Raw genomic sequence first — 144179 nt, 5'->3', positions numbered from 1 at the left:
TGAAATGGGACATGTTCATATATTACAGTAAAACTTTATTAAACTTTTTAAAACCCTGCATGAAACTTCATCCCGCTGGTGGATTACCTTTCATGTTTTTTCTATTGCCCGCCGGGGCTCCTGGCCTGCCCACCAAACTTAAGGTTGGACAGGCAGGTCCTTTAATTGTTTGAGTGATCCTGTCAATGACCTCAATTGGCCATTGACAGGTCGGTGGGCAGACAGCTGATTTGGCTGTGGCCCCGCCTTCCTGAAAATTTAAATGGGGCAGGATGACGTTGGGGGTTCGAAGAGCGGGCCCGCCCCCTGCTTGCCAACGGAAAAATTCTGCCCACTCTGTTGCAACTCTTTTACAACAACAAGCATTTCTCATGTTCTTCTGAGTTGAAGAAACAATGGTTAATCTGCAACTTGAACTTCTTTTACTCTCCATTTGCTCTTTCAGTTTCTTTACAAAAATCTGCGACCAGGATTTTCTGGCGGTTGAATGGGCTCGGCAGGGGTGAGTGGGAGCAGCCACAAATCGGACCCCCATCCGCAATCAGGCTGCGGCCACCATTTCACACTGGTTGGCCCACTAATAACGAGTGCGCACAATAAAAGCTCCCTGAGGCATAGAGCTGCATCAGGGAGTTGAAGCTTTTTAAAAATAAAAAATAAGGAATTTAAAGATGTGCAGGGACATGTTGCAAATTAGTTTGAAAATTTTAAATTTTTTTTAAAATCACTGATTGAAACTTCATCCCACCCGTCGATGAAGTTTCACAAAAAATCCAAAGGCTACTTGGCCTTTTAGCCTGCCCTCCAACTGTGAGGTTACATGGACAGTGAAAAATTTCATTTAATTAGATCTTTAATGGCCTTAATAGGCCTGTTAATTGTCGGCAGACACGCTGCCGACTTCTGCAAGTGCCTGCCGACCGAAATATCGTGTGAGTGCGCAATAATGTCGGGATGCTTGCCCGACATCATCGCACGCCATTTTATATTTGTTCAGGTTGGGTGTGCACCCGCCCGACATGCTCAATATTCTGCCCTGTGAGATTCAGGGTGGAATTGTCCCAGATTTGCACTAAATGCGATAGCGAGCGGAAAAAGGGACATTTTACCTATCGGCCACAATGGCGGCTTTTCACGCTGTATCAAATAAATCCCACCTCATTGGTCATGCATTCCCAGGAAACACCCCATTTCAATAGAGGACAGGCTCTCATTTGCCCACCATGCTGTCACATTGCAGCTTTCTCAGGCCAGGCACCATATTTAATGCAGTCGCACGCTCACTTCTCAGTGTTTCCAGTCCAGGAATGCTGCACAGAAGACATGGCAAGGAAAGCAGAAGACTGCCTTTTGAATGCTGTGGAGGCCCGTCGTGATGTTCTGTGCCCCTGCTCTGGCTGCAGGAGGCCCATCAGTGTCACTACTCCAGTTTGGGAGGCGATGGCAGTGGTGATCAATGTCAATGCTGCATAGGAGAGGTTGGCCATCCAGTGCAGAAAGAGGATGAATGATCTCATCCCTGCTGCCAGGGAAAGGCAACCATCTCATCATTAAACTCACATATTCAAGCACATCACATACTCACTGGCATCTCACTCACTGCCAGCTCAAGGGACATCACCAATCACTATCTCACACACACCTTCACATCTCTATCTGGTCTCATCTCTTCTGGAGACTGCCTCCTCGGCCCTCAGCGTCTTGAGGCCAATTACACAGATCAACATGTGCTCCCAAGCATATCCTGGGATTACCTCCTTCCTCAGTACAGCCCTATCCTGCAACCTCTTCCCTTGCCTGAGGCCACTTCTCCCCCTTCCCCAAACAAGCCTTAGCCCTGCAGCCATTGAAAAGCCACCCCTGCCTTACAACTCATTTGGTAGGTAGAAACCTGCCTGTGAGCCCCTCTACAATTGATGCAATGCCATCTGCAAAGCCTGGTGCTGATGGTCGCCAGTGGTGCCAAAAACAAGATAGGCAAACAAACCTCAAAGTCCCAAGAGAAGTGCAGCTCGCCAGGTGCATGTTGGTCATGTACAGTTGTGAAATTGCATGCCGACGTGCTCGGATGATCCAGCGTGGGAGGATGATTCCGGCGAACTGGGCTTATAATGATATGCAGATGTATTACAATGAGGTTCCTGACGTTAAACAGTGGAAAACGTGGCCTGCCATTGACAGGCAGAGCAGAAAATTGCAAACCGGGTTCACAACGTTGTAAAGCCGATTTTTGGCCTTCTCATCATATTGTCCGCTCACACCGCCAAACACGCCCATGCCAATAGGCATGGAAAATTCTGCCCTCAGTTTTAAACACAGTCTGCTCAATTCTCACCCTTTAATAATTTCTATGAGAGGTAAGTTAGGGAGCACATCATATGAAAGTGGTTAGATGGGATGAGGAACTACTTTTGCTCAATCATGGGACAGAATCTGGTTAAAATGGTTACAAATGTATTCATGTATTGGATTGAAAAAATGTATTGTTATCCATTTCAAAAGGAACAATTTGGTCAAGCATTTGGACTCTCCAATCAATTCTAGTTATACATCTCATGTTTAACATGGAGAGTGTAAGACCCTACTCCTGGTCTAAAGGTTCTTCTGTCTCTAATCTGGATACACACCAGCTTGAATGAAGTTCCACCAAATGTGACACACCTTTCTTAAACCATTAAGTGGCTCCCTGCAAGTTGGAATCTGCCTCAGTAGTCAAACTGATGACGAATCTTCTGTGCGTGTCTTCTGAGTGATTGACCAGATCACTCTAAATCACTGCAGCCAAAGTGTGTTTGTGGTCTCTTTGTTTATACCTTTCCTTGCTCTGGCCCTGTGCCATTTAAAGTAAGCTCTGTTTATAGCCCACTTAATTGGTTTTCAATTGCATCAGCAGCCCGAATCATCGGGTCGGCGTGTGGGGGTGGGCTCCGCTCGCTGATGGGTAAAATAACACGCAGTGACATCGAGCGTGTGTCCCGATGTCACCGCGGGTCATTCAGATCTTCAGTTCGGCCGGCTGCGTGCCTGCCAAACTGTCAAAGGTCTATTGAAATATCAATTAAAATGATTAACAAAGCTGCCCGTTGGTTGGCGGGCAGGTGAAGAGCCCAGGCGGCCTTTGCATTTATCATGGAGCCTCATCCACGGACGGAATGAGTTTTTATGAAGGTCTTTAAACTTTAATGGAATTTTTAAATAAAATTCATAGACATGTCCAAGCTCATATGACACTATCACATGAGGGGACATGTCTTAAAATATTTTCTTCTTCTTTATTTAAATTTTTGAAACTCAAACTAATCTCCTGGAGGCTGCTCTGTGCCTTAGGGAGATTCCTGTGCTCTTACGCGCACGTGCGCGAAAGAACACAAACCCCGACTCAGCCTCCTCCCCCCGACCGCACAGGGAGTGCTCAGTGCTTCTGGGTGCGCATCACGCTGGGCGGGCCTTAATTGTCCCACCCACGTAAAATGATGACGCCCACTGATCACAGGTGGCGATCGACTGCGCATCCGCCCGCGCCACTCCCACTCAGCTCCCCCGACGGGCAGAAGATTCTCCCCAGCGTCTTTTCCCTCGTTCTCATGTACTGGACCTCTCACGAGGTCATGCTTGAAGGATTTAACCAGGCTGACTCGCTGTTATCTCTCAGTCTGTTATCAAAATCCAAGGCTGGTACAGGCAGACATCTTTACCACCTCTAAGGAGCATAAAAAGGGGTCTATTTTCTCAAAGTCTGAGGCCAGTTCTCTGGCACAGTTTAATTCACTTTGCAGAACTTGTTCATTCTGGTAGGGCTTTGTCTTGATTAAATTGACCATCATGCTTTGTGTTTGGAGCCCACAGTGCAGTTTATATTTTCAGTCTGGGTTCTTCTTTCACCTCGGTGTTCCATGTTACCATCATGACAAAGACTCCACACACAGGGTTACACCACAACTGGTCAGTATTAATTAATATAAAAGAAATAAAGGGCAGAATTTTGCCCTTGTTGGCAAGCTCGGAGGGACAGGCAGGGGCGATTGGGAGGCCACCCGCCGCCTGCAATCAGGGCCGCACCCCAATATCATGCTGGTGAGCCAATGAAGGTCCACCCAGCGTGAAAAGCAAGTGGCAATGCCCAGCACTGCCTGTGTGTACTGGGGGGAGGAGTGAGAGTGCGAACTTTGCGCATGCGCACACGTTCACGTTTGAAAATCTCCCTTAGGCACAGAGCTGCCTCAGGGAGATGAATAGTTTTCAAAATAACACATAAAGATCTTAAAAATGTCATAAAACATGTCCCCTCATGTGACTCTGTCTTATGAGCAGGGACATGCTATTAAATCAATTTTAAAATTTTTATTTTATTTTTATTTGATGTTGGAAACCTCATCCCGCACGTGGATGAGGTCTCCAAAAAAATGCAAAGGCCACTTGGCCTTTGCGCCTGCCAGCCAACTGTAAGGTTGGACGGGCAGCAAAAAATGTATTTTAATTACCTCTTCAATAGCCTAAATAGGCCTTTTAATTGTCGTTGAGCGCGCTGTCCACTCTGACGCGCGCCCACTGACTGAAATATCGCATAAGCGTGCGATGATGTCGGGACGCTTGCCCGATATCATCACGTGTCCTTTTACTCTCGGTGGAGTCAGGCGCTCACCCACCCACCGAGCTAAAAATTCAGCCCAAAGAAACTGTTGCATATTTTAAAAATGAAAAGTTGGTGTACAAGAGTTGTCTGCATGGTATTCATTTGAAAAGTGTATTTTCCATACAGTTTTAGCCAATAGCTATTTTACCTAGAATGGTAGGTAGAACAGAACAGAATGGAAAGAGACAGTTGCAAACCAGTTCCATTAGGTAGAAGTTGACCTTCCTAAATAAGTTTTGAAAAATAAAATTGCTCTGCTACTGTTCCAACTCAATGATGCAAGAGATTAGGAAAGAAGCAAATTGACATCACTATCAGCAGAACTTGCAGGTCAGAAACTGCAGAAAAGTCAGTGTAGATTTTAAAAGTAATTGTGGATGTGTAGATGGGATTCTCACTAGATAAGATGTTACGTGAAGAAATTGTAGTTGATCAGAGGGATGAACATTTGGGTTATACAATTTCAATTTTGGATCACATCACTGTATTTTTTCCTTTGAACATTTGCCATGTATTCAGGGCAAATTATTGAATCTAAAGCAACATCTAAGCATCAAAGTCAGAAGAGAATAATCTAGCAGTAGATCGCAAGTACTATTTGTTCCAATCTACTGGAAGTTGTGCTTAATGAGTACAACTTACATTCTTAACGCACTCTACGTAATTTGATTCCTTGATAAAATAGAAAACATTTTCTGCTATATTTGTATTTTAAACATATTAGTTTTATCTCAAGGCATAATATTAGGACGTAAACTCTGCTTTTCCCTTTGTACTGTTGAACAGAAGCTTTAAGGCTACATATTAACCCGTTTGTCTGACTGCCCAGGTCAATATGAGGTTCTGACTGCAATCCTCACACATTCCTAGCCGTTAATTCACTAACAGCCAAGCCCCACAGACATTTCCAGAATGAGCAGTCTTCATCAAATAGCAGAAGAAAGAAAAATGAATCCTCAAAAGCATTAGCCCACAATGGCACTTAATTTATTTTTAACCTGTGTAAAATGAGAATCACTTTTTTTCTCATTTTTACTGCTCTCTCAGGAACATAGCAATTTATTCATAACACATTCTTAGAGCTCGGATGTAGTACAACTAACACACGACAAAGCAGCCAGTCAAAAGTACCTCCAACAATGCTGCTGAAATACCTATTAATCCTTATAAATAACGCTTAGTACATCAATAAAATATTAGAGTATGCAATTTCGAGCACAAATGAAGAAGGTACATGGAGAAAGATCTGCTTTACTCATGATTCCTTCCAATCATCTGGGCCACATGAGAGAATGTAGGAGCGCCTTCCCTGGATCAGAATGGTAACCTGCCACTAAGCAGAAGGTCCATCAGATTTGGGAGGGAAATGCACTTGCCACACCCAAAGATATATATGGAAGGTTTGTTATTGCAAGGGAAACAATAGAGATCAATATCAATTTTGACACACTGCTATAAATGGGTATGACTGTCAATGACTTTGCATTACTATAGACTGGTATGAGTGCCTATTTGGTTATTTTGGTATTCATTTCTATTCAAACAGTTTGTAAGCGTTAACCACGATTGCCTGGTAGTTTTATAATATTGCTAACCTGAATTCAGCCATATCTCTAGCTGTAAGTGTAGAGTGAAACAGAAAATGAGAAATATTTTTGAAATGACACAACAGATCAAAAATAATAGGCCTGTTTTCTGAAAGGTGAGGAAGTTTAATCATGAACCATCCTTATGCACTTCTAGTTATATGAAAGTATTCACTCTGTTTTTATATCTTTAGTTAACAAGATATCTATGGGCTGGATTTTATGTCCACAAATCAGGAGGGGCCACAATAAAGTAGGGCACAATGACATCGGGTCAGCAATACAATGTCATCATGCCAGTCTCCAAAATGATGGAATGTGAGTCAGTGCGATGATCTTAAAATTACAAATTAACAAGCAACTGAGCTTGTTAATGACCCAACCAACTGAAATTGTTTGTTGCCTGTTCTGCTTTTTGGGTGTCAGCTGTGAAATAGTTTGGGAGTGTCTTATGGCAGCTGTGACGAGGCGGCACAAAGGCGGAGAAAAAGACCTGCCACTTGGACCATGGCTCAATATAGCAGCAGATCCTGCTGGTGAAGGTGGCAGAGTCTGCATGTTCTTTTTAACTCCTCTTTGAGCTTTCAATAAAAAATAAAGTGACATTGAGAGAGCAGGGGGCCTTTAAACTTGCAGCCATGACCGCCTTCCTGTTCGTGTCTTTCCCCTTCCGCCTCATGACATCCTTTCCTACAATTGGGAGCAGAGCTCTACTTTGCACCTCTAATTGGCCTCCTTCCCACTGGACGTCCACGAATTGTCTATCCTATGCTTGACTGGATGAACTGAGGGTGGCGGGGGCAGGAGAAAGCAAACCACTCAGTTTCTGTTCTACCTCCCTCAACCTGTCAAAAATCATAAAATCCAGCCACATGTTTATGTACACTTTTATGCCGCCTTTGCATAAAGACTGTTTATCAGTAATTATTTTACTTATCGTCCAAACAAATTCTGCTTGTCTTTGTACATTAGTATGTATAAAGATTCAAAGGAGGGGAATTTTAGCTTTGCTAATAGTCATTCTTATTTACATCTTCAGGTTTCTACTTCCATAGAACTCGATCGACATAAAACTGGATGAGGTGTAACATGGGTTGCTTGATTTGCTGTTGCCCTTTTTACACGATCTGAAAAAGTTAAAATGAGGCCCAACACATCAGGCAGAATCTTGGAAGAAAAGCAACAACATGCCTTTGAAAAATGAATCAAAGTGGAAAAAAATCAAGCAAAACCAAGGCCAGAATTCAGGCTGTCTACAACAACAAAAACTTATATAGTACCTTTAACATAATAAAACACTTCAATGTGCTTCACAATCTCATCTCAAATGCCAAAAATGTCAGTTTTGCCTTGTCAGGCAAGTTCAACTGCGATGGCCACTGCATGTAAAATCTTTCATAAGCTCTGGTTCTATCATAGGTGCATTTGTACTTTTTGTCTAAACTACAATATGGAATTACATAGCATAACTACAACCTATTGCCAATTACATTATAAAGTATATTAAGATGGTAATATTGAAGCCGACTTGTGAATTGCACATCTTAAAAACAGTATCTGCGATAAGAAGTGTTAATAAACCCATCCTAGATTGTGCAATAAGATTTTTCTTTTCAGCCCAGGGTTGCCTTTGGTTACATGATCAATCTACATGTTTTTCTTTCCCTCATTCATTGCCAGATACACTGCATTGTGAATGAAACATACTTTGAAACATAAAGAAAATAAGCCATTCACTTGGAACGGAGAATTGTGCACAATTATGCTGTGAGCCATCTTGATATTTCAAGCTAGCATTGTTCACGATACAGACAGTTAGGTTAAGATCTCGCAAGATATCCCCATCTTAGTTCAACACATTACAGCAATTTGCTGATTCTTAAAATAGCCCATAGTTATAAAACCTTAGTTCAGTTGTTCACAGATGGCTTAGCACTCAACATCGGCTCATGACAAATAATCCTTACTTAATGCACATTGGGTAAGGCATTATAAGTAGGAATAGTACTATTTGATTTTAATCTGAAAATTCTGGTATTTTATCCAATTAGCGATTGTTTCTTGAAACCAGTTACCCTATATTCACAGAAACTAAATTAAAGCAATTTGCAAATCATGGCCTGGAAATGTGTTGATGCTATGCAGTAGTAAAACAAATGCCTGCCTACGTATTCAACATGGTGGATAGCGGACTCATGAACATGTAAATCAGAAGTAGACCATCTACCATATTGGTAAAGGTTGAAGTATAGGTATCCAGGCATTGGTTGCCAGAGTGGTGTCGTGAGCCACCTTTTCAAGGGATACCCTTTGTTACCCAGCAGCCAACCATCCAGTCGAGCTGGAGCCACGAAGAGCCTTGGCCCCTGGGACTGTCGCAGGATGTATGCATCATGGGAGCTGCCAGGGGACCTTGCATGGACTTGGGTCTTGTGGTCACATACTATGTGCACGTTCATGGAGTGTTGCTTGTTTCTATTCATGAAGGCACCTAGCTGACCCGCTGGTGCCTTGATGGCCACATGGGCAGAGTCTATGGCACCTTGGATGCGGGGGAACCCAAAAATAGTTGTAAATCCTCTGGTTCACTCAGCCTTGGAGGCCTGGTCCACCTGGTAAAAAATGAATATGAGAACAAACCTGAGCAGTTCTTCAGTGATGAGCCTGACACAATTGAGGTCCGCTGATTGGGACACTGCAGGCAGAATGCCCACTGACCCCTGGAAAGAGCTGGGTGCAAAAAAAATGAAGGCTAAGGTGATCCTCAGAGCCACTGGCAAATAGGTGCCCATTGCCCAGCTGGAGGCAATCTCTGGACCAATCATCTGGCATATTTATGTCATAAAGTCTCTAGAGAGGTGGAGCCTCCTGCGGCATTGGACCTCAGACATATTGAGGTAGCTGGATCACTGCTTGTACACTCTGGCAGCAGGATAGTGGTTTCTTCTGCAGTCCCTTCTGCCTTGTTGTCTTTGCTGGCCATGCACCCCCTGTGGTTGCACCTCTCCTCCTACAGGTCTCTCCCTGTGACATTGCCCGCGGATACCTGGCCACCTCCCCCTTCTTCCCCTCTCTTCCTCCTGAGAGGAAGTCCTTCCAGCGGACACCACAATCCCCACCTGCTGAGTTGCAGATAGCACTGCCCTGTGCACTAAAGGCTGCACTTAACTTAGCAGAAATGCTCTAAGAGAGTTGACGAAACAAGAGTCCTCAAGACAAAACTAACAAAGCAAAAAACTTCAGAAGAAATCATAGGAAAAGGTCTGAAATCTCAGCTAAACAAGCAGCAGTAAACTCTCACCTGAACTTTGAACAACTCACACAGGAAATGCTCCGCTCCCCTTTTATTCCACGTAAGGATGTAAAAAGTGAAAAAACGAGTTTAATCACTGCCCATGTTGCTTAAGTGATGAGCGCAAAATCACACCAGCAACATAAAATTGCCTTCAATTGCACTTTTAATTGTCTTAAGTGGTGATTAATTGTCGGCAGGTGCGCTTCCAAGTTCCACTTGCGTCTGCCGACCGAAACATTACATGAGTGCACAAACAAGTCAGAACATGCACCCGACATCTTCTCATGAAATTTAATGCTCTTTCACATCGGGCACACACCCGCTAATCCTGCATAAAATTCTGGCTATGGAATAGCGCATACCATGCAGGCTATCTCACAGAGCTCATAGGCGGTCTACTCTGCCTGTTTCAGAAGAATAAAAAAGCGATTTATTATTTAACTAGAGAGAAACTTCAGAATGCTTCAGTGCAGAGGGATCTGGGTGTCCTCGTGCATGAATTGTTGAAAGCTAGCATGCAGGCACAGCAGGTAATAAGGAAGGCAAATGCAATTTTGGCATTTATTGCTAAAGGAATAGAGTATAAAAAATGGAAGCGTTGTTGGAACTGTACAAGGCATTGATGAGACCACACCTGGAGTACTGTGCACAGTTTTGGTCCCCTTACTTGAGGAAGGATGTAGTTGTATTGGAAGCAGTTCAGAGGAGGTTCAGATTCCAGGAATGTGGGTCTTGTCTTATGAGGAGAGATTGAGCAGTCTAGGCCTATACTTGCTAGCGTTTAGAAGGATGAGAGGAGATCTAATTGAGATATATAAGATGCTAAAGGGGATAGACAAAGTAGATGTGGAGCAGATATTTCCCTTTGTGGGGTATTCTAGAACGTAAGGCCATAGTTTTAGGCTAAGGGTTGGTAGATTTAAATCAGAGATGAGGAGGAATTACTTATCTCAAAGGGCCGTGAATCTGTGGAATTCACTACCTCAGAGTGCAGTGGATGCCGGGATGCTGAATAAATTTAAGGAGGAGATAGACAGATTTTTAATTAGTAACTGGTTGAAATGTTATGGGGAGAGGGAGGGAAATTGGAGTTGAGGCTGAAATGAGATCAGCCATGATCGTATTGAATGGCAGGGCAGGCTTGAATTAGGTACTCCTGAATTGCTCCTAGTTCTTATGTTCTTATTTTATGTTCTTATGTTTGACCAACATTTTCAGCCACAAATTTCTACCAAGGTCAGATGTTCCTAGGGCAGGATTTCAGTCACTTACCTTCAAGAACTTAACCAATTCTCCACAGGCAGCAGCTTGATAGATTCTTAGAACAAAGCATTCTGGAGCCAACCAGAAAACAGGCTATATTAGGCCTAGTATTGTGCAATGATATAGGATTAATTGATAACTTCATAGGGAAAGCATCCCTAGGTAACAGCGATCATAATATGATTAATTTTTACATTCAGTTTGAGGGAGAGAAGACTGCACCAAAGAATAGTATTTTAAACATTAATGAGGGCAATTATGAGGGCATGAAAGCAGAACTGGTCAATAGAAATGCAGCAGCAGATATTTAGAGGGATATTTCAAAATACACAGAATAGGTGCATTCCAATGAGAAAGAAAAATTCCAAAAGGAGGACCCACCATCTGTGGTTAATTAAAAAAGTTGAAGATACTATCAAACTGAAAGAAAAAGCATACACTTATGCAAAGAAAGATGGGAGGTCAGAAGATTGGAAAGAATCTAAAACACAGCAAAGAATGACAATAAGATTAATAAGCAGGGAAAAATTAGAGTACGAGAGAAAGCTATCTAGAAATATAAAATTGGATAGTAAGAGTTTCTATAGATATTTAAATAAGAAAAAAGTTAACAAAGTGAGCGTTGGTGCAATTGGAAGTAAGTTTGGGGAATTGATAATGGAAAGTAGGGATGATGGTGGATGGTATTTTGCACTGGTCTTCATTATAGAGTATACAAGTAACATCCCAGAAATAGCTGTAAATCAGGAAACGGAAGGGAGGGAGGAACTCAGAAAATTGGCAATCACCAGAGAAGTGGTATTGAGCAAATTGTTGGGACTGCGGGCTGACAAATCTCCAGGTCCAGATGAACATCACCCTAAGGACTTGAAAGAAGTGTCCAGTGAGATGATTGATCATTGATTTTAATTTTTCCAAAATTCCCTAAGGCAGCTTTTTCCAGTAAGTGAACTGGGGCGGGGTCCACTCATCAACGCATAAAATGACACGGAGTGACATCAGGTGTGCGTCCTGACATCTCCCCGCGTCATTTCGATTTTCAGCTTCAGACCTGTCGACAGACTATTAAGGTCATTAAAAATGTAATCGAAATGACTAATGGACCAGCCCGTCCAACCTTAAGGTTGGCAGGCAAACGAGGAGCCTGGTGGCCTTCCAATAAAGCATGAAACCTCATCCACAGATAGGATGAGGTTTCATGAGGGATTTAAAATTTTTGGAATATTTTTAAATAAAGGTAATGGACATGTCCCAGCTCATGCGACACATGAAGAGACATGTCAGGAAAACATTATCTAACCTTTAAAATTTTTTTATAACTTCAAACGATCTCCCTGAGGCAGCATTTGCCTCAGGACAATCTATGCACTTTTTCGTGCTCAGGGAATCCCCCCATCCACAAAGGGAGCGCTCAGCCCTTCCGAGCGGACGTCACGCTGGGCTGGCCAAACATAAAATGACGGCATGCCCCCAACCAGGGGCGCAGATCGGGAATACACCCGCCTGCACCCGCTCCTGCACAAACCCCCGACAGGGGGAAAATGCTGCCCCTAGATTCAGGGAAGATTCCATTAGATTGGAAAATAGCAAATGTAACTCCTTTATTGAAAAAGGGAGGGAGACAGAATGCAGGAAGCTACAGGCCAGTTAGCCTAACATCTGTCATAGGGAAAATGTTAGAAGCTATTATTAAAGATGTTATAGCAGGGCACTTAGAAAAAATCAAAGCAATCAGGCAGAGTCAGCATGGTTTTGTAAAAGGGAAATCATGTTTAACCAATTTATTGGAGTTCTTTGAAGGAGTCGCACGTGATGTAGATAAAGGGGAGCCGGTGACTGTACTTAGATTTCCAGAAGGCATTTAATAAAGTGCCACACTCAAGATTATTGCAGAAAATCAAAGCTCATTTCCTTGGGGGTAACATATTGGCCTGGATAGAAGATTGGCTAGCTAACAGGAAGCAGAGAGTTGGCATAAATGGGTCTTTTATTAGTTGGCAGGAAATAACAAGTGGTGTGCCACAGGGGTCAGTGCTGGGTCCTCAACTTTCTACAATTTATTTAAATGACCTGGATGAAAGGACCAAAGGTAAGCATTTGAAATTTCCTGATGCCACAAAGATAGGTAGGAAATTAAATTGTCAAGAGGGCATAAGGAGGATACAAAGGGACATGGATAGGTTAAGAGAGTGGGCAAAAATCCGGCAAATGGGGTATAATATGGGCAAATGTGAAATGGTCCATTTTGGCAGGAAGGATTAAAAGGAAACTCATTATCTAAATGGCGAGAGATTGCGGAGTTCTGAGATTCTGAGGGAATGGGTGCCCTAGTGCATGAATCACAAAAGGCTAGATTGCAGGTAAAGCAGGTAATTAGGAAAGCTAATAGAATGCTATTGTTTATTGTGAGGGGAATTAATTACAAAAGTAAGGAGGTTATGCTTCAGTTGTACAGGACACTGCTGAGACTACATCTGGAATATTGTGTATTGTACTGTTCTCCTTATTTAAAGAAAGATATAAATGCATTTGAAGCAGTTCAAACTATTACTAGACTATTACCAGGAATGGGCGGGTTGGCTTATGAGGAAAGGTTGGATAGGTTATGCTTATATCCACTAGAGTTTAGAAGAGTAAGAGGCGACTTCATCAAAACCTTTAAGATCCTGAGGAGTCTTGACAGCGTTGAAGTGGAGAGGATGTTTTCTCTTGTGGGAGAATCTAGAACTAGGCGTTACTGTTTAAAAGTAAGGGGTCACTAATTTAAGAAAGAGATGGGGAGAATTTTTTTCTCTCAGAGGGTTGTGAGGCTTTGGAACTCTATTCCTCATAAGGTGGTGGAATCAGCCTTTGAATATGTTTAAGGCAGAGCTAGATGGATTCTTGATTAACAAGGGGGTAAAAGGTTATTGGGGGTAGGCAGGAATGTGGGGTTGAGATTACAATCAGATCAGCCATGATCTTATTGAATGGTGGAACAGACTGTAGGGCCTCCTGCTCCCAATTCATATATCCGTATGTATGTATGCTCTGCAAAAACAGGGTTCCATCCATGCAATCTTCTACACAATGGCACACATCATTCTGGAACATTCTCAACTCTCAGCTTTGATCAGTTGTCATAACGTGGATCTACCAGAAACACTTTTAATTTTGAATGTATGGCTGATTCCAGGCATTCAATCTCTCAGAAGTGAAAGAAACAGTGGCAACAGTCCTTAACATGTCTTCTGACCACTCAGGAATCCAGCTCTATCACTTCGCTTGCTGAACGTCTCCTCTCTTCAGTTCTTCCATTTCCTCTATTTTCCCTCCTGCCACACGGCCCCTGTATTTTGTCTTCCTTCCTCTTGGTGCTGCTAACAGGCATTTCAGTCAGGTGAGGAGTGATAGACTGACTCCCCTCCCTTTCCACTCTTGTTTGACTGCAACAGGATTTTTTTAGGAAAAGAACACGCTTGCCAATTCAGTGAATGTTCAACTGTTTAAATGTTGTGACTATAAAGGACACAGTCTTTTGTGCAAGTTTTTAAAACAAAAAAGTATAGTTTTGATTGTATTTAGCACTGAATAAAATTGCTCCAACACTTAGACACATGGGGCAGGATTTTATGCGTTGGTGAGCGGGGGCGGGACCCACTTGCCAACGCGTAGAATGATGCGCGGTGACATCGGGGGTAACTCCCTACATTATCATGCTCCATTTAAATTTTCAGGAAGGCTGGGGCGCAGCAAAATCAGCTGTGCACCCACCAACCAGTCAGTGACCAACTGAGGCCATTGACAGGGTCAATTAAGTAATTAAAAGGACCTGCCCGTCCAACCTTAAGATTGACAGGCAGGCCAAAAGCCCTGGCGGGAACTAGAAAAAGCATGAAACCTCATCCACGGGCGGGATGAGGTTTCCTGTAGGCTTCAAAGAATTTTAATAAAGGTTTTGTGCAAATTATGGACATGTCCCAGCTCATGTGGCATTGTCACACGAGGGGGCATATTAGGGAAATTTTATTTTTCTAACTTTAGGTTTTCAACACTTAGCCTCAGGGATATGAGTGCGCTCTTTTGTGCAAAAATGCGAAAGAGCGCACTGTCAATTTTGGGATTGCACCAGCCCCCCACCACCCCGCCCACCGCCCCCCCCCCCTCCCCGGTCACCCAACCCATCTGCACAGGGAGCACATAGCACTTCTGTGCGGGCGTCACGCTGGGTGGGCCTTAATTGGCCCGCCTACGCAAAATGGCGCCGTGCCTCCGATCGGGGCGCCGATCGGAAGCTCGCTTATGTGCGCCCACCCTTCAACTACCCCCTTGATGGTGGGAAAGTTTAGCCCATGCATTCAAGAGTACTCACAGACACATACAAGTAAGTTGGAAAGTCGGAGAATAGGTTAATTAGTTTAAAAGTCCAAAACATTCAGTTGTATATGGAATCAGTAGATTGATGCCTTGGGTGGTTTCTGATGAGCTCAATGGTCTCTCCTAACTCTGCAGTTTAAAGGTATTGATGGTTGATTTCCATTTGGTCTCCTGGAGTCAGCAGTGGCTGGGTTGGTTTGTTAGATGTTGCTTGTGGTGTATAGCTATTTAAGCAACAGGTAGGGCTCAAGCTTTCAGGGTGGATAAAGAGAGAGAAAGGGACACAGAGAGAGAGAGAGAGAGAGAGAGGGATGAAGTCCACTCAGGGCCCTTCTTCTGCATCTCTTCTTTTGTTCTCACTGGCCTGAAGAAAGGAAGTTTCTTAAAACACAAAGTAGGGTTAGTTGGCTCATCACATGATCGCCCCTCACAGACTGACCTGTTAACTAAACTTGGTCATAGCAAGTTGATTATAGATCCATGGTTTAGACATGATTAGATTATTGTTGGAAAAGTTCCTTTCTCAGCCAGGGTCCATTGTCCAAAGTGATTGTGCCTAATGACTTGTTCCACACCCAGCTGAATACCAAGGTACTATCTGGATATTTTGTGCATGGCTCAGAAGATAGGTTATTCACATTCCTCTAAGGTTATTGTCTCTGATGGGTTCTTCTGGATAGCCTGACTCCATTTTAATGGCTTTGAAATGTGTATGGTACAGTTATGCAAATATCCAGCCATCTTACAAGCTGCTGTTTTAAGTCACTGAGATGCTGTTGTTCAGTCTTTTAAAACTTAACCAGTGGGTTCAGCCCAATAAATAAATGGTCATTTTTGATATAAAGCATAGCTTTATAACACAGGTCAAGGGCCACCAGGTCATATGGACCAGTATTTCTTAATATCCCAAAATTATAATTTATCACCTTACAATTGAAGCAAATTCTTAAAAGTCCTTTTCAAAAATGTTTTAAAAACAATTACAATTTCCGCAAACATTTTAATGTAATTATAAAAGTTCTTTACTGTTACTTCTTCCAAGGCAAAGGTCCTCAGAGTGTTCTGGATATGATAAGAAATAGTGGGTAAACTGCAGGTCTGTTCCATTGTTACAAAGTTGGAATTTTCTTCACAAAATTTATTTTTTGTCATCAGAATTAACACTACTTTTGTAAGATGCGCAGCATGTGTAATATTCTTTTCAACAATAGGCAGCAGGGAGTAAAAGCAGAAGCAATGAATTGAGAAATCTGTTGTGCAATGATCTGGCTGCTCAAGAGGATGCTCTAAAGTAAATATTGTAGATAAGCACCAATTACAGTAAAAAGAAACAGGGGTTCTTGTCTAAAACAAAACAATGCAACTGATAAGATAAAGTAAAACATTAAAAAAATCACATAATCCAATGCAAAAAAATCAGAGCACAGTAAAATCATAATTCTGATAGTAAAATAGGGTAATAGACAGGACAATTCCATATTTTGCCATGACCATAAACTCAATTTCCTTCTTATCAGCATTTATTACATTTTCTTTCCCAAATGCTTACTACAGGAAGCTATCAGCTTGCTGCAGATTGATTGACCTTGGAAAAGTCTGATATTTTAGAATAGTTTTCTTTTTTTATTACATTTATGAATCCAGTTGGAGCCTATGCACTGCTGTGCACATATGTATTGTTGTAGATGACAGGAAGCTGCTGTTCTGTTTGTTGAGCTTTTGTTCCTTTGGAAACTTTAGCTGCCTTGCAGGTGACAGCACATTTTGTTTGCGCATTTGTCAAGATTCTCAAACAGAGATTGGGAAGTTGTTTGTTACACGATGGAAATGACTTGTCTGGAGAGAATGAGTATTTTAGTTTTTGTTGTGGTGTAACAACGGGCGATAAGACAGGAAGTCAATATTTCTCTTTTTAGGAAGATGATATGTTTTACGAGAATAAATTGGGAAGGAATGAAAAGTGAAAAGTAAGGAAAATCGAAGTAATAGATAAATGCAAAGCATGGCAACAGATTTGGAGGAAAACAGAAGCAGAAGGAATTAGACAAAAAGAAACCATGTCTGACTTGATACAATGTGACAGACAGTGAAAAGGAACAAGAGCAGAGTACAGGAGAAATAAATGGTGAGGTATTATTACAAGCAACCAAACAGGGATGGGAAAAAATAAAACATCTCACTGGCCTTCTCAATCTATTCAACAAAACGGACACCATTTCTTTATTATCCACTGAGACAGCTCCAGTTCTTGAGAGACTGATTAATATTACATTTTTAATTAATGTATTTAGAAAAAAAACACTTGATTAAAGTAACTGTTCTGAAACAACATTTGAGACACTTATGTGATCAAAAATAGACACATAGCCAAACCTGTGACCCCCATTCTACAAGTCATCAAGTAAAGGGATTTCATTATTCCTGCAGCTTGCAACTGCATCTGAATGTTTTATCAATGAATACTGGTATCCCATTCTTCAAAGACAATCCCCTGAGAGGCATTAACTATTTCATGGGACTATTATCCATCTGCTGCTCTAAAATAGAGAGGACACAATTCTTAATCAGTACAAGGAATAATGATTTATTATTTTTGATTAGTTAAAGATCTCTATCTATCTTCAAGAACACAAAAGAGAGGGAGAAAGAGTCAAGGACTTCTGGGGAATGATAACAGTTTTACTGTTCAATTATGCAAATCAAGAACTGTTCAATTGATCAACAAGTAGTTTGCACATTTAGCAAAGAGGAAGTACAGTTTACCATATAACACCTAATGCTTTCTTTTCCCCTGGCTACATATTAAAACATGATTAGTGTTTCCAGTTTTGCCATTCATTACTTCAGTTGATTAACATTTTACAAAGCACAGTTTCATTTCTAATGCCATTTACAGGCACATAAATATTCACCCCTAGTTGATTAATAAAATGTCTAGGGTGTTTCCTCCTGAACCAACTAGGCCTGTTGCAGCAATTTCTGAAAAAAATAGAAGACATTAATATTACTAATTTATTAAAACAATGTTATAATTTTCATGAAGAAATAAGGTAGATTCCACTTATTTAGGTTATGATACCTGCAATGAAAATGTTCAGAATATAATCTTGTAGTGTGTCCATGCTGTTCCTCTGTAGGAATGTCTTCATTTTAAAGTCATGTCTACTTGAATATTATTTTGTCATTGGATTTGATATGCCTGAAATTCAGAGGCTTCAAAACAACAGTAGCAGTGAACATATATAAGGCAAGACAATATTTAATGGGGGTGAAATTGATCTTGGACAGTAGCAAAAAGCGGCTGATAGTGAGTTGGCATCTTGTTTCATTGCAGTAATTGAAAAAGAAAACCTCCATGCTGTAAAAGATGCTGTCGATTCACTATTGTCCATTTTATGTTTCTGTAAAGCCAAGTTTCACCCTCACTGAATCTATTAAACACCTGGCTTGTCACACTGAATAATGCCATGTCTCATGTTTCAATCTTTCTATTGCACTAGGCTTGAGCCTGTGGCATTTCTTTGCTTAGGTCACAGGTCTCAGTCACCTCACCGTACTTACTCACTGTCAAAATAGACAGAGAACTACATGAAACGTTTTAATGAATCCACGGCGAAAATTAAAAGACTTCTCTAGATATAACTAAATGGATAACACTGATAATAAATGTCTTTTTAGTTTGACGACAATGCAATGTGACTTTCTTTAGGAGATTCTGGTCACTTACTTTAAACCTTTATCTGATGTAATAAACATCAAGTGATCACTAAATCAGAATTGACACTTTCCTGAAAATTGTGAGTTTTTTTCAATGAAACATAGAGCAGGATCTTCCGGTCAGCGAGTGGGGGTGGGCCCCGCTCACTGTCGCATAAAATGACGTGGGATGACGTCGAATGGAACTCCCGATGTCACCCCGCGTCATTTCCATTTTCAGGTCGGCAGGGGCGCAGCCGAGTCAGCTGTGCGCCCGCTGACCTTTCAACGGCCTATTGAAGCCATTGAGAAACTAATTAAAATCATTAATGGACCTGCATGTGTGAAAGAGCTCACTCTCTGCCAAGGGAATCCCCCCCGCCTGCACGGGGAATGCATAGCACTTCTTGGCGGAGGTCACACTGGGCGGGCCTTAATTGGCCCGCCCACGTAAAATGGCAGCGCACCCCCAATTGGGGACATGGATCAGAGGCAGGCTTGCCCGTACCCAGTCCTAAACATCCCCCCAGTGGGGACAAAATTTTTAATCTTTTGCTATAAATATTGTAAATTTTGTTTTGGTGTTGTAATTTAAAAAAAAAATTGTGGACCTTGTTAAGGTGCACACTAAGCTGCATGGGTGTGTAGTCATGCAGTAAGCTGCAGTGTACCATGCAGGAAACAATGAGGTTGCCCTCAACCCTGTAAGATGCACACGCTTGTGGGCATGCAACAATCTTAAAGAGACTGTGTAATGCAACAGGCAACAGACAGCAAAGGGAAATAGGGAAATTAGAGGGAATATTGGTCTTTACTGATGGCCCCAGTGTATGTGTGTGCGTGTGTGTGTGTGTGTGTGTGTATATATATATATATATATATCCATATTTATCCATATATAAATTTCTATTATATATTTACATAATATATATATTGTTAGGCCCGAATCTTCTTTTCGGTAAGCAGGGGCAGGCCCCGCTTGCCAATGCATAACATGACCCGTGGTGATGTATGGCGTGCGTCCCGAGATCACTGCGCATCATTCAGATCCTCAGTTCGGTGGGTGTGCAGCGGAGTTGGCTGCACGCCCGCCAAACTTTCAATGGCCTATTAAGGCCATTTAAATTCCAATTAAAATAACTAACTGAGCTGCCCATCCAACCTTAAGGTTGGCGGGCAGGTGAAGAGCCCTGTTGGCCTTCACATTTATCATGAAACCTCATCCATGGGCGGGGTGAGGTTACATGAAGGATTTATAAATTAAATACATTTTTAAATTAAAATTTATTGACATGTCCCAGCTCATGTCACACTGTCACATGACGGAACATGTCTTAATTATTTTTTTCTTCATTAAAATTTTTAAAAATCAAACTAACCTCACTGAGGCAGCTCTGTGCCTCAGGGAGATTTCTATGCTCTTTCGCGCGCATAAGTGAAAGAGCGCAGGCCCTGACTCAGCCTACTCCCCCTGTCCGCACAGGGAGCACTCAGTGCTTCCGGTTGTGTGGCACACTGGGCGGGCCTTCATTGGCCCACCCACACAAAAAGGCAGCACCCAGCCAATCGCGGGTGGTGATCGGCTGAGCGCCCGCCCACACTTGCTCTGGCCCAGCCCCCCGATGCGGAGAAAATTCTACCCATAGTTTAAGCAAGTTATATTTGTATTTGTGGATGTCAGGGATGAGTCTTAGCTTTAATGTTTAAGCTTGCTTTGTATTTCGGTATCTGTGTTAAGAAAAGGTTAAATTGAGTATTAGTTTCACTTTAAAAGTTGCCTGCATTTCTAATGAGAGTTTTATGACTGCTGCAGCTAAGTTAAACAAACAGCAGAAGAGAAACTGGGCTGTTGCCTAGCAACAGGGTTCCAGAAAGACACACAGAAGAAGCTAGGAACAGCAGTTTGATTTAGAAGTTGTTTGAGTTCAGCTGGCTTTGAAAGTAGCTGCCAGGAGAGACTGGAGCAAAGGGAACATGTAGCCAGTTCTAAGCTAAAGAAGAAAGCCCAAATAAATCCAGGGGAGTGGAACAGGAGAAAGTCCCAAGCAGGCCTTCTCATCAAAGGAAGGAGAGGAACCTGGAACAAGGTGCTGTTAGGTGAAGTTAAGAGTGAGGGGCAGAGAAAGGATCCAAGCTTCATGTTTAAAGCTTCAAGCTTAAAGGTATAAAGGGTTTAGAAGTTACAAAGTCCAAAGAGGCAGCTTAAGGTCTGTAACTCTTTGCTATGAGTATGTGAAGCAGTGGCGTACTGTTGACAACTGAGTCAGTGAGAGAGAGTGTGTGGAAGAAAGCTTGAATGCATGTGGTGACCCAGGGGAGAGGAACATCAGAAGGACAGTTCAAAACCTGGGAGGTGAACCCTTGCAGAAGGTGTCTGAGGGAAAGCGTCAATTTGGCAGAAGTTTGCAAGGCAAGGTCTTAAAGAGTGGAGATTGGAAATTCTTGTGTGAAAGATGGAATGCAGTGAGACCGCTTAGCTCATGGTGTGACAAGTGCCTGGGGAGGAGTTGAGGAGAAATCCATGGCATCTGTCTGGGGTGGCATACAGCTTGGAAAGAGGCCCTTCGGCCCATCATGTCTGTGCCTGCCATCAAGCCCCTACCTAATCCCATTTTCCAGCACTTGGCCTGTAGCTTTGTTTGCTTTGGTATTTCATCTAAATACTTCTTAAGTGTCACGAGGGTTGCCTCCTCTACCACCCCCTCAGGCAGTGAGTTCCAGATATGCCCCACCCTCTGGAACAAAAATGTTTTACACAAATCCCCTCTAAACCTCCTTCCCCTTACCTTAAATCTATGCCTCTGGTTATTGACCCCTCCACTAAGGGGAAAAGTTGCTTCCTATCTACCCTATCTATGTTCCTCATAATCTTGTACACCTCTATCAGGTCCCCCCTCAGTCTTCTCTGCTCTAAGGAAAATAACACCAGCCTATCTAACCTTTCTTCATAGCTGCAATGCTCCAGCCCAGGCAACATCCTGGTGAATCTCCTCTGCACCATCACCAGTGCAATCACATTCTTCCTATAGTGTAGCGACCAGAACTTCACACACTGCTCCAGATGTGGCCTAACTAGCGTTTTATACAGCTCCATCATAACCTCCCTGCTCTTGCAGTCAATGCCTTGATTAATAAGGGCAAGTGTCCCATATGCCTTCTTAACCACCTTATCTACCTGTCCTTCTGCCTTCAAAGATCTAGGGACATATATACCAAAGTCCCTCTGATCCTCTGTGCTTCCTAGGGTCCTACCATTCATTGTTTACTCCCTTGCCTTGTTAGTCCTCCCAAAATGCATCACCTCATACTTATCAGGATTAAATTCCATTTGCCACTGTTCTGCCCATCTGTCCAACATGTCTATATTGTCCTGTAGTCTAAGGCTTCCCTCCTTGCTATTTACAACACCACCAATTTTTGTGTCATCTGTGAACTTACTGATCATACCTCCTACACTCATATCTAGATCATTAACGTACGCTACAAACAGCAAGGGACCCAGCACTGAACCTTGCAGTATGCCACTGGGCACAGGCTTCCAGCCACAAAAACAACTTTCAACCATCACCTTGGTGGCCTCCTGCGACCGTACTTACCTAATATATATATATATGTACACATGTGTTTAACCTATCATTTTACTCCTCTCTTACCTATCTTTATAATATTTAATTTTATCTCAAATTAAGAAGCTACATTATTTAATGAGCCTGGAGATTTTCCTTTATTTCAGAGTTTTGGGTCTCAATGTACTGCACATAACCTTATCCAAAAGTGCTTCAAAGTTTGGGAGGGGATTGAAATAACACTGAATGGAAATTCTTATGTGGATGGAGGGAATGTCATTGGTGAAGCAGTTAAACATGACTGGGCCTAGGACACTACCATGAGGAACTCTTGCAGTGATGTCCTGGGGCTGAGATGATTGTCCTCCGCAACCATCTTACTTTATGCTTGGTATGACACCGGCCAGTCGAGAGTTTTCCTCCAATTCTCATTGACTTAAATTTCACTTGGAAGTTACACCTGATCAAATGTTGCATTGATGTCAAGGGCAGTCACTTCCACCTCATACAGAAACACAAATGAAAATTGCTGGAAAAACTCAGCAGATCGGACCATCTCGTCTCTGGAATTCAACTCTTTTGTCCATTTAGACAAAGGCTGTAATAACGTCTGGAGCCAACTGATTCTGGCTGAATACAAACTAAGCATCACTCAGCATGTTATTGCTGAGTAAATGCCACTTAATAACACTGTGAACAACACCTTCCATTATTTTGCCAATGTTTGAAAACAACCTGATGGGGCAGTAACTGGCTGGCTTGGATTTGCCTTGAATTCTGTGAACAGGACAACCTTAGGTAATTTTGAAACTTTGTGCATTTCGATCGAGATCAGGAAAGCCAAGAAGCAAGAGCGCTGGGACTTGTGCAGATCACTGGTTTTCACAGGTGCAGGTGCCACGACTGCACTGTCATGGCACTTCGATCTCCAAGAAAACAAGCAGTCAACTATGTCAACTGCAAGGGCTTCTACTCGCTGAATGTTCAGCTGGCATGCAACCACCATAAACACATCCTACAGGTCTGCATACAATTCCCAGGCAGTGTCCCCAACTCCTACATCCTTAGGAGGTCTCAGATCCCTGACATCTTCCAGGGTCCACAGAGGCTGCAGGGTTGGCTCTGCGGGGACAAGGACTACACATAGAGGGTGCGGCCAATGTAGCCCATGCAGCGGCCTCAGACTGCAGCAGAGCGATGGTGTAAAGAGGCTTATGCCATGACCCAGGCTTTGGTGGAAAAACAATAGGCATCTTGAAAATGAGGTTCCGGTGCCTCAACAGGTCCAGTGGAGTACTGCAATACAGTCCACCAAGGGTGTCACGCATCATTGTAGCTTGCTGCATTCTCCACAAACTGGTGCTGCAACAGTGGGAAGGACTGGCTGAGGAGGAGATGGAAGAGCTGCACGTCTCCTCCAATGAGGAGGATGTCAAAGGGGATGATGGTCATGAGGCCATCATCAAGGTGATGATGACGAAATGCAGTGAGGAGAGTCCTGACGTCCTCACCTTGCATCTGTGAACGTTTGACTCCTGTGTGGCTGATGACAGCGCACATACCCTCGGTGCTTAGGCTCATGTCATGGAGATGCAGCGGAAGCCCTTATGGCCGCTAGAATCCAGGGAGATGATAATGATGACATGCAGTGAGGACACTCCATAGATTTTCACATCGCTCTGAGAATGTCTGACTCCTGTCTGGCTGGGGGCAGCTCGCTCGCGTTCTGTGGCCAGGGTCATATCATAGAGACGCAGCTGTGAACCTTTAAATGCACCTGATCCTTTGTCTGCCTTCAGCACCTGACCCCTTCAGGAGCATAGCATCACCGATCACAGGTGCTGAAGAGATAGGGGCTCCACCTTAAAGGTGTTGAGAGCACACAGGGAGAATGAATGAACTCTGTGATGCCTGCCCATGACATTCTGGCAGTAATGACCAGCACCAGCGAGGTGCAGGCATCACTACTGTGTCCAGTGAGTGTGAAGCCAGATCATCACTTTGGTCTGAAGGTTACAGACTGCACAGGGGAGAGGCCCTGGCCTGAGAAACCTGTTTTTATCTTGTGAAAAAACCAAGGTTTCATATCTGAGTGACACAAACACTGCTCATCAGAACAAGGAGCCAAAGGCAATGAGACATTCTTGGGAGTTTATTTACACTAATGAACATTATGTACAAGTGATTAACACCTGTGCACAGGCTGTGACTCTGCATCTTCTTAACTTTCCTAACCTTGCTGCTACCTCTTGGTGCTCCCCCGACATCCACAGCAGAGGTGGAGGCAGCCTGCTGACGACCTTGGCGACATCTGCGATGATCTTGGTAGATGTCCTCAGGAGGGCCGAAACTTTAGGGGCCTCAGCCTACTTTGGGTATTCTGCTGTGGGTCGACTGCACCCTCCTCGGTCTGGTGAGCTAGCGTTGCGGGGATCACAGGAAGAGGGGACTTAGATTAGCTGGACATTCCCCGGAGTCACCTATGTGGATGGCCCTGGGGTGTCAAGATCTGGTCCTCCAAACTATGGGTGCCCGACGGCCCCTGGCTGACTCTTTGAGAAAAAGGGGAAGCTGGAGTGAGATTGAACCACCCTGCACCCCTCTTGCATTGACACTGTTGGCATCAGCGATGGAGTTCAGCCGAAGCAGCAGTGCAGGACCAATGTCCTGGACCATTGTCTCCATGGCAGCCGCCATCCTATCAGTGTTGTCCTTTTGGCATACCAGTGCTATCACCTCAGCCTGAAGACAGACAGACTCCTCCATTGAGTCTTGCAACCTGAGGAGTGCAGTGGATATTCCTTCCTGATGTTCCCCAGCTTGCCTTTGCAGCAACTGAGGTATGACCAAGTCCAGAAGCTCATCCTCTGACTTGGACTCAGCAGGTTTCTGGCGTCCAGCAGTTGAGTGCCAGAAACCTTGGGCAGGGTTTTGCAGTCGGCGTGCGGGGTCCAGCCCAACAGGCTGATGTGTAAAATGATGTGCGATGTAGCAATGATTCGATCGGTGGACAGGTGCTGGAGTCAGCTGTGCGCCCACCGATATGTAAGTGGCCTATTAAGGCCATTAGGGATCTAATTAAGGCTATTCTAAACACTTCCCATCCAACCTCAAGATTAGCGGGCAGGCAAAAAGGCCAAGCGGCCTTCACATACGCATGAAAGAGTGCTGGCTCCGACTCTCCCTTCTCTCTGGCTCATGTATTACGCCAGCAGGCCTTAATTGGCTACCCGCATAAAATGGCGGTGTGGAGCCGATCGCAGGCGGTGATCAGCTCTGCGGCTGCCCCCATCAACTCCCGCTGAGCCCACCGAATGCCTGAAAAATTCAGGCCTTTGGAAGACCTTGCCTCTGCCTGCTGTAGATTAGACAGCGCAATGTACTTATCAGATTGTGACCCCGAGATACTCTGGAACTAGGCCAACTGAGGTGTATAACCGAAGATGTGAATTAGGAGCAGGGATAGGCCAATTGGCCCTTTGAGCCTACTCTGCCATTCAATAAGATCATGGCCCACACGTTCAACCCCACATTCCTGCCTACCGCCGATAACCTTTCACCCCCTTGTGAATCAAGAATCTATCTTGCTCTGCCTTAAAAATATTCAAAGACTGTTTCTACCACCTTTTGAGGAAGAGAGTTCCAATCCTCTGTGTGTTTTTGCGGTGGTAGAGGATATGGGTGAGTGCTGTGATGGGTCTTCAATGTGGGGATCATCAGATTCTTTCCCTGAGGTGTCTTTGGGGCTTGCGTCGAGACCTGACTTGTGGTCCCCCTCAACTGCTTCCAAGATTGTCTGCAAAAGCAAGGAGAGGAGTGAATGGCAGAGGACTGTGGCACAGGAGAGCTTGATCACAACATGGTTGTTGGATGGATGTTCCACTGCTGGATCCTCACTTGGCTGAGCTCCACTGACCTCACCGTTAGCACAGGAATAGTCCAAATCGTTACTGGCCAGCTGGATGATGCTATTTTCAAAGTCTGTGAGGACCTTGATGCCGGGCATTCCTCCTCCGGTCTGTGTTTTCTCCCTTTTATTGTGTGCCAGCTTACCCTGCATGAATACAGATGGAGAGAGTGTAAGCAGGACACCTGCCAGGCCAGATGAGACAGATGCCTGATATGTGTGGCTGGTGAGTGGTACCATGGACAAGATGAGGACACAATCGCAGGGCAGATGAAGGTGTGTGTCAGGGAGTGAATGGTGATATCACTTGAACTGGCAGTGAGTGAGGGCTTGTGAGTGTGTGAGTTAAGTGTGATGAGAAGAACGGCTTACCCTGGCAGAATGGAGGAGATCATTCATCCTCTTTTGGCACTGGATGGCTGTCCTCTTCTGCAGGGCGTTGGCGCTGACCACCGCTGCCATTGCCTCCCATGCTTGATTTGTCACCTTGCTTGTTGGTCTTCGCCTAGACCGGAGGTAGAGGACATCACGGCAGGCCTCCACTGCATCCAGTAGGTGCCCGAGGGGTCATCGATAAATTTGGGGGCAGCATGTTTCCACCCTTTGGCAGCCATGATTTTCTAGCAGCTTTTGATCCCTTAGAGAGTGCCAGCACTGTGCAGGGGTGCCCTTTAAATATGGAGCCCAGATTACTAAAGGTCTGAGGTGACGGTGGGGCAGGCGAATCAAAGGCTGCCCTACCAGTGATCTGGCGTGTTTCCCGGGAATGCATTATTAATGAGGTAGGATGCACCAGGAAGGGGGCAATACGGTGCGAAACCCATCATTGTGGCTGGCAGGTGAAACAATCTTTTTCACACTTGCTACCTCACTTAATGCAAATCTGGGACGATTCCGCCCAATGACTCTAAGTTTGTGTTTTTGACAAGGTCAAGTCCCACTGATTGTGAATACCTATCATGCATTGACTGAAAAGACCAGGCCCAAGGTTTAGTGCTGTTAGTGCATAATATCACCAAATGATTCTTGCTTTATCTGTCTTATCTTTTATTGTCATGAGGCTAAGGTTTCTGATGTTTATCACTGACAAAATTCGTCAAGATGGATGAGAACTTTGTACTGAAACAACTGGAAAATCCTTTTAAAATAATTATTTTATACACTTTTTTTTAATTTAAAAGTCAGAACCTAATTTTCAAGTCTTAGGTGCTATAATGAGCAAAAGCAGTAGTCTAATGTCCATCACTTCTGGAGAGTGGAATCTAATGATGGATTACTAAGATAAGTAAATCCTTTGATAGCTGTTATCAATTGTAGATAAAAGATAAATCCTGGCAGTTTTATTTTGCTCTTTAGGACCCTGGAAATGAAGCTCAAAGTGTCCTTGATAACTAAGATCCGACAGACCTGAATCAAAAACTCATAGAATACAGATTTTGGGAGGTAATTTTAACCCCTCACAGCACATGGGTTGGAATGGCTGGGGCTGTAGTTAAAATAATTGATTTTAAAATCATGACCACAACACAACTCCAGTAGATCCTTCTTCAGGTTTAATAGAGGGGTACCTGCATGTAACCTACTCACTGAAGTCTGGATATTAGTTAGTGCAGGCAGACAGGTAATTGTGGCAATTAATGTCCTTATGAGGCATTAATAAGGTTCTTTTTCATTGAATTTTATTAAGTTTAGATTTTATGTCCTTAACACAGGCTTCCTGGAGCTCAGGAAACTGACCAATGAAACAACAGCTAGATGTGAAGTACAGTTCACATGGTATTTGAATAAATGCTCATTGATTACATCCAGTGTCTCAGCTCTCCCTGACAAACATTTTCCAGAGAATTTTGTCCATTCGTTGTGTGGTAATTATAGTTTTATTTAGTGTGTCATATACCTTTAAGGATAACGCTTGTTAAGGAAGATCACATGATCTTTAGTACCAAATAGGAGGGTAGCACAGGCTACCTCTGTAGTTACTACTTAGCAGTGTAGAGATAGAGTTTGAAGTGAAAGCACACATGTAGTTGCTGCTCCGTACCTTTGTAAATAAGCTAAAACTTTCTGCCTAAGAAATGTCTGCTCATCAATTGTAGCAACTCAGTCACCACTCACAACAAACTGGCGATAAGGTTAAAACCAGTTTAATAGAAGAAATCAATTGACACAAAATTGGCACTGTACCTCACCCAATAATTGTAAGTAGCAATCCATTCAAATTGATGAAGTAATTCCCCCTCAGAACACTGCGATTTGGAATAATTGTTCCTTTCAATCTAGCCACGGACGATTGTTCTTATTACATTGAATGCCTCATGTTCTTGTTCCAAACGAACAAGATTACGGGGGAAGAGAAGAGGCGAGCAATCCTCGAATACATGTGGGAATAAAACCTATGCCTTAATTTGAAGTTTGATGGCGCCCAGTGCCCCAGATCTGAAAAAGTTTGATGAATTGGTGGACCTCGTGAAAGGTCGCTATCAACCAAAGCCCTCGATATCGGTGCAAAGATTCAAGTTTAACTTGAGAAAGAGAGCCCCAGGGGAGACAGTCGCAGGCTATGTGGCAAGTTTGGAAGCAGTTAATGAAATACTGTGAGTTTGATACATCTCTAAATGATACGCTCAGGGATTGTTTATTGTTCGTTGTGAATGAGGATTCGATTCAGAACAGACTATTGCCCGAAGTGAATTTGGCTTTCAAGAAGGCGCTAGAGATAGCAATGGCCATGGAAAGAGCAGTAAGAGATTCAAAAGCCATACAGGGGACACAAAGTGGCGTCGTCCTCCACATTGGATGGGAAACTCCAGCCAAAAAGGGCCGAAAAATGCAAGACTTTGCCGAGAACTGGGAAACAGCCCCCGCTAGCCAAAAAATGAGAAAAAATGACCTAGCAGCAAAAACAAGGAATGATTTCAATAGTGGTGGAAGTTAGCAGTCTTTTGACGATCGACAGTTTTCAAAAAAATTGAACGTTATTATTGTCACAGAAAGGGACATATAATGAGACAGTGCAAGGAAAAATTCAAGCAGGCCTTTAAACAAAAGGAAAAAACCCAGTGAGAACTACAGTGTAGAAGAGCTTGAAACAGCAAATTCAGATATTTACTCATTGTTTAATTTGGAAAGACAGAACCAATATATGTAACAGTGAAAGTGAATGGTAGACCTATTAGAATGGAAGTGGACAAGGGAGCTTCCACTACAATACTTGGGGAACACACCTTCAGATATCTTAATAATGGTGAACATCAATTAAATTTAGAAGAAACACTCACCCAATTAAAAACATACACAGGTGAAAACATTCAAGTCAGAGGCATAAGTAGGCCCAAACACTCCTTTCAAGTGAAGCAGCATTTCACTTGCATTTCCCCCAACTTAGTCTACTGCATTCGTTGCTCCCAATGTGGTCTCCTCTACATTGGAAAGACCAAACGTAAACTGGGCGACCACTTTGCAGAACACCTGCAGTCTGTCCGCAAGAATGACCCAAACCTCCCTGTCGCTTGCCATTTTAACGCTCCACCCTGCTCTCTTGCCCACATGTCTTCCTTGGCTTGCTGCATTGTTCCAGTGAAGCCCAACGCAAACTGAAGGAACAACACCTCATCTTCCGACTAGGCACTTTACAGCCTTCCGGACTGAATATTGAATTCAACAACTTTAGGTCTTGAGCTCCCTCCTCCATCCTCACCCCCTTTCTGTTTCCCCCTTCCTTTTGTTTTTTTCCAATAAATTATATAGATTTTTCTTTTCCCACCTATTTCCATTATTTTTAAATATTTTAAAATCTTTTATGCTCTCCCCACCCCCACTAGAGCTATACCTTGAGTGCCCTACCATCCATTCTTAATTAGCACATTCGTTTAGATAATATCACCAATTTAACACCTATGTGTTCTTTTGTTCTGTTGTTTGTGACATCTTTTGATGATCTGCTTCTATCACTGATTATTTGTCCCTACAACCACACCAACCCCCTCCACTTTTCTCTCTCTCTCTCCGCAACACGCCCCCACCCCCCCCGCCCCCACCCCCCCCCCCCCACACACACACACACACACACACACACACGCACCTTAAACCAGCTTATATTTCAACTCTTTCTTGGACTCGAACTCAAGTTCTGTCGAAGGGTCATGAGGACTCGAAACGTCAACTCTTTTCTTCTCCGCCGATGCTGCCAGACCTGCTGAGTTTTTCCAGGTAATTCTGTTTTTTTTTAATTTCCAGCATCCGCAGTTTTTTTGTTTTTATCTCTGTGTTTAATTGACTGCCACTGCTCTTCAAGAAATGCCTACCTCCTTGAAGAAGTTCTGTTCTTCTCTGCGACAAGATTTCCATATCTCTCTTTAGCCTTGTTCACCTTCATTGCTTTCCACATCTCTCCTGGTGTTTGACAAGGTGTTTACTAAAACCCGCTTTCACAGCCATATCTCCTTTCTCAGTGACTGTCTCCGTCTCTGACTTACCCCACGTGGATTTCGACTGAAATTCCACCCCTCATGTTTCGAACCCACCCAGGATTACAGGTATCTCCGGGACATAAAACGTTTCTCGGACTGCTGTTCCCATCACATTCTGAAATCCACACTCAGTGCCATGCGCCGCCATATGAACACACTCGACCTCTCCCTCCAGCAGAACTGCCGTACCCTTTTTCAAAGCTGTGCGTGCCCCCAGTTTCATTTTATTCTTCGGCTCATCCGACGCCTCAACAAGAAACTTTTTCTCTTTCTCTCAAGTGCTAAGGAACGCAAGCTCCAACAACTCATCGACACCAACACCTATCTAGGACCCTCCACCCCTGCCTGTCCCTCCATCCCCACCCCATCTTCCAATCCCAGCCCCAGCCGTGTATTCACTATACCCCCTGACCTTCCCCTCTCCGATGCTGAACGTTCAGTGCTCAGCAAAGGACTTAGTTTCATACCCTTACGCCCTCACCTCAATGAATTTCAGGCTCGGCATGATGCTGAACTCTTCTTCCGCCGTCTTCATCTCCGGGCTCACTTCTTTGGGCAGGAGTCCTCTCCCCATTCAACGGATCCTTTCACCCACCTCCAATATTCTCCCTCCACCTGGACCCCTCCCTCTGGATTCTTACCTTCTCTTGATCTTTTCATTGAGAACTGTCGGCGCGACATTAGTCGTCTCAATTTCTCTGCTCCTCTCACCCATTCTAATCTCTCTCTCTCTGAACTTACTGCACTCCATTCTCTCAGGTCCAACCCTGACATTGTCATCAAACCCGCTGACAAGGGTGGTGCTGTTGTTGTCTGGCGCACTGACCTCTACCTCGCGGAGGCTGAGCGTCAACTCTCAGACACATCCTCTCCCTGGACGATGACCCCACCACTGAACATAAAGCCATTGTTTCCAGGACTGTCACTGACCTCATCACCTCTGGGGATCTTCATCCTACAGCTTCCAACCTGATAGTCGCCCAACCTCGGACGACCCGCTTCTATCTCCTACCCAAAATCCACAAACAGAACTGCCCCGGTAGACCGATCATCTCAGCTTGCTCCTGCCCCACAGAACTCATTTCTCATTATCTTGACTCCCTTCTCTCTCCCCTTGTACAGTCCCTTCCTACCTACATCCGTGATTCCTCTGACACCTTACGTCACATCAACAATTTCCAGTTCCTTGGCCCCAACCACTTCCTCTTCACCATGGACGTCCAATCCCTCTACACCTCCATCCCCCACCAGGATGGTCTGAGGGCCCGTAGCTTCTTCCTCGAACAGAGGTCCGAACAATCCCCATCCACCACTACTCTCCTGCGTCTTGCTGAACTTGATCTCACACTGAACAATTTCTCCTTCAACTCCTCTCACTTCCTCCAAATAAAAGGTGTGGCTATGGGTACCCGCATGGGCCCCAGCTATGCCTGTCTCTTTATGGGGTATGTGAAACATTCCTTGTTCCAGTCCTACTCCAGCCCCCTTCCACAACTCTTTCTCCGGTACATCGATGATTACTTCAGTGCTGCTTCATGCTCTCGTCGGGACTTGGAAAAATTTATTAATTTTGCTTCCAATCTCCACCCCTCCATCATTTTCATGTGGTCCATCTCTGACACTTTCCATCCCTTCCCTGACCTCTCTGTCTCAATCTCTGGTGATAGACTGTCCACCAATATCCATTACAAACCCATCGACTCCCACAGCTACCTCGACTACAGCTCCTCACAACCCGCTTCCTGTAAGGACTCCATCCCATTCTCTCAGTTCCTTCGCCTCTGTCGCATCTGTTTCGATGATGCTATCTTCAAAAACAGTTCCTCTGACATGTCCTCCTTCTTCCTTAACCGAGGTTTTCCACCCACGGTCGTTGACAGGGCCCTCAACCGTGTCCGGCCCATCTCCCGCGCATCTGCCCACACGCCTTCTCCTCCCTCCCAGAAACATGATAGGGTCCCCCTTGTCCTCACTTATCACCCCACCAGCCTCTGCATTCAAAGGATCATCCTCCGCCATTTCCGCCAACTCCAGCATGATGCCACCACCAAACACATCTTCCCTTCACCACCCCTATCGGCATTCCATAGGGATCGCTCCCTCTGGGACACCCTGGTCCACTCCTCCATCACTCCTTACTCCTCAACCCCCTCCTATGGCACCACCCCATGCCCACACAAAAGAAGCAACACCTCTCTCCTCATCGTCCAAGGACCCAAACACTCCTTTCAAGTGAAGCAGCATTTCACTTGCATTTCCCCCAACTTAGTCTACTGCATTCGTTGCTCCCAAAGTGGTCTCCTCTACATTGGAGAGACCAAATGTAAACTGGGCGACCACTTTGCAGAACACCTGCGGTCTGTCCGCAAGAATGACCCAAACCTCCCTGTCGCTTGCCATTTTAACACTCCACCCTGCTCTCTTGCCCACATGTCTGTCCTTGGCTTGCTGCATTGTTCCAGTGAAGCCCAACGCAAACTGGAGGAACAACACCTCATCTTCCGACTAGGCACTTTACAGCCTTCCGGACTGAATATTGAATTCAACAACTTTAGGTCTTGAGCTCCCTCCTCCATCTCCACCCCCTTTCTGTTTCCCCCTTCCTTTTGTTTTTTTCCAATAAATTATATAGATTTTTCTTTTCCCACCTATTTTCATTATTTTTAAATATTTTAAAATCTTTTATGCTCTCCCCACCCCCACTAGAGCTATACCTTGAGTGCCCTACCATCCTTTCTTAATTAGCACATTCGTTTAGATAATATCACCAATTTAACACCTATGTGTTCTTTTGTTCTGTTGTTTGTGACATCTTTTGATGATCTGCTTCTATCACTGCTTATTTGTCCCTACAACCACACCAACCCCCTCCACTTTTCTCTCTCTCTCTCTCTCTCTCCCCCCCCCCCCCCGCCTACCCCACACACACACACACACCTTAAACCAGCTTATATATGCACAGTGCCATCCAGGAATTTCCAGAATGAAGAGCAAAGCATGCAGCTGTCTATGGTGACCTGGGATGGATGGTGAATAGAGATTTTAGTGAAGAATTCTGTGCAGTATTAGCAATTGCATAAGTTGCCTTCCACAGCTCCATTACACCCATGGGATTGGCCAGGAAGAGCATGGATGTGGTTACACACTGACTATGTGGAGCCTTTCAGGTGCATAGGAGGAGGTGCATTTTGGAATTAGATCACCGTTCCTCTGCGGGCGGTGGAACTCCTTCCCTAAAAGCACTGTGGGTATAGCTACACCACAAGGACTGCAGCAGTTCAAAAAGGCAGCTCACCACTGCTGTAGGCTATTGGATACCATTTGATCAGTCTTAATGAAGTCTTTGTTGTCTTAAGTAGGTTAACTGTATGTATTTATTAACTACAAGAACAATGTACACATACATTGTAAGGGGTTCAAGTGTCTCCATGCTTGCATAAGCATACGGCTCTGTCCAACACTAGACTGACCCCCTAAGTGTGGGCCATGTGTTCTCTTACATCACTGTGTGGGCAGTACTGTAATCATTCCACGTTAACCCTAAGTGTGCGAGACCTTCATACTACAACCACTACCTTCTCAAGAGCAATCCAGGATGGGTAACAAATGTTGACCTAGACAGCGACGCCCAAATACAATGAAAGAATTTTAAAAATCTGAGCACCAGACAGTAACCAGGATGTTATTCCCGTGATGTGCAGTTGGTGTTCTGTGTCCTACACAATATTGCACAGTAGAATTGTAGGTGCCAAGGTCGGGTAGAAGAAACAGGGCAATTGGTGCTTGAAGAGTTGGGTAGAAGAGTTGTTCGGAGTGTTTTGCACTCCTGCTGATACCTTGACTTTGCCTTTGCATGTTCCCGACAAATTCTCTCAATGTGGTCAGTGCTACCCTGAAGAAACCTTCTCCAATTTGGTCAGTCACAAGCCAGTCTCCCATGAGTCAGTGAAGATGTTTAATCTCTTCAAGGATGCAGCATTTCCACTGTCTTTCTGTGCGTCTCTGGCCATGACTGAGTTCTGAGTAGAGCAGTTGCTTCCCAGAGTGTGGTGACAGGCATATGAACGGCATGTCCCGCCCAGTGGAATTGGTTTTGAGTGATTATCACCTCAATCATGGGCAAGTTGGTCTGGGACAGAACGCTGCTGTTGGACTGTATTTCTTGTCACCGCATTTGGAGGACCTTCCAAAAGCATCGATATTGTGCTTCCTTAGTGCTTTGTGGTGCCTTCTGTGGGATATCCAAATCTCTAAAGCATATAGGAGTACATGGATCACTGTTGCCCAGTAAACCATGACCTTATCCTGAATTTGAGATCCTGATCCTCATATACTCTTTTCCTCAGTCAGCCAAAGGCTGAGGTGGCATATCGGAGGCAATGGTTGTGGGATGTGACTGCTTTCATTGCTAGGACACTCCAAAAATATCAAAAAATGACCCATATTTTTCAGGGTCGCACCAATGATCTTAAAAGGGCGATGTGCTGTTGGAGTTGGTTGGTAGAGGACCATAGTTTCCTGGATGTTTCGTGAAAGGCCCATTTTCTCATATGCTACAGAGAAGGAGTTGACAGTGACCTGGAACTCGTGAGCGCACACAAAGTTATCATCTGCATACTGGAGCTCCATGAAGGAGGTTGGAGTGATTTTGATATTGGCTTTTTGGTTGAAGGCATCATGGGTTGAGCCGTTTCCCCTCTCCCCTGTGGATTATATTTATGCCTGTGGGTGATTTGCTGGTGGTGAGGTATATTATTGCAGCAAAGAAAATGGAGAACTTTGATGCAATGACATAACCTTGTTTGACTCCAGTTTCACTGACATAGGGTCAGTGGGGTGGGGTGGGAGAGGGGATTGGGGTTGGAAGGGGGAAATGGGCACGCATTGCCAGACCAGCTACTTTCATTTCTGCCTGGGATGCCTGGGATGCCCTAACATCATAATGGATCACCTACTGTTGGCTCAAAGCAAAATATAAGAAATGAAATCCTGTGACCGCTCCCCCCACTAGACCACCCCTTAACCCACTTCCCTTTTATCAATAAAATTCTTCAACTGCTCATCCACTGATTGCACATCTGCCCAATGGGTCCTGTTATATATTGGCATTCATCATGAAACAACTGAAAGGCTAAATTGACACATGAAGTACCATATTGGGAAAATCGTGTACGTGGTTCTTTATGCCTATGTGGCTTTATACGAAAAGGAAACTTGACAACATACTTTGTCAAATGTGCATATGCATTCCCTTTATTTATTACAATTTCTTTAACTTACACATTTTACTGCTTCTATATGGTGCATCCCGGGTGGTTTTAGCAGAGGTAGAAGTAAGTATAAAAGCAAAATACTGCAGATGCTGGAAATCCGAAATAAAAACAGAAAATGCTGTGAAAACTCAGCAGGTCTGACGGCAGCTGAAGAGAGAGAAACAGAGTTAATATTTCGAGTCCGTATGATCCTTATTTAGAGCAGTAAGTGCTCCTACCCTAATTGCTGAGATGTTTTTGACCTACACCCTTTAGATTTTGGGATTCTTGAGGGGCCCTGCCAAAGAATATGCCACCCACTACAGTACAGGGGCAGACTCAGCCATCAGGAGACACAACAGCATGTTGGTACTGGCTGGGAGGGGATGGGCAATGGATGAGCAGAGGGAGCACTTTGAATGGAGTTCCTACTTCTGTTTGTCATCATTCCTCTCCTGGCCACATCGTTCTTTTCATTGTGCTGAAGACCAGACTGGTGTAAGGCTATAGATAAGGTATTTGTCACCCTAGTTAAGGCAGCAGACATCTACATGGTCATAGCCTGCAATTGAGGGCTGTACTTGAAGCTCCATGAAGGTGACACTCTCTCCATGATAGACATTATTGCAATTCCCTGCAGCACCAACCCACTAGCGATCAAGTTGGACTCCTTCCTCCTTTCTGCTTTTGTGGTAAGTGTGCATGGCATGTCTGTCAGTACCTGGTGAAGTTGTGGATGCACCTCTTTTCCATTCTCCTTCTCAATGACATCCCCAGGATTCAGCATCTGAGCCTAGCTAAGTAGAGTTTGGAGAGGATTTCTTCCTGATGCAGACTCTCCATATCTGTCCCTGCCACCAGTGTCGGCTGGTGTTCATTTGTGAGGTCTGAATCACCAGTCTAAGTGGACATATTGAAGTGTAAGTATCTGCTTTGGTGAAAGGCAGTGCATCCTGTGACAGTGCACCCTCAGCAGGAATCAGGTACTCTGAGGAATCCTCCTCTTTCATGTCCTGTGATGCTTGCTATACAAGTAAAACCTGGACCTGGAAGACAAGAAAAAGATTATGATAAAGGCACAATCTTGACAATTACTATATTCAGTTTCCCTGTAGTTCAATCATTCATGAAATAAAGTCAGCGTTTGTGTGTCAGGGATATTTGTGATTCTGTCACCAGATAATTGCAAGATCCTTGTCTCTCTATCTCTAATGCAAATGTACCACTTATCTCTGGGCCATCCTTCTCTGACTCTGTGAGCTGGATGGTGTGTCAACTCCATTCCTCACCGTCTCTCTTGCATTTTGCACTTTCTTCACCTATGAGGGATGATAAAGCAGATGTGTGAATGCATGAAGAAGAAGTATCCATCAAATGGATGTGATGGTGACTATGAGAGAGATCCAGCACCTCTAGGAGGGTTGGGATAAAAGGTAATGGTGGACGAATAAATGGAGAGATCATGAAGTGCTTAGAAAGTGACGGCAGGCTGCTGCTTTAAGTGGAGTGGGTGTGAGGAACAAGATGATGAAGAACATTTAGCACAACAGATAGTGAAAGAGGGTGGGACTTAATCAGCAAAGGTACTCACTTTTCTTGACCTGCTTATGTCAGTAAACTACTTCCTACATTGTATCCAGGACCTGGGCACATTGGTTCTGATATCTGCTCAGCTCCCTCCAGCCACACCTTCTTGATGAGAAATAGCAGGTTTCTTCCACCCATTGCTGGGGAAAAGTATGTCCTTCATGGTCCTGACAGCACCTGGCGACAATTCCAGTGACATATTATTAAATCTAGATGTTGCCTTGCTCTGTGTCCACTGTCCATTCTGAGCAACTTGAAAATTCATTGTACGTTATCCCTTTAAATACAGCTAAGATTGTATCATATGGGTATGTATCATCCTTGCTGCTCAGTTTGGAGACGTAAAACTGAGAAGTCGAAATTTATTGCTTCATTTCAGTTGCAATCACAGATTTCCAAGCTGTTGAGTTGACTTCTGGGTTTTGTCCATGCACTTCCAATGTGCTCAACCCCCACCCTCACCTGGCCCCCTCCCCCTACTTGGAAATCACCTATAGATTAATAGAGGGGTCAATGTTTGTATACCTTCTCATCAACCTATCTGTCCTGCTAACTTTACGCATCTGTGGACATGCACTCCCCTATTCCCCTACACTTCTCAGTATCCTATTTATTGTGCATTCCCTTGCCTTCTTTTCCCTCTACAAAAACATTACCTCACGCTTCTCCGAATTGAATTCCATTTGCCTACCCTACCAGTCCATTTATATCTTCCTGCAGTCTACAGCATTGTTCCCATTCCATCAACCACATGACTAATTTTTGTATTATCTGTACACTTCTTAATCATGCCCCCTAACATTTGAGTCTGATGTTGCGACTGCACTCAGTGCTGGGCAGAATGGTGCTGTTGAGGACTTTGTTGTTTGTGATGTAGCCTTGCTAGCTGATGTTCATGATGGATTGAAGACAGCATTGATGGAAACGATCCAGCAATTGCGTTTGCTTTCTATACAGAACCCATGATTCTGACCCTTACTAGAGGGTGGTGATGACAACTGCTCTTTTTACTTGAGTTTCAATAGAGATTTGCAGTGAATAGTTGCGCCACTCTTCAAGAGGTGGCCAAAGGAACTGTTGACGTTGGACTGCCAACTGTCTATGTCCTTGTTGAAAATGGCATTATTCGAGATAATGCTACCTCAATAAATTGTTCTATCTAGGTAAACTGTTCTACTACATTGAGGTTGCTTTTGTCAATGCTGATCTGCGGTGGATTGTAATTTCCTCCTGGCCATGGTTGGTAAATCATTTCTGTTTTCTTCAGGCTAACAGTAAGACCAAAGGCATTTGCTGCCTCAGAAAAATAGTTTACAATGAGCTGCATTGCCCTCTCCATGTGCCAGAAGGGCAAAACTGTCAGCAAATAGAAGCTGTATGATAAGAGCTTCTGTAGTTTTGGTATGTGCCATCTGTTTGGAAGTGGATATAAATATGTCCTCTGTCAAGCCTACCTTTGCCTCTTGAAGCATCATACTGATGAAAATGGAGAAAAGAGTCAGTGCCTTTGCTTAACACCATCAAGTCTAATTCATTGATGTGTATCCATATACCATGAAAAACTTAGTTCTGAGCCCTGTGGAACCATATTGGAAACAGTCTTCTCGTCACATAAACACCTATTAACCATTAACCTTTGTTTCGTGCCATTGAGCCAATTGTGGATCCAGTTTGCCACTTGCCCTTGAAACCCATAGAAACATAGAAACTAGGAACAGGAGTAAGCCATTCAGCCCTTCGAACCTGCTCTGCCATTCATTATGATCATGGCTGATCATCCAACTCAATAGCCTGCTCCTGCTTTCTCCCCATACCCTTTGATACCTTTTGCCCCAAGAGCTATATCTACCTCCTTCTTGAAAACATACAATGTTTTGGCCTCAACTACTTTCTACGGTAATGAATTCCATAGGCTCACCACTCTCTGGGTGAAGAATTTTCTCTTCATCTCAGTCCTAAATGGTATACCCTATATCCTCAGACTGTGACCCCTGGTTCTGGACTCCCCCGCCATCAGGAACATCCTTCCTGCAACTACCCTGTCTAGTCCTGTTAGAATTTTATAAGTTTCTATGAGATTCTTCTGAACTCCAGAGAATATAATCCTAACCGACTCAATCTCTCCTCATATGTCAGTCCCACCATCCCAGGAATCAGTATGGTAAACATTCGCTGCACTCCCTCTATAGCAAGAATATCCTTCCTCAGATAAGGAGACCAAAACTACACACAATATTCCAGGTGTGGTCTCACCAAGGCCCTGTATTATTGCAACAAGACATTCCTGTTCCTGCATTCGAATCCTATGGCTATGAAGGCCAACATACCATTTGCCTTCTTTACTGCCTGCTGCCCTTGCATGCATACCTTCAGCAACTGGTGTACGAGGACACCCGGGTCTCATTGCATATTCCCATCTCTCAATTTATAGCCATTCAGATAATAATCTGCCTTCCTGTTTTTGCTACCAAAATGGATAACCTCACATTTATCCACATTATACTGCATCTGCCATGCATTTGCCCACTCACTCAGTTTGTCCAAATCACACTGAAGCATCTCTGCATCCTCCTCACAGCTCACCCTCCCACTCAGCTTTGTATCACCTGCAAATTTGGAGATATTACATTTTGTTCCTTCAGCTATATCATTAATATATATTATGAATAGCTGGGGTCCCAGCACCGATCCCTGCGGTACACTACTAATCACTGCCTGCCATTCGGAAAAAGGCCCATTTATTCCTACATTTTGTTTCCTGTCTGCCAACCAGTTTTTTATCCATCTCAATACACTACCCCCAATTCCAAGCGCTTTAATTTTGCATACTAATCTCTTATATGGGACTTTGTCGAAAGCCTTCTGAAAGTCCAAATAAACCACATCCACTGGCTCCCCCTCATCAACTCTACTAGTTACATTCTCAAAAAATTCCAGTAGATTTGTCAAGCATGATTTCCCTTTCTAAATCCATGCTGACTCTGTCTGATTCTGCCACTGTTTTCCAACTGCTCAGCAACTGAATCTTTCAAATTGGACTTTAGAATTTTCCCCACTACCGACGTCAGGCTGACTGGTCTATAATTCCCTGTTTTCTCTCTACCTCCCTTTTTAAATAGTGGGGTTACATTAGCTACCCTCCAATCTGTAGGAACTGTTCCAGAGTCTATAGAATCTCAGAAGGTGACCACCAATGCATCCATTATTTCGAGGTCCACTTCCTTAAGTACTCTGGGATGTAGATTATCAGGCTCTGGGGATTTATCGGCCTTCAATCCCATCAATTTCTCCAGCACCGTTTCCCTGCTAATACTGATTTCTTTCAGTAAACCCTCTCACTAAACCCTGTGTTCCCCAACATTTCTGGTATGTTATTTGTGTCCTCCTTTGTGAAGACAGAACCAAAGTATGTATTTAGTTGGTCAGCCATTTCTTTCTTTCCCATTATAAATTCCCCTGTTTCCGACTGTAAGGGACCTACATTTGTCTTCACCAATCTTTTCCTCTTCACATACCCATAGAAATTTTTAAAGTCAGTTTTTATGTTCCCCACAAGATTATTCTCATACTCTATTTTCCCCTTCTTAATCAATCCCTTGGTCCTTCTTTGCTGAATTCTAACGTGCTCCCAATCCTCAGGTCTTTTGTTTTTTTCTGGCCAATTTTTATGCCTCTTCCTTGGATCTAATACTATCTCTAATTTCTCTTGTAAGCCATGGTTTGGCCACCTTCCCTGTTTTACTTTTGTGCCAGACAGGAATAAACAATTGTTGCAGTTTACCCATGCGCTCTTTGAATGTTTGCCGTTGCCTATCCACTGTTATCCCTTTAAGTCCCATGGGCTCTTACTTTCTGACCAGATTTCAGAGTGGTACCTTGTCTAAAACCTTGCTAAAATTTAAGTAAACAATGTCAAATGTGCCACCCTCATCAACTTGCTTTGTTACCACCTCAAAAATTCAATCAATTTAGGCAGATATAACCTTTTCTTAACAAATGTATGCTGACTGTCCTCAATTAATCAACACTTTCTAAACAATGATTAATAATGTCCCTCAGAATTTTGTCCAATAATTTGCCCACCACCAAAGCTGACTGGCCTGTAGTTCCTTGGTCTACCCCTTGTTCCTTTTTTATGAACAGTGTAATGTTAGAAGTTGTCCAGCACCACAACTGTAGCCAGAGAACATTGAAAATTGACGATCAGAAGCTTTACTCTTTCCTTCCTTGTTTTTCTTAGTAACTTGGGAGACATTTCACTTCACCTGGTGACTTATCCACTTTCAATGATGCCAAATACCTTAATATTTCCTCTCTCACTATATTCATCCCATAAAATATTTCACACTCCTTCTCCTTAACTGCAATGCCGCCTTAATTCCCCTCTTTTATGAAGACAGACACAAAGCATTCATTAAGAACCATGCCCACATCTTCTGCCTCCCCAGACAAGCTATCTTTTTGGTCTCTAAGCTAAAGACTGTGGGACCTCTTGGATTGAACGTATAATCTAAGCTGGTGCTAAGGTGATGCACTGAGGGAGTGCTGTGTTTTTATTCCGCTTAACACCATCAAATAATCGCAGCATCTGCTATGATTTAGGTAAGTATGGCTGCCATCAATCTTAACCAAAGTTTCATCTGTCTGTTTGGGTAATTGTTAAAAATGACAAAATGCAGACCTGCTGTTTTTTGATTTAAAATAAATGGAGAATTATTAAGATAGTACCCTATGAAATTTTACACAAGAATGCTTACCAGTGGAAATACAACTTTTTATATTGGCATGTCTTGTTTTGCAGCTTGCCCAGATGCCAAATATAAACTGGTATTGCTTTTCATTTTTTGATGTGCAGTCATTTCCAAGGATTATTACTTTTTGTGAGTTAAGGGTTTACAGGAGGCTTGTAACAATAAATGAGTTTTGTTTGTGTGAGAGTCTCAAAGCTAACAAATTCCACTGTTAAGAGTCACAAAGTCTGTTGCATGATTGAAAGAACCTCCATGTGGCACAAAAATATGCAGCACCTTTTCAGTTTAATGCTCCAAGTGATGCAAGTTATTACCTTGGATGTTGGCTTTCAAGTCGACATTGAAAGCCTTGAAAAATTGTTCCAAAATTGGGGGGAGTGACGATATGCCAAGTTTAAAAATGAACCACTGCCGTGGGTGTAGATGAATGCCATCTTTGTCTGCTCTGTATGGGTGTGCTTAAACTCCTGTGCATCTTTGCAACACAGCCTATGTTACCCATTTGATACTTTATGCCCACTGAAAGGGTACCAGTAAGTAAAACTTGTATTTGTGGGGTGAAAAATTGAGGCTGATTACTAATGCAAGTATAGCATGTCGTGGTTGAAAGGCAGGTCAACTTATATGTTGAATATATTTAAAACATGATTTTTGGGGTAAAAAAAAGGGTAATCTTATGTGCCAGGTCAATTGTATGCAATGATCTGCAGAAGTGATGTCTCTTTAACTATTGACTGTTTTCATATTCTTGTACGGTGAAGCTGGAAATAATCTTAATTTGCAATGGCCTAGATTTTCTGTTTGAGCTATGCATTCTTCCTATTCTAACTCAAGGGGAGTTGAGTCAAATATACTGCTCTGTACCTCTCCACTCACCCATATCTCTTCCCGATTTCTCACTGCTGTTAATGTGCAGGCCCACTCTATGGAGTGGTGTATTGCAACCACACAACTGTGCCAATTGATATCAATTATATCACAGCAACACTGAGCATGAGGAACACCATTGCATTCCTGGAATCCCGCATTTTTACATCGATGAACTGGGATAATGGGAATGCATGCCATTGTGTCCTTGTGGAGGAGTCCATGTGAAGCATAAGCACTACATTGACCCTCATGGCCGAGTGCAATGCCTCCTCCATGGAGAGATTGGCAATTCTCATGGAGAGGCTCCTTCAGGGACTCAATCATGGGTTTCCGGGGATGAAGTTGGACCTGCAAGCCCTCACACCAGCCATGACCTCAATTGGTCAGTGTCAGTGTGAGAGATGGATTGGGCACACAGTATTCCAGCTATGTGCCCGTCCATCAATGGTGAGCAGGCTGGTCCAAAGTGACCTGACGTCTCTGCGGGCTTCTCTCAGGGTGCTCCAAATGGCAGCAGCAGCTCTTCCATCCCTCTGCCAGTGACTGCTGAGGCTGCGATGACTGGGGAGATGCCAGCCATGGCACTGGCCGCTTCCTCCCAGGCGGGGCCAGCACAGGCTCCACAGGCTAGAGAATGACCGTCAAGGTCATCGAGGCTAAAAAGACAGCAGAATGAGCAGTCTGCCTCCAATGCCGGTGCCAGTGATGGGGGAGCACCTAGACAGAGCACTTGTAAGTGAAAACTTAAAGCATCTTAAGCACAACACGGACTGATCACGGTGATATTTGTTTCCCCCATTTTTCTATTCCTTAATGATGTGATGTAAATCACCGGTCAATGTTAATTTATGCAATGTTTGTCAGTCAGCAGTAAATGAGATTTTTTTTTTACAACTGGCGTCTGGATGCTTCACTTGCTCTGTAAGTGCAGGGTAAGCTATGATGTTATGATGGACGTTTGTTTCCTTACACTATCTGCCAGTGCAATAGAATATGTGTTGTTGACCAAGAAATTGGTCCTGTCAGGGATCAAGTCTGCAGCCTGCAGCCCTGGCATGTGGTGGTGGTTCTTATTTGGTAGACTAACTGAAAGAACATTGGATCAAGGCTTCCCGGATGTCCTTGCCTCCCTGGAGATTACCCAGTTCAGCGTCTCTGCCCTCAGCGTTCCCCTGAGCGTGCTCGTCCTCGGACTCACTACTGGACTCATCATCTCTTGCCTGTGCAGCTGCATCAAGTACTCTTCCTCCAGTGGGCCCCCCCCGTGCCAGATTGTGGAGAGCGCAGTATGCAACCACTATCAGTGATGCACGATCTGGGGGGTATTAGAGTGTGCCCCCTGAACGGTCCAGGCTCTCTCCACCACTGCCCTTGTGGGGCCATGGGCCCTGTTGTGCCGCTGCTCAACCTCTGTTCTTGGATGGCACAGATGCGTCATGAGCCACCTTTTGAGGGGTTAGCCCTTGTCGCCCAGCAGCCATCCATCCAGCCGGGCTGGAGTACTGAAGAGCTTCGGCACCTGTGAGTGTCTGAGGATGTAGGCATCATGGGAGCTGCCTGCATACCTTGCACAGACTTGTAGAATCAGCATCCTGTGATCACACACTATCTGCACGTTCATGGAGTGGAAGCCCTTCCTGTTGACGAAGGCACCGGGCTCACCTGCTGGCGCCTTGATGGCCACATGTGTGCAGTCTATAGCACCCTGGACGCGGGGGAAGCCAGCAATGGCCATGAAGCCTCTGGCTTGCTCAGCCTGGCTGGCCTCATCCGTATGGTAATGCATGAAAGTCAATGCACATATGAACAGGGCTTCTGTCATCAGTTTGGACAGCTGATTGGGAGACTCCACACAGATTCCTGAGCCCTGGAAAGAGCTGGAGGCATACAAGTTTAGGGCCACCATGACCTTCAGAGCCACTGGCATCGGGTGTCCACCCACACAGTGGAGCTGCTCTAAGGGCTGATCCTCTGACAGTTGGAGGTCACTGTCTCCCTTGAGAGATGGAGCCTCCTTCAGCACTGCACCTCAGACATATTGAAGTAGCTGCATCACCACCTGTAAGCCCTGGCAGCAGGATAATGGCATCTTCTGTGACCCATTCTGCCTTGGACTTCCTGATGGCCCTGCACCCCTCGCGCCTGTATCTCTCCTCTCACAGTTGGCATCCTTGGAAGCAGAATAGGGACAACAGGCCTCCTCCCCCTTCTGCCCTTCTCTTTCTTCCTCAGTGGAGGTGCCTCCAGTAGAGACCACAATCCCCATTGCCAGGATAAGGGAAGGCTGTCTGATACCTGGAAGGGCCCACATGGTGTGAATCCTCTAGGGGCATGGAAGACAACACTGAGTCCTGAATTGAAGCCTCTAAATGCTCTGAATGCAGTTCTAAAGTAAAATGAAGCTGTCCTGTTCATAAAAGCAAGCAACAGCAAGTGATATCCAAAACTACTCACTATTCATTTTGTCAAGCCCACTGACCCCTCTTATCCCACTCTTGGATGAGGTTTTGCAAATTGTGGCCTGCCCACCTTTGCCCATGAGACGCCTGAAAATCACAAGGGCTACGTAAACCTGGAGACAATTGGTCTCTCAAGGACCTTAACTGGCCACTTAATTAATGGCGGCCACACCTCTATCTACATTGTACACCCAGCTTGGCCTAAATAACCAAGTGGTTATGGTACTGGGCTTGTAACCCCAAGATCTAAGAGTTCAAATCTCACCATGGCAAACTATGAAACAATGTAACTTCATGTGAATAGGAACAGATGGAAATGTGTTTGTACTCAAAAGAGTTACATTGTACACCCAGCTTGGCCTAAATAGCCAAGTGGTTATGGTACTGGGTTTGTAACCCCAAGATCAAGAGTTCAAATTTCACAATAGCAAACTATGAAACAATGTAATTTCATCTGAAACAGATAGAAACATGTTTGTACTTGAAAGAGTTACATTGTACACCCACCTAGTGTAATATCGTGAGAATGCGCATTGACATGGGGATGCTAGTTCAACATCAACACACTTTATTTAAACTCATCTATCTTGTTACAAATTCTGCATGCTACACTGGACCAGGCGATCCCGGTCTTCCCCAATTATTACCTGATGACTCCAGGATAATGTATGTGACAAAGCCTAGATAGTCCATCTAAAAGATGTGGAGTGCCTTGACCCCAGAAAATTGGACAGGATGAAGGGCTCATTAATGTGGCAGGTGGAGCTCCTGTCTTGATCACTTCAGGGGCCTGGATTCTACAAAAGTTTAAAGCCCTGTTTAGGAAATGACTAACAACTGATGTAAACATGACAACTATTAATGATATAAAAATAGAAAATGCTGGAAAAACTCAGCAGGTCTGGCAGCACCTGTGGAGTGAAAAGCAGAGTTAATATTTCGAGCCCTTATGGCTCTTCTTCACTCTGACAAAGAGTCATACAGACTCGAAAAGTTAACTCTGTTCATCTCTCCACAGATGCTGCCAGGCCTGCTGAGTTTTTCCAGCATTTTCTGTTTTTATTTCAAATTTCCAGCATCCACAGTATTCTACTTTTAAACTATTAATGACACATGAGGGAAATTCTGACCCCATAATTTTTTTAACTTTAATCTTTAAATGTATTGTTAATATTTGCTTCCTTTTGCTTGGAATTAACATAATTTAAATCGTCTAATGTTTTTTGTATAAGTGGACTGCTGCCTAGCATTTTGAGAAAAAGTTATGTTCTACATGAAAGTTCAGTTAAAATTAAAATGCTGATCTCCAGCCATACTTCCAAGGAAGTCGTCAATCGGGAGACCCCTGATGGAAATTAATAGCGAGAGATTTACAAGCAGCTTGCTTTATTGATGTAAATGCAGTGAGCAATTATTTTTTCGATTCCCTCTTGCAACAAGCAAATGCTGGTGATAAAATTTTTAAGAGACAACATGCTGGCAATTAGTAACAAATAAATTAGCACATAAAATCAGCATTTGAGATGATTGCTTTGCAATGGGAAATATCCAAGCATCCATACATTTTTAAAATTAACAACATTCAGTATTTAATTGCATTTATCTCTTGCTTGATAGAAAGTTTACATTTTAAAAATGTTACGAAGTCTGAAATTTAAACAAAAAAATCTCACTTATCAGTGGAGTTTTCTCGAAAAGCTGTAGTTCCGTTAGCATTGAGTGTTAAAGGTTTGCAGTCTAATTATGCACCTGATAATAGTGATTGACAAACAGTTTTTGTGAGAAAGTTACTGAACTAAACTAATTGACATTTTATTCAAACAATCAACAGGTAAGAACCCTGTGGTTATAATGGTATCTGTGATGAGACACTGCATTTTTAATTAGGCAATCAATCTAATAATTGATGTGAGCAGCTTTGGGTCTTTCAAAATTAAATAATATGAACACAATTGAAATACATCCGCTAAAAATTATGGGCTGAGAGTCTTGTTTTAATTAAGGACAGTATCTGTTATAGGTTTATTTATATTCACAAACAATTTCATTTTATCCATATCATTTGAAAGAGTTAGAGTTGATGTGATGAGTTATTGGGCCATAACTTCCGAGCTCCCCAGCATCGGATTGGGGGGTGGGGGAGGGGGCGAGGGGGAGGGGTGGGAAGGGGGGGATGGCCCTAGAAATGCGCCGGGGGATCCCCTTTAGGGGTTCCCAGGTGAGGGTTGACAAGGCAATTGCCCAGAAGCGCAAACTTCCTCTGGGCAATTGTCCTGCACTGGGATTTTAATCACAAAATTCGGATGGTTCCTACTGTGTTATACCAAAACTTACCCAGATAAAGTTAGAATGACTAAAACCTCTTCTAACTTCTGGGTAGCTATTGTTAAAACTCAAACCAACAGGACTCCCCCCACACCCCTGACACCCCAGGGGACTTCCCCATCCGCTGATCACCCCCAAGAGGAACCACCCATCCCCTCCCGGCCCACCAGTGAACTCTCCCCAACCCCTCTACTAACCACCATCCTACTCCCCACCCCCATGGGATTCCCCCCACCCACACAGGACACCTCCACCATACCCTCACCCCGGCCCGACTCTCACCCCAACAGCCAAAGCCCAAAGCCACACTCCTCTGCAGGCCAGACCTAACTTGAGCCAATCTCCACCTCCTTCTCAGCCCAACCCAACCCAACTCCCCCCTATCCAAACCCCACACCCCGATCTGCCCCAACACCCACACAACCTGATCCAACCCCTACACCCACCCAACATGGCGTCCCCCTAATCTGAACCGGCCATCCCCCGACCTGACTTGGCCTGTTCCCAAACTGAATCGACCCCCGATCTAACCTGACATCTCTGATCCGACTCCCCCCCACCCCAAACCGATGGCCCCACACCCCCAATCCCCCCCCAAAACTGACCCAGACCCCCACCCCAAACTGACCTGCCCCTGCCCCCCTTCCCCCTTCCCCCCACCCCCGAACTGAATTGATCCCTGACCCTACCCGACCCCCACTGACCCGGCCCAATCCCACAACCTGGCCCATCCAATCCAACCTGAAAGCCCCGCGACCCAACACCCCCCGAACCAACCCGACCCCCACCCCTCCAATGCGACCTGACACCTGTCGATCCAACTAAACCCCCCCATCACATGCCTGACCCAAATCTGCCCTCCCGTGATCTGACACCCCTGAACCCCAACCCTCCCACCCCTACCCCGAGGCCCAAACCCCCCCTCCCCCCCTCATCCCCCAAATCATATCCACTTACCTTAGACACTTGTCTTCTCCCTGGCCTGTCAAGGACCTTTGAGTTACCTGGTTTATAGCCGCTAGTGCAGTAAAAAAAGGGGGTGTGTCCTCTTTAACTTCAATGGACCAGGAATTTGAGGCTTGGCCTCGGCGACAAGCTGCACTGCCTAGTTCTTGCCCAGCCTGGTTGTAAGGTTGGTTGAGACAGGGTCAGAAGAAAGGTCACATAAATAATTGGGCATGGAGTGACAATCCTATGCTGGTTTCCACTCTGAGGAAGTTACACCCATTATGACCTGGAATGCATTGCCTGAAAGGGTAGTGGAAACAGATTGAATAATAGCTTTCAGAAGGCAATTGAATATTTACTTAAAGAGAACATCTCTGTGCTGTGTGTTAATGGCAATGACCGATTGGAAAGCTCTTTCAAAGAGCCAGCACAAGCATGATGGACAGAATGGGTTGCTTCTGTGCTGTAATATCCGATGATTCTATATTACATAAGAGTCATGATTTAATTTGTAAGTATTTTGTGGAATGTTTTCCAGGAAAGATAACATCGTTGTGCTTTACATGCTCTATAGCTACATGCAATAACTCTTCATCAAATTCTGATTCCAAAAATTATTTTTTTGAGGATGAATTCAAATTTTGAAGGATGTTTTATGGCCTTGCACACTGCATAACTTGTCTACAATTATGTCATTTAGCAAATATAGTTGAAGAACATTGGATTAGAAGAGCATTTTGCTTGCCACAAGAATGTTTCCACTAAGTGATATCATTTACAATGCAAGCAAGACTACAGCAGATTATTTTTCTTCAAAATGTATTTAGCATTTATTAAAATCAAGACAAGTTAATCATGGAATCACTTCAGCCTAAGTAAAAATGAAAATACTACATTAAATGTACCCATTCAAAAATTGTCAGAGTGAATTTCTCCCAGGATTCTCTGTCTTGGCTGCTGTGACTTCATTTGAAGAGCCATGGAAACCCTGGAAAAATATGTAAATGGTGCTTCACACCATTATCCTAGTGTTTGCAACAAAGTTTCAGTAGGATTTCAGGAGAATGGCTGTGGAAATTCTTTCCCTGGTGTCAGACTGCATTATTCCCAGCCTTTCTTAAACATGGTAATACCACTAAACTGGCAACTTCAGTTTGGAAACCAAACAAAAGTGAATGCATTTTCAAAGTGCATTTTCAGTTAAGTTATAAACTTCAGTTTTTAAAAAAAACATTTCATAAAGGTCATTCTATGTATGGGGTAACGTTAATATCTCCCTAAGCGTACAAATAAATGTTCCCCATAATTTGCATGGCTACATGGTTGTGCAGCAACCTGAACATCCCTGTGCAGGCTGTACGCACATCAGCCCCTTTAAGTTACCACATGCGCCAGTCACACAAAATATTTTACAGTGCCACAAATGTAAATCAATCACCCACACACTTCAAAATAAAATAGAGGGAATGTTGCTATATGCCATACAATGCTAAGCCCACAAACAGGGAAACTGGTAATATATAATGAGACAGGATCAATTAATAATCTCATAGTAAAGGATCCTCTAGGCAAGAGCGTTTATAAGATGTTTGAATTTAACGTTCAGTTTGATGGTGAGAAACTTGGGTCTGAAACTCTTGTCCTAAACTTAAATAAAGGCAATTAGAAAGGTATGAAGACAGAGTTGGCTCCAGTGAAGTGGGAACATAGGTTAAAAGATAAGACAAAGATAAGCAGTGGCAGACATTTAAGCAGATATTTCTTAACTCTTAACAAAGATATATTCCATTGAGAAAGAAAGACTCTATGAGAAGGATGTACCATTCATGGTTTGCTAAGGAAGTAAGGGTGGTATAAAATTGAAAGAAAAGTTGTACATTGAGGTGAAGATCAGAATTTAGAATTTTTAAATTTTAGAAACCTACGAAGGATGTATTATGGAATTTCGAAACAATCACACTTTTAGGGCAGCATCATCAATGCCCACTGGCATCAGGCATGTTTGGTGGTGTGAGTGGACAATATGGTGAGAAGGCCAAAAATCAGTTTCACCACCTTGTGACCTCAGTTTGCAATTGTCCACTCCACACCATCGGACGTCGAGAACCTCATTGTAATACATCAGTATTTTATTATAAGGCTAGCCCATAGGACTCATCCCCCAAATGGATCGTCCATCCATGTTGCCGAGATTGCATGCTGGTACAGAACACATCTTGACAAGTGTGACGTGCAGAAGTCGGGACTTCCCGCCAGGTCTTTGCTCACATTGCGGACATCTGAGGAACAGAAGATGCTGGAGCCTGACAGCAACAGAACTCTTGAGGAACATCCATGGCATGTTGGGCAGATTCATATGAACATGGCTCTGCTGCAAAGCAGCTCACAGAAAGTGGAAAGTCACCATTGATGCTCACAATGGATAATAGTTGATGGGTTGGGAAAGGAAGGTCCAGGATTGACTGGGAGATGAAGAGGTAAGGAGAGTGGGGTTGTGAGGGAGGGAAGGGTATCGGTGGGGGGTAAGTTTGGGAGGTGGGAACGAAGGTATCGGGGGGTGTGAGGTTGTGGAGGGAGGGTGCATGGGGGGAGGATGGGGTAAAGAGGAGAAGATGACAACTGGGGAGGTAGGTCACTCTTGGAAGACGTACGGGTAGGATTCAAAAGGGGGAAGGAATGCAGACAGAGGAGGGAGTAAGGGTGAAGGAAGGAGTGTGGAGAGGGGAGGGAGTCCAGGGGGAGGAAGGAGTGTGGAGAGGAGAGGGAGCATGGATGGATGAAGAAGTAAGGGTGGAGAAGGATTTGGGAATGGGAAGGAGTAAAGCTGGAGGAAGAAATAAGGGTGTCTGAGGGGGTCAGGAAAGGGAAAGAGTAAGGCTGGAAGAAGTGGTAAAGCTGGTAGAAGGAGTCGGGAGGGGGAAAGGACAAAGGGTGGCAGAAGAAGTAAAGGTGTCTGAAGGAGTCAGGAAGGGGGAGGGTCTAAGCGGGGGGTGGAATCCTGGGGGGATGGTGGGAGGATGAAGTGGGGGCTTGGGGGAAGGAGTTTCAGGGTAGAAGGGGTCCGGAGGGGGGGCATGTCCAGGTGAACTTGCAAGGGGGAGGTCTGATGTGTCCAAGACCGCTTCCGGGTGAGCAAACTGAGGGTGGGTGTGGTATGAGTGAATGGTGAGAATGACTGAGGGCAGAGTAAGGTGGGAGTACAAGAGTTCGATGGTAGCGGTAGAAGGGATGGCAAAGGTGGTTGATGGGGACTCGGAGGCAGACACGGACCCTGGAGGTGAGATGGAGGAGGTTGGGGAGAATAATGTGGATGGACATGTGATTTTCAGGAAGGAAGGGAACATATATGTTTATCAGGACATCGCTGAGAGAAAATGGTTATGTCTGGCAGGTCATGGAGAGCAGGTGGAAAGTGATGCCAGGGAGTCAACTGTGATGGGGAAAGGAAATGGTTGACTCGGGGAGAGGAAATGATGGGGGAGTGCATGAAAAACCAAATGAGCACTATGCTGTTCAAATTGAAAGTGAAATGAGAGTCATGGTGTTCGAGATGGGAGTGGGGTCAGTGGGTGGGCGGAGCTGCAGGTCAGTTCAGATGGGCAACTGAAAGCGAACCTCAGCAGACAGCATTGAAAATGCTCAGGACATTGAGGTGAGTGTGATGGGGAAGGATCTGCGGGTTTGAGTGAGTGCTTACAGAAAGCTCCGAAAGGCCCTGCTATGCAGACACTTCTCCCTCCAGAATCACTCATGGGCCGGCTACTCCAACTGTGGTGACAGAGGATGGGGTTGAGGGGCTCACAGGCACAGGGAATTTGGAGGGAGTGGACAGCCTTTGAGATTCCTGAGGGTATGACCCAGTGATGTCCAGCTGCCACTCCTCCTCCCTTCAGGTGCCTGGGGTTCCCAGCCTGCCTCCTTGAAAGGAAGGAGCACCTGGAGGGATGTCGTGGTGCCCCATTTCCCTCTCGCATTGCCACTGCAGGAACTCACCCATGGTTCTCGCGATGGAGTGCAGGTCTGCATGCATCTCCATGTTTTGCTGGACCAGGGTCTCCATGGCATCCACCATCCTCACCATGGAGACCTCCACATGCGCACATGTGGACACCAATTCATCAGAGAGCAGATTGTTGCACTCCTCTGACTTGCATGTCACTCTGTTGAGCGCTGCATGATTTTCCCACACCTTCTGTTGACTCTCCAGGATGAGAGAAGGCCAAATCCAGAGGCTTGTCATCTGACTTGGATCTCACAGATGCCTCTTTCCCAGCAGTACTCTGAGTGCCAGGAAGCTGGGCTGAACCTGCCTCCTCCTGCTGCACACATGTGTCCACCAGATTGTGAACCTGAGCCTGCTTGAGATCTAGACCCCACTGAGGTGTGTGTCTCTGTGCTGGTGGAGGGTGTGGGTAAGCAGTGTGAATGGGTCTCCCAGCCTGCTTATTTCCAGCTGTTCAGTGGAGGAGGTGTCCTCTTGGCTGGAGGTGAGGATGTGGATGAAACTGAGGGACTGGCTGGTTGAGGGTACCAGTCACTTGGCAGAGGTTCCTGTGAACTGAAGTAGAGATACTTAGTGCACAGCAGCAGAGTCAAAAACAGGAGAGAGAACACTCACAGTTGCATTGCGAGAGGGATGATGTGGTGCAGGATCCTCATGTGGGTGTTCACCACGGGCCTCACCATTGGCGTAGGCATGGTCCACATCCTCACCAGTCAGCGTGATGGCACACTCCTCAAGGTGATTTGAGGGTCCTGATGTGGACCACTCCACCTCTGGCCTGTGACCCCTCCCTGCTGATGTGAGCAGGCTTCACCTGCATGGAAACTGATGGAGAGAGTGTGAGAGGATGTATGGCACTGCATGGAATGTTTGTGCAGTGTGTGGAGCCATGGACGGGATAAGGCTGCGAACTTGAGAGGATGTGAGTCTGGTGGAGATGTGAGGGTGTGTGTGTGAGTTATTAGTGTTGTCCCTTGAAGTATGAGATCTCTGTAGATGTGTGATGGGTTTGTCGGTGTGTGAGCTGAGAGTGATGAGAAGAGTGAGTTACCCTGGTGGAACGGATGAGACCATTCATCCTGTAGTGGCAGTGGGTGGCTGTCCTCTTCTGCAGGGCATTGGTGCTGACCACCCATGGCACTGCCCCCCATGCTGGTTTGGTGTTGTCGCTGCCCCTCCTGCACCAGATCGGTGGTAGAATACATCACGGTGAGCCTCCCCTACATCCAAAAGGTTCTCGAGGAAAGTGTCATTAAAAATGGGGGTTGCAGTCTTCTTGCCTTTCAGGGCCACGTCTTCTTTGCAGCAGTCATGGGCTGGAAGCACTGAGAGGTGTGCGCGCGGCTGCACTTTAAGTGTGGTGCCCCGGCATGATGAAGCAGCGAGATGATGGTGTGGCGGCTGAATGAGAGTCTGCCACCATGGAAATAACGTGTTTCCCGGGAATGCACAATTAATGCGGTGGGTTTGGGACGATATGGTGTGAAAAGTCAGAATTGCAGCTGGTGTGTAGGTTTTACCCACCCACGACCGCACTTAGTGTAAATGAGGGATGATTCCGCCCTTAGACTCAAAATACTGGAGCTTCACTGAGTATATTTCTTAGAGTTCTCCAAGTGTCTGGTTCACTGATACATTGTTGCTCAGCACCTGACTGCAGCGCAGCAGTAGATGTGGCACCCTGGGTGTATATTTGCATAAGAATTATTTCCTATTTATTTACAAAGAATATAACAATATAGCATTATATTAGAAAAAAAAGAATGGGGGGAATTTTATGGAAGTGACAGTTGGTGAGCCAGCGAGTGACCCGTGTTGCCTACTTTGGGGAAAGTCCACCAATTTAGGGGACAATCAAGAAATGAATAGGCCACTCATGGGCCTTTCACGGGACCAGGGCCCCAGAAGCGGGAAGACCAGCCCAATAAGTGCTGACAGCTTATCAGAGGCCAGCAATCTTTTCTCAGTGTCGTCACCAGGAAGGCGGTGGATGCTGCAGGAAATACACTGGAGGCCTAGGATTGTGGAGCAACCCAGGACAATGGAAGGTGGGGCTTCGTGAGGTCGAAGCCACTGGGGAGAGGGGTGTAATGGGGTCAGCAGCAAGAGTAGGGTTACTCTCAGCAGGCTCCACCTTTCCGATGCTGGGTCGCTCAATCAGGCACTGAGTGCTTTTGAACAGGGGGACCCCAGATGCCCAGGAGACCACAAGCAAACCTAAATAGGCTTGTTTGTCATGCTCCCTGTGTGGCAACAGGCATTAATTGTTCATTTAAGGGCCTCAAGTGGCACCGAGGAGCGAAGGCTGTCCATGGGCGTTCCTGTGGGTGGCCCCCACCCACAATTATCCCACTCAATTAAATGCCCCGTCACCTACAAACTCGCCACAGGGGAGGGCATAAAATATTGTGCAATGTCTCAACATAACTGTTCTGTCATTAACCTTTTTTGTATTATATTCAAATAAACAAGATTAACAATCGACTTCTCATAATTAGAATGAACACCTTTGGAGTTTACTTGTTTACCTTTCTGGAAACATTACTCACTGTATCACTTAGGTGGTAGGATGTTTGCCTCCATCTTGTAGATTTGCTATCCTTCGCTCTCAATGGTGCGTTAGCACATTGCACAGGTGATGTTGTGCTTGTTGCTCTTGGTGTTGTAGGAACCATGCTCAATGTTAATGTATCCCTTGTTGGTGATGCTGCTGATGTTGTCTTGCTGGTTAGTGGTGTTGCGGTTGTTGTTGCTTGTGTAGTTAATGATCTCTCTTGCTTCTCCAGTTCAGGTGTAGGTAGAATATGGGCTGTGTTCCTTCTTATTTGCTTACAAGTTTGGTTTCAAATGACTTTGGAGTCTCAGCTTCAACAACAACTTCCAGGTTTTCCATGACTGGATCCTGTATGTGTGGTGGAGACAGGTTCAATCGAGGCATTCAAGAGGGCATTAGATGATTTTGTGAATAGAAACAATGTGCAGGAGTACAGGGAAAAGGCAGGGCAATGACACTAAATCATAATGCTCATCTGGAGAGCCGGTGCAGACACAATGGGCCAAATAGCCTCCTTCTGTGGCGTTAAAATTCTGTGATTCTGTGTACTGTTTGTCCTTTCAACAACTCAGGCAGGGATTTAGCAAGCTTAGGGGGAGATGATGGTGCAGTATCACAGAACTAGTGATCCAGATGCTTTGGGGACCTGGGTTCGAATCCTGCCATGGTAGGTGGTGGAATTTGAATTTGATAAAAGTCTGATGATGACCATGAAACCATTGTCGATTGTTGTAAAAACCCATCTGGTTCACTAATGCCTTTTAGGGAAGGAAATCTGTCATCCTTACTTGATCTGGCCTACATGTGACTCCAGCAACAGCAATATGATTGACTTTTAAATGCCCTCTGAAATGGCATAGCAAGCCACTCACTGGTAACAAACCACTGCAATGTCACAAAAAAGGAATGAAACCAGACAGGCCACCTGGCATCAATCTAGGCACTGGAAATGACAATGGCAATCTCAGCCTGTCAACCCTGCAATGTCCTCCTTACTAACATCTGGGGGCTAGAGCCAAAATTGGGAGACCTGTCTCGCAGATTAGTCAAGCAACAGTCTGACATAGTCATCCTCATGGAATCATACCTTACAGATAATGTCCAAGACACCACCATCACCATCCATGGGTATGTCTTGTCCCACCGGCAGGACAGGCCCAGCAGAGCCTCAGCATCAACTCCACACCCAATGAAGATTCATGACACAGGCAAGGAAACCTCCTGCTGATTACCACATACCGCCTTCCCACAGCTGATGAATGAGTGCTCCTCCATGTTGAACAACACTTGGAGGAAGCACTGAGGGTGGCAAGGGCACAGAATGTACTCTGGCTGGGGGGCTTCAATGTCCATCACCAAAAGTGGTTCAGTAACACCACTACTGACCAAGCTGGCTGAGTCTTAAAGGACATAGCTGCTAGACTGGGTCTGTGGCAGGTGGTGACGAAACCAACAAGGGGGGAAAAACATTTGACCCCATCCTCACCAACCCACTTTGGCAGATGCATCTGTCCATAACAGTGTCGGGACGAGTGACCACCGCACAGTCATTGTGGAGACGAAGTCTGCCTTCACATTGAAAATACCCTCCATTGTGTTGTGTGGCACTACCACCTTGCTAAATGGGATAGATTTAGAACAGATCTAGAAACTCAAGACTGGGCACCCATGAGGCGCTGTGGGCCAAGAGCAGCAGCAGAAATGTACTCGAACACAATATGCAACCTCAAGACCCGGCATATCCCCCACCTCTCCAATTAACATCAAGCCAGGGGTTAAACCCTGGTTCAATAAAGAGTACAGGAGGGCATACCTAAAAATATGGTGTCAACCTGGTGAAGCTATAACACAGGACTGCTTGCATGTCAAACAGCATAAGCAGCAAATAATAGACAGGGCTAAGCAATCCCACAACCAATGGATCAGATCTAAGCTCCGCAGTCCTGCCACATCCAGTTGTGAATGGTAGTAGCCAATTAAACAACTCATGGAGGAGAAGGCTCCACAAATAGCCCCATCCTCAATGATGGAGGAGCCCAGCACATCAGTGCAAAAGATAAGGCTGAAACATTTTCTACAATCTTCAGCCAGAAGTGCCGAGTGGATGATCCATCCCGGCCTCCTCCAGAGGTTTCTAGCATCACAAATGCCAGTCTTCAGCCAATTTGATTCACTCCACATGATATCAAGAACTGGTTGAAGGCACTGGATACTGAAAAGGCTGTGGGCCCTGACAATAATCTGGCAATAGCACTAAAGACTTGTGCTCTAAAACTTGCCGCACACCTAGCCAAGCTGTTCCAGCACACAGAGGATAAACAAGAGGAGGTACTGATGGCTGTAAGGAAGGAAAAGGAGGTAGAAATTGAGAATTCTGAAATTGACCTTCTTCTGATTAAATTGGACAATGCCTAAGTACTTAAGAATCTAAATGTAATGTTAGGTTACCTTCCAGATGATTGTTGGAGTGATTTGAATGAGCTAATGCAGCCACACAAAGCAATCTGTGGAAACAAATGGGGGGAAAACAGCAGTGTATGATGTTGATGTGAAAAACGCAGTTTCAATAAGGCAACACCCAATCAGATTAAATCCAGTACAATTAGCTCAAGTGCAGAAAGAAATTGAACTCTGCTTCAAAATGACATCACAGAGCCCAGTTACAGTAATTGGAGTTCACCCATTGTAATGGTGCCAAAACCGGATGGTTTTTTTTCACAAAGAATATGTATTCACAAAGAATATGTATTGATTACTGAAAAGTGAATGTAGTAACAAAGGCCGATTCATATCCTATTCCACAATAGGAGGATTGTATCAACCCATATCACAAAAATTGACTTGCTGCGAGGATATTGGCAAGTACTTTTATTGGAAAAGACAAAAGAGATATCAGTTTTTGTGATGCAGGATGGGCTATCTCAATGCAAAGTAATGCACCAGCAACATTTCAGAGACTAACAAACAAAGCAATTGAAGGGCTGAGCAATTGTGCTGTTTCAATTGATGACTTAGTTGTATTCAGTCAAAGTGGGAGCAACATTTACAACATTTAAGTGAACTGTTTGATTGACTGCAGGAAGCCAATTTGGTGGTAAATTTGGTTAAAATGAATTTATGAAAGCCCAAGTTACATATTTAGGCCACAGTGTTGCACATGGTCAAGTGGACCCATGAGATGCAAAAGTGAAAGGTATTGTGGAATTCCCAGTGCTTAAAACAAAATGGGAAGCTTTGAGATTTCTAGGCATCGGTGAATTTCATTGGAAATTTGTGCCAAATTTCAGCAGTGTAGTTGCTCCACTAACTGGATTGTTAAAAAAAAATTGAAAATTCTAATTCACACAGGAGTGTTAGAATGCATTCAACAGCTTGAAAGCTGTACTAAATACTACACCTGTTCTATCAGCACCTGATTATACAAAACAGTTTAAATTGGCTATCGACACCAGTGATGTGGGTGTTGGTAATGTGTTGCTACAAGAAGATGAACTGGGAATTGAGAAGCTATAGGATATTTCTCACGGAAGTTAAATGTACATCAGAGGAAATATTCAACTTTAGAGAAAGAGGCTTTAAGTTTGATATTAGCTTTGCAGCATTTTGAAGTGCACGTTGCAAATAATTCTTCAGAGGCAGTTATATATATTGACCACAATCCTTTGAAGTTTCTGAAGAAGTTTTGTGAAAATGAAACCATCTTTTTGAAATTATGATAGTTCTTTTTTTGCAGGAGGGAGGTGTGAGAATGGATTTTTAAAAAATATTTTTGGGAAATATTGTGTAACACTGTGAAGAAGGCTGTGTGTGCGTTTTTGTGTGTAAATGATTTAATTAAGCTGGGGAAAGGTGCTAGAGACAGGTTATCTGGGAAGTTTAAGACATGAAAAGATAAAGGCATTAGATTTGTGGCATTGTAAGGAGATAGCATGGTGGGTTTGAGGTACAACTAAATAGGTTGGATATAACATTTACATCTTTAGAAAAGTTGAGAGCTCATTTGAATGTCAAAGTGAAGTCAGAAGTGACAAGAAACATTTTTGCATCTTACAGGAGCTCCATTATTGACCCAAAAGCAGAGACAAAATAGAAACATGAAAGATTTTATATTGGGAAGGATTTGAGCTTCAAAGTGGTGTGAGAACAACGGAACCTGAGATGAAAGCAGGGAAAAGATGTTTTTGACTTACTGTGGAGAGTTTAGTTTGGCAGTTGGCTGTTGGCTGTGTGAGGAAGACCTCTGGGAAACAGCCCTAGGCTGGGAAAGAAGGCAGTTTGAATGAACCATCTCGTCAGACCAGAAAAAGTCTTAGGTTGCAAAAAGCAGTCTTGATCTGAAGTCTTGGGTTTCCACAGCAGAGTGGAAGAGAGTTTAAGAGGTCATGTGGCATTCCTTTATTAACTCTACAGCAGTTTGCCTTGGGTAATATTACTGAATTTTTATAGTTAAACATCTATAAGGGAGCATTGCTTGGAAGGTGTTTGCTTTTGGGTCTGACCAAGTAGTAAGTCTTTTGGGAGGATGTTTCATAAGACTAATTTTAATTGTGTAACTGTAATATTGTTTGTTTAAGTTTTCTTTTCTTCATGTTAATAACATTTTTACTTTTAATTTTTAAAATCCCAGAAGTGTTACTGGACTTCTTGCTGCTGAGATCAGTGTGTTTTCTTCTCATTTTCAGTATATAAATGAAAGAAAAGCCCGTAAGCCAAGGTTCCCCCTGGGATTTTGTTTGCTCAGCAGTTAGCACCTGCTGTGGTCATAACAACCCTCTCTGATGCCTTCACTTCCTTCAAAAAGTGAGGCACCCAGAACGAGACACAATACCCTAGTTGAGGCCAAACAAGTATTTTATAAAGGTCTAACATAACTTCCTTGCTTTTGTACTCTATGTCCCCAATGATAAAGCTTAGGACTCTATGCTTTATTAACTGTTTCTTCAACCTGCCCTAAATCACCTTCAATGATTGATGTACATATATGCCCAGTTCCCTCTGCTCCTGTATCCCATTTAGAATTGTACCCTTTATTTTATACTGCCTCTCTGCCTCCTTCCTACCAAAATGAATTACTTCACATTTCTTGGCATTACATTTTATCTGCCTTTTGTCTGCCCATTCCACTAACCAGGCTATACCCTTTTGAAGTTTTACACTATCATCCTCATGGTTCACAATACTTTCAAGTTTCGTATCATCTGCATATTTTGAAACTGTGCCATATGCACCAAAGTTATTAGTACATATCAGGAAGAATAGGAGCTGTAACATAGATCCCTGGAGAACTCTACCTTCCTCCAGTCTGAAAAGGTACCTTTCTCCATTACTCTTTGCTTCCTGAGACTCAAAAAAATTATATCCATGTTGCTACTATTCCTTTTACCCCAAGAACTCTAATTTTGCTCCCAAGTCTGTTATGTAGTACTTTTTCAAATGCTGAGTGTATTTCTTACAGCTCTTTATGTGACTGGTCGACTGAGGCATTGTTGCTTAGCACTGGACTTGAGTGCAGCAGGAAATGTGGCAACCTGGACGTACATTCACATAAGAATTAGTTCCTATTTCTTTATGAATATTATAACAATATAAAAAGATGACTTAAAAAAAAAGTTAAGAGCAAGAAATTAGAATATGAGAGAAGCAAGCAAAACCCAGGCAGTAGGAGCTTCTATAAGTCATAAAAATTAGCTAGATGTTGGTTCTTTAGAGGATGCCACCAGGGAACTAATAATGGGAAACAAGGAAATGGCAGAGATTTTTATCCAGCATTTAAATGTCTATTCACAGTAGAAGACAAAAAAATCCATCCCAAGATAGTAGAAAATCAATGGACAAATGGGAGGGGGGATTTAAAACAACCTCTATCACAAGAGAAGAAGCACTAGGAAAACTAATAGGACTAAAGGCTGACAAGTTGCTTGAACCTGATGGTGATTTCACGCTGACGTGTTTCCAAACTGCACATAAGTGACGTGCACCTGGCAAACATCCTCGGGTTTTAAAAGAACTGCTGCAGGGCTAGTGGATTCATTGGTTGTAATCTTGCAAAATTCCTTAGATTCTGCAAAAGTCCCAGCAATTTGGAAAACAGCAAATATAACAACTCTATTCAAGAAAGGAAGGAGACAGAAAGCAGGGAACGAGAGACCAGTTAACCTATGTAATTGGGAAAATGTTGGAATCTATTATTAAGGAAGCATTAGCAGGAAATTCAGAAAATCGAAGCATAATCAAGCAGACTCAATGGTTGGAACTTTCCGTGCCTGCTGGCATCGGGCCTGCTCAGTAGCATGAGCGGGCAATATGGCGGACAATATGACATCGTGAAACCAGTTTGTGATCGTCCGCTTAGCCCACTGATGGCAGGCTGCATTTCCCACCATTGGACGTCGAGAATCTAATTTCAATACATCTGCATATCATTATAAGGCCAGCCCACCAGAATCATCCCTCCTCGCTGAATTGTCCGACCACGTCAGCATGACTGCATGCTAACATGTTTCCAAACTGCACATAGGTAATGTGCACCTGGCGAACTCCACTTTGCTCAGGACTTCAAGGTTTGTTTGCTTATCTTGCTTCGGGCAACACTCACAGTTATCAGCGCCAGGCTTTGCAGGCAGCACCGCAGCATTTTTAGGGGGGGCTCACTGGCAGGTCGCTACTCAAGTCACAAGGCAGGAGTGGCTTTGAATGGCAAAGGACCAGGGCTTGCTTGGCGAAGGTGGAGAGGTGACTCCAGGCAAGGGAAGAGGCTGCATGGTGAGGGCTGTACTAAGGAAAGAGATGTGCAATGATTTGCGTAGGGCCACAGGTTGAACTGTGCAAGTGGCCTCAAGATGGTGAGGGCCAAGGAGGCAGTCTCCAGAGCAGATGAGGCCAGATGGAGATGTGAGGGTGTGTATGAAAGAGTGAGTGGTGATGTCCCTTGAGCTGGCAGTGAGTGAGATGCCAGTGAATGTGTGATGGGCTTGATTGTGTGGGATTAGAGTGATGAGATGGTTGCCATACCCTGGCTGCATGGATGAGATCATTCATCCTCTTTCTGCATTGGATGGCCAACCTCGTCTGTGCAGACACAAAAACAAAAAATGCTGGAAAAACTCAGCAGGTCTGACAGCATCTGTGGAGAGAAAGGTAGAGTTAACGTTTTGAGTCCATATGACGTTGCTTCAGAGGTAAAGGGAAGTAGAAATGTGGTGAAATATATACTGTTTAAGGGAGGTGGAACAGGTGAAGCTGGATAGAAGGCTAGCAATTGGTGGAAGCAAAGGAGAGATTGCGAAATATGTCATAAACAGAAAGTCAAAGGGTTGTTAATAGTGGTGATGCTGGCTAAAGGAGGTGCTAATGGTGACATTAAGAGTGGAAAGCAGAATGTGGTAATGGCAGGACCAGGGTAAACACTCTGAAAAGTGCCAGATGGCCCTAGTGGGGGTGCGGTGGGGGAGGGGACGGTGGTGGGAAATAAAGATCGAAAAGGCTAAAAGCTGGGGATAAAACAATGAATAAAAATGGAAATAAATTTTTCAAAGGTTGGTGGTGGATGGCTCGCATCCCTAGAAGCAAAGAGCCGACTTGCTCCACGCCAGCCCACCCCACAACCATAATGCTCTGCGGACTGGCTAAATAGGCTGCCAGTGGCACTCCCATCCCTCAGGATCTGCCAGACAATCCGACTGGTACCTCCAGCAGCTCCAGCAGTGTCAAGAGTGCAATTGTAGGCTCTTCCGGGACTGCAAGCAGGCCCAAGGCCAATGGATCCCAGAGCATGGTAACTCCGGGGTCTTGGGCGAGGAGGATTTGGGCATTTTGGGGATGGGGGGGCGGTGGTGGTGAGGTGGTGGGGGCTGATGTGTTTTCTAGGGTAGGTGGTTTGGAAGAAAAGGGGTACTATCTTAGGAGGGTTGCTGTCTGATGTACAAAGAGCACTGCCAACACCCCCTCCCTTAAGATAGTGACCCACCTTCCCTCCTGCTTTTTTGAAAAGGCTTTTTAAGAAGATGGTCTGTCCACACCCTGTCTGACTGGAAACAGTCTAAAGAGAACACTCTTGAAGTAGCCTACCTGCATGGCAGCAGCACCATGCATGACAGTAACCAGGGATTTGTATGTAGTTAATAAAGAGCAATAAATGGTTCACGTTTAGACATATAAGTCTCAAGATCTCATAATTGAGATACATAGCAATGGCACCACAATATAACATGATGATCAGTGGTGATAATGCAACTGATGCTGGGTCGTTAAATACATTAAAGGTTGAGTTATACAGATTTTTGATCTACAAGGGAAATAAGGGCTATGCGGCGGGAGGGGGTGGGGAGGGGTGGGGTGCAGGCAAGAAAGCGGAATTAAGGCCACAATCAGGTCAGTCATGATCTTATTGAATGGTAGAGCAGGTTTGAGGGGTCAAATGACCTATTCCTGCTCCTATTTCTTGTGATCTTATGTTCTTATGAAAGCATCATCATAGTTGTTTCACAGACAATGACGAGCAAAGACCAGATGACTCTCAACCACAGGTGAGTAAGGCAATGAAGGTAGAGGTGGAGTAAAAATTTAGGGCGGGGTTTTACCAAAAGAGTGGATGTTACTTCATGGGGGTGGTTTCTGGTTTGGAAGTCCACACAGGTGTGAGGCAAAACTTTGCCTGTGGTATTGCCATGGGAAGGAAATTGAGAGCTGGCAGGCAGGGGAGGTGACAACGTGAGGATGGCAGGCTGTATGCTGCACAATCAGAAGGCTGGCAGCACTGGAGCCTCAGCAGCGCCAACAAGAGAGGTGCTTGCTGCTGAGACAGTTAGGAGGGGTCTCATGGAGGAGTGAGCATATCTTTATCTGTTTTGGGTCAAACAGGCAGGGCCTGGTGAATGGAGGGGAAACCCCTCTAGCGACAGCGTGTGGGAGGGGTTTGCTGCTAGCACCACCACTCCCTGGGCCACAGAGCCTCCGGCTCTGACGGCCTCACTTGGAGGCTGCAGGGAGGCCACTTCCATGCAGCTGGCCACCTCTCCACATGCCAGGAGACTGCTCCAAAGACAAAACAGCAATCAACAAAGTTGTTGAACTACATAACAAAAACAGTAGACAAAGTTAGAAGTTTGTTTCTAAGGAAGGTAATGAAAGGAAAGGGGAATTAAATTTCTAAAGCTGGTCCATAACATTCTATAGGAATTGGCAATCTCTCCATCAGCACTTTTCTATTTAAAGGTCAGAGTGACCAGGATGATAACCTACATCATCAGCCTAGTAGAATACAAGTCATCAGAACCAGTAATTCCACGGCACAGGAGATGGCATACCGAGCATTGTGTCCAATTCTGGGCAGACTGAGAACTGTTGCCAGCCAAGGAGTATTGCACTTAAATGCTGATTGGAACTTCCCCAGCAGAGGGTCTAAGACCACGAGCTGTTTCAGCGAGGCTCCTCACTATTTTCCCTGCTCCCCAGCTCCCTGGCCCCGAGCCTGTTGCCCCAGGGCTGGTAAAATTCCACCCTGCTCTGAAGGGTTAGGTCACATCTCTTTTTCAGCTGATGATCAGACTTCACAGAGTCTGATTTTAAAATGAGGATGCTTCTAAGCACAGAATCATAGCGTTATTGATCACTGTGTTCTTAGCTTACAATAGGTAAAGTTCTCTGTGAAGCAGTCCAGAGGTCACTTCTGTATAAGAATAAGAATCCATTAATTGCATTGCAATCCATCATGGAATATATGGAAATTGCTGGATAATTTGCCCCAGGCTTGGAAATATATCGCTGTTCCTTCACTGTCGCTAGGTCAAAAACATGAAACTCCCTCCCTAATAGCACTGTGGGTGTACCTACACCACTGGGACTTCAGCAGTTCAAGAAGGTGGCTCACCACCACTTTCTCAAGGGTAATTAGGGATGGATAATAAATGCTGGCTTTGCTAATGATCTCAACATCCCAATAACAATTTTTTTTTATAGATTCCCCTCAGGCAGAGACTTTGGCATCCACTTCTGACTGACTGAAACGTTACCAAATCTTATTGGCGGCCATCAGGTCTGCTCTTATGCAGAAAAATCAATGCGGTGAGCCAGTGACTAACAGGTGTGGCTGAAGCTGGCACAGATGAGGGGTTTTCTCACAGGATAACCTACCTCCTCTGATTTCTAAATTCTACTGTGTTGGCTTTGTATTACAACAATCTATTGGCTTTGTTGATTGGTGCTTTGCATTGGCTGGACAGAGTGAGCATGGAGCCTGCAAAGGCTCCTTGAAGTGAACTTCCATGGGCGATTCTGCCATGTGCATTCTCACATTGTCCCAGCGGAAGAATTGTGGAAATTTGAGAGAAACAGTGTAAATGACATTTGCAGTGATTTTCCAGGGTTTCTGCGACACTTCCGTTGAAGTTGTGCACAAAAGCAAGAACCTCCCGTGATAACTCACCGACAGAGTTCTTTTTCAATGCCATGCTTTAAATTGTCTGAGGGGTTCTTCTTAATAAATTTCCTTCTTCCTAATTTGACTTTTTTACATAACAGCACTGTAAAAATTCAAGTTGTTGTTGTTGTTAATACAGTAATTGGATAAAAATAGCACACAGAAAAATGTAAATGAGTAATTTGTTGGTGGAGTTTGCTGACCACAATTTCCACTTTTATAGATAGCCCAGACCTTCCATTCCCTGGAGGGTCGTACCACTTGGGGACCTTTGGAAGTCCTCAGGCAAGAACTGCATGGGAATTACCTGGAATGTTTCAACATCCATTGGGTAATTTCCCTGCACCTGGAACCCTCTGAAACTTAAAGTCGGAGACTTTAGATGGTTCCGACTCACTTAGCAAAATAGTTACCCAGGAAATGTTAGAAGGATTAAAACCATTGCTAACTCGTGGATAACCATGGTACTTACTCCCCCCTGACCACAGAACCCCACCCCCCACTCCCCAACTATCCCCCTACCACTTGATTACTCCACACTCCCCAACCCCCGACTACCTGACTATCCTCCAACACTCCACTCCATGACCCATTCTATTCACTTACCTTACATATTTACCTTCTCTTCTGTCAAAGTGGCTGGGACATTTATATTTACAGGAATACTGCAGCTCCTGTGGTAAAAAAGGAGCCCCTGACGATCCTGCACTACACTAAGGACTCTAGGAGCAGCTACACTGCAAGTTTCTGAGCAGGCCTGAATCAGAAGACTGGATAAGAAATGTGCAGCTCCAGACTAAGGTAAATAAAAAGTAGCAGAATGGCAATCTGACAGTGATTGCCATTCCATTGAAGATTTGGAAGATTTGAAATGAAATTATGTTGTCTGCAGTGGTATTTTTACACTATTAGCATCTAGTATTTAATTGCTTTTATTCCCTTCAGTATATTACACCTGTTATTGCCACTAAGATACCTTTCCTACTGTTTATTAATTGCAGATGTTGATCCGAACATACAAAAAAAATTCAATTAAAGCAATAATTAAAGGGTACAGTGAAATAAAAAGGTCTGGTAGCATCAAAAGCACCAGTGTTATTCAGGTATAATTAAAGCTCAACTGAAGTAGAAATAATAATGTTTGTACGCATGATATTGTTACAGTGTCTTTGTTTTCCCAGCAATGTCTTATAAATAGCAGCGGGACTATAAAGGCCGAAGAGAAATATATGGGAACAAGGCACTTTCCATTCAGATGAACATGAAGTACATGTAAAAACAAATAAATAATTTAGCTTTATCAAAGTAGAGGTGTCAGAATTTTTTTAACGGGTTCTCATAGATCTATGTCATCAGCTGCCCTATGTCCTAAATACCTTCTGTAATTGTGACTTAAAAATGTCTATTTCTGAAGATCATTGCTGCACCAAACTTGCAGGGCAGAATTTTATGTCAGCACAGCAGGCATTCACCATAAAATCGGACATGGTGACATCAGAAAGAGAGTGTGGCATAAAGTCAAAAGCTCACCCGCCTTCTGATACAGGCCAATTAAGAGCTAGTTGTGGCAACTAGCCATTTGCGAATGTACTGTGATTTTTCACTGGCTGCACGATTTAATAGTGGTTGCCCAGGGAGAGAATTGTAGCAGGGTCACCCAAGCAGCAGAAGGGCATAATGAAAGACACCATCAGAGGAGCACAATGAAGAGTTGGAGAGACTGCTGAGAAACATTTTTTATGAACACTTTGAGGGAATAGCATAGTGGTATTGTCGCTAGACTAGTAATCCGGAGACCCGGGGTAATGTTCTGGGGACCTAGATGGCGGGATTTGAATTCACTAAAAAAAAAATCTGAAATTAAAAGTCTAATGATGACCATGAAACCATTGTCGATTGTTGTAAAATCCAATCTGTTTGCTAATGCCCTTTAGGGATGGAAATCTGTGCTCCTTACCTGGTCTGGCCTACAAGTGATTCCAGGCCCACGCCAGCAATGTGGTTGGCTCTTAAAACCATCCACTCAGTTGTATCAAACCACTACAAAGTCTCTGGTACTGACCTAGGTACTGGAAACAACAATGGCAAACTCAGCCCTGTCAACCCTGCAAAGCCATCCTTACTAACATCTAGGGGATAGTGCCAAAACTGGGAGCACTGTCTCACAGAATAGTCAAAGAAACAGCCTGACATAGTTATCCTCATGGAATCATATCTCTCAGATAATGTCCCAGACACCACCATCACCATGCCTGGGTATGCCCTGTCCCACCGGCAGGAGAGGCCCAGCAGAGGTGGTGGTATACAATCAGGGGAGAGTTGCCCCGAGGAGTCCCTAACATCAGCTCTGGACCCCATGAGTCTCATGGCATCAGGTCAAACGTGGGCAAGGAAACCTCCTGCTGATTACCATGTACCGCCCTCCCTCAGCTGATGGATCAGCGCTCCTTCATGTTGAACACCACTTGGAGGAAGCACTGAGGGTTGCAAGGGTTAAGAATGTACTCTGGGTGAGGGACTTCACTGTCCATCACCAAGACTGGCTCAGTAGGACCACTACTGACCGAGCTGGCTGAGTACTAAAGGACATAGCTGCTAGACTGGGTCTGCGGCAGGTGGTGAGGGAAACAAGAGGGAAAAACATCCTTGATCACATCCTCACCAACCTGCCTGCCGCAGATTTATGTGTCCATGACAGCATCGGTAGGAGTGACCACCGCACAGTCATTGTGGAGACAAAGTCCTGCCTTCACATTGAGTATATCCTCCATTGTGTTGTGTGGTTCTACCACTGTGCTAAATGGGATAGAATTTGAACAGTTCTAGCAACTGAAGACTGGGCATCTATGAGGCGCTGTGGGCCTTCAGCAGCAGAATTGTACTCAAACACAATCTGTAACTTCATGATCTAGCATATTCCCCACTCTACCATCAACAGCAAGACAGGGTATCAACCCTGGTTCACTAAAGAGTGCATGAGTGCATGCCAGAAACAGCACCAGACATACCTAAAAATGAAGCGTCAATCTGGTAAAGCTATAACATCAGGCTACTTGCGTGCCAAACAGCACAAACAGCAAGTGATAGACAGAGATAAGTGATCGCACGATGATCGGATGCAGTCCTGCCACATCCAGTCATAAATGGTGATGGACAATTAAACAACTCACTAGAGGAGGAGTCTCCACAAATATCCCCATCCTCAGTGATGGAGGAGCCCAGCACATCAGTGCAAAAGATAAGGCTGAAGCATTTGCTACAAATTTCAGCCAGAAGTGCCAAGTGGATGATCCATCACGGCCTCCTCCAGAGGTTCCCAACATCACTGATGCCAGCCTGCAGTCAATTTGACTCACTCCTCATGATTTCAAGAAATGGCTGATGGCACTAGATACTACAAAGGCTATGGGCCTTGACAATATTCCAGCAGTATTATTGAAGACTAGTGCTCCAGTACTTGCCATGTCCCCAGCCAAACTGTTGCAATACAACTACAACACTGGAATCTACCCGGCTATGTGGAAAATTGCCCAGGTATGTACTATCCATAAAAAGCAGGACAAATTCAGCCTGGACAATTACCATCAGTCTACTCTCGATCGTCAGTAAAGTAATACAAGGGGTCATCAACAGTGCTATCAAGTGGCACTTTCTTAGTAATAACCTGCTCACTGCCACCTAGTTTGGGTCCTGCCAGGGCCACTCAGCTCCTGATCTCATTACAACCTTGGTTCAAACATGAACAAAAGAGCTGAACTCCCGAGGTGAGGTGAGAGTGACTTGACATCAAGGCCTCATCTGACCGAGTGTGGCATCAAGGAGCCCTAGCAAAACTGGAGTCAACGGGAAACAGAGGGAAAGCTCTCCACTGGTTGGAATCATACCTAGCACAATGGAAGATGGTTGTGGTTGTTGGAGGTCAATCATCTCAGCTCCAGGGCATCACTGCAGGAGTTCCTCAGGATGGTGTCCTCGGCCCAACCGTCTTCAACTGCTTCATCCATGACCTTCCTTCCATCATAAGGTCAGAAGTGGGATGTTTGCTGATGATTACACAATGTTCAGCACCAGTTGTGACACCTATGATGCTGAAACAGTCAATGTCCAAATGCAGCAAGACCTGGACAATATCCAGGCTTGGGCTGACAAGTGATAACTAACATTTGCGCCACACAAGTGTCAGGCAATGACCATCTCCAACAAGAGAGAACCCAACAATTGCCCCCATGCATTCAACAGCATTACCATCATTGAATCCCCTACTATCAACATCCTGGGAGCTACCATTGACCAGAAACTGAACTGGACTAGCCATATAGATACTATGGCTACAAGAGCAGGTCAGAGGCTGGGAATAGTGCGATGAGTAACTCACCTCCTGACTCCCCAAATACTGTTCACCATCTACAAGGCACAAGTCAGGAGTGTGATGAAATGCTCCCTACTTGCCTGGATGAGTGCAATTCCCACAACACTCAAGAAGCTTGACACCTTCCAGGACAAAGCAATCTGCTTGATTAGCACCCCTTCTACAAGCACTCACTCCCTTCATCAACAACACACAGTAGCAGCAATGTGTACCATCTACAAAATGCACTGCAGGCATTCGCCAACCCTCCTTCGATAGCATCTTCCAAACCCACAACCACTACCATCTAGAATGACAAGGGCAGCAGATAGATGGGCAAAGCTGGAAGCTCCCCCACAAGTCACTCACCCTCCTGACTTGGAAATATATATTTGTGTTCCTTCACTGTCGCTGGGTCAAAATCCTGGAACTCCCTTCCTAACAGCATTGTGGGTGCACCTACACCATATAGACCGCAGCAATTCAAGAAGGCAGCTCATCACCACCTTCTCAAAGGCAACTAGGAATGGGCAATAAATGCTGGCCCAGCCAGCCACACCCACATCCCATGAATGAGTAATAAAAAAAAAGTCTGATGTTGAGTCAGTGAATGGACCAGTTGTAAGTGCAATATTTGGAAGAGGAGCTTCAGCCAGGTAAGGACCATCACAGGGCAGGCTGAAACAAATGAGGCCATATGAATAGTTCCCACCAATGGAGGCTCCTTAAGTGAGGTTGTGGGAAGGAGAAAAGAGCAACGGGCCAGGGCAGCAGCAGCCAGCTGTTCAAGCATATGAATTGCATAGTGATGCTGAAGGGACAGAAAGCCTCAGAGAGAAGCGTGGGCAGGACTTTCCATGGAGAAGTCATTACCCTGAAGAAAGGGTGTATGGGCAGCACTCAAATTGCCTCCAGACGACAGGCTCCCAGAAGGCTGCATCTCTCTGGACAGGCGATCACATCCATCAGCGAGATGCTTGCAGGGGAGATAAGTTCTAACTGTGTGGGAGGCCATCCAATGCCTGTGGCACTGTAGGTCATGGAGGCCTTAAATTTTTAAGCCTTGGATCCTTTCAAGGATCAATAGGAGATGTCTGTGGTGTATCATAATCACCAGCCCATTGTTGTATCATGATGGTAACTGATGCATTGTTCAAGAGAGTAGACAACCTCATCAAGTTTACCACTGACAATATACAGCAAAACCCCAAGGCAGCAAGAGGATCTGGGGGAATTCTGTGATTCCCTAAGTGCAAGGGGCCATCAGCTGCACACATGTGGCCTTAAGGCACCCATAGGTACCTGAGGATCTGGACTGGTCTGGTGCTGATGGTGAGATCAGCGCTGCTTTACCAAGTGAGGATCCAGCAGTGCAACATCCATCAGAGAGCCATGCTGTGAGTGATGTGTCCTCTTTCACAGGCCACTGCCATGCACTAATTATCTCCCCTTGCTTTTGCAGGCACATCCGGGAGACAGTCGATGGAATCTCCAACCCAGGGCCTCCAATCAGGCCCTGAAGAAACCTCTGAAAAGGAATCTGGAGGCACCCTCCCTGAAGTCCTATCACAGCGCTTACCCACACCCTCCACCAGTGTAGAGACACACACCTCGGTGGGACCTAGCTTTAGAGTAGCCCCGAGATCACACTCTGGTGAGCACATCACACTGTCTAATCCACTGCAGGTGGAGGGAGGGACTTCCCAGGTGTCTGGCACTCTAAGGGCTGCTGGAGGCAAATATTTGCTGAGACCGAGTCGGATGATGAGCCTCTGGACTTGGTCATGTCACAGTTGCTGGAGCTGCTAAGGGCAGCCATGAGAATTTTGTGACCCAGGAAGGATTTCACACCATGTGCAGAGAGTGTATGATCACCAGCTGCAGCACATCCTGCAGGTGTGAGCACGGTACCGTGGGAATAGCCACAATGCCTATATCCTCAGGCATTCCCAGGTGCCACAGCTGTTTGTGTTTCCAGCTCCGCTAGATGGCTGGTTAATAGGAGATAAGGACTATCGATTAATGAGATGGCTTATGAGATTGATTATGCATCTATGCTCAGAGGTGGAGGAGAGGTACGATGTGACCATAACAACCATAGAGAAGACCATTGGTCTGTTCAAATATGATTCCGCCATCACAACTAATCAGCTGGCATCTTGCCATTCGCACCAGCTCATGTCTCTTTGTTCATTGCTTGCTGTGCGCTGCACAACTTGGCATTACAGAGTGGGGCAAAACTGGCAGATGAGGATATCAGTTAATAAAGTATACTGGGTTTATAAATAGGGGCATGGAGTACTGAAGTAAGGAAGTTATAATAAACCTGCAAAAAGCACTGGTTTGGCACCAACTGGAATATTGCATCCAGTTCTGGGTATCACAGTTTAGGAAAGATGTGAAACCATTAGAGAGGATGCAGAAAAGATTCACAGGAATGATATGGTTCCAGGGATGAGGGATGTCTGTTATGTGAGTTGGCAGTTGTGGGCGAGGGGGTGGGTGGGGTGATTTTATGGAGCCTGCAGGTACAGGGAGACTTTATTAGGTGGGATGCGAAATTTTGAATTCTCGATGGTGGGTTGAGATGCAGAGATTAAGTCAGTGGTGTGTCTTGGCATATTGAACATTGCACAGGCCTTTGATGGGTTTGTACTTGTAATGTCATGAACTCATTCGTGTGAAACAGTTTTTAATAAAGTCTACCTTTGGGATACAGTCAGCTGTGCACGAGAATGTTGTGGCACCCAGTTCACGATCTTTTAAAGCTGGCATATACCAGTCTACTTTGTGCAGTTGTGTGTAAGATCAGCAGTTTTCCTTGTCTAACTCTACTGCACAAGGGAGGGGAGCGAGAGAATGGCAACATTCAATGAGGCTCAGGGTCACAGAGTAGCATGTCCCACAGATTGGCGAGAGCAACATTGGACACTAACAAGATCGTTCCATAAAGAGTAAACAAAAAACACAGCATTATTTCTTCCACAAGAAAAAAATGCTTCTAACTTCCCTGTAATCATCAAGATGTGCAAGCTTGAGACACATCAGTACATTTATCTCCCTGACTAAGCTAATCTCAACAAATAATGATGATGCATATCTAAATAAAGTGAAATCAATGCAATGTGAAATATTTACAAGTGAAATTTAAATTTGAAAAACACCAATGCCACCTTTGTGCTCTCAAGTCTCATGTTAATGGCAATGGAGTTGGGCAGGAAAGTTATGGCTGTGATTGTCACTGTTTGACCAGGAGGCTCATTTATAGGTCAGCTGCTTTATTAGCTGACGGAGAATTTCACCAATGAACAGCTTCCTCCGCCTCTGAGTCACACATTTCCCTTGTACACTGCTGGCATTTAGAATTTTAATTGTAATCAAGTGGGAATGTAGAAAAAAGAGAGAGCATAAGTGGTGGATGGTTCAAGTTACAAAATCGAGAATGGCACAATGTTTAGAAAACCCTGGCTATAGATGGATTGGAAGAGCTAGGACTGTTTTCCTTGGAGAAGAGAAGGTTGAGAAGAGATTTGATAGAGATATTCAAAATCATGAGAGGTCTAGACAGAGTAGAGAGGGAGAAGCTGTTTCCATTGTTGGAAAGATCAAGAACTAAGGATTGCAGATTGAAGGTAATTGGCAAAAGAAGCAACGATGACATGAGGAAAACCTTTTTTACACAGCGAGTGGTTAAGGTATGGAATCAATTGCCTGAGAGTGTGGTGGAGGCAGGTTCAATTGAGGCATTTAAAGGGGGACTAGATCATTATCAGAAAAGGCAAAATGTGCAGGGCTATGTGGAAAAGGTGCAGTATGACACGAGGTGAATCGCTTCCGCAGAGTTCCAGAACAGAAGGGGGCTGAATTCTATTTTTTTAGCATTCATTCACGAGACGTGAGATTCGCTGGCTGGACCAGCATTGATTGCCCATCCATAATTGCCCTTGAGAAGGCGGTGGTGAGCTGCCTTCTTGAACTGCTGCAGTCCATGTGGTGTAGATACACCCACAGTGCTGCTAAGGAGGGAGTTCCAGGATTTTGACCCAGCGACAGTGAAGGAACGGCGATATATTTCCAAGTCAGGATGGTGAGTGACTTGGAAGTGAACTTCCACGTGGGGCTGTTCCCATCCATCTGCTGCCCTTGTCCTTCTAGATGGTAGTGGTTGTGGATTTGGGAGAAGCTATTGAAGGACCCTTGGTGAATTCTTGCAGTGCATTTTGTAGATGGTACACACTGCTGCTACTGTGCATTGGTGGTGGAGGGAGTGAGTGCTTGTGGGTGTTGTGCCAATCAAGTGGGCTGCGTTTTCCTGGGCAGTGCCCAGCTTCCTCAATGTTGTGGGGAGTATTCCATCACACTCCTGTAGATGGTGGACAAGCTTTGGGAAGTCAGGAGATGAGTTATTTGGCGCACGGTTCCTAACCTCTGACCTGCTCTTGTAGCCATAATATTTATATGGATAGTCCAGTTCAGTTTCTGGTCAATGGTAACCTCCAGGATGTTGATAGTGGGGGATTTTGTGATGGTAATGCCATTGAACATCAAGGGGCGATGGTTGGATTCTCTCTTGTTGGAGATCGTCATTGCCTCACACTTGTGTGGTGTGAATGTTACTTGCCACTTGTCAGCCCAAGCCTGGATATTGTCCAGATTTTGCTGCTTTTTGACATGGACTGTTTCAGTATCTGAAGAATCATGAATGATGCTGAACATCATGCAATAATCAGTGAACATCCCCATTGATTCTATGATATCCTCAAGAGAAACCCCTATCTGACCTATATATGACTCCAGTCCCACACTATGGATGGAATTTTCCCAAATTTGCACTAAGTTGAGTAGTGGCGGGTAAAACAGCGTGCTGCTTGTCGACGGTAATGGGTTTTAATGCTGTATCGTCCCAAGCCCGCCTTATTATTTATGTACTCCCCAAGAACATGGTGGGCTCCTCATTTGCCAGACTGCCATCACCCGGCTGTTTCATAATGTTGGGCACCATGTCTGAAGGCCAGCCACAAGCACAACGCTTATTGCTTCCAGCTCACCACAGCTGCCCGAGAGACCTGGCCTTCAAGTCAAGAAGACTGCAGCATCCGGTTTAACGACTGGTCCCTCGAGTGACTGATGGATGCCTTGGAGGCCTGCCAGGATGTCCCGTACCCCTGTTCTGGCCACAGGATGGGCAGCAATGTGACCAATCTGGCTTGGGAGGCAGTGACAGTGGTGGTCAGTGCCAACGCTCTTCAGAAGAGGACAGCCACCCAGTGCTGCAAGAGGACGAATGATCTCCTCCGTTCCGCCAGGGTAAGTCACACTTTTCATCACTTCCACCTCACACACTCACAAACCTAGCACATATCCACAGGGCCCTCACTCACTGCCAGTGCGAGGGACATCACCATTCACTCATTTACATACACCATCATTGTCCTCAGCATTTCTATGGGACCACTCACCACCCATACAAGCCAGGCATACTTCTCATCTGGCCCCACAGGCGCCTGCTTACTCCTTCTCCATCCCCATCCATGCCGGACAAACTGGCACACAACAAGAGACAGAGGTCAGTCACTGGTGGAGGAATGCCTGAAATCAAGGTCCTCATGGACTTTGATAACAGCCATCCAGCTGGTCGGTGAGGTTCTGGACCGATCCTGTGCTGATGGTGAAGTCGGTGGTGCTAGACCTAGTGAAGATCCAGCAGTGCATCATCCATCAGACAACCATGCTGTCAGTGATGTTTCCTGTTTCACAGGCCACTGCCATGCACTAATTATCTCTTCTTTATTTCGTAGACACATCTGCCAAACAGCTGACAGAGTCCATGACCCAGGGCCTCCAATCAAGCCCTGAAGAAATCTCTGAAGAAGAATCGGGAGGCACCCTCCCTGAAGTCCTGTCACAGCACTCAACCACACCCTTCAGCAGAGCAGAGACATATGCCTCGGTGGGATCTAGCTTTAGAGTAGCCTTGGGATCACAATCTGGTGAGCACATCACACTGTCTGATCCACAGCAGGTGGAGGCAGGAACTTCCCAGGTCCCTGGCACTCCTAGAATTGCTGGAGGCCAGAACGTTGCTGACTCCATGTCAGATGACGAGCCTTTGGACTTGGTCATCTTACAGTTTCTGGAGCTGCAAAGGTAAGCTCGGGAATATCAGGAAGGGATGTCTGCTACTCTCCTCAGATTACAAGGCACAACGGAGGAGTCTGTCTGCCTTCATGCTGAGGTGATCGTGCCAGCATTACAACGCACCCAAGGTCAAAACTGGTAGGATGGCAGCCACCATGGAGACCTTGGTCCAGGACTTTGCTCCTGCACTGCTGCGCGGTCTTAACTCCATTGTTGATGCCATAGTTGGCCTTCAACAGTGTGTATGCGAGAGGGGTGCTGGGCAGCTCGATCACACTCCAGCTACCCCTGCTCCTCAAGGAGTCAGCTTGGGGCCCCCGGGTACCCATAGGAAGGAGGATCTGCAGGTGCAAACTCTGGGCCCATCCATACCAGTAGCGCCAAGAGCGCCTGGCTTATCTGGCTCCCCTCCTCCTGTGACCTCAGCAGCTCTAGCTCCACAGGCCGAGTAAGGTGCCACTGCCACACAGCAGGATCCCAAAAGCAAGTTAGGGCCCTCCAGGTCTCAGTTCTCCCGAGAACACCCACCATAGTCATCACAGACAAGGCATCACAGTCAACAGGCTGCCTCCACCTCTGCTGTGGATGTCCAGGGAGCGCCAAGACATAGCAGCAAGGTTAGGGCAGTTAAGGAGAATTAGGGACATGGGTGTTGATCACTGGTACATACTGTTCACTATTGTCAGTAAACTCCCAATAATGTCTCCCTGCCTATGGCTCCATGTTCTAATGAGCAGTGTTCTTGTCATTCAGATGTGAAACTTTTCTGCACAAGATAAAGGCAGGTGTCTCAGTCCCGGGCCTCTTCCCCGTGCTCTGTGCTGCCTTCAGCCCAAAGTAATGGTCCAGTTCCACACTCCCTGGAGACATTACTAATGCTTGCACCTCGGTCATGCTGGTCGTTTCTGCCAGAATGTAGTGGGAAGGTGCCGCAGAGTTCTCTCATTCTCTCTGTGTGCTCTCAGCACCTTTAAGGAGGGGCTGGCCCCCACTTCTTCAACATCTGTGACCAGTGATGCTGGACTCCAACTCCTGAAGGGCTCAGGTGATGAAGGTGAACAAAGGATCAGATGCTTCTAAAGTTTCATGGTTGCAAATCTACGATATGACCCTGATCACAGAACGCAAGTGATAGGCCCTCAGCCAGACAGGAGTCAGACATTCTCAGAGGCTGTGTGAAGATTTATGGAGTGTCCTCAATGTATGTCATCATCCTCCTTCAATCGAGTGACTATTAGGGCCACCTTTGCATCTCCATAACAGGAGCATTTTCACAGAGGGTATTTGCGCTGCCATAAGCCAGACTGGAGTCAAACGTTCACATATGTGATGTGAGGAACTATGGGGTCACCTCACCGCATGTCGTCATCATCCTCCACAAATGTAGCAGCTATGAGGGCCTACCCAGTGTGCTTGCCTCATCTAGCCAGTATGAGGACCTCCTATCCGTCATCATTGCCTCCGAGGACCTCCTCAATCTCTTCCCCATCAGTGTCCTCCTGATCGAAGGAGACATGCAGCTCCTCCATCTCCTCCTCAGCCAGCACGTCTCCCGGTTGGAGCACCAGGTTGTAAAAGGTGCAGCAGGTGACGAGGATGCGTGACGCCCTCTGCAGATAGTATTGCAGGGCTCCACCAAACCAGCCCAGGCATTGGAACCTCATCTTCAGCATCCCAATGGTCTGCTCCACCAAGTTGCGAGCTGCAGCATGAGCCTCATTATAGCATCACTCTGCTGCAGTCTGAGGCCACCGCACGGGTGTCATCAGCCACGGCCTTTGCGGGTAGCCCTTGTTCCTGGGGAGCCATCCCTGCAGCTTCTGTGAACCCTGGAAGACTCCAGGGATCTGTGACCGACTGAGGATGTAGGTGTCATGCACACTTCCTGAAAACCGTGTGCACGCCTGCAAGATGCATTTCTGGTGGTTGCATACCAGCTACACATTCAGTGAATGGAAGCCCTTGTGGTTGATGAAGTCCATTGTGTGTTGCAATGGAGATCTGAGTGCCACATGAGTGCAGTCAATCACACCCTGCACCGCTCTTGCAACCTGGCTGTCCTGGTCCCAGACGAAATGCACAAAGTCATGTACCCTCACAAAGATGGCAACCGTGACCTGTGGTTGGAGGCTTGAGAGGTCCCACAGGGGTCACCTGTGGAGCCCTGAAAGGAGCCACTGGCATAGAAATTGAGTGCCACGGTCACTTTCACAGCCACTGACAGTGGGTTCCCTCCATGTCCCCATGGTACCAAATCCTGCAGTAACTGGCAGATGTGAGTGACCAAGTCCCTATACATTCACAGTCTTCCACGACACTGGTTCTGTCATCTGCAAAAATGAAGGGCAGCATCTATAGACACTGGGTGTCTCTAGGCGCTGGCCTGCAATGGCTTATTAGGCTCTTGGGCGGCAGGCGTGTGTGGGAGCCCCAGTAACCCCTTCATCCTGAGATTGCTGCTCCTGCCTCTGCGCAGCCAGGAGCCTCAGTCACTCTCTCCTCCATCTTCTTTACTCTCTGTAGGCCATCAGGCATACAGATAGTTCACCAGGCTCCATGATCCTGATGTACTCCTCCTGCAGGATAAAAAAGAGAGACACATGGTTAGCACAGGTGTAATAAGAACCTGTCCTGGTTAAGTGTGACAGCCCCTTAATGCTCCCCAGAGATTGCTGGCCCCGACTTGGACGGCTAGGGATTAGTGTGCTGCATGGCTGACCTGTTAGCTTGAACCATGGGGGAGTCTGGTCCAAACCAGGATGCTGACATCGCAAGAGGCTGTGAGCACCTCCAGCAGTGACTGCTCCATGACCAGCTTTAGTGAGGAGATTGTACAACGTGTGCAGTCCAACTCTCTGCAGTCCACTAAGGTGCTCATGAATTTGCAGTGTGTTCCCGGGGGGCAGGGGTAGTGGGGGGTGGGGTGGGATGGGTGGGGGGTGAGGGGGTGGCGGGGGGTGCTCTGGAGAATTGGGTGGTACTCTGACACCACTTTGATGCTTGAGTGGGCAGATAAGCTAGGAGCCCAACCCCAATCATATCAGTCTGACTGCACCTGAACTGTTTTAGTTGCAGAGGCATTTGTCACTTTCTACAGGTTTTCTGATGCATTGCCACTTCCCTGGCCTGACCGCCCGCCCGCCATGCCCCCCAATGAGGGAAAAATCCTCCCCTAGGTTTTGGGAAATGTATGATAGCACAAAAATGATTCAAAAGCACCAAAAACTTTACATCATAGAGTATAAACACGGCTTATTTTTTGAATTACAAATAACCTTACAGAACCCTGGTATGGAACAAAATTAATGTTGTTCTTTTTGCAAACAGTTTTAACTCAGCCTTCATCATTTTCTAACGAAGATCACAATATTAGGTGCATGAGTGGAGCAGTGGAAGGGGTTTCTTCAGGCACCAGGACCACCATTATCAGTGAGAGCAGCAAAATAGCCCATTCCTCCATGTAATTGGGTGGACACCGCGTATCACTCTCCCTAATCGGTTGGCCGAGGCGTGATCATGGTTGGCTGACCTCTTCACGTGCACTCAGGAATCCCGCCAACTTCCAGGCCCCCTATCTCCTGGACTAAATTCTGCCCATCAACTCTGGCTTCTCTCTCCACAGATGTTTCTGACCTGCTGAATCTTTCCAATGTTCACTATCTCTATTTCTGATTTTCAGCAGTGTATTGTTTTCATTATAATTTTGCTTAATTAGTTTAATGTTGGATGTCTATATGAATATTTCATGTGTGCCCTTTGTTTTCACTCTCATGTTTTGTTCTGCTATGCAAAGAACAAAAGTTAGCACACTACCGATGTCATGGCATTGTCAATATATACAATGAGGATTTCAGCTTGTGGGCGTTGGGTCGTGCTACAAGGACTGAGGTGTTTATTTGATAGTTAACAAATGTCAGCACCAGTGGCACATTCTGAAGGACCATGAGGGCAGGTAGATGAGGCTGAGGGATTGAGAGCAGGTAGATGAGGCTTAGGTATCATGAGGGCAGGTGGATGAGGCTGAGGGACCGTGAGGACAGGTAGATGAAGCTGAGGGATCGTGAAGGCAGGTGGATGAGGCTGAGGGATTGAGAGCAGATGGATGAGGCTGACGGATCATGAGGGCAGGTGGATGAGGCTGAGGGATTGAAAGAAGATAGATGAGGCTTAGGTATCATGAGGGCAGGTGGATGAGGCTGAGGGATCGTGAGGGCAGGTGGATGAGGCTGAGGGATCGTAAGGGTAGGTATATCATGCTAGGAGGTTGTCAGGATAGACAGCATGCATGAAGGGCTTATGACAGCATATTGTGGAGGTTTCGGCATAGTGATCATACTGTGCAGGAGATGTTATCAATCACTATACAGAGACTGTGGCACATCATAGACATTATTTTGAGTTTTGCAGATTTGTGGGGAAGTAATAATTAATAGCAGGTCTGTGCAGCCCTGCAATATTATTTCAATTCGTACAATAGTTGGTGGATTATATTGAGAAGTATCATATCACATCCAATTTTCATTCAAAAACCTCATTCTGACATCCAAAATATTAACCTGCCTTTCTCTTTCAGGTTCTAACTGCCCTGACTTCCTTCCTAACAGTTTTTCGTAATATTATAGATTTTTAGCTTTTGTTTGTTTCTTTTTTCCCTTTGTTTAAAAAAATAATGGGCTGAATTATACAAGGCGCCGAATTCTCCATACCCCACCTCCACTAGATGTTGGGGGTGGGGAGATTACTCAGGGGAACACCAGCTGCTTTGCAGTCATTTAATGGCCATTTGGTCATTAATAGGCTGGAGGTGGCATTTCTGCGTCACAGGAACAGGACGTCCTGCCTCAGAGAGCTGGCGACCAATCAAAGACTAGGAGTTCTTGTGACCTTTGGGACAGAAGTGTGTGGCATTGAATCAGGATTTTATATGTTTGGATGTCTCACCGGGTGCCAAGCTGGCAGGCACTGGTGAGGGGGTGGGGTTTGATGTTTGAGAGGCCAATGGGAGGAGGGAAACCTGGGGGATAGAACATTATCTGATAGGCCCAGGAGGCTCGTTAAGGAGGGCCTTGCCCACCACCAGCATGTGCAGGGAAACCTGCTGGGCTGGGCACTTGGCTTGGCCCTTATCAATCACCAGCTAAATCCCGGCAGGGGCTGCATGATAAGGCCCTTAAGTAGAATTAATTGCCCACTTAAGGGCCTCAACTGGCCCATTGGCGGCTGGACTGCTCACAGCTTCCCCAATGCTAGTATAATTGCAGTGGGGGCAGGAGTGGGCAGTGCATAGCGGGCAGATTGCTCGCTGGATTTAACAAGTGCCCCCACTTTCATTGTCGGGGAACGTTAAATCCAGCTCAATGTCTCTTTGATGCATTCAGCAGTTAAATATAACTTCTGTACACCGCGTTTAAGTTAGAATATGCATACCTTTTTATAATAAACATAAAAGAAGAGATCAAAAAATAAGGGCGTTTAAGATAGAAAGAGGGAGCTAATTGATGAACAGATCAAACTTCGAGAGGATAAGAAGTCTGGTCCAAATAGATTATATTAGCAGATATTAAAAGAAGTTAGAAAAAGGACAGGAGTGACGGTTTTACATGAATATAAAAATTCATTTTAAAGAGAATGTTCTGGAGTTTGTGGTCAGTGGCAAAGCAGGGATGCTCACCACTGGCCTTCAACTCAGCCTCGCAGATGGATCTAGCAACCTCTTTGGTGAGAATTTCACCTCTATCACTGTGCAGTGATACTCTTTTTGAGTAAACCTGTTTCCATCTGTTTCAGATGAAGTTACATTGTTTCAAAGTTTGCCATTGTGAGATTTGAACTCTTGATCATGGGGTTACAAACCCAGTACCATAACCACTTGGCTATTGCTGCAACAGATGGAAGTGTTCTTTACCAGGTATTCACCGCTTAGAGCTGGAGTGATGTCATCAGGCTGTGAAAGCCACTCAAACAGGAAACAAAAAACAGCAAAGTAACATTTTTACATGGAGCGAATTAAAGATTGGGACATACACATGAGGTGAAGGTATCAGTTAAAGTGTTCAGAAAAAAAACTTCTAAAAAACAATTATTCATAAAATTAAGCATTAAAAAATATACTAATTAATCATTTCATAGCACCTCATGAATATCAAATGATTATTTTCATGGCCAGCTCTATTGTTCATTAAATTTTATTAATCACATCACTGTTTAAAATCCAGTTATACCTGACAGAACAAGTGTCACTTTTTCAGGGGCTTCTAACAGTAATACCAGAAAGTTGAAATTCCCATTGATTTCAATGGTTGCTGCTTTGTAGGTGCCCATAGAGCAGCCTGTGGCAGAGCCCTGAGTGACAGATTGCAACTCCACAATTCTCTGCTAATTGGCAGGCACATACCCAACATCCAGAAGCCACAGTCAGTCAGTGGCAAGTGTGAATGGCGAACGTTCGCTGTCAAAACCACAACCACGGTCCCCACCTCACCTCCATCACTACCTCCCCCACCGCCTGCACCCCGCCCTGCCCCTACGCACTTCCTTGCTTCCCACCACCCCCACCCTCCCCCACCACCACCACACACACCACCAATATCCGGGCTATTATAGAAACTAGGAGTAGGAGTAGGCCATTCAGCCCTTCGAGCCTGTTCCACCATTCAATATGATCATGGCTGATCCCCTATCTCAACGCCATGTTTCAGTTTTCTCTCCATACTCTTTGATTCCCCTAATATCCAAAAATTTTTCAATTTCTTTCTTCAATATACACCATGACCTGGCCTCCACAGTCTTCTGAGGGAGAGAATTCCATAGGTTGACCACCATCTGAGGGAAGAACTTTTTCCTTATCTCAATCCTAAATGGCCTGCCCTGTATCCTGCGACTATGGCCTCTGGTTCTAGACTCCCCAACAAGTGGAAACATCCTCCCTGCATCCAGTCTATCTCGCCCTGTTAGACTTTATACGTTTCAATCAGATCCCCTCTTATTCTTCTAAACTCTAGCGAATACAGGCCCAGACGAAGCATTCTGTCCTCATATGACAATCCTGCCATCCCCGTATCAGCCTAGTGAACCTTCACTGTACTCCTTCTACGGCAAGCATATCCTCTCTTAGGTAGGGAGACCAAAACTGCACACAATATTCCAGTTGTGGTCTCACCAAAGTCCTGTATAACTGCAGTAAGACATTCCTTGTTCCAGTCCTACTTCGGCCCCCTTCCACAACTCTTTCTCTGGTACATCGATGATTACTTTGGTGCTGCTTCATGCTCTCGTCGGGACCTGGAAAAATTTATTAATTTTGCTTCCAATTTCCACCCCTCCATCATTTTCACATAGTCCATCTCTGACACTTCCCTTCCCTTCCTTGACCTCTCTGTCTCAATTTCTGGTGATAGACTGTCCACCAATATCCATTACAAGCCTACCGACTCCCACAGCTACCTCAACTACAGCTCCTCACACCCCGCTTCCTGTAAGGACTCCATCCCATTCTCTCAGTTCCTTCGCCTCCGTCGCATCTGTTCTGATGATGCTATTTTCAAAAACAGTTCCTCTGACATGTCCTCCTTCTTCCTTAAACAAGGTTTTCCACCCACGGTAGTTGACAGGGCCCTCAACCATGTCCGGTCCATCTCCCGTACATCCGCCCTCACGCCTTCTCCTCCCTCCCAGAAACATGATAGGGTCTCCCTTGTCCTCACTTATCACCCCACCAGCCTCTGCATTCAAAGGATCATGCTCCTTATTTCATGATCATTATTTCCCCAACTCCAGCATGATGCCACCACCAAACACATCTTCCCATCACCCACTGGCAGCATTCTATAGTGATCATTCCCTCTGTGACACCCTGGTCTGCCCCTCCATCACCCCCTATTCCTCCTCCCATGGCACCTCCCCATGCAAATGCAGAAGATGCAACACCTGCCCCTTCACTTCCTCTCTCCTCACCATCCAAGGGCCCAAACACTCCTTTCAAGTGAAGCAGCATTTCACTTGCACTTCCCTCAACTTAGTCTACTGCATTCGTTGCTCCCAATGTGCTTTCCTCCACATTGGAGAGACCAAACGCAGACTGGGTGATTACTTTGCAGAACACCTTCGGTCTGTCCTCAAGCATGACCCAGACTTCCCTGTCGCTTGCCATTTCAACACTCCACCCTGCTCTCTTGCCCACATGTCTGTCCTTGGCTTGCTGCATTGTTCCAGTGAAGCTCAACGCAAACTGGAGGAACAGCACCTCATCTTCTGACGAGGCACTTTATAGCCTTCCGGACTGAATACTGAGTTCAACAATTTTAGATCTTGAACTCTCTCCTCCGTCCACACCCCCTTCCCATTTCTTCCCCATCCTTTTTGTTTGTTCCAATAATTTATATAGATTTTTTTCTTTTCCCACCTATTTCCATTATTTTTAAATGTATTTCCACCATTCCTTATTTCTACCTTTTAGGATTCCCCCACCCCACTAGAGCTATCTGTACCTTATCTGTCCTGTCTTATACTCTTAATTAGCACATTCCTTTAGATAACATCACCACCTTCAACACCTCTTTGTTCTTTTGTCTGTGACAGCTTTTGGTTATCTCCGCCTATCACTGACTGCTTGTCACAACAAACCAACCCACCCCCCCACCTTAAACCAGCTTATATTTCACCCCTTTCCTAATTTTACTTCGTTCTGTTGAAGGGTCATGAGGACTCGAAACATCAATTGTACTCTTTTCCGCCGATGCTGCCAGACCTGCTGAGTTTTTCCAGGTATTTCTGTGTTTTGTTTTTGTTTCCTTTTATAAACCCATGCTGACTTGGTCTAATCCTGTTAATGCTTTCTAACTATTTTGTTACCACCTCTTATAATAGACTGTAGTATTTTCCCCACTGCTGATGTTAGGCTAACTGGTCTGTAATTCTCCATTTTTTCTCTCCCTCCTTTTTTAAATAGTGGGGTTACATTTGACACCCTCCAATCAGTAGGAACTGTTCCAGAGTCTATAGAATTTTGGAAGATGACCTACAATGTATCCAATATTTCCAGGGCCACTTCCCTTAGTGGTCTGGGATGTAGGCTATCAAACCCAGGGGATTTTTCAGCCTTTAACCCCATTAATTTCTCTAGCACCATGTTTTTACTAATACTGATTCCCTCTCTCTAGGCCCTTGGTACCCTAATGTTACTGGGAAATTATTTGTGTCCTCTTTTGTGAAGACAAAACCAAAATATGTGTTCAATTCTTCTGCCATTTCTTTGTTCCCCATTATAATTTCCCCTGTTTCTGACTTTAAGTGACCTACATTTGTCTTTGCTAATCATTTTCTTTTCACATATTTATAAAAGCTTTTACAGTCAGTTTTTATGTTCCTGCAAGTTTACTCTCATACTCCATTTTCCCCTTCTTGATCAATCTTTTTTGTCCACTTTTGCTGAATTTTAAACTGTTCCCAATCCTCAGGCTTTCTGCTTTTTCTGGCAATTTTATATGTCTCCTCTTTGGAGTACTACTTTGGAATACTACTATTCCTACTTTCTTTTGTAAGCCATGGTTGAGCCACCTTTCCTGTTTTATTTTTGCGCCAGACAGGAATGAATAATTGTTGTAATTCATGCATATGTTCCTTAAATATTAGCCATTGCCTATCCACTGTCAACCCTTTTAGTAAGGTTCCCCAATCCATCACTGCCAACTCGAACCTCATACCCTCATAGTTCCCTTTATTTAGATTCAGGACCCTAGTTTCAGATTCAACTTCTTCCCTCTCTATCCTAATGAACAATTATATCATTTTATGGTTGCTCTTCCCTAAGGGACCCCACACAAAATGACTGTTAATTAATCCTTTCTCATTACACAACACCCAGTCTTGGATAGCCTGCTCTCTAGCTGGTTCCTCAATGTATTGGTCTAAAAAACTATCACGTACCCACTCCAGGAAATTCTCCTTCATCATATTATTGCTAGTTTGGTTTTCTCAATCTATATGTAGATTAAAGTCATCCATGATTACAGTTATACTTTTATTGCATGCATCTCTGATTTCCTGCTTCATGCCTTCCCTTGCATCTTCATTATTTTTGGTTCCTATAGACAACCCCCGCAAAAGTTTTCTGCCCCTTGGTGTTTCTTATCTGCACCCAAGCAGATTCCACATCATGATTTTTCAAGCCAATATCCTTCCTCACTATTGCACTGATTTCCTCCTTTACTCACAATGCTACCCCACCTCCTTTCCCTATTTGTCTGTCCTTCCTAAATATTGAATACCCAGGATGTTCAGCTCCCATTGTTAGTCATCCTGCAGCCATGTCTCCATAATTGCAACTATACCAGAACTCTTTATATCTATTTGCACTGTTAATTCATCTACATTATTATGAATGCTCCGCGCATTAAGGTACAATGCCTTTAGACTTGTCTCTTTCACCTTGTTAATCATCTTAGCTTTATTTTGTACTATGACCCCATTTGTTTCTCTCCCTCATTTTTTCTGCCTTCCATTTTTGCTTCTGTCTTTTGTTTCTATCATTGTTTCTCCCTCCTCTGTCTCCCTGCACAGGTTCCCATTCCACTTTTTACCATTGTCATTGACACCAATATGCTGTTCACCCTCCCCATTCAAAATGCCCTGCAGCCTCTCCGAAACAACTTTGATCCTGGCACCAGGGAAGCAACATACCATACTGGAGTCTAATTTGCAGCTGCAGAAATGCTTGTCTGTTCTCCTTATTATTGAATCCCCTACCATTATAGCCCTGCCACTCTTCTTCCTCCCCTCTTGTGCAGCAGAGCCACCCATGGTGCGATGGACTTGGCTCCTGCTGCTTTCCCCTGAGAAGTCATCTCCCCCAACAGTATCCAAAACAGTATATCTGTTAGAGATGGGGGGACAGCCACAGGAGACTCCTGTACTACCTGCCTTCCTCTATTCTGCCTGGTGGTCACCCATTCCCTTTCTGCCTGTTTCAGTCTTTACCTGCGATGTGACCACCCCAATATGATGTCCATGATAATCTCAGCATTGCAAATGCTCTATAGTGAATCCACCTGCAGCTCCAGCTCTGAAATGTGATTAGCCAGTAGCTGCAGCTAGACACACTTCCTACACACTTGGTCGCCAGGGTCATTGGAAGTGTCCATGACTTCCCACATAGTGCAGGAGGAGCATATCATGGCTCTGTTGCCATGACTTCCCTTTAGGTTAATCTCATTAATTACTCCCTTTAAAGAATACGAATTATGGTAGGGGCGTTATTCCACTCCAAACACTCCCACTACAGTCCAAAGACCTCGCCTTATTTTGTTTAAGCTAATGGAATGCAGCAGTTTAATTAGTAGGAAAAGTAGAAGTAGAAGTACTCACCTGACCCTATTTACCAATCAGCTGCCTCCCCTGCATTGTCACTTCTTGAATCGTGATGTCTTCGCACTGCTTTCAGCCCCGAGTCCAGCTCCTGATCTTTTTAAATCTCCACCCTGATTTTCAGATCCCACTCTATTTAAATCTCTGATCAAAGGACTGGTGAACAGTCAATGTGATTCCTATTTTACAAAAACCTAGATATAACACACAGGAAACAATAGACAAGCTAGTTTAACATCAGTGATAAGAAAGTCAATGAAATCCTTACTCACAGGTGTAACAGAAAAACAACTAGAATCTGAAAATATAAGGAAGAGTAGCCAGCACAGATTTCAGAAGAGAATTTCATGCTTGATGAACCTTATTGTATTCATTGAAGAAGTAAAAGAAAGAGGAGACAAGTGTAAGGCAGTGGATGTAATATATTTGGTACTGCATAGCAGACTCTTGACTAAGGTCTGAACATGTGGAGTCAGGGCACAATTTGCAGAATGGATAGCAAGCTAGCAACAAAACAGGAAGCAGAGAGCAGGGCTTAAAGTAGTTACTCTAGTAAAAGGTGAGAAGTGGTGCTCCACAATGATTGATGCTGGGTCCTCTGCTGTTCATCATTTACATACATTATTTGGACTTGGAAATTGGAAGTACAATTTCAAAATTTGCCGATGACACCAAATTGAGAGGTATAATTAATTTAAAGGAGAACTGTGATCAAAAATAAAAGAACAGATCAATGGAAGTGTGATTGGGCTTGCAATTGACAAATGAATTTCGATATAGTTAATTGTGAGGTGGTACATTTTTGTGAAACAGTTAAGAGGCTGCATACTCCTTGGAAAATAAGGATTTTACATCTTAGAGCAGGATAAAGGAGACTTGAAGACATAAAGGAAGGGGAAATTTGTGGTCTGCTCACTCCTGTTCCTCCCATTACATCATGTTGGGTCAAATGCAGCCGGCCATTTAGCAGTCGGCCGAAGGGAATACCAACCCCAACCAATTAGCATGGAGCAGAGAGGTCCACAGCGAATGAACTACCTAGGGCAGTAGTCCGGTGGGAGAGGAGTTAGGCTGTGAATCGGAATTTGGTCCTGGCCTCTAATTTAAAGGTAGGCTGCTCTCTCACTCCCCCCTTCATTGTTCTTTCAGCCCATGGTACCTGAACAAATCAAGTCTACTAACAACCAAACAATGACACCTTCAGCAGCAGACCCTGATGCTACATGCACCATGGACACTTTTGCAGGCCTTTTCTTCCAAGTTTGTGCTACCCCCGCATACCTGGCATAACACACTCCCGGCGTTTTTCCTGTGTGCCTCCTGTAAAATGAAATGGGCCACTGTAATGATTGTAAGTTAAACTATTTCTTACTGTTGTGGGGTTCATGTGACTACATAGGCGAATCAGCCCTAAGTCCGGGAATCTTAGGGGGGAAGTTTTTTAGCCTTGGTCTCAGAACAAATATGTAATCTCCTCTGAAGTCTGTTAATAAAATTTATTGTTTCTTACAAGAAACCCATCCTGCACTCCCCAAGTCTCTTTCAATGGACAACAAAGTTAAATAGCATCAATGCTGCACCTTGCCTCTTGACTGTGAGTATTCTGATATTTTAAGGGAAGAAAGAAAAGAAGTATCCTCACCAGCAATGCTTCTCTGCAGCAGAATTGACACCTACGGCTTATCCGTTGAGGACTGGAGTCAATACATTGAGCGATTCAGGTTCAACTTTGTAGCTAAAGAAATAACGGTGGAGGTGAAACAGAAGGCAATTCTCCTAAGTGTCTGTGGGAGCAAAACTTATAACCTAATCAGTAGCATGATGGCTCTGAATGCCAAATTCCAGACCCTTCACCAAGTTAGTCAACCTCATGAAAGGACATTTTCAGCCTAAATCGTTGGTGATCATTTAAAGATTCAAGTTTAACTCATGAGTAAGGGCTGACAGTGAGTCAATCGCAACTTACATCATAAAGTTAAAACAGTTAACGGAGCACTGTGACTTCAGTGATACTTTAAATGACATGTTGTGAGATCATTTCATTTTCAGCATAAATGATGATGCCATTCAGCTCCATTTGCTTGCAGAAGTTGAGATAGGGCTGAAGCACACCATGGAGTTAGCACTAGCAATGGAGAGTGCTGAGAGGGATTCGTAGCCTCTGCTAGGGCGGGAACCTGCTGCTGGGCGTGGTGTGATGATCAAAGAGGCAACAATGAAGCGGGACATCCTCCCTACCGGTGGGGGAAGAAATGTTGGAACCAGCTCACCAGTAACCCAGAAGTTAAAGTGTTACTGTTGTGGGGGAAATCATGCACCCAAAGTCTGTAGATATAAGAGGCAGAATGCCACTACTGCCACAAAAAAGGGATAAATAAATGCAGTGATGTTCTGAACCAACTGAAGAAACAGTTGGAAGAAAAAATACAACAGTCTTTAATGCCCCAAGAGGAAGCCAAAAGATACAAACAAGAGACAGAAGAACTGAAAAATCAGTTGATGGAGACAAGAGACGCACTAGAAGAAAAAGTCATTGAACTTTCCAAGGTGTGAATGGATAACTCAACCCTCAAACTGAACCAAGTTAAGATTTCTCCAGAGAGAGATTTGGCCAACTGTAAAATCAGAATGAAGGCTGAGATAAAACCTTGTGGTGAACACAAAAAGAAAGAAACAAATATCAAAGCTGAAAAGCCAATAGGATAAGAATCTAGAACCATTTCTGCAGCCGAGAAAGGATACTCGTAAATTGAAAAAGATGGGCTGCAATTTTGTTGGTATATGAGTACACATGAGTATATACATTAAAGACTGTTGTATGTTTTCTTCCAACTGTTTCTTCAGTTGGGTCAGAGCAGCACTGCATTTGTTTATCCCTTTGTTGTGACAGTAGTGGCATTCTGCCTCTTATATCTACAGGCTTCGGGTGCATGATTTCCCCCACAACAGTAACACTTTAACCTCTGGGTTACTGGTGAGCTGGTTCCAACATTTCTTTCCGTAGCAGCAGGGACTATGTCCCACTTCACTGTTGACTCTTTGATCTTCACACCACGCCCAGCAGCAGGTTCTCACCATAGCTGCAGAACGACGCCATGTTGCACACCGTCTGGGTTTGCTTATAGCAAGTGCTGACACCCTCAGTCATCTCCCTTTGCCCGACAGTATGCAGTACCTCAAGAGGTAGTACTTGCGTTAAATTTCCTGGACTCCTCACCAGTCTGCATAGACAGATAAAGAATTGGACAAGTCAGGATCCAATTTTAGCAAGGGTCTGTGAACAAGCATTACAAGGATGGTCAAATGCACAAGTCCCTGAAGAATTAAAACCGTTATTTGAATGTCGATCTGAAATGAGTTGTCAAGATAGTATCTTATTATGGGGATCAAGTGCGGTTATCCCTGTGCAAGGAAAAGAACCATTATTGGAAGAACTTCATAGTTCGCATCCTGGTATTTCAAAAGTGAAGATGCTCACACGAAGTTATATCTGGTGGCCAGCTATAGACAGTGATATAGAAAAAATGGTGAAACACTGTCTCCAGCGACAATAGAAGTTGCCCATTTCAGTTCCACTGCATCCATGGGAATGGCCTGTACAACCCTTAGCTCGACTACATATAGACTATGTAGGCTCATTTCTAGGTATCCTGTTTCTTGTGATTATTGCTGCACATTCCAAAAGGACGGATGTGTTTGAAGTGAGATCACCTACTTCATCTGCAACCATTGAAAAACAGTGCCAGTTTCAGTGTTCATGGTTTACCTGAAGTTATTGTGTCAGACAATGGCCTGCTTTCACTAGCACTGAATTCCAAAGATTCAAGAACCTAAATGGGATTAAACATGTCAGAACAGCACCATACCATATTCGTCTAATGGCTTGGCAGAAAGAGCAGTACAAACCTTTAAAACAGGTATGAAGAAACTATCAGGGGGAACATTAGAACACAAATTTCAATATTCCTGTTCAGCTTTCGCATAACTCCTCATGCGAAACTGGCTTTAACCTTCAAAATTGTTGATGAAGCAATGATCTCATACAAGATTGTGTATAGTATTCCCTAATTTAGAGAGGAAAGTGAAGAGAAACCAGTGTAGTCAGAAAGTGAATCATGACGTTCACAGTAAAGGTTGAGGGTTTACTGTGGGAGAGGCAGTTTTTAATGAAATTTTGCAACTGGACTGAAATGGGTCCTTGATACAATCACCTCTGAAACAGGACCTTTATCTTACCAGATAGAAGTGGAAAACAGGATTGTTAGGGAACATGTGGATCATCTCAGAAGTCAAGAAACCCTCCAACAACCAGTTATTCCACCTGAAATCAAAGTAAGAACTTCGTCACCTGAGGGGCCAGAATAGACATACCTGATATCTCTGCTGAAGTAAATAATTCTGAACTGCCAGTGTCTAGGGATGACCCTGAAGCTGCAGTTCCTGTTCAAGTCGATCCAATGGAAGAACCCTCAATTGTAGAGTTGTGTCACTGTACCCGAATCTGAAAGCCTCCTCAAAGACTAAATTTATAATGGCACAAACTCTATAAAATTGTATATAATATGGGTTAAGATGTTTTGTAAATAAGTGGGTAAAACAAAAGTAGAGGGGGACGAATGTAATGATTGTAAGTTAAACCATTTCTTATTGTTATGGGGATCATATGACTGTATATACGAATCAGCCCTAAGCATAGGGAATATTAGGGGTGGAGCTTTTTAGCCTTTGTCTTGGAATAAGCATGTTGCCTCATCTGGAGTCTGTAAAAAAGTTTACTGTTTCTGACAAGAAACCCATCCTTCAATGTCCAAGTTTATTCAACCACAAAAACATTGCAATCTGTTAGGCTTTTGACAAGTTTAATAGCTTGTTAATCAATCTTTTCATGAAAGTGGACAGGGTTCTGATTTCTGAACTCAGTCAGCTTTCGTATCTTTAGCTACTGACAAGATGATGACCCAACGTCATCAAGCCGTGTTTTACATAAGCATGGGGTCCCACCCAATTTGCCTCTGTAAAAGCCAGCAGGAAGGATCGATGGGGTAGATGTGCAGAGGCATCTGGGGGTACTGCTTTACAAAGCATTAAATGTAGTGGCACAGGTTAATGAGGACATAAAAAATCAAACAAAGCACAGGGGTTTATTTCTAGAGGGATAGAATTAACATGAAGATAAGTTAATTAAACATGGACAGAACCTTAGTTAGACCACATTTGGAATACTGTGAACAATTCTGGTCTACACAAAATAAGAAGGATATAGAGCCATTGGAGAAGGTGCAAAAGAGATTCACTAGAAGGATGCTAGAACTGAGGTATTTTAATTATCAAGAAAGATGAAACAGGCTGGGGCTCTCTGGAAAAGGAAATGCTGAGGGGGTGACCTGGTAGAGGTCTTTAAAATTATGAAAGGGTTTGATATTTCCAGTTGCTGGGGAGACCCAAAATTAGGAGCTTTAAATATAACAGTCATTAAAAAATCCAATGGGGATTTCAGGAGAAACACTTTTATCCAGAGAATTGTTAGCATATAGAACTCATTACCACAAGGAGTAGCTGAGGCAGATAGCATTGATTAACTTAAGGGGAAATTAGATAATACATGAGGGAGAAATGAATGGAACAATGTTTTGATAAGGTTAGACAAAGAAAGAAGAGGCTCAAGTCAAGCAAAAAGACAGGCATGGACCAACTGGGCTAACAGGCCTGGTTATTTCCGGTCCTTATTATGAGGTAGTAGACAATACTACACAACCTTTCTTTAAGAAAACGCACAATCCATTGAATCCATATTCATGATGAGAAGTGACTTAAATCATCGTTTTGGATTAATTTCACCTGCTTTTAATTTATATGTTTAAATGTTGTATATATAGCTCCTGATTTTGGTCTCCCAGCAACAGGAAATAACATCCATTTCATAATTTTAAATAATCATAAGAAATGATGGAAATTGTCACTGACGGTGCTTTCAAGTGGCATTTAATCAGCAATAACCTGCACACTGATGTTCAGTCGGGTTCTGCTAGGGCCACTCAGCTCCTGACCTCATTATAGACTTGGTTCAAACATGGACAAAAGAGCTGAACTCCAGCATTTGGCCAAGTATGGCATCCAGGAGCCCTAGCAAAACTGGAATAGGAATCAGGAGAAAAGTCTCCGCTGGATGGAGTCATACCTAGCATAAACGAAGATGGTTGTGGTTGTTGGAGGTCAATCATCTCAGTTCCAGGACATCATTGCAAGAGTTCTTCTGGGTAATGTGCAACCATCTTCGGTTGCTTCATCAATGACCTTGATTCCATCATAAGGACAGAAATGAGGACTCGAAACATCAACTCTTTTCTCCACCGATGCTGCCAGACCTGCTGAGTTTTTCCAGGTAATTCTGCTTTTGTTTTGGATTTCCAGCATCTGCAGTTTTTTGTTTTTATCAGAAATGGGGATGTTCGCTGATGGTTGCACAATGTTCATTCGTAGATCCTCAGATACTGAAGTAGTCTATGTCCAAATGCAGCAAGACCTGCACAATATCCAGGCTTGGGCTGATTAGGGGCAAGTGACATTGATGCCACACAAGTTTCAGGCAATGATCATCTCCAACAAGAGAGAATCCAACCATTGTCCCTCTACGTTCAATGGCATTATCATCACTGAATCCCCAACTATCAACATCCTGGGGGTTACCATTGACCCCCAGAAACTGAACTCAACCAGTATATAAATATTGTGGCTGCAAGAGCAGGTCAAAGGCTGGGAATTCTGCTGATAGTAGCTCACCTCCTGGCTCGCCAAAGTCTGTCCACCATCTATAAGGCACAAGTCAGGAATGTAATGGAATACTCTCCACTTGCCTGGAAGAGTGCAGTTCCAACAACAATGAAGAAGCTGGACACCATCCAGGACAAAGCAATCCACTTGATTGGCATCCCATCCACCAACTTCAATATTCACTTCCTCCACTTCCAACTCACAGTGGCAGCAGTATGTACCATCTACAGGAGTCAGTGCAACAACTTACCAAGGCTGTTTTGACAGCACCTTCCAAGCTTGCAACCTCTACCATCTAGAAGGACAAGGGCAGCGGATAGGTGGGAACACCACCACCTCCAAGTTCCCCTCTAAGCCACTCACCACCCTGAGGTATGATGTGGTGGGCATCACGGAGACATGGTTGCAAGGGGATCAGGACTGGGAGCTAACTATCCAAGGATATACATCCTCTCGAAAAGATAGGCAGGTTGGCATAGGGGGTGGGGTTGCTTTGTTAGTAAGAAATGAAATTAAATCGAGAGCAAGAAATGATGTAGGATCAGATGATGTAGAATCTGTGTGGGTAGACTTGAGGAACCGCAAAGGTAAAAAAATCATAATGGGAGTTATGTACAGGCCTCCGAACAGTAGTCAGGATGTGGGACACAAGATACACCAGGAGATAGAAAAGGCGTGGAAGAAAGGCAAGGTTACAGTGATCATGGAGGATTTCAATATGCAGGTAGACTGGGAAAATCAGCTTGGTAGTGGATCCCAAGAAAAGGAATTTGTGGAATGTCTACGAGATGGCTTTTTGGAGCAGCTTGTGGTGGAGCCCACTAGGGAACAGGCAATTCTAGATTTAGTGATGTGTAATGAGGCAAATTTGATAAGGGAGCTTAAGGTTAAGGAACCCTTAGGAGGAAGTGACCATAATATGATAGAATTTTCCCTGCAATTTGAGAGGAAAAAACTGGAATCAGATGTAACGGTATTACAGTTGAATAAAGGTATATACAGAGGAATGAGGGAGGAGCTGGCCAGAATTGAGTGGGAGATGAGCCTAGCAGGAAAGACAGTGGAACAGCAATGGCAGGAGTTTCTGGGAGTAATTTGGGAGACACAACAAAAATTCATCCCTAGGAAGAAGATGCAAACTAAAGGGAGGACAAGGCAACCATGGCTGACAAGGGAAGTCAGGGACAGCATTAAAGCTAAAGAGAAAGCATAGAATGCGGGGAAGAGCAGTGGAAAACCAAGGGATTGGGAAGCCTACAAAGACCAATAGAGGACAACTAAAAATGAAATAAGGAGGGAGAGGATTATATATGAGGGTAAACTAGCCAGTAAAATAAAAGAAGATTGCAAGAGTGTTTTTTAGATATATAAAGGGTAAGAGAGAGGCAAAAGTGGACATTGGGCCACTGGAAAATGACGCTGGAGAAGTAGTGGTGAGGAACAAAGGATTGGTGGAGGAACTGAATAGATACTTTGTGTCAGTCTTCATGGTGAAAGACACAAGTAACATCCCCAAAGTTCAAGAGAGTCGGGGGGCAGAGGTGAGTAGAGTGGCCATTACCAAGCAGAAGGTGCTAGGAAAACTGAAAGGTGTGAAGATGGATAAATCACCTGGGCCAGATGGATTACACCCCATAGTTCTGAAGGAGATAGCTGAAGAGATAGTGGAGGCGTTAGTGGTGATCTTTCAGGAATCACTGGAGTCAGGGAGGGTCCCAGAGGACTGGAAAATCACTAAGGTAACCCCACTGTTTAAGAAGGGAGTGAGGCAAAAGATGGGAAATTACAGGCCGATTAGCCTGACCTCGGTCGTTGGTAAAATTTTAGAGTCCATTATTAAGGATGAGATTTCAGAATACTTGGAAGTGCATGGTAAAATAGGGCAAAGTCAGCATGGTTTCATCAAGGGGAGGTCATGCCTGACAAATCTGTTAGAATTCTTTGAGGAAGTAACGAGTAGATTAGACAAGGGAGAGCCAATGAATGTTATCTACTTGGACTTCCAGAAGGCCTTTGACAAGGTGCTGCACAGGGGGCTGCTCTGTAAGATAAGAGCCCATGGTGTTAGAGGCAAGGTAGTAGCATGGATAGAAGATTGGTTGTCTGGTAGGAGGTAGAGAGTCGGGATAAGGGGGTCCTTCTCAGGATTGCAGCCGGTGACCAGTGGAGTTCCGCAGTGGTCAGTGTTGGGACCACAACTTTTCACTTTATACATTAATGATCTAGATGAAGGAACTGAGGGCATCCTGGCTAAGTTTGCAGATGACATAAAAATAGGTGGAGGGACAGGTAGTATTGAGGAGGTGGGGACGCTGCAGAAGGATTTAGACAGGTTAGGAGAATGGGCAAAGAAGTGGCAGATGGAATACAACGTGGGGAAGTGTGAGGTCATGCACTTTGGAAGGAAGAATAGAGGCATAGACTATTTTCTAAATGGGGAGACAATTCAGAAATCTTGAGTGCAAAGGAACTTGGGAGTCCTAGTCCAAGATTCTCTTAAGGTTAACTTACAGGTTGAGTTGGTAGTTAGGATCGCAAAATGCAATGTTGGCATTTATTTCGAGAGGACTAGAATATAAAAGCAGGGATGTGCTGCTGAGGCTTTATAAAGCTCTGGTCAGACCACATTTAGAATATTGTGAGAAATTTTGGGCCCCATATCTCGGGAAGGATGTTCTGGCCCTGAAGACGGTCCAAAGGAGGTTCATGAGACTGATCGCCAGAATGAAAGGCTTAGTATATGAGGAATGTTTGAGAACTCTGGGTCTATACTCAATGGAGTTTAGAAGGATGAGGGGGGGTCTGATTGAAACTTGCAGAATACTGAAAGGCCTGGATAGAGTGGACGTGGGGAAGATGTTTCCATTAGTAGGAGAGACTAGGTCCCGAGGGCACAGCCTCAGAGTAAAGAGAAGACCTTTTAGAACAGAGATGAGGAGAAACTTCTTTAGCCAAAGAGTGGTGAATCTATGGAATTCATTGCCACAGAATGCTGTGGAGGCCAGGTCATTGAGTGTATTTAAGACAGAGATAGATAGGTTCTTGATTGGTAAGAGGATCAAAGGTTTCGGGGAGAAGGCAGGAGAATGGGATTGAGAAATTTTTCAACCATGATTGAATGGCAGAGCAGACTCGATGGGCCGAATGGCCTAATTTCTGCTCCTATGTCTTATGGACTTGGAAATATATCACTGTTCCTTCACTGTCACTGGGTCAAAATCCTTGAGTTCCCTCCCTAGTAGCACTGTGGGTGTACCTGCACCATATAGAGTGCAGTGGTTCAAGAAGGCAGCTCACCACCACTTTTTCAAGGGCAATTAAGGATGGGCAATAAATGCTGGCCTAGCCAATGACACCCACATCCCATGAACATATTAAAAATAAGACCACTATCTGGTCGCCCCTTGGCATTCTCTTTTCCAGAGAAAAGTGCCCCAGCCTGTTTAATCTTTCTTGATAATTATAACGTCTACGTCTGATATTCTTCTGGTCAGTCTTTTATGCATCTTCTTATATTGTGGAGATGAGAACTGTACAATGTATTGGGCAATGTCTCTGACTGTACTATGATGAATTTTATTGAAGAATTTTATTTTAAAGATGGGCGAAATAACTTGTATTTCGGTTGCCTCTTTCATGAATTCAGTGTGCTCTAAAGCATTTTACAGCCAATGAAGGCCTTTTACAGAGTAGTCTGTGTGCACATATAAGAAATGCAATAGTTAATTTGTGCATATCAAGATCTCATATACGGTAATGAGATAATAATCAAATAAACGGCTTTAAATTTTTTGGTTGAGAGCTAGTAGTCAGGACGCTGGGGATGTTCCTCAACTCTTTTTTGATTAGTGTATTGTAATCTTTTGTCTCCACACAAAAGGGCTGATGGGGTAGTTTAGTGTCTCATCCAAATGATGGCTCCTCCAACAATGCAGCCCTCCCTCAATACTGAACTGAAAAGTTGTCCTAGATTATGCACTCAGTAGCCTCCTCAATGCATGCTGATTATGAGCCAACAGTGCACATCGCACCATTTTGGTAAGGACCATAATACAGAGTGCAGTTCCCAGGGCTGAAACAGATGTTAAGCTTTAGACATATGTAAATGAGGAGCCTAATTCCTGTTTGGATCCCCCGCCCACTGCCAGATTAGTTTGTTCTGACAGTTGAAGTCAGGTAAACTAAGCCTAGGTGAGAGCTAATAGTTCCTTAAATGGTCTGCTGTTGGCCACAACCAACTTGGTACGATTTGAAATGTGCTTCCCTGAATGTGGAGCAGGGAGGAGATGAGCAGAAGTTTATTTTATTCATTCTTGGGATGTGAGTGGCGCTGGCAAAGCCAGTATTTTTTTTTTTTATTCATGGGATACGGGCATCACTGGCTAGACCAGCATTTATTGCCCATCACTAATTGCCTTTGAGAAGTTGATGTTGAGCTGCCTTCATGAACCACTGCAGTCCATGTGGTGTAGGAACCCCCACAGTGCTGTTAGGGAGGGAGTTCGAGGATTTTGGCCCAGCGACAGTGAAGGAATGGCGAATTATTTCCAAGTCAGGATGGTGAGCGGCTTGGAGGGGAACTTCCAGGTGGTGGTATTCCCATGTGTCTGCTGCCATTGTCTATCAAGATGGTAGCAGTTGTGGGTTTGGAAGGTGCTATCTAAGGAGCCTTGGTAAGTTCCTGCTGTGCATCCTGTAGATGGTACACACTGCTGCCATTGTGCGTTGGTGGTGGAGTGAATGAATGTTTGTGGATGGGGTGCCAATCCAGCAATCTGCTTTGTCCTAGATGATGTCAAGCTTCTTGGATATTGTTAGAGCTGCAACCCATCCCCAGTTGTTCTTGAAAACATGGTGGTGAGCTGCTTTCTTGAACCACCGCAGTCCATGTGCTGCTGGTACACCCACTGTGCTGTTAAGAAGGGAGCTCCAGAATTTTGATCCAGTGACAGTGAAGGAACAATGATATAGTTCAAAATCAGGATGATGTGTGCCTTGGAGGAAAATGTGCAGGTGGTGGTGTTCCCATGCATCTGTTGTCCTTGCCCTTCTAGGTGGTAGAGATTGCAGTTTGGGAGGTGCTTTCAAAGGACACTTGGTAAGTTGTTGCAGTGCATCTTGTAGATTATGCACACTGCTGCCATTATGCGTCGATTGTGGAGGATGTGAATATTGAAGGTCGTGGGTGGGATGCCAAACCAGCGGGTAGCTTTATCACCATTCTTCCATTGCATTTTGCTGGTGGGTTGCCCGTTGTTCTCAGCAGCTGGTCAGCTCAATGGAAATTAGACCACAATTCCAATACCGTGAGTCCTTTGTGCCTCACCATTCAGATTCATCCCTGAGCTCCCTGCAGGTGGGCACACCCCAATTTCTACACCTTTTACTGTGCTAATAAAATTCTTATCTGGAAAAAATATGAACCTTTTCTATTTTTACTTGTAGAAGTAATTCATCATTAACTGCATTCACATAGTCATGCACAGTGAAAGACAAATCCATTCCCTCTGGGTATGTTTTATTTTGCTGCAGTACAGGTGCTTCTATCTCCTATCATTGGATTGTGGGCAATGACAAACAACTGGAGCAATCTCCATTATCATACTTATGGTTGTTATCCTATACATTGAGCTGTGACAATAATGCATCCATCCTGTGACAATTACTCAGCGTTAGCCCTGCATTCACAGTTGCTATGTAATTCTCAAAAGGCAGCACTAACTTTTGACAGAAATAATCTCCATCAGAATCAATTCACCCCCTGACCATTAATTTCTGTTCTTTATGTAACCCTCGCTTTTACAAACATTGGATTAACCCTTTGCCTAATAAGAAAGGGATGCTTTCTGTTTTAATACATTTTAGCTTTTTAGGAAGCATCACAGCAAGTATTCCATTATGTTCTTAGCCCTAATAGCTCTCTTCTCATATTGACTACACATGAACGCATTTGAAATGGGAAAGCAGGATGTTTGTTTCTCTACTGAAGTGCTTGTTCAAGTTGTAGAGCCAGAAACCATTCAGCCCCACTTACCCATATTTAGAGTGAGCTTTCGTAGGCTTTAGCCAAGCTATTTGCTCATTAATGTTTTGTATCTGGAAGAAAATAAATAGTCCTGAACTTACTTGGGCAATCAGCAGAATATATTAAAAAACAGGCACTTGGATACACTTGGGCTGCAGTAGAGGTATCTGAGTGCAGCAAGTATGGAGCCCAACAGGAAAAAACAGTTCAGACCAGTGCTCAGTTTTACTGTTTTTTCATACTGAGAGAGGTTGGATGATTAATTAACAGATTAAAATTGTGCTCTTGTAGTTAAATTGGGAAACCTGGCAGTGAAATGGAGGCAGGAGCTGCTTGGTCCCCAAATAAGTACCACTTTTAGCACTTCTTATGAGATTGAAGTAGGACAGTTCACCCCAGGCCCCTCAAGAAAGCCTTTGTCTCTCCTGGCTCAATCACAAGCCTTTCACCCCAATCTCTAGCTTGCCCCAGTTCTCACAACTGCATATGGCCCACTTGCCCTTGATCGCAGGCACTCCACCATCCTCCACCGCCCCCCCCCCCGACAACCGCCGCCCCCCCCCCCCCCCCCCCCCCCCCCCCCGCCCCCCCCAACCCCCAACCAAAATCTCCTGATCACAGCACCCACTCATCCCCTCATGGCCCTGATCACAGGCCCATCTACTGATCAAGAGGCTTTCCTCCACTCTCTCCCCCGATCTCCTGATCACAGGCCTGCCTCCACCCCATCTCCTAATCACAGGCCTCCCCATTCCCCGTATCCTGATCACAGGCTTCCCCTTAAAGCACAATTGTAGACCTTCCATTTCTCCTTGTCTGCAGTCTCCTGCTGCTGGTGTTCCTTCCCTTAAACCAGGCTGTCCATTTGGTGGCTCGATGGTGGAAAACAGAGTTACAAGATATTAATGCAGTCCTATCATCAAAATCAATGGCTCTTTCTCATTGACCACCATTTTCAGCTTCACCCACACCTCCCAATTAATATTGAGGCCTTGGTCTCTGTTATCTCAAGGAGTTCTCAGTTGGTCTTATAGGGAAGAAAATGCTACCTCCTTTTAGAAGGTCACTGATGCCAAGGGGCAGAGCTGAGGCTGGGAAATCTATATGTTGGAAAGACGCTTCCCCTGTTCAGACATAAGTCTGAACCTCACCTGGAGACCGTATATTAAGAGAGATGAAGTGACCTGACCTTCAGTAGGCCACAACCCGGCCCCACCAAGGATAGAATTGGATCCAAGCCAGTGAAACAGCCTGTGTGCCCCAAAGAAAGGAAGGATAGTTTTCTGAAAATCTTTTGTTAGCTTCCTTATACAGGGGCCAAGTACAAGCTGCAGAGGATTTTCTGGTTGCATGAGGTAACTAAATGGCAGAAATATGTCTGTACTGGTCTGGTTGCAGATTGACTCCATGTAAGTCAAGTATTCTTCTGCTGACTCCACAAGCTCCAACTATGTCAGTGCCAGAGGTCACCAGTATGTGTGAATCTGGCATTTATGCTGCAATTACATAGTACAGATTTCCAGGGCTATATTCAACACTTTGACAACAGTAATTCTTTTTAACCTGGCACAAAGCGGTCCCAAGCCCATTGTGTAGCAGTTGGAAATCGACCTACACTGCACAACTTCTGAATAAAGCTGAATAAAGGCATTCTTTTCATACCATTTCAAAAATAGAAATAGGAGCCTAAATTGTACAGCTTACTTATGTTAGAGTTGTGTGATGCTATGTGAAGCAATTCATTTATCTACTGTACACTTCCTTTGTTTTCAATTTGAAGCTAAATATTGACTCTGTTCAGCTACTCATAAACATACAAGGATGTAGAAGTGAAAAAAGAATGCACTTATATAGCACCTTTCATGAATTCAGGAATGTCAATGTGCTTTAAATCCAATGAAGCGTAGGCACTGTTGTAATGTAGAAAATACAGAAACAAATTTGTGCACAACAAAGTCTCACAATCAAATAGCTTAAAGGCTATGGTTACTGATAATGTTTTATTCCAGATTTTTTTTAAATTGAAGTCAAATTCACAAAGTGCCATGGTGGAATTTGTACTCACATCATTACATTACTAGTAACTTAATTGCTACATTACTGTACTCAACTTGAATCCGCTGCCTTCTGACTCAGAAAGAATAGTGCGACCATTGAGGCGCAGCTGACACCCACATCAAGATGCTTATAGTAAGGCCTGAGTGCTTCTATTGTTAGAGAGAGGGTTTTATATACAGATCCAAGCAGCCTTGACTTCCAGCATGTTTTATATATGTAGGAGAGAATTGAAGAAAATTACCATTAGCAAAAATTTGTGGAAGATGCTCGTAATAATGATCCAGTTTAACCTATGATTCACAGTCCTAGTGAACAATCTTTCATGAAATAACATTTTAACTGTATATTGTTGTAGTTTTGTTTCTTTCTGTCAAGTTTTGGAATCAGGGTTGAAAATGCCATGATACTGAGTGACATCTTTAGTCATAAATGAGCAAAAATGCTCACTTTGCACTATTGAAGTTAGATGTGGGTTTTCATGGTGGCAGGCACTTAAACCCTCTAACCTCATGAATGATGAGTTTATTCATGTCCCAGCCAGGCCACTTGATGCTAATAGGCATATATCCATCTGCTAAAGCCTGCACTAAGTACATCTCCTGTCTCCTGAACCATGGTGCTGAAAGAACATTAAAAGAGTGAATGGGCAACAAATTCACACAGGAAGACGCGTCAGTGATCTTATGTTGAAGTGAAGCATTGGAGCCACTAGCTTGAAATCTTTCAGTTCCTATACAGCCTGTAACTAGGGTGAAAAGTTCAGACAAAACTGATAGGTTCACAGAATCAAAAGCATGCAAGATGAAAATAAATGAAAGGAAAATACTGAGGATTACCTAAAAGGTTAAAAGATTTATGCAGTTTTTTGAGCTGTGATCATGTAAAAATCTTTACCCCCAAACTACGTAGAATTTTCTTAACAGCTGGAATATGGAATTGTAGAATTAGCTAAATAAGTAATTATGTAAGTAAATAAATACGAAAACAGACTGTTTGTGAGGCATAAAACTACATGTATATTCTTACTTTCATTGTAGATCACAACTGTTGTAACTATTTTTTCTTTAATAAGATTAATCTGTCTCATTTCTTTCCCTTTAAGTCAACGATTTACCTTTCTGGAATCAGAAATAGAGTACTCCAAGGATAATGAAGCCTTCTGATCACTGGAAAATGAAATAGGAATGGTGACTGAGGAACTATTGGAAAAATGGTTATCAGTTGGATTCAAAAATAGATTAAGATCAGTAAATTAATTTAAAAATGTAACGTTATTTTTGATAACAGTACATGGGAGTACTAACTCTCAGCATCAAAATAGAGACCTAGAGAACAGAGGCTTAATGTCCACACTGAAGTTTTCATTCTAGCTGTCCAACTGTGGAAAGTGCTTGCAAGAAGAGGGAAAATGCCCCTCAGATGGCAGGAGGGGAAGATCAGAAGCTTAGACATTTCTAGTCTGCTATTGCCTATCCCTGTGAATATCTTCAATCTGATGTAGTCCTTGAGAATTGCATAATATAATTTTCTCAGTCATACTGCCTCTGATCATGACTTAAATTTAATTTTAAGTTCTCTATATTGCTGTATCATTGTTCGATGGTAGCACAAGTGGGAGTAGCAAGTGAAAAGAACTTCTTGTAAGTAATCCTGCAACTCATGCATTTACTGCTCACCCACAAACTATCACACCTATCATAGCACTGATATACACAAGGGGATGGGGCAGCTATGGATGAGGTTGAACTTGACTGGCAGAATCCCATTGAGCAGCCAGCTAAATGGACAGCTGGTCGGTGACCAGGAGGGCTGGCGTCTGGAGGCTGGCGAGCAGGGCTGAAGGAGGGAAGCTGGAGATTGGGAGGTGGGAAGAAAAGCTGGAGATTAGAGCTGCAGGCTGGGTAAGGTTGGGGACAGAGGCTGGAGATTGGTGTTCGGGGAGGGAATAATAGAAGAGGGAGGCTGGAGGTGAAGGCTAAGGAAAGTCAAGGGTTCCTTAAGGCACCTGGCGAGGGAGAATACCTGCTCCTCCTTGCCCACAGGGATTGCAAAAATTGGCATTTACTTTTAAGAGTAGGCTGCCCCCACCTTGGTTTAGTTGTCGTACCTCCATCTGATTTTCTGTTACATTTAAGCTATTGATCATGGCCCAGATTTTCATCACGACGGAGCAGCTTGGAGAATGCGGAACTTCCCAATTCCATGGGGGCAAAACGTATTTCGCACATGCTCATTTTACAGAGGCAGCTGGCCATTTAAATCATCAGCTGTCTCCACTGAAGTGGGGTTTTGGTAGCCTTGGAGTGTGTAACTTGAAGTCTGAAGATTAGACCTGGTAAGAGCGGGTCTGAACTTTGTAGACTCATTTGGATAGGTAAAGTACCCCTTTTGATTTAGCCCTGGGATACCTTTGGGCAAGGCAAGGTGCCCTTTGGTGGATGTGAAATACCCTGGAGCGTTAAAAAAAGATGATTATTGGCTATTTCACACTGTCTGTTGACACAAACCATTACTGGATTACTGCTATGTGACTGATTTCACAACCATCCATTATCATAGTAGGATTCCTGCTATTTCACCATTTGATTGACAGCTACAAGTGGCTATAGACCTTCCGACGTGGGCCAATGAGTTTCAGTACTTGTTGTTATAAGGGATTGTTTATTTGAAAGAAATGTTTGTTGTTATAAGACTTTATTTAGTTGAAGAAATGTAAATGGAGTAAGTGGGATTTTATGAATGAGAGTTTTTTTCTATATAGTGAAGTCTGAAATAGACACTTAGAATAATAGAACTTTGTTTTATCTCATCTCTGCAGAGGTCCTGAGGTCTACACATGATGGATAAAAGGTGAGTTGGAATGGTAGGCATTGAAGGTTCATAGCATGGCATAGGGGGCATGAGGGTTCATCAGGTTATTTGAGGGACATAGATTAGGATGGGGATATGAGGGGCTGTGAGGGATGAGAGGTGTAGCTTGGCATGGGGGGACATGAGGGGCCATAGGGGTTATTTGGGGGGCACAGCTTGCCATGGGAGAATGAGTGGCCATGTGTAGTGGTCGGAGGCATGAGGTGACATGGGGTGAAATGAATTGGGCAAGTGAAACAAGTGGGCGGGGGTGAGGTGTGAGGACTGGGGAGATGTTTCATGTTTTATTTTTGTTTATATTTTGGAAGCAGTGCTGGAGCCCGGAGGCAAGCCTTCCACTCAGGATGCCTCTGCACTCAGCATCATCCTCAGTTTTTCTGGGGTCGCCTGCCCTAACTTCTAATCCAAACTGCAACCCCCCTAACAAGCCTGCACTCTATCTGAACTGTTTGAAGTGGGGTGTGGGGAGAGGTAGTTAACACTGAGGCCATTAAATCATTTTGATGCTATTTAGTTCCAGTGATGAGAGAAATATTAAATCTAAATTCTTTTATATTTTTCCCCAGAATAATTCTGCATCCAAGATTGTCTGCATCAATCATGCATAATATGCAAAAAACATCCTTGCCCACAAAATGCTGTAAAATATTTTTTTTCTGGTAGCTTTTAAATAAATTGTGTAAGCCTCAGCATCATTTATAGCAAAAGCAGATAAAAAGTTGCATCTTTTGAAAAATACAACTCAAAAAGTGTGTACCTACAGGTGAGGTAACTCCTGCAGTGACCACTACAATAGGCTAAAAACATGGAATTCAAAATCATTTCATATTTTAAGTTTCACCTTTATTTCCTATCTTCCAAAGAATCACGTAACATTACAGTCAAGTAACAGGCAATTGTCTGTCAGGTCTGAGCTGTTGGTTTTCTTATGAATTGCTCTGCTGCCTGCCCCCCATGTCCTTTAATATTCCTCTTTATCAAGTCACTATCTAATTACCTTATGATAGAGTTTCTGGACTCTGCTTCAGCAATTGTTTGTGGCAGAGAAGTTCACACTCTAGCCATTCACTGAGCAAAAGCATTTTTTTTAACCCGACCAATTCATGACTCTCCTGAAGGGCCAAACCACTAAGGGCAAACTCAGCAAGGCTGTGACTCTGAAGAGGAGCCTTGCTAAATGAAGGTGCAGTTCAGGTAATAAGGGCTATAGTTTTTGAGTCCTATCTTTCACTCATATTCCCATCTATTGAGACTCCACTCCAGGAGGGTTACCTCACTGAATTCATCCTATGGATTAATGAGTGTTGACAACTCTCCAGTACCTCACCTGACCAACTGTTCTTCATGCAGGAGCCCAGTCTGTGAGTATTGGTAAATTAGTTGAGTGTTGACATGTATATCAATTCTTTTATGTCAAATGGAAGTCTCATCTTTGCCAAGTCTTTGACTCAGTTTCCACTTGAATTCTGCCTCACTCCTCTGCCACAGCACCAGCATTACCTATCTTAAAAAAAAGTGTATATTTCAAAGTAATTCAAACTATGTGAAGCACTTTAATATGTTTCTGAGAGGTTATTTTAAAATAAGTGTACTCACTTGTAGGAAATCAACGTATTTCCTGAGTAAATTTGTGTTTCTGGTTAATGGCTACTTAAAGAACACATAACAAGTAAAATTTTAAAAAAAACTAAAAGTCCCAGGTAATTGTGTCAACATATATCATATTATTTAATGAGAACTGGCTGACAAAATTATTGCATTTTAACTAGCAAATGGTCTGCTAGCACAAATTAAATCATGTTGTAAATAATGTTGAGCAATGAGACTTGCTAGCTCCCTTTTAAATTACCCGGGCATTAACCTCTTCTGGAGTTTATGGCATTTAACATTTTTGGCTAAGAATTCAATAGCTTAGTTTATGGTCACCACGATTGTGATTTGCAAGAAGCCTATGTTAGGGCAGGCAACAAGCAAACTTTGCGCCAGCTCCTCATTTCTATGATTGTAGCATTCAGCCAAGCTTGACCTGCAGGTCTGGCTGACTAAATGCTTAACATAGGGCCTAGCAGCATGCATGGCTACATGTGTTCCAGCTTGTCTGCACTTCTTAAAGGCAACCTGCCCTTCTTAATGGGAAGCTACACTCATTAGGAGGATGCTATTGCTGACTGCCTCCAGTGCAAGGGCCTGCAAGAACCTTCAGACTGATGCCGTTACTGCTGTGGATACCAGTGCACAGAGCAATCCACCAATCTGCCCTCCAACAGATTACTAGAATTGCTGAGGTGTTGCCCTGCGGGAGTGCCAGTGGCTCCCTTGAACCTGCTCTCCCCTCTCAGGATGTCAGCATCAATCTTCTACTGCTGCTACTCCACTGGTACCCTTGCTGTTGCCCATTGGCTCTTCAGCCCAGACAGCTGCCGCCCATGTGAAATGTTGCAGTCCAAAGCCAGGCCCTCAAGCCCAGAGTTGCCCAAGGACATCCTGTAAGGCCATCTGCAGTCTCCAACATTGAAAGCTAGTAGCCTTCCACCAGCTATGTTGCAATCACTGGCACTAGGGTACTCAAAGTAATCCACAAGACAGGCAGTAAGGGAATGAACAATTTGTTGCCTATTGTATGGATTATTGGATGTGTATTTGGATAAAGTTGGTATGGAATGGTTGTTCTATGGTGCCTTTGATTTCTGAATTTTAGCCAAGAGGATGCAATGATAAAAACAAAACGCTTCTATCTCCTACCCAAAATCCACAAACAGAACTGCCCTGGTAGACCGATCATCTCAGCTTGCTCCTGCCCCACAGAACTCATTTCTCGTTATCTTGACTCCCTTCTCTCTCCCCTTGTCCAGTCCCTTCCCACCTATATCCGTGATTCCTCTGACACCTTACGTCACATCAACAATTTCCAGTTCCCTGGCCCCAACCGCTCCTCTTCACCATGGACGTCCAATCCCTCTACACCTCCATCCCCCACCAGGATGGTCTGAGGGCCCTTAGCTTCTTCCTCGAACAGAGGCCCGAACAATCCCCATCCACCACTACTCTCCTCCGTCTGGCTGAACTTGTTCTCACGCTGAACAATTTCTCCTTCAACTCCTCTCACTTCCTCCAAATAAAAGGTGTGGCTATGGGTACCAGCATGGGCCCCAGCTATGCCTGTCTCTTTATGGGGTATGTGGAACATTCCTTGTTGCAGTCCTACTCCGGCCCCCTTCCACAACTCTTTCTCCGGTACATCGATGATTACTTCGGTGCCGCTTCATGCTCTCGTCAGGACTTGGAAAAATTTATTAATTTTGCTTCCAATTTCCACCCCTCCATCATTTTCACATGGTCCATCTCTGACATTTCCCTTCCCTTCCTTGACCTCTCTGTCTCAATCTCTGGTGATAGACTGTCCACCAATATCCATTACAAACCCACCGACTCCCACAGCTATCTCGACTACAGCTCCTCACACCCTGCTTCCTGTAAGGACTCCATTCCATTCTCTCAGTTCCTTCGCCTCCGTCGCATCTGTTCCGATGATGCTACATTCAAAAACAGTTCCTCTGACATGTCCTCCTTCTTCCTTAACCGAGGTTTTTCACCCACGGTCGTTGACAGGGCCCTCAACCGTGTCCGGCCCATCTCCCGCGCATCCGCCCTCACTCCTTCTCCTCCCTCCCAGAAACATGATAGGGTCCCCCTTGTCCTCACTTATCACCCCACCAGCCTCCGCATTCAAAGGATCATCCTCCGCCATTTCCGCCAACTCCAGCATGATGCCACCACCAAACACATTTTCCCTTCACCCCCCTTATCGGCATTCCGTAGGGATCGGTCCCTCCGGGACACCCTGGTCCACTCCTCCATCACCCCCTACTCCTCAACCCCCTCCTATGGCACCACCCCATGCCCACGCAAAAGATGCAACACCTGCCCCTTCACTTCCTCTCTCCTCAACGTCCAAGGACCCAAACACTCCTTTCAAGTGAAGCAGCATTTCACTTGCATTTCCCCCAACTTAGTCTATTGCATTCGTTGCTCCCAATGTGGTCTCCTCTACATTGGAGAGACCAAACGTAAACTGGGCGACCGCTTTGCAGAACACCTGCGGTCTGTCCGCAAGAATGACCCAAACCTCCCTGTCGCTTGCCATTTTAACACTCCACCCTGCTCTCTTGCCCACATGTCTGTCCTTGGTTTACTGCATTGTTCCAGTGAAGCCCAACGTAAACTGGAGGAACAACACCTCATCTTCCGACTAGGGACTTTACAGCCTACCGGACTGAATATTGAATTCAACAACTTTAGGTCGTGAGCTCCCTGCCCCATCCCCACCCCCTTTCTGTTTCCCCCTTCCTTTTTTTTCCAATATATTATAAAGAATTTCCTTTTCCCACCTATTTCCATTATATAAAAAAAACCCACTAGAGCTATACCTTGAGTGCCCTACCATCCATTCTTAATTAGCACATTCGTTTAGATAATATCACCAACTTTTAACTTTAACACCTATGTGTTCTATTGTACTATTGTCATTGACATCTTTTGATGATCTGCTTCTATCACTGCTTGTTTGTCCCTACAACCACACCCCCCCCCACCTCTCTCTCTCTCTATCTCTCCACCCCCCACACACACACCTTAAACCAGCTTATATTTCAACTCTTTCTTGGACTCGAACTCAAGTTCTGTCGATGGGTCATGAGGACTCGAAACGTCAACTCTTTTCTTCTCCGCCGATGCTGCCAGACCTGCTGAGTTTTTCCAGGTAATTCTGTTTTTGTTTAGGATGCAATGATAGTCTGCTTCAGAGGGATGGTATGGTGGGAAAGTATAGGGCAATGAAGATCTGGGGGTTTCTTCAGGGGAAGTGGAATCAAATGATGTGATCGCTGACAGCCTGCCTGGATCATGGATGTGTTACCTGTATCCTCCCTTCATCCTCCTCCTGAGGAAGCCTTCGAAGCCCTGGTTGCATGGGCTGTTACGGATTGTATAAGATTAAAAGAAAAGGCTTATAAAGTTGCCAGAAGTAGTAGTAAACCTGAGAATTGGGAGGTTTTTAGAATAGAGCAAAGGAAGACCAAGAAACTGGTAAAGAAAGGGAGAATAGGAGAATGCAATCTAGCAAAAAAAACATAAAAACAGATTGTAAAAGCTTCTATAGTTATGTAAAAAGGAAACGTTTGGCTAAGACAAATGTGGGTCCATTACAGGCAGAGTAAGGAGAATTCATAATGGGGAATTGAGAAATGGCAGAGAAGCTAAATAATTACTTTGTGTTTGTTTACACTGAGGAAGATACAGGAAATCTCCCAGGTTTAGAGATCCAAGGGACTAGGGAGAATGAGGAGTTGAAGGAAATTAGTATAAGTAGGAACGTTGTATTGGAGAAATTAATGGGACTGAAAGTTGATAATTCCCCGGGACCAGATGTTCTGCATCCCAGAGTGTTGAAAGAGGTTGCTATTGAGACACTGGTGATCATTTTCCAAAATTCTACAGGTTCTGGAATAGAGCTAATTCTGAAGGTTGGAAGGTAGCAAATATCACCTCACTATTTAAGAAGGGAGGGAGAGAGAAAACAGGGAACTACAGACCTGTTAGCCTCACGCCAGTAGTAGGGAAAATGCTTGAATCTATTATAATTCTATAATATTAGAATTATATTATAATAAAATAACATTATAATATAAAAACTGGATACTTGGATAATCATGACCTGATTGAGCATAGTCAGCATGGATTTGCGAATGGGAAATCATGTTTGACGAACTTGTTGGAGTTTTTTGAGGAAGTTACTATCAAAATTGATAAAGGGGAGTCGATGGACATAGTATACTTGGATTTTCAGAAGGTTTTTGCTGAAGTCCCCCACAAGAGGTTGACTAGAAAAATAAAAGCACATGGGATAGGAGGCAATATACTGGCATGGATTAACGATTGGCTAACAGGTAGAAAACAGAGAGTAGGAATGAACGGGTCATTCTCACATTGGCAGGCTATGACTAGTGGGGTACCGCAAGAATCAGTACTAGGGCCCTAGCCGTTCACAATATATATCAATGATTTAGGTGTGGGGACCAAATGTAATATTTCCAAGCTTGTGGATGATACAAAGCTAGGTGGGAATGTATGTTGTGCGAAAGATGTAAAGTGGCTACAGGAGGATTTGGACAGGCTTAGTGAGTGGGCAAGAACTTGGCAGAGGGAATATAATGTGGAAAAATGTGAGGTTATCCACTTTGATAGAAGGAACAAGATGTGCAGAGTATTTCCTAAATGGTAAGAGATTCGAAAGTGTAGATGTACAAAGGGACCTGAGTGTCTTTGTCCATAAGTCACTGAAGGCTAACATGCAGGTGCAGCAAGCTATTAGGAAGGCTAATGGATTATTAGCCTTTATTGCAAGATGATTTGAATACAAGAGTAATGAAGTCTTGCTCCAATTGTATAGAAGCTTGGTTAGATTGCATCTGGAGTACTGTGTGCAGTTTTGGTCCCCTTAACTCAGAAAGGATGTTTTAGCCATAGAGGGAGTGCAACAAATGTTCACCAGACTTGTTCCAGGGATGGCGGGACTGTCTTATGAAGAGAGATTGGGCAAACTGGGCCTGTATTCTCTAGAGTTTTGGAGAATGAATGGTGATCTCATTGAAACCTACAAAATAATTAAAGGAATAGACAAGGTAGATGCAGGTAAAATGTTTCCCCTGGTTGGGGAGTCTAGAACCAGGGGACACAATTTCAAGATAAGGGGGAAGCCACTTAGGACTGAGATGAGGAGATTTTTATTTACTCATAGGGTTGTGAATCTTTGGAATTCTTTACCCAAGAGGGCCATGGAGGTCAGTCATTGGGTATGTTTAAGGTAGCGATTGATAGATTTCTGATTAGCAATAATGTAAAGGGTTATGGGGATAGTGTGGGTAAAAGGCATTGAAGTGTTTCATCAGCCATGATCGTATTGAATAGTGGAGAAGACATGATGGGCTGAATGGCCTTCTCCTGTTCCTATGTTCCTACCCTTATGATGAACAGTTGTTGGAGGCTTCAGCAGACCAACACAAATTATGAGACTTGCTCCAGCAAGAACTGAAAGATTCCACCTGAGGTCCAAGCAGCCCTTATGCTTTTGTCCTTGAGCAGCCGCCCTCTGGTTCAATATGGTGTCTGGAAGATTGCTGGAACTGTGGAATGGAATAGAACAAAAGCACATGATTGCTGCTAGAATAATGGACCAGCTTGATGTACTGGCATGATTTCCCACCAATTGGATTTTCAGCGAATGGTGCCCCTTATGGTTGTGGGTAATTTCCCAATTAAAAGCATGTCTCTGTGCCATGGGGAAGCACACTATCCTAGCACTGCTTTGTACTTGCCCATCCTTCTTCTCTCTGTTTAAACAGAAGCCAATGAAATCCCTTTCATGGTGTACAGGCCTTCCATGACCTCCGTATATCGATGGACAGTGAACTGTGATATTTTGGAGGCGTTGCTTGGTTCAACCTGAAAAGATCTACTAGCGCAGAAATTGAAGGTTATAGGCAGTGCCATCCTCACTCTGATGTGAGGCTGCAGTTCTGGGTGGAGGAAAAGACGAAGTTCTGTAAGCACCTCCCTGGTAGAGCAGAACAACCGAACCGACTGGGAGGGGAAGTTATTCCTGAAGACCCCAGGTGAGTATGGACTCCTGTTGACAGTTCTCCTCCTTTTCCTCCTACCTTTGCGAGCATCTTGTCTACCCCTGCAGCCTCTACTCCAACTCCATGTCATGCTGCAGCCCAAGGGGAACTACAACTATAGTCTTCATAGCTGTGAGAAAACGATACATTTAGACCAGGATTTTCTGCTCCTGCCCACGGTGGGCATCATGGCGGGTGGCAGCAGTAACTATAGCGACAGCAAAAAAATCAGTTTCACGTTGGTGGGAAAACAGATTGCAATCGTCTGCTCCTGGCTTCAATGGCCTGTTTCCTGTTGCACTATGTTGGGAATGTCATTTTAATACATTTGAATATCATGCATACTCATTATAATGAGTGCTCGCTGAAATCACCTCCCCCACCCCATCCCCCCATGGTGGATCAATAGGCCATGTTGGTGTCTCGTTAGACCGACGACTTTCACAACTGTATGTGAGCAATGTGCACCTGGGTGAACCGCACTTCCCTCATGACTTTGAGGTTCATTCATCAGCCTTGCATTGCACAACACTCACAACGACTTGCAGTCAGTGCCAGGCTTTGCAGTCAGCACCATATCACTTTCAAGCGGTATCACAGGCAAGGCTCTAACTACCAGCAATAAGGCAGGGGTGGGTTATAAGGTGCTGCAGGACAAGGGCTTGACTTGGGGAGGGTGGGGGGGTGGTGAGGGGGGGGGGGTGCGGGGTGATGGCGGTGGACAAAAGCACGGGAAGGGGCTGCAGGGCAAAGGGTCAACTGGGGAAGGGGGGAAAGTGGACAATGACAAAGACAAGGCTCAGGAGGCACAGTGTAGATATATCCCCACAAAGAAAAAGGGTGGCACTACCAAACTGAGAGCCCCCAAGTTATATAGAAGCATACGAGGTAAGATAAAGCAGAAAAAGAAAGATTTTGACAATCACAAAGCATTTAATACTGTAGAAAGCATAGAGGAATATAAAAGTACAGGGGTGAAGTAAAAAAGCTAATTAGGAAAGCAGAGAGAAGATATAAAAACTTTTGACAGGTAAAGTCAAGGAAAATCCAAAGATGATTTACTAGGATGTTAAGAGCAAACGAATAACTAAGGAAAGGGTAGGGCCGATCAGAGGTGTATCTGATAACTTGTGCTCTGATGCTGAAGATGTAGGAAGGGTTCTCAATAAGTACTTTGTCTTTGTTATCCTAAGGAGATGGATGATGCAGATATTCTAGGGAAAAAGGAGGTGTGTGAAATATTAAATACAGTGAATATTGTGAGAGAGGATGCACTGGAAGGACTAACATCCTTGAAGGCGGATAAATCACCCGGGCCGGATGGATTGTATCCCAAGCTGTTAAAGAAAGCCAGGTAGGAAAGAAAGTGTGCTCTGACAAACATTTTCCAACCCTCACTAGGTACAGGTGAGGTGCCAGAGGATTGGAGATCTGTGAAAGTTGTATTATTACTTAAAAAGGGTGCGAGGGATAGGCTGACTTTGAAGGTGGGCAAATTATTAAAATCAATTTTGAGAGTCAGGGTAAGCTGTCAGTTAGAAAGGAATGGATTAATCAGGGATAGTCAGTATGGTTTTGTTAGGGAAAGGTTATGTCTTACTAATATAATCAAATTTTTTGAGTAAGTAAGAAAGAGAATTGATGAGGGTAGTGCAATGGATGTTGTCTACATGGATTTTAGTACGGCATTTGACAATGTCCTACATGGCAAGCTGGTCAAAAAAGTAAAAGCCCATGGGATTCGGGGGAATATGGTGATTGGGATCCAAAATTGGCTCACTGACAGGAAGCAACAGGATAATGGTTGATGGATGTCATTGCGCATGGAAAGTGTTTTCCAGTGGCGTTCCACAGGGTTCAGTGTTGGGTCCCTTGCTGTTTGCGGTATGTATTAATGGGACTTAGATGTGTGTAGCATGATTGGAAAATTTGCAGATGACACAGAAATTAGCCATATAGTTGATAGTGAAAAGGATAGCTGTTGTCTCCAGAATGATACCAGTGGTTTGGTTGATTGGTTGGAAAAGTGGCAGATGGAATTCAATCCAGAGAAATGTGAGGCAATGCATATGGGGAGGGCAAACAAAATGAGGGAATACACTATGAATGGGAGGATATTGAGAGGGGTAGAGGAAGTGAGAGACCTTGGAGTGTATGTCCACAGGCCCTTGTAAGTGGCAAAACAGGTGGATAAGGTGGTAAAGAAAGCATATGGAATGCTTTTCTTTATTGGACGAGGTATTGAATACAAAAGCAAGAATATAATGCTGGAACTGTATAAAACACTGGTTAGACCACAGTTGGAATTTTGTGTACAGTTCCGGTTGCCACATTACAGGAAGGACATAATTGCTCTGGGGAGAGTACAGAGGAGATTTACATGAATGTTGCCAGGGCTTGAAAATTGTAGCTATGAGGAAAGATTGGATAGGCTGGAATTGTTTTCCTTGGAACTGAGGAGTCTAAGGGTTGGCCTTATTGAGGTGTACAAGATTATGAGGGCCTAGATAGGATAGTCAAGGATGTCCTGTTTCCCCTGATGGAGATGTCAATTACCAGGGGGCACAGATTTAAGGTGATTGGTGAAGGGTTAGAGGGGACATGAGGAAAAACTTCTTCTAATTCTTCTGATGCCTCTGCAGCCTTGATGGGGAAAAGGTATTATAGGGCCATTCATAGGTCTCACGAGGGGTGTGGGGGGTGGTCTCTATATTCCAATGTGCAAAAGGCCTCAAGATTGGGAAGGGTAAGGTCCACATGGGACATAGGCGCATACATCTCAATCCACAGGGATACCACCACAATCGTAATGGGATCAAGGATTGGAAGTGGAGACTTGAGAGTTTTGGAGGGACGGAAACCACAGGGGAGGGATTTCGACAGTTAGACAGGGAGTATCCAAGCTGGTGTGGTAGTAAGACTCAGCACCATCATCTTGCAACTTGAAGTGATAGTACAGTGCAAAGTTAAACTGAGGCAAAGCTTTGATGGTGAGGGCTTTGATGGCCATTTAGAGGCACACCACACAGGGCAATCAATTAAAGGGACACCCAACTGAATTGTGTATTCCCAGATGACGAGAGATGCAAAGCTGAGACATGTTTAGAGCCTTTCAGCGACAATGCAGGGAATCAGGAGAGTGAAGCAAAGAAGCACATTCATGCGAGACTAATCCTGAATAGTGACACTTATCAATATTCTTGCATTAACCCCTTGTTTCCAGCATGGAAATTCCCCAGGGCGATAACAAGGTCAAGAGCAAATGTGCGACTGGTAAAGCTGCAAATGTGTGTCAAAAGCAAGAACTCAGAATTTTGGCATTGGCAGGTTCACAGGTGAGAAGCCTCAGCTCCCGCCCCCCTGTCCCTCAAATGATCTTAGTTCCTCACTATACCTGAACCCTCATGTGTATTACAAAAAATGTAGACTTAGAGTTCAGCGAATGAAGATCTATGTGCCTGGCTCGGAAACAGCACATCCAAGCACTTGGCCAAAGCAGTTTCATAGCAGTCAGTCATGTAAAGGAGTGGGGTGCCATAAGAACATAAGAAATAGGAGCAGGAGTAGGCCATTCAGCCCCTCAAGCCTGCACCCCCATTCAATAGGATCATGGCTAATCTGCCCCAGGCTTCAACTCCTCTTTTATGCCAGCTCAACATATCCCTCAACTCCCCGATATTCAAAAATTTATCTACCTCCTCTTTAAATAATTTCAGTGATCTAGCCTCCACAACTCTCTGAGGTAGAGAATTCTAGGCGTTCATGACCCTCTGAGAGCAGAAATTCCTTCGCATCTCAGTTTTAAATGAGTGTCCCCTTATTCTGTAACTATGTCCCCTAGTTCGAGATTCCCCCATTAGTGGGAACATCTTCTCAACATCTGCCCTGTCAAGCCCCCTCAGAATCTTGTACATTTCAATAAGGTCACCCTACATTCTTCTAAACTCTAATGAATAAAGGCCCAACCTATTTAGCCGTTCATGATAAGTCAACCCCTATATCCCAGGAATCAGCCAAGTGAATCTCTTTTGAACTGCTTCAAATGCCAGTATACCCTTTCTTAAATACGGGGATCAAAACTGCACATAATGCTCCAGGTGATGCCTCACCAACACCCTATACATTTGTAACAAGAACTCTCTATTTTTAAACTCCAACCCCCTAGCAATGCAGGCCAAAAATTCCATTTGCCTTCTTAAATATTTGCTGCATCTGCATTCGAACATTTTGTGTTTCATGCACAAGAACACCCAGATCCCTCAGTGCTGCACTTTTTGGAGCCTGTCTCCATTTCAATAATAGTTTGCCTTTTGATTCTTCCTACCAAAGTGCATGACCCCACACTTTCTTACATTAAACTCCATCTGTCAAGTTTTTGCTCACTCACTCAACCTAACTATATCCCCTTACAGATTCCTTACTTCCTCATCAAAACATGCCCTCCCGCCTATTTTTGTATCATCAGCAAATTTAGATACATTATATTCTGCCCCCTCCTCCAAGTCATTAATGTATATAGTAAATGATTTAGGCCCTAGGACTGATCCTTATGGCACTCCACTGGTTAGGTCTTTCCAACCTGAAAAAGACCCATTAATCTCAACTCTCTGCCTTCTGTGTGCTAACCAATCCTCAATCCATGCTAATACGTTACCCCCGATACCGTGAGCTTCTATCTTGTGCAATAACCTTTTTCTGTGGCACCTTATTGAATGCCTTCTGGAAATCCAAATACACTACATCTACCAGCTACCCATTGTCAACTCTGCTTGTTATATCCTCAAAGAACTCTAGCAAATTTGTCAAACATGATCTTCCTTTCACAAAACCATGTTGACACTGTTTGATTGTGTAAGCTTTTCTAAATGTCCTGCTATTTCTTACGTAATAATGGATTTAAATAAATCTTTTCCCAATGATAGATGTTTGGCTGACTGGTCTATAGTTTCCTGTTTTTTGTCTTCCTCCCTTATTGAACAGGGCAATTTTCCAATCTGCTGGGACCCTTCCGGAAACAAGTGAGTTCTGGAATATTTTGACCAATGCCTCCTCTACTTCTGCAGCCACTTCCTTTAAAACCCTAGGATGCAGGCCATTAGGTCCTGGCAGCTTGTTTGCCTTTAGTCCCATTAGTTTGTCAGATACTTTGTCCCTCATGACAGAGACCATTACAAAATCTTTCCTCCCATTAGCTCCTTGCTTATCTGATATCTTTGGGATATTTATAATGTCCTCCACCATGAAGACCGATGCAAAATATTGGTTTAAATTATCTGCCATTCCCCTGTTGCCCGTTAATAATTCTCCAGTCACACCCTCCAATGTTCCCTCACTCACTTTAGCTACTCTCTTTCTTTTAATATACCCGTAAAGCTCTTGCTGTTTGTTTTTATATTTCTTGCCAATTCACTTTCATAATCACTTTTCTTCCTCTTTATTAGTTTTTAGTCATCTGTTGCTGGTTCCTGAAAATATCCCAATCCTCTGGCCTACCATTAGTTTTTGCCGCTTTGAATGCTTTCATTTTTGATTGGATACTCTTCTTGACCACCTTTGTTAACCATGGTTGGTTCATCCTTCTCATCGAGTCCTTCTTTTTGACTGGGGTAAATTTTTGCTGAAATATTTGCTTAAAGGTCTGCCACTAGTCATCCACTGACCTTCCCCTTAGTCTATTTTCCCAGCCCGCTTTAGACAACTCTTTCTTCATACCTCTGTAATTGCCCTTATTTAGGTTAAAGACACTGATTTGAGACCCAAGTTGCTCTCCCTTAAACTGAATTTGAAATTCTACCATGTTGTGATCGCTACCGCTTAGAGGATCCTTAACTACGATATCTCTTATTAATCCCACCTCGTTACACATTACTAAATCTAAAATTGCCTGTTCATGGGTAGGTTTTGCAAAATATTGCTCTAAGAAACAATCCCTAGTGCACTCTACAAATTTGGGCAGGGGAGGAGCACCTTGAAACATATCTTACGCTGGCCAGTATCTCAGTGGCAAAGAGGTGGCAACACTGAAACTCACTAGTCTTCGACAGAGATAGGACCTTTGGCGGCTAATGCTGACTCATGTCTTTTTATCATTGACACTGCAGAGGGGGGGGGCCTTCGGAAAGATGGAGGCTGGATTTATTGCTGCATGCATTATCGCACATAGGCAGGAGAGGAGAACGTTGTGACGGAGGCTCCTCCCAGGCTCGCCAAAAGGAGGAGCTTCACCGTCATGAATAAGGGGCAGCTGGGGCCTCTCTTGACGCAGAGGATGAGGCTCACATAAAAGCTGTGATAGGTCACTCTCAAGGCCGAGGGTCTACATACAGAACACACATGCCTTTCCTGCAGATCATTGGGAGATGATGATACCTCCACATGTCCGGGGATCTGGTGGTGGACATCCGCCACATCCTCCAGGAGTTGACCCTGCGGGGACTCAAAGGACATCCTATGCCAGTGGCTGTGAAAGTCACCGCCGCTCTTAACGAGTGGCTCTTTCCAGGGCTCCACTGGGACCCCAGTGGAATATTACAAGCTTCCATGCAGAAGGGCATATAGGAGGCAACAGATGCCCTTTTTGTCAAGGCCCAAAATTACGTTGACATTGCCTGAGATAAAGCCAGCCAGGATGCCAGAGCTTTGCTGCGATTTCCAGATTCCCACGTGTGGCTGTAAAAGGCCCCTGGCAACAAGTACTCCAATATATCAATAGGAAAGTCTACCACTAGCACAGTGTAGCTGGTCTGTGACCACAAGTAACAAATCATGCAGGTTTGTGCGAGATACCCGCGAAGCTGCCACAACTCCGACATCTTGCGTAGATCCAGATTCTGGACATCTTCGAGGGACCACATAGGATCCAGGGCTAGGTCCTCGGTCACAAAAGGTACCCACAAAGGAAGCAGCTGATGATGCCCATGCAGCAGCCACAAAATCCAGCTGTGAGAAGTTATAACAATGCTCTTGCCGCTACCAGAACATTGGTGGAGCACACCAAGTGCCATCTTAAAGATGCGATTCTGGTGCCTTGACAGATCTGGCAGATCACTCCATTGCACCCCCCAGAGGGTCTCACAGGGTCATTGTGGATTGCTGTATGCTGCACAACCTGGCACTGCAAAGGGAGGAGATCTTGCCGGATGCCGGTGTCAGCTCCTGGAGAATGTGGCAGATGTGCACCACCAGATTCCCGTAAGTGGGGAGGCGTCAGCATCACCCACTCATTTGCAGAAAAGACATGTGTGTTCTGCAGACCCTCGGTCTTAAGAGTCACCTATCATGACTTTTCCATGAGCCTCATCCTCTGCGTCAAATGGGGCCCCTACTGCTCCTTACTCATGAGGGTGAAGCTCCTCCCTTTGGCAAGCCTCGGAGAAGACACAATCGCAATCTTCTCTCCTGCCTGTATGCAATAAGGAGGAGCTGCACGTTTTCTCACAAGGAAGACATTGAAAGGAATGAGGGCGATGAGGTCAAGGAAGCCAAGGCTGCAGGGGAAGGGGCCATAGAATGGTCCAGACAAGGCAGGTGAGAGTGTGAGGCCCTCATTGCCAACAGAATCCACAAAGAAGAGGATGAATTGCAGTGAGTATCCTCTTGGACAAGTGCCCTCCGTCATGGGTCCACATGAACACTAGCATTACTATTCCTCTCATTTCAAACATGCACTTCGATGTGAGAGTGAATAGTCACACATCAGGCTCACATTGTGCTGATCCTCTGAAGGACGATGAAGCCTTGGGAGACTGATTCCTTGCTGAGATAAGGTGCTAATTGGAGGAGGGTGTCCTGACATCAAGTGTCAGAAGCTGCTGCCTCTTCAAGCATCTCTCCAACATCCCAGTTGCTATGGCAGCCTAGTAGAGGCAGGAGCTGCTCTATAACCCTCAGTGGACTCAGAGCTATGTGCCTTCAGTCTGACAAAGCACCTCAAGGAGATCCATCTGCAGCAACGGCACAATGCAATCTTTATACCCTTGATAGTGATACCGATAGGTCACACTTGGGCCAAGGCTGCCAATGATGTTCTGCCGATGTTAATCTATTCTGAGATCACTCAGTCCTTTGTGTCGCCTTCTTCTCCATCACATTGATATTCAGCATTCTCAGTTAGGGATGCTGGCCTGCATTCATCCTCACCTTTCTATGGATGTGGACCACCTGAGGATGACGATGTTCACACACTTGCCTGCCAGACATTAAAATGCCTCCTCTTTAACACAGAAAGCCTGCCCTCCTGGCCAGGCCCTTGCATATTCCAAAATGCTAAGACACCATGAATCCCTTAAAAATTACTATTTGTTGAAAATAAAGAGCACACTTCAGCTTCACAACATCCTCAGTCCTATCCCATTGCACCCCTCCTTATTGTCTAAAGCAACCATACGTGCTCCCAGAAGCATTATCAGAGGCTCCACTGACCGCCAGACATGATTATTTGGATTTGTCATCATTGACCTCAGTGAGCATTTAGGTGAGGGGACGATATGCAGAAGGTATGACATAGTGTTGCATTCCTACATTGTGATGAGAGACTTGTGGCCACAACATAGACAACTGCAATGTGAGAAATGCTCAAGCATGTAGGTTTGAGCGCCAGGACAATAATGTGGCTGTGAGGGGCAGAGCTTCGGCACACTGAGCTGGGAAGGTGCTCATACTTATCAGTAAGCTTAGCAGATGTACACTCAGAGAGGCAGCAATGCGCTAGATAGACAGGAGTGCACAAAAGCTCTGATATGGGCTCATAGATTGAAAACCCTGCCGGATGATAGTGAGTACATGTGTTTCCTGGATATCTGATCCTTGTCCATGTGTGAAAACATCTCTCTTTGTATACTAAACCTTCAGCTTTCAATAATGCAGACAAGATGGATGAAAATCTTAGCCTCAGTCTTGCACAGCCAAGAATGAACATGACATGACCCAGCAAAGCATGTGAACAAGGTTCCTTCCACAAGCACATTTTACATTAAGGAATAGGCATTGTTGATGTTGAGAATGATCTGAGGACAGGCACACATTATGGTGAAATGGAAGCAAGTGGGCACACATTGCGGTGATTTGGAAGCAGGTAACATTGACCAGAGGCCCATGATGGCAACATGTGTGATAAGTTGGGGAGGGGGCAACACTGGCGTCATACCTGATTGGCAACAATACAGCTCATGATAAAAAGGAGGTACACAAGAGGAGATGTGAAATGCATGCAATTCTATTTACATTGATGAAAATTATATACACATGGTTAACACCCACGCCACCATTGTGTTCCTAATGTTTCTTGATTCCCCTAAAACTATTGCTATGCCTTGGTGCATCCTTGACATCTACAATGGAGGTGAAGGCAGCTTGCTGGCTGCTATTTCCTTTTGCCTGTGATGACTTTGGTGAGCTGAGACTGGGAAGGCCCCGGCCTGCTTTACATCTCCTGCTGTGGGGCAGGTGCACCCTCCTCAGCCTGTAGAGCTGGAGTTGATGGCATCACAGGAAGTGGGAATCAGGATCGGCTGAAGTCACCTTGGGTGGATGGCTCTGGTATGACCAGCTGCTGCGCCTCATCCCTATGGGTGTCCAAGAGCCCCTGGTTGGAGAAGGGGCAGGTGAAGTGAGATCAAGTTGCCCTGCCCAGCCCCTCAACCCCAAACCCCATGCTGCATGCCCCCGCCTTCTTGCGTAACCACTGATGGGTACCACGAATGCCTGCACCAATGAAGTGCAACTCCTGGCATAATGCAGGTCCTATGTCCTTGACTGAAGTCTCCATGGCAGGTGTCATTCTACCAGTGCTGACCTTGGTGCATTGGCATGCCAGCGCTATTGCCACAGAATGAACGTGGACAGAATTCTTCATCCTACATTGAAATCTGAGGAATGTAGTTGGCAGTCCTTCTTGATGCTCCCGTGTTTGTCTCTGCAGCTCCACCAATTAATTTAGGACTGAGTCCAGAGGCTCGTTATCTGATTCAGACTCAGCAGAATCCTAGCCTCAGCAGGTTCCGCGTGCCAGCAACTTTGGATGTCCCTGCCTCTGCCTGGCATGGCCATATTTTGTGCTATGCTCACCAGATTGTGACCCCAAGGCTGCTCTCGAACCAAATCCCACTGAAGAGTGTGTCTCTGCATTGGTGGAGGGTGTGGGTGAGCGCTGTGATGGGTCTTCTATGGTGCTGTTCTCTGGTTCCTCATCCGATGTGTCCTCTTTGCTGGAGACGAGGACCTGGCTTCTTGGTTCCCTTGGGTGCTTTCCAGAGGTGTCTAAGAAAGAAAGTAGAGATAATTAGTGCATGGCAGGTGACTGGAAGACATGACAATGGACTCACTGTATTGTTGTCTGAGGGATGAACTAGTGCAGTGTCCTCACTTGGGTGTGCACTGCCGACCTCACCATCGCCACAGGCATGGTCCTGGTCATCCCTGGTCAGCACGATGGCATGCTCCTCATAGAGAATTTCTGCCACTCCACTTCTGGTCTGGGACCTCTCCCTCTTTTTGTGGGTGAGTTGTCCTGCATAAAGGAAGATGGAAAGTGTGAGCAGGGCGCATACTAAGGCAGATGATAAGGATGCCTGCCTTGTATAGGTGGTGAGTGGAGCCATGCACGGGATGAGGATGAGAGCTACACAGTATACGAGCCCAGATGGAGATATGAAGATGTCTGCAAGAGAATGAGTGGTGATGTCCCTTGACCTGGCAGTGTGTGAGATCCGATGGAGTGCCACCAGTGAATGCCTGATGGATTGTGAGTGTGTGAGTTGAGAGTGATGAGATGGTTGATTTATCCTGATGGAACGGATGAGATCATTCCTGCGCTGGATGGTTGACCTCTTCTGTGCAGCGTTAGTGCTGACCGCTGATGCCAGCACCTCCCAAGCCAGAATAATCAGGTTGGTGGACCTCCTTTTGCCATGACAGGGGTAGAGGACATCCCAGTGGGCTTTGACGGCGCGCAGCAGGTGGCCCAGCGAGGCGTCACTAAATTTTGAAACAGCATGCTGCTTCCCCTAGGGAGCCATGTGTTCCATGGAGCAGTCCTAGGCTGCAGGCATTGAGAAGACTATGCATGGTCGCGTATTAAATATGGCACTCAGAGTGAAGATCTGCTGAGGTCACTGCAGGGTGGACAAATCAGAGGACGCCTACTTGTGATCCGCCATGTTTCCTGCTGATTCATAATTAATGAGGCTGGAAGGGGACAATACTACGCAAAAACCTGCCATTGCGCCTGGTGGGAAAAGCACCCAGCACTGCATTTAGTGCACGGAAGGGAATATCTCGCCCTTGGTCTTTCAAACCATAGTTTACTTCTCCTGACTGAAATCATTTTTGTCAACTCCTCCAACAACACAGTACTTCCACTAAATCTGCAGAGCAAATAGGCAGTCAAATATACCTCACAAGGAAGTTGAACAATGATGCCCTTAAATAGCACTGGTGGGGTTGACCATGCAGCTGAATGTGTGTTAAGCTGTGCATGTTTAAGAGCAGTCCAGGCACCAAATTAATTTTAGATTCTGGCCAACACCATGTTCAATACACTTTGCATGCTTCCAACACATGTACAGAGTTGCCTATTGGGGAATGGACACCCACCATCTTTTCCTGATATGGGTCCCATAGCAGGAAAAATAGCAGTGCTACAGAGTCAAATTTTGCAGCCTTAGTGTTGAGTTCCTCCAAAATAGAACATAAACCCAACCCTGAATATATTTTAAAATGTTATCCTTAATACTAGTTCTTATTTTGAAATTGGACTTTCCTACTGAACAAAGACAAGTAAGATTGTTGGCCCTCTGTCTGGAAATTATCCCTAGTGGCCTCCAGAACAAAATAATCTCTTCTCAGTTGTGGGAATGTCACACTTCATTACACCTAAGGAGCTTCTAACAGACCACCTGGGAATGTACAGAACAATTTCAAAAGGAGCTATAGGAATGCCATTTGCACTTGATAAGCCAACCTTGCTAGTGGAGTTTGTGGATCTGTTGAGACAATGGCTTGCCAAACACCAGACCCTCAACATGAATGGCACCCCTTTCAACCCACACAGCTGAGACATTATCAGTCCTGGAAACAAAATCAAATTCCAGACACTGGACAAACATCCTTTGTTGAAGTCACTGTAGAAAAGTAAGGGCATATGACCCAAGACTCTGGCCTCTTGAGCAGTTTAATATTATCTCTCTGAGTTGTGCAGCCAGTCTGTTGCTTAACATCCAACTAGCATGCCACACAGAAACAAGCTCTGTCCAAGTTGGACCACCGGCCCATCTAACCAGATTCTACTGGAAGATTTTGTATCATCGCTACAGAGCTGTCGCAATCTCTGCGTGTCTACTTCATCTTGCAACATCAATGCCACCTGAAAAAGCAAATCTTACAACACTGGTCTCCAGCCAGCTGACCATTGAAAGCCTACATGAAAGACTTCCTCATTGGACTCTGACTTTGGGATTCTGGAACTCACCAAACCAATATCTATCTTCTCTGTGGTCCTTGTACGATAAAATCTCTTTTTCTCTATTCCTCCCTTTACTGTGTGAATGTGGAGTGGAGCGTCACTAACTTTCTTTTTCACAGTTTTTGAATGTGTATAATAAACTAAACTGTTAAATTAATCCTAACTCAAGTTTGTTGTGGGATTATTAGTAAAATTGGATCACACAAAAACTGAGGGGTTGGGAAATACACCATTGCATATTCTTTAAAAAAAACTAATTCAAAACACCTCCTGTTTACAGACAGGTGGTAAGAGGAAAACTGTGCTGTTTGAACTGACCCCCTCCTGCTTGTAGCACTTAGCTCAAAACAGCTTTAGATCCATAGTTTATGACAAAACCTAATAGTGAACGTGTGCAGATATATGCTTTGTCCCTCTAGTCATTTTTAATAATAATATAATAGGTGCATTAGAATTAGATACTATTTAAGTAAGTTAAAATTGCTTAATTGTGTTGCTTTGGATTTAGAATGTGGTCTGCTTTCTGTCTGAGTTGTGTGTATTGCCAGCTTTACCCTTTGCTGTACTCAGCATGAAAATGCTCAGTAAGCTCTTCCTTGTCAGACTTATGTTGAGAATCAATAGGGTTTGTGCTGTTATTCCTGCCTTATCATAACCCCTAATTTTAGATCTTAGAAATCTTCTCCTGAATTTTCTTAAGCTCCTTTCACTTAATGAATTATGCTACCAAATTGGCTTCTTTTTTCAAGCTTTTGGTCAAATTTAAATGGTAATCTTATCTTAATCAACACACCCACTTTTTCTTTGTGTTGTTTCTTGGGTCAAATCCTCCACAGTATTAGTGGTGATTTCTGGTTTAATCAGAACTTAGTGCATTTTAATGTGTGATGTGCATTAAATATCTTCTTTGTGTTGGCATTTAATAGACTCTAGCCATTCATGTTCAATGTTGAACACCAAAATAAGCATATAATACACTGTGAACTAGGCCATGGAATTACTATTGATGATATAACTGATGATTTTCTCTATCTCTTCCTTTTCCATTCCCTTTCCAAAATGGCAATGTCATCAACTTCTCAAGAGAGAAGCAGGAGGTTTCAGAGTAGACTATTCAAATTATTTTCCATGAAGGCAGAATCTAAAGAAACCAATGCTTTTGTATGACTGTTTTGATAATTACGCAGCAAAAACTGCAACTCAAAAAAAACCTGTGATCTTGTGATCATTTTCAATACAATAACTCAGACAAAGCAAACTTACTAACAATAGCCATTGCAGAAATTCTCTATTATTAAGTTTATGCCTGTGATTTTCCACCTTAAGTTTATCATTTCAAATGCGGCATTCCAGGCATTACTGTGAAGAAGGCATCCAACTTTGCACAAGAAAAAATAAAGCATCTACATAAGTGAGTGTCCCATTGAAATTATAGCTGTTATCAGGAGAGAATAATGCCAAATTGCTGCAATGGACAGATGGCTAGACCTTGACTGGAGGCCCAGGTTCCTACTGAGCAGCTCATCAGTCCAAGACCACAAATGAAGCGGATGTGTACTGCAAATGACACCCAGCCAGATTATAAGTGCCACTGGCACAGGTTACAAGTGGAGTAGCAGAGAAAATCAACTTAGGTGGTGAAAGATAGAGCTAAGTTCATGTGAGTTTGGCAATCTCAAGTGCATTGCATGTTACTGTGGAGCTTTGACAATCTGTACTAACATTAATTATGTCCTTGCTTATCTGTGTGAAATTTCACAGTTGCCTGAATGTTGCCAGACCTCCATGGTCAGGATTGCCCTGACCAGCTGTTCAGAGACAGCTGATCCTTTTATGTATGGCATACTTTAAATGCTGTTGCACTTTTTGGGTATTTTTCAGTTGACAAAGGATTTGGAAAGGGCTGAAATGTAAGAAGATTCAAAAGTTAAAAAAAAAGTGAAAGCAGTGGGAAGAAAAACAAAGAGCAAAGGACCAGAAAGAGAAGCTTACAAATAATTTGTTCAGAAGAACTTGGAGATATTGGAAGATAAAAACATAGTGGCCAAAGGAGGCCATTTAGCTCTTAAAACTGTTCCACCATTCAAAAAGACTACAATTTCATTTGCCTACCTTTGTTCAATATCCATTGATGCCAACATCCTGGGGGTTACCATTGATCAGAAATTGAACTGGACTGGCCATATAAATTCTATGGCTACAAGGGCAGATCAGAGGCTAGGAATCCTGTGGAGAGTAACTCATCCCCTGACCCCCCAAAATCTGTTCACCATCTACAAGGCACATGTCAGGAGGTGGGTGGTATACTTTCCATTTCCCTGGATGAGTGTAGTCCCAAAAACACTTAAGAAGCTTGACGCCATCCAGAATAATGCAGCCTGCTTGGTTGGTGCCCCATCCACCACCTTAACCAATTGCTCCCTCCACCACTGATGCACAGTGGCAGCAGTGTGTACCATTTACAAGATGCACTGCAGGAACTCATCAAGCCTCCTTCCAAACCTGTGACCTCTACCATCTAGAAGACAAAGGAAACAGATGCATGGGAACACCACCAGCTGCAGGTTTCCCTCCAAGCCAAACACCATCCTGACTTGGAACTATATCGCTGTTCCTTCACTGTTACTGGGTCAAAAACCTGGAACTCTCTCCCAAAGAGCACTGTGGGTGTACTTAGACCACAGAGACTGCAGCAGTTCAAGAAGTGGCTCACTACCACCTTCTCAAAGGCAATTAAAGATGATAAATAATTGCTGGAATTGTGTGAAAAAAATGAAGAAAAATTACCAAACAAAAATCTATTGATCTGTTTGAAAATTTCATTTGAACCAGAATGTACTGCCTTTTGTGGAGTGAGTTCCAGCTTTCCATTGTACAAACAGCTGCTTCATGATTTCACTATATAGCTTACGGATAAGGTTCTTCACTCTTGCTCTGAATTCCCCCTTCAGAGGAAATAGATTTTCTGGCCCGGATTTTCACTCTCGAATTGGATGCACAGTGTCGGGGAATTTCCCAACTCCCGAAATCTGACTTGGGAGTGTAACCCAATGTATTATTTACTTTCTTTTAATATATTAATAATTTTTTAGACCATGTAATTGTTTCTTTATTTTTTACTATTAAGGGATGTAGACCGGTTGCTTGGTGGCTCTATGTGCAAGTAGTAACATGGAACATCGAAGAGAAGCAGCACCCTGACTGGACACTCATGAATAACTGCACTGTGGGTGCAAGGCAGGATGGGTAATTTAGCCTTGCCTGAATTAGCAAGATCTGCAAAATTAATTAAACTGTACAGGAGAACTGGCCTCGAACTGTGAGAAAATAGACCCCTTTTATGCTCATTTGAGGTACTAAAAATGTCTGTCTATACCAACCTGAGATTGATACAGTGTAAGAGATAACAAAGCAGAGTCAGGCTGGCTCTATTCCTTTAATCTTGTCCTTGTGAGAGGCCCAGGACATAAAGACAAGGGAAAGGACACAGATGTAATTGAAAACCAATTAAATGGGCTAAAAACAGGTATTAGCTTATACGACACAAGGCCAGAGCCAAAAACAGTATAAAGAAAGAGCACACAAAGATATCATTTCTGCAGAGGGTACAGTGGCTTGGTCAGCTATTCTGAAGATAAGCATGGAGACCTTGTCAGTGGGTTGACCACTGAGGCCAATGAAACACTCTCTAGGGCTACTAAGCAGGGCTACTAAGTGATCAATACTGTGAGTATGTACTATTGCTTAGTGGTATTAATAAAGGTGTACCACATTTAATGGAACAGTATCCAAATTGTTGTGTGCCATTGATACCGGGTAGAGGCAAGAACTTTTAGACCAGGTGGAGGATCTTACAGGAAAAACGTCCCCAGACAGCAGGATATTGGCTCAGTGAGCCTGGAACAGTATGGATGTAGAGGTGGGCCTAGAGTGTAAGGAGTTCCTGCTGTGAGGCAAGAAGTGGATGCAAGCATTTCTGTTGCTCAGAGGAGATTTCAATAAAAGGTCAGGTTAGCACCTTTTTTTATTCATTCATGGGATGTGGACGTCGCTGGCTAGACCAAAATTTATTGCCTACCCCTAATTGCCCTTGAGAAGGTGGTGATGAGCTGCCTTCTTGAACTGCTGCAGCCCATGTGGTGTTGGTTTTCCCCAATAGTGCTGTTAGGGAGGGAGTTTCAGGATTGTCACCCAAGTGACAGTGAAGGAACAGCGATATATTTCCAAGTCAGGATGGTGAGCGGCTTGGAGGGGAACTTACAGGTGATGGTGTTCCCATCTATTTGCTGCCCTTGTCCTTCAAGGTGGTGGTGGTCAAGAGTTTGAAAGGTGCTGTCTAGGCAGCCTTGGTGAGTTCCTACAATGCATCTTTTAGATTGGACACACTGCTGCTACTGTGCATTGGTGGTGGAGGGAGTGAATGTTTGTGGATAGGATGCCAATAAAGCGGGTTGCTTTGTCCTGAATGGTGTCAAATTTCTTCAATGTTGTTGGAGTTGCACTCATCCAGGCGAGTGGGGAGTATCCCATCACACTGCTGACTTATGCCTTGTAAATGGCAGACAGGCTTTGGTGACTAAGGTGGTGAGTTACTCACCACAGGATTCTGAGCCTCTGACCTGCTCTTGTAGCTATAGTATTTATATGGCTAATCCTGTTCAGTTTCTGGTCAATGGTAACCACCAGGATGTTGATAGTGAGGGATTCAGCAATGGTAATGCCATTGAATGTCAAGGGGCAATGGTTAGATTCTTTCTTCTTGGAGATGGTCATTGCCTGGCACTTGTGTGACGTGAATGTTACTTGCCACTTGTCAGTCCAAGCTTGGATATTGTCCAGGTCTTGCCATATTTGGACATGGACTGCTTCAGTATCTGAGGAGTTGTGAATGGTGTTGAACTTTATGCAATCATCAGTGAACATCCCCACTTCTGACCTTATGATGGAAGGAAGGTCATTTATGAAGCAGCTGAAGAAGGTTGGGCCAAGAACACTACCCTGAGGACCTCCTGCAGTGATGTCCTGGAGCTGAGATGACTGACCTCCAACAACCACAACCATCTTCCTTTGTGCTAGGTGCAACTCCAACTAGTGGAGAATTTTCCTCCTGATTCCCATTGACTCCAATTTTGCTGGGCCTCCTTAATGCCACACTTGGTCAAATGCTGCCTTGATGTTGAGGGCAATCACTCTCACTTCACCTCTGTAATTTAGCTCTTTTGTCCATGTTTGAACCAAGGCTGTAATGAGGTCAGGAGCTGAGTGGCCCTGGCTAACTCTAATATTTATCTGACATGGGAAGAGACGGCTTATCAGTGGCTTTCCATAGTAAAATACAGCTGCCTATTCACATTGGAATGAAGCAGCACATCCTAGAAAATTAAGCTTTAAAAAGCTTCACAAGACAGAGCCATGGAGATCGCAGCATCTTGGCCACGTTAGCTGCTCATAATTATCTTTATGTCTAGGGGATGCCTGACAGACATCACATTTGGCATGAACCTTTGCCCTTCCACTTACCCTCTTTCCATCCATCTCTCAAAGCATGACCATGCAATTGATCCTTGACCAGAACCCTCCCAGCTGCACACTATGGCAGAACAGTGTGACTCAGAGTGACCAGGCTAGCAGGGTAGTTTACGTTCAGGAGCATAACAAGCGATCAGGTAGTGACAGGTTCAAATGCCTGACCACCCTGCATTTGTCCATCCTCATTTCCTCCCCCTCCCCCTACCCCTCCACCAACATTAGGCATTGATGAGATAGAAACATGGTTCATTATATGAGCAGACATATGTGTGTGAGGGCATTTGAAGCTAGAAGCCTACGTGTTTTTTCTTTTTCATTTGTTATGCCAGAATGTCACAAAGCAGGGCATGTGAGCAAGGAGTGGGAGGAGCTGCGCTCTGCTTCAGTGACCAGGATCTGCAGATCCTGGTTGAGGAGCTCCACAGAAGCTGCAGCACCTTCTACCTCAGTGGCTGATGGAACCCGCCCATAGCAACCAAAAGGGCATGGCTGTAAATGCAGCAGAGAACTTTGCCCAATCATGGATTCAATCTAGGAAGAGGTTCTCCGATCTGTGGTGCCTGGGCAGGTGAGTAGTTCAGCAAAAGCACATGGAGGTCCAAGTGATGGTTCACACCTGAATGCTGCACTTATGGCACATACTTTTCCAAAGCATTGAGGCTTGTATGTCCAAGTCACTCCTGTAGGTGTATACAGCAGAGATTTGTCCCTGGCAGCACTATATACTAGGCTAACATCACTCTGTGTATTATCTGCAGCACAGGAGGGATCATAATGCCAGGGAGATAGCCCTGACTGGGGGTGGATCCATGGGTGATCAGGAATGTGGAGGACGCAGCCATGGAGGTAACCAGGGCGCCCGCATGGCTGATTGTTGGGGATGCTGAATCGTCTGTAGCAGGTGGTAAAGGTGGTAGTAGAAGCACTTTGGAACATGGTGCCAATGTTGGAGGTGATCCTGTTAGTTCACTCAGCAGAAGAGGACATTGGCATGAGAGGGAGTGTGAAGGTTGGGTTGCATGATTAGAGCACTCTAATTAGGGTTAGAGGCTAAAAGCAATGGCCTGTATCAGAGTGTGCTCTCGCAATGTAAAGAGCTAAAACTTATTAAATCCCTTTCTGTCTCACAAAGTCCAAAGCCGCTTGATCCCCCCAACCTTGGCCACCCCCTTCCCCTTCCAGGCTACCCTTAGAAATTCTGCTTCTCTCTCCACAGATGCTGCCAGGCCTGCTGAGTTTTTCTAGCATTTTCTGTTTTTGTTTCAGATTTCCAGCATCCGTAGTATTTTGCTTTTATATTGTAAAGTTTACTTACCAACCTGAGCAAGAAGCAACAGGAAACAGTTCCCAGCAAGTCAGAGGTTCAAAAAGTTAATGTAGAATTTTTAAAAAATTTTCCATGTATGGCCAGCAAGAAAAGCAGCACCTCTACAGGTGGCCCATACTACAAGCTCCATCAAAGGGCTCCCAAAGGATGACCTAGCAGCAAATTCTGCTATTTAACTCTTTGCACCTGGTGGCCTTTGGACAACATAACTTTCCATAATTTCCTCCCTGAAATGGATGGGAAATTGGTTACAGTGATTTAGCTGTTAAAATGAGCTGGGTCTCATTCTGCCATTGGCGGCCAGAAAGCTAATTGCCCAACACCTTTCCCGACAGACAGTTAAAATCCGGGCCTTAACTGAAATGCTTTAGGTTGATTACTGTGACCTGTTTCAAAAGTCATATTTCAATCAGTTTTAGCCTTTGAAGGCCACAAGTTTGGCTACTGAACACTAATGTTGAATTTTGATTTTGTACTTGTTTGTTTTTTAACCTAGGTCCAATGTATATTATTACCAGTTGTATTATGTGAAATTAAGAGACATATTTTATGTGAAATTGTAACCTTATTACGTTTTTAATGTTGATTCCAGGATTACTGAAGAATACTCCTGTGGTTTGTGATTTAAATTCTTGGCCTGGATCTCGACACCAAATGAAAACTTATCATTTTTTGAATGATGCTAAAATAAAGAAAGTTGCAGGGACAGAGAATGTGACAAAATATTTATAGGGACCATTTTGGTTCATTTTTTAATGATATTTCATTGACATTGGACTGAACTCACAGAGGACCACAAATTACCACCATGGTAACTGGATAAATCATCACTACTGCAACATCAAGACATTATGGACAGAATTTTGCATTGGGCGGGCAGGCTCGGCGAGGTTGGGCGTGGTCAGTCGGGAAGCCAACCGCCACCCGCGATCAACACCGAACTGCGATTAAGGCCCGCCCAATGTGAAACGCGAGCAGCAGCGCTGAACGCTGTCTGGGCATGGGTGGGGGAGGGAGAAGGGCAAGCGGGCCGAGCGCGAACTTCGCACATCATAATCTCCCTGAAGCATAGAGCTGCCTCAAGGAGATGGAGAGATATGAAAAGAAATCATTTTTAAAAACGTAATGAAACATGTCCCCGCTGATGTGACTCTGTCACATGGGCAGGGACGTGTTATTAATGAAAAATTAAAGTTTTTATTTTATTTTTATTTGCTTTTGGAAACCTCATCCTGCCCATGGATGATGTTTCCAAAAAAAATGCAAACCATTAGGCTGGACGGGCAGCGGAAAATTCAAATTAGTTGATTACTGAATGGCCTTAACAGGCCTTTTAATTGTCAGCAGCCTGCTGGCCAAGCTATTGCGTGACTGCACAGTGATGTCAGCACGCTTGGCCAACGTCAACGCGTGTAATTTCACGCTCAAGCGGGTTGGGTACGCATCTGCCCACTGAGCAGAAGTTTATGCATAAGAGCATCATTCAATAGATGCACTTCAATTACGTTACATTGTAGTTGTTGCATATTTGTGAGGAATTGTGTAAAATTTTACAGCAATTGGTTAAATTCTTGTCAATCCCTAGTATCCTTTATTAAATATATTGAGATGCCCCAATTAATAGCTTGGAATCCTGAGCTAAAAATAAATAAATTTAAAATTTGGTGCTCTCCCAAAACTTTGATAGTGACATAACATCTTTCACCTGTTAAATGTATCTCTTATTTGGCATTAAAAATGTCTAATATTTAAATGTTGAAATTACGGAGTAATATTTATAACCTCACTGCAAATCCTTTAATGATTACACTTCCCCAAAAATGATGGTTTAATAAAGGTATTGATCTATACAAATATTAAATCCCTCCCCTATCATCATTTTCATAACCACCTCCAGCGCAAAAAACAAGTGCAAGCAAGCAAATCTTTTTTTGATGTTAATGAATATTGCCAGTTAAGAGCCTGAGCATTTCATTTCATTTCAAATCAAAGAATTTCTGTAAGTGAGGCACTAATAGCTTAAAGAAAAGAAACTGAAAGGCCCTTGTATTTGATAAGCATTGCTGTATAGGATGCAATGTAAGGCTGTGGAGAATGGTGCAAGCTGCTGGGGAAATTAAATAACATGCCCTTTGTTGCTTTTGAAACCAAAAATCTTCACAATCTTTGATGACGTGAACAGATTAACACTTTCTTTTTTTCAGCCTCAATAACTGAAACAGCACATCCAGTATGTGGCAAATGAATTGGTGTTTTGTTTAAAAGGCCCTTGTATTTTGGTCAGCTCCTAGAGCCAGCAATCTTCCTATTCTTGGAATAAAAGCTTTATTCGAATATTTCAGATAAAATGTTCATTGTTGGAATGACGAGTGTGACTACTTAATTTCTTATAAAGAAAAGGAGCACCATGATACTCGCAGACAATAAGACAAGAGATTCATTTAAAATTACTCTTAAACCTGAAGTGACTGACCCTGAGGCTCCTGCTATTAAATTATTTTAAAACATTAAGGAGAATGATTTTTTTTTAATGCTTTACTAAAAAGCTCATTCTACACATAAGAAACCAGCCTCTGGAGAGGGTTATCTCATTCTCTATTAAATGACTACCCCGAAATTCTGCATGATCTTTTGACATCTATTCTATTGAGTGCTACTAGGCCCAAAACATCTGATTAGAATCAGAACCCTTGTGTCCGCTCTGATCAGACAAAAGCCTACACAGTTAACTGCGTGCTTTGAAAAGGCCCCGACTACCAATGCAGGATCCTGCAGAACTCCCTTAGTGCAGGAATGCCCTGAGAGAGCAGGAAAGAGAATCTGTGCTGAAGCCATGCCCCCTTTTTACGGCACTAGTTACCATATTCTGGTAAATTCAGCACCATTCACAACTCTTCAAGTACTGAAGCAGTCCACGTCCAAATGCAGCAAGGCTTGGACAATATTCAGGCTTGGGCTGAAAAGTGGCAAGCAACATAAGTGCCAGGCAATTACCATCTCCAACAAGACAGAATCTAACTATCACCCCTTGATGTTCAATGGCGTTACTATCACTGAATCCCCCACTATCAACATCCTGACCAAAACCTGAACTGGACTAGCCATATAAATACTATGCTACAAGAGCAAGTCAGGGGCGAGGGATCCTGAAATAAGTAACTCACCTCTTGACTCTCCAAAGCCTGTCCACAAAGCACAAGTCAGGAGTGTGATGGAATACTCTCCACTTGCCTGGATGAGTACAGTTCCCACAACACTCAAGAAGCTTGACACCATCCAGGACAAAGCAGCCCACTTGTTTGGCATCCCATCCACAAACATTCACGCCCCCCACCACTGATGCACAGCGGCAGCAGTGTGTACCATCTACAAGGCACTCTGCAGGAATTCACCAAGGCTCCTTAGACAGAAGCTTCCAAACCCATGACAACTACCATCTAGAAGGACAAGGGCAGCAGATAGATGGGAACACCACTATCTGGAAATTCCCCTCCAAATCACTCAGCATTCTCAGTTGGAAATGTATCGCCATCCCCTCACTGTCGCTGGGTCAAAATCCTGAAACTCCCTCCCAAACAGCACTGTAGGTGTACCTACACCAAATGGACTGCAGCAGTTCAAGAAGGCAGCTCACCACCACCTTCTCAAGGGCAGCTCTGGATGGGAAATTAATGCTGGCCCAGCCAGCGAAGCCTACATCCCGTGAATGACTGAAAAAAGTGTTTGAAGGACTCCAAGCTTCTCAATGTGTTAGTGGATGAGTGAATGAGTGATTGTGTGAGTGAATGGGTAAGAGAATAAGAGTGTGTGTAGGTGGGGAGGGCCCCAGCTGGGTAGGGTGGTAACTGGGTAAGGCGACAGGTGGGGAGGGTGGCAGGTGAGTAGGGTAGTAGGTGCGTAATGTGGGTGAGTAGGAAGGTAGGCTGGGGTAGTCGGGTTTGGAGGAGTTGTCAGGTTGGGGTCCAGTCAGGCCTGGTTAGGGAGATTCGGTGGGGAGGGGGACAGGGGAAGTGGGCAAAGGGGACTTGATGGTGGAGATGGTCAGTTTGGGTTGGGGCAGTTAGGGTTCAGGGAGAGAGTTGGGGGTTGGGCAGGGTAGTTGGGGGTCAGGGGAATAATTGGACGGGTCAAGGGATAAGTCAGGAGTTTCAGTTGTATACTTAGCCAGGAGCTAGACTAGGATTTTTCTGTCTAGCATTTCCTGGGTAACTAGCCAAGTAAGTAAAGCTGAACTGCCCAAAATCTTCAACTCTAACTCAGAGTCTGAGACATTTCCAGAGGGCCCTGGGGAGCAGGGGGATTGCCCATTGGAAGTTCAAACTCACTGGGCAGTTCCCACTGAGTTATTGGACAGAAATTTTCGCTCGGTGGGTGAGTGCGTGCCTGACCCGCTCAAGCGTGAAATGACGCACGTTGGCATCGGCCGAGGGTGTTGACATTAATGCGCAGTTGCGCAGTAGTTCGGTTGATGGGTGCATGCCAGAGCCGGCAGCTCACCCGCCAACAGTTAAAAGGCCTATAAGGGCCATTAAGTTATCAACTAATGTAAAATTTTCACTGCCCTTCCAACCTAATGGCTGGCGGGCAGGTAAAAAGGCCAAGCAGCCTTTGCATTTTTTTGGAAACCTCATCCACGGGCGGGATGAGGTTTTCAAAAGCAAATAAATAAAACCTTTAATTTTTCATGAATAACATGTCCCAGCTCATGTGAGAGTAACATGTGAGGACATGTTTTATTGCATTTAAATTTTTTTTTAATATATATCTCTTCATCTCCCTGAGGCACTTTACTCAGTAAAACTGACATTTGAAATATAATCAATTTTAGCAAACTTTCTATCTATGTAGTGGAGATTGATATCCTGAACCATGTGCTCTGTTTACAAATGGTCTTGACCTCTATTCTGCATCACAAGTTCTTGACAATCAATGCTCTGGAATCAGTGATATGAAATGAAGGTTAGCAGCCATTATAAACTAAATTTGTGGTTCAGGATCTCAAAATCCACTGAAAACTGGGAAGATCTCATAAATGGATCATATTTCAAATGTGATTTTTGTCAAATAAGATACTGAATAATAAGCTTCACAGGTATCTAAAGCTCAGGAAGTCATCTCTTTCATGATAACACCCATCACTCTTTCTATGCCTCTGTGCTTCAGGGAGATTCTGCAACGCTCACTTGGGCACATGTGTGAAGTTTGGCCCGCTCGCACTCCCGGCCCACCATCCTCCTCCCGCGCACAGGCAGTGCTCAGCGCTGCTGCTCATGCTTCACTCTGGGCGAGCCTTAATCGGCCAGCCACCGTGAATTCACGTTGCAGTGCCGATCGCGGGCTGTGGTCGGCTTGCTGACCACCTCCGCCTGCCCCCGCCGAGCCTGCCTGCCAAGGGCAAAATTCTTCCCATTGTGTCGGGACCTTTGCAAGGTACCCTTGGGGAGTACATCCGGTCTCCAATGATCCGGAATGCACTAAGCATCAGAGTTACAAGCACTATTTTAACGTGGTTAACAATCAAATAATTGAGTAGTAGATCAATACTTTATTAACTTTGCATTAGTTATCCCTTCCATCTGTTGCTTTTCAGACTTCTTAGGGTCTCGACCAGTGAGGCACAGCAGAAGTGGTGTAAAGGAAAATGATGGCTTTCAGTACCTGAGCAAGTAGTGCGGTAACTATGCTCCATTTCATTGCCACATCCCCCAGACACTGATCAAAAATGCATCAAACTTAATCAGTGTTGTATTATAACACAACATCTGCAAGTTTCAAGTTGGGGAATGTGAATGGGCAGTTCTCAGAAACAATTTTATACAATTACAAAATAGAAATACATTTTTAAAATGCCTTGCCTTCTAAGGTTTGATTACCCTTTGAAGATTAATATTAAGACACTTTACTTAGTAAAACTGACATTTGAAATATAATCGATTTTAGCAAACTTTCTATCTATGTGGTGGAGATTGATATCCTGAACCATGTGCTCTGTTTACAAATGGTCTTGACCTCTATTCTGCATCACAAGTTCTTGACAATCAATGCCCTGGAATCAGTGATATGAAATGAAGGTTAGCAGCCATTGTAAACTAAATTTGTGGTTCAGGATCTCAAAATCCACTGAAAACTGGGAAGATCTCATAAATGGATCATATTTCAAATGTGATTTTTGTCAAATAAGATACTGAATAATAAGCTTCACAGGTATCTAAAGCTCAGGAAGTCATCTCTTTCATGATAACACTCATCACTCTTTCTATGCATTTATTATGATCTTTTTCCAGCTATTCCTTACTCTTCCATGATTGAGTGATGTTATGTTCATATATTTAACTAACATTTCTTGAACAAATTTATGTTGCTAGGGATTATGAGTAGATAATGAATTGAGGTTCACCCTCAATGACATCAGAATCATCATATAGATTTAAAACTACAAAGTTAGGAGTGAGAGATGAAGGAGAATATGTTATCAGAGAGTATTAAACATTTGGATACATTTCTGAAAAGCGACAGGATAGCAAAATAATGAACAGGTAGGAAATTGGATTGAAATCTGAAAAAGAGAGAAGGTTGTTAGGCCTAATCGCCTTTCCCCATAATTTCATAATGTAGACACATTTTGAATGGGGGTCGTTGATTTTCATTGACATAGTTCATTTATAACCAGAGGGAGAGAATTGTGTCAAATTGTCAGAGACATCTGAGCAACGGAAAATAAAAATAAATAAATAGAACAATCACATAGACAGTGGTTGAATGAACTTTTGAGTAATTCTAAGAGAAATTAATGAATTGTTGCCATTCAGTTTTCTTTCTCAAAGAATAGTTGCATAATCAGCATCTATGTTCAGTTGCCTTAACATTGGTTTTCATACCAAAGACTATCTAAAGGACCGCCTTGCCAGATAAGTTTTCTGAGCCCTCGCTTGCCATCAGCACTTATCAGAAAATCATTGGGGAACGGTCCATGATTTTTCAATTTCCATTGGTGATGGCTGAGGTAACTCATCACAACCAAGAGGCCAGGAGATCTACTTCTTACATTGACTTGTTAAATCTTCTGTTACTATGATACTTTCAAAGTAAAATGAGAACTTACATTTATACAAAAGCAAAATAGTACAGCTGGTGGAAATCTGAAACAAAGAGAGAATGTTTTAGAAATGCTCAGCAGGTCAGGCAGCACCTGTGGAGCCAAAAAGAGAGCTAACATTTCAGGATGATGACCTTTCATCAGCACTGCAAAAAAATGGAGACTAACAGTCTCTAAGTACAGAGGCATGGACTATGGGAAGGAAGGAAAAAAAGCCCAAGGAAAGGTTTGTGATGGGGTGGAAGGCAGGAGTAATTAAATGACAAAAAGGGATGATGGTGCAAGGCAAAAAACTTTAAGGTGTTAATTTAAAGGGTTGAAATAATATATAAAAAATAAAGTATACATAATTGGCAATGTTTTTATCGCAGTCATCTATATATGAAAGATTGTATCGGTTTTACATTTGTATTATATAGAGCCAATAATATTTCAAATCTACATTAGATTAATTCCTGTGCCCACAATTAACAACGTTTCACATAAAACCATTCTTGGATTCTTGGTTGTTCAACATTTATTGTCAGATGATCCACATGTGAATTATTCTTATAAATTCTGTAGCTATGAACAAGGAGCATGAAATCACAGAGAAATAATTACACGCTTTAGATACTAAAAAAGCATGAATTACCCCAATTATTCCAAAAAGCAGTCCTACTGAGTTAAGTTCACTTTTGATTCTCACAAGTTCAGAAAAGGTTGGAAACATTTCAACATTAATATATAGAAAACCTGAGATTGCATAACATTTCAAAACAATTTAAGTTTACACGTTGTATTTGTTTTTCAATATTGTCGTATTATCTCCAAGCAAGATATTAAAGTACATCTTCAGGAACAGAGGTACTGTGCTTTGATGAATTACCTTATTTTCTGTAATACTCAGTTTCAACCAGGCATGTCATGTTGACTGCATCAAATGTCATTTGTAAATATGTTTGGTTGATGTAATAAACTTAGAATGCATAATAATTTCAGGTAAACCATGAACGTCGAAGCTCTGGTCCAGTTTTTCAATGGTTGCAGATGAAGTAGGTGATCTCACTTCAAACTCGTCCATCCAGTTGGAACGTACATCGATAATCACAAGAAATATGGGGCAGGATCTTCTGGCTGGCGAGCGGGGGCGAGGCCTGCTCGCCGACGCATAAAATGATGCAGGGTGATGTCGGGTGGGCGTCCCTATGTCACCGCGCATCACTTACATTGTCAGTTCGGCAGGCGCGCAGCCAACTTGGCTGCAACCATTGAAAAACCACTGAACTGTCAACAGCCACTTAAGGCCTTTAAAAAAGTAATTACAGTAATTAATGGGCCTGTCTATCCAACCTTAAGGTTAGCGGGCAGACGAGGAGGCCAGGCGGCCTTTAGGAAAAGCAAAAAACCTCATCCACGGGCAGGATGAGGTTTCATGAGGGATTTTAAAACATCTCAGAACATTTCAAAATAAAAGTTATGGACGTGTCCTAACTCATGTGACAGTATCACCTGAGGGGACATGGCAGCAATTTCTTTTTCTCACCCTTATTTAAAGTTTGAAATCTGAGCTGATCTCCCTGAGGCACACTTTCCATCAGGGAGATCTATGTGTTCTTTCGCACATGTGCACTCCCAATTGAGGGAATCCCCTCCTGCCCACACAGGGGGCACATAACGTTTCCTGGCAGACGTCACGCTGGGCAGGCCTTAATTGACACGTCCACGTAAAATGGCTGTGCGCCCTGACTAGGGGCGCTGATTGGAAGACTGCCCGCACCGGTTCCTGCACATCCCACCACCCCCCCTCCCCAATGGGGGAAAAATCTTAGCCATGGTACCTAGAAATTGACCTACATAGCCTATACTTAGTCTAACCCAGGGTCGATCAGGCCACTCCCATGGATGCAGTGGAGCTGAAACAGGCAACTTCTGTTGTCGCTGGCACTGAAGAGAATGTTTCACATTTTTTCTATATTACTGTCTATACCTGGCCACCAGATATACCTTGGTGCGAGCATCTTCATTTTCAAAATACCAGGATGCGCACGATAGAGTTTTTTCGAATAATGGTTCTCTTACGTGCACAGGGATAATGACTAAGTCCAGAAGGCTGTAAAGTGCCTAATCAGAAGATGATGTGCTGTTCCTCCAGTTTGCGTTGAACTTCACTGGAACATTGCAGTCCATTGTTAATCCTAACAGTGGTTTGTGATCTGACACTATGCTGAAGTGTGGACCGTGCAAATATTGATGGGACTTCTTACTCCAATTACGATAGATAAGCCCTCTTTTTCAATTTGCGAGTATCTTTTCTCTGCTGCAAAAAGGGCTCTGGATACATATTCTATCAGTCTTTCAGCTCCATCCTCTATCTTGTGTGACAATACTGCTCCTAACTCCCGAGGGAGATGCATCACAAGTGAGTATCAATTCCTTAGACGGGTCGTAGTGCACTAGCAGACATGATGAGTGAAGTCTTCATCTTGCTGTGCCTTCCAGGACCATCTATGGTTCTTCTTCCATGATAAGCGTAAAGGGGCTAACACTTTACATAGATTAGGCAAGAATCAATCATAACAGTTTACCATGCCCAGAAAAGACTTGAGCTCCATGACGTTGGTAGGAGAGGGCGCTTCCTTGATTGCCCTGGCTTTCTCCTCTAATGGATGCATCCACTTGATGGCCCAGATGCATAACTTCCTTTGCTTGGAAGGTGCACTTTTCTTTTTTTAAATGAATGCCAGCCTCTAAAAATCTCTTCAGAACATCTTCCAGGTTTGCCACATGTTCTGCTTCTGTGGATCCTGTGATTAGGATGTCATCCAGGTACACTATAACTTGGTGGGGGGTCCTTGTAGTAAACTTTCCATGGTCCTTTGGAAAATCACACAGGCAGATAACACATTAAAGGGAAGGTGTGTGTATTGGTCCAGGCCCTTGTGCGTGTTTATGGTGACATAACTTCTTGATGTGTTGACCTGCTCGAGCTGTTGATATGCATGGCTCACATCCAGTTTAGTGTAGGACCTTCCTCCTGTAAGTTTAGCATTCAGATCTACAATCTATGAGATTATGTATTTGTCTAATTTCATAGCCTTGTTTAGTATTAATTTATAACCTCTGCAGATGTGAATGGTTTGGTCCAATTTCATTACAGGTACTATGGGTGCTGCCAATTCTGAAACTTGGGCTGGCTGTGTTATTCATAACTTCTCCAAATGAAATAATTCCACATCTGCCTTTAAAATGTAAGGCATAGGTCTTGCCTTAAAAAGCCGAGGTGTTGCTTCAGGGTCCACGTACATTTTAACTTGTAGACCTTTGATTTTCCCCAAGTCAGCCCGGAATACTCTGTCATACTTTTTTAGAAACTCTGGGCAAGACTTTTCAGTTGGCATGCAGGGGTGGGCCTGACACGCTGACGCATAAAATAAGGCCATTAAGGAAGTGATTGATGTAATTGTTAATGCTACCCATCCAACCTTAAGGTTTGTGGGCAGGTGAAAAAGCCATGCGGCCTTTGCGTTTTTTAGGAAACCTCATCCACGAGTGGGATGAGGTTTCCTAAAGCTTTTATTAATTAAATAAAAATCTTTTCCTAAATATAAAAACATGTCCCATCTCATGTGACTGTGTCAAATGAGGGTACATGTTTAAATAACATTTTAAACCATTTATTCATTAATTACAATAGTGATTCAATCTCCCTGAGGCAGCTCTGTGCCTCAGGCCTCAGGGAGATTGAAGCACTCTTTTGCACGCATGTGCGAGAGAGTGCTGGCCCCAACTCTCTCTCCTCCCCCCTCCCTCACAGGTAGTGCTGAGCACTATGGCTTGCATCTTATGCAGGGTGGGCATAAAATGGCGGCGCGGAGCCAATCGTGGGCGGCGATTGGCTCTGCGACTGCCCCCGCCTGCTCCTGCCGAGCCAGCTAACTGCCTGAAAAATTCAGGCCTCTGAAATTCCGCCAGTCCTGAACTGAAAATTTTTTGACCAATTTAGTTTGATTTCTTTCAACCAATCAAGGCCCAGAAGGCTAGGTCCTTCTCCTGTTACAACAATTATTGGCAGCTGAGCTGTCTGTTGTCTGTATGACACAGGTACAGAGGTGATGCTTTTTACCTGGATTGCTTCTCCTGTATACGTTTTTAATTGAGCTGCGGTTTTCTCCAAACTCAATGGCTGGGTATATTCTCTTGAGGTACTTAAGGATATGTTCTCCCACCACTGTGGTCGATGCTCCTATGTCCACTTCCATTAGCAGAGGCTTTTTATTTACTTGAAGTGTAACAGTGATTGGTTCAGTTTTCCTGGCCTTCAGGTTGTGTAAGGAATGAACGTCAACCTCAGTAACTTCTGGCTCATCTTATTGCATACTTCATTTAACTTGACCTGCTCTCTGAATGGCTGTCTTGGTCTAGTTCTGCACTGTTTAACAACATGCTCTTTTTTACGGCAGTAATGGAATTCTGCCTTTTTAAATCTACAGCCTTCAGGTTCATGATTACCCCCACAATGGTAGCACTTTAACTTCTGGATTACTGGTGAGATGCTTCCAGAATTTATTTTGATTTTTCTAGTGGTAAGGACTTTTTCTCA

The sequence above is a fragment of the Carcharodon carcharias genome, chromosome 1 (assembly GCF_017639515.1).
Source record: "Carcharodon carcharias isolate sCarCar2 chromosome 1, sCarCar2.pri, whole genome shotgun sequence".
NCBI lineage: Eukaryota > Metazoa > Chordata > Chondrichthyes > Lamniformes > Lamnidae > Carcharodon > Carcharodon carcharias.
This window is presented reverse-complemented; position numbering follows the sequence as displayed.